The 129992-nt window shown below is 40.2% G+C and overlaps 4 protein-coding genes and 1 pseudogene across 19 annotated transcripts in view; 3 read left to right on the top strand and 2 right to left on the bottom strand.

Annotated features, from left to right (window-relative positions):
- The window catches only part of POU6F1 (POU class 6 homeobox 1), a 25839-nt gene extending 17301 nt beyond the window's left edge, over positions 1-8538 (top strand). For both annotated transcript variants that reach the window (XM_063075854.1, XM_063075855.1), the window contains exons 6-11: positions 254-507; positions 1150-1278; positions 1910-2113; positions 4568-4709; positions 5277-5445; positions 6494-8538. In XM_063075854.1, the coding sequence (XP_062931924.1) occupies positions 254-507; positions 1150-1278; positions 1910-2113; positions 4568-4709; positions 5277-5445; positions 6494-6839 (1244 nt within the window). In that variant the 3' untranslated portion in view covers positions 6840-8538. The remainder of the gene's footprint in view (positions 1-253; positions 508-1149; positions 1279-1909; positions 2114-4567; positions 4710-5276; positions 5446-6493) is intronic.
- Positions 8539-13970: 5432 nt separating this feature from the next.
- On the bottom strand, positions 13971-14785 carry LOC134391711 (small ribosomal subunit protein uS5-like; annotated as a pseudogene).
- Positions 14786-18522: 3737 nt separating this feature from the next.
- Positions 18523-81924, top strand: TFCP2 (transcription factor CP2). Of its 9 annotated transcripts, none has more exons than XM_063075577.1 (16): positions 18523-18983; positions 19177-19328; positions 58782-58933; positions 59987-60063; positions 60987-61092; positions 66595-66701; positions 67840-67992; positions 68850-68960; positions 69200-69288; positions 72264-72312; positions 72709-72802; positions 73636-73726; positions 76756-76883; positions 77321-77463; positions 79526-79577; positions 79978-81924. In XM_063075577.1, exons 2-16 carry the CDS (start codon positions 19207-19209, stop codon positions 80013-80015), a joined length of 1512 nt encoding a protein of 503 aa, XP_062931647.1. In that variant the 5' UTR covers positions 18523-18983; positions 19177-19206; the 3' UTR covers positions 80016-81924. The 9 variants fall into 9 exon arrangements, with proteins under 9 accessions (XP_062931647.1, XP_062931648.1, XP_062931649.1 ...); XM_063075578.1 differs by having other exon boundaries at positions 18523-18933; XM_063075579.1 differs by having other exon boundaries at positions 18523-18834.
- Positions 81925-86174: 4250 nt separating this feature from the next.
- On the top strand, positions 86175-101681 carry CSRNP2 (cysteine and serine rich nuclear protein 2). 2 transcript variants are annotated; one of them, XM_063075364.1, is made up of 6 exons: positions 86175-86429; positions 87035-87208; positions 91665-91901; positions 92879-93138; positions 96414-96710; positions 98344-101681. In XM_063075364.1, exons 3-6 carry the CDS (start codon positions 91751-91753, stop codon positions 99265-99267), a joined length of 1632 nt encoding a protein of 543 aa, XP_062931434.1. In that variant the 5' UTR covers positions 86175-86429; positions 87035-87208; positions 91665-91750; the 3' UTR covers positions 99268-101681. The 2 variants fall into 2 exon arrangements, with proteins under 2 accessions (XP_062931434.1, XP_062931435.1); XM_063075365.1 differs by lacking the exon at positions 87035-87208.
- Positions 98417-110624, bottom strand: LETMD1 (LETM1 domain containing 1). 6 transcript variants are annotated; one of them, XM_063075370.1, is made up of 10 exons: positions 110494-110624; positions 109802-109953; positions 108069-108184; positions 107371-107453; positions 105817-106003; positions 105592-105693; positions 104909-105061; positions 104251-104347; positions 100491-100595; positions 98417-98466 (listed from the first exon to the last, which is right to left on the bottom strand). In XM_063075370.1, exons 1-9 carry the CDS (start codon positions 110613-110615, stop codon positions 100531-100533), a joined length of 1077 nt encoding a protein of 358 aa, XP_062931440.1. In that variant the 5' UTR covers positions 110616-110624; the 3' UTR covers positions 98417-98466; positions 100491-100530. The 6 variants fall into 6 exon arrangements, with proteins under 6 accessions (XP_062931440.1, XP_062931437.1, XP_062931436.1 ...); XM_063075367.1 differs by lacking the exons at positions 98417-98466; positions 100491-100595 and adding an exon at positions 102247-103299 and having other exon boundaries at positions 105592-105687; XM_063075366.1 differs by lacking the exons at positions 98417-98466; positions 100491-100595 and adding an exon at positions 102247-103299.
- Positions 110625-129992: the final 19368 nt, after the last annotated feature.

Genomic DNA, 129992 nt, shown 5'->3' on the forward strand with positions numbered 1-129992 from the left:
TGACCAGCCTCCTGAGGACTGCAAGAAGATTCAGCATCTGGCACTTGAACCTACACATCTCCTGGCCCAAGGGAGGGGGGATGAGAGATGTTGGCACGTGCCAGCCCTTCAAGGATCGAGGGAATCACGGCTGTCTGCCCCCATGCCCACTGCCCCAACCCCTTCTCATTCTTGTGCCAGAACCCATGGGATTGGAGCCGCTGCGGGCTGTGGCTAGGCACTTGAGCCCCTCTGTCTCTGCCTTGCTCCATAGCAGCTGCTGTGCTGAATACTGCTCTCCCGGCATCTGTACAAGCTGCCCCACCAGTACAGGCCTTCTCGCCTGCCCAGCCCCGGCCACCAGCCCAGCCCCAGACGCTGTTCCAGACCCAGCCACTGCTACAGACCACGCCTGCCATCCTACCGCAGCCCACTGCTGCCACCGCTGCTGCCCCCACCCCCAAGCCGGTGGACACCCCCCCACAGATCACCGTCCAGACTGCAGGCTTCGCATTTAGCCCAGGAATCGTAAGCTGCTGCCCTCACCCAGGGCTGACCAGGGATGGACTGAATATTGAGCCAAGGGTGAAACAGCCTTCCCACAAGGGAGGACCAGCCCCCTGAGCCCTTTTCCAACACATCAGCAGAGATGGGCTCCCTCCGAGGCCTTCTCCTTGCAGCTGCCAGCCCATCCATCCCAGAAAAAAGTAGACAACCTCTGCCAAGGGGGCTGGGCAAATTCTCCAGAACCTGAACCACTGGACCAGCCTTGGAGGGTGGGATGATGCCTGGGGGTTGCAAACTTGTACGCTGTCACTAAGGTGCAGCTAGAGGCTTACAGCTCTGTGTGGGTGTCCGTCCAGTGTAGCTCCTAGCTTGGCAGTGGGAGCTGTTAGATGTGACCAGGATCACATCAGCCTCTCCAGTCTGTTACTACTACCTCCCAGGCCTGGCCTGAAAGATTAACCAGAGTTACTGTTCCATGACTGTGGCCCCACCCTTCTCTGCTGCCCCCCTGCATCCCCTAGCCCTGGAAACTATTCAGCTGGTGGACATGGGCTTGCAGCCCACATTCACATCTGCCCACCCCAATGCCCTCAGCCCTCTTCCCTCTGCCTGGGGCTCTTCTCGCCACTTGGCCTCTGAGCAAGGCTCTTCCTCCACCCACAGATCAGTGCTGCTTCCCTCGGGGGACAGACCCAGATCCTGGGCTCCCTCACTACAACTCCAGTCATTACCAACGCCATTCCCAGCATGCAGGGGATCAGCAGTCAGATCCTCACCAATGCTCAGGGACAGGCAAGTGGTCAACCCCAGGGCTGAGGGGTGGGGGCTATGGAAAAGCTGGCCAGGAGGGGACCAGGACTTGGGCTGGGAGTCACAGAAAGCTAGAACAGGGTGTCAGGCTGCTGTTAGCATTTCCAGTGTGGCAGCTCTGTTGATTCTGAGGCTGGGCAGGAGCATAGCCACCACCCTGTCCTACAGGCGCTCCCCTTAGTTGGGGGATTTCATTTATGGAGCACCCGCTTTATGGCCAGGCTTTGTGCTAGATGCTTTCTCATACATTATCTCACTTCGTTTTGAGCATGGATCTATTAGATGGAGATATTTATTCCCGTTTTACAGAAGGGAAGGCTAAGGTTCAGAAAAATTAAGCCACACAGCTAAAATGTGGCAGAACAGGGATTTACATCTGGGTTTCTCTGATTCACATCCAGACTGGCCCTGCTCCACCACAGCCCCAGGAGTAGAATAAAGGAAGCAGCCCTTGGAGTGTGAATGCCTCATTTTATTGATTAGGAAGCTGAGGCCAGAGGGGTTAAGTGATTTGTTCAACATAGTTTCTTTCCCTGCTAGTGTGGGGATTGGGGGTGGGGGTGGAGCTGGACATTGCCCTCACACCTGGGGTCCCTGGCTTATTTCCTCCCAGGTTATTGGAACACTTCCATGGGTAGTGAACTCAGCTAGTGTGGCGGCCCCAGCACCAGCCCAAAGCCTGCAGGTCCAGGCCGTGACCCCCCAACTGTTGTTGAATGCCCAGGGCCAGGTGATTGCAACCCTGGCCAGCAGCCCCCTGCCTCCGCCCGTGGCTGTCCGGAAGCCAAGCACGCCTGAGTCCCCTGCTAAGAGTGAGGTACCAGGGCTGGGGGTGGGACTGGGAGTGGGGGTGGGAGGTCAGGCAATGCTGTCTGTCCCGGGTGGCTTCCCTCCAGACTGCCAGGCAGGATAAAATATTCTGGAACTCCTGGCAGAGCAGGGCACCTCCCCAAAGGGAGGGGAGGTCCCGGAGTACAGGGCCCACTTGAGTCCACACATGTGCTGCCCAGGGAATAGCACTCCCGGCCCCTTACCTGCACATGCCAGAAACAGCTGTATGTGTCCTCAGAGGCCAGTGCCATTCTAAGAAGGTCAGGGAGGTGGTGGCCAAAGTAGACTGGGCTTGGGTCAGCTCAAGAGTGAACAAACTTCTGGAAAAGCCCTGGGTGTTTAATTCTGCACCCCTCCCACTTCACCCCTCCACCCCTCCACCCTGCACTGTGGCTTTCATTATTCATTTATTTGTTCATTCGAGGAGTATTTTTTGAGTGCCTACTATAGTCTGACTGCTGAAGACACAAAGATGAATAAGGTGTCCTTCTAGCCTTAGGTAGCTCAGTATTAGAGACAATTACGAGTCAGTGTGATGGTAAAACTATGATAGGAGCAGAAATAAGGTGCTTTGGGAGCTCTCTACAGACATGGGGCATAGGCAGGGCTTCGTAGAGAAGGGACAGCGAACTAATCTAAAGGGATAAGTTGGAAGTGAGAGTGTTCCACCTTTAGGGGACTGCAACAAGAGTTGTGTGATAGAGCAGTAGTTCTCAAACTGGTGCATCAGAATTGCCTAGAGGCTTGGTGGACAGAATATTCTGGGCCCCACCTCAGAGTTTCTTATTCGGTAGGTCTGGAGTGAGGCCCAAGAATTTACATTTCTAAGTTCCCAGATGATATTGAGGCCAGTGGTTCTCAAATGTTCTCTGCTTCCAAGCTTTGTAAATAGCCTCTTAGCCCTATCTGTAAAATAAGGACTATAAGAGAACCAACTTCAGAGGCTTATGACTGCTAAAAGATGTATTACACCTGGGCAATTAACACTGTGATACACAGAAAGCACTTGAAAAACAGTAGTTATCGTTACTATTGTTATTAGGTAGTGGGGAACTGTTGAAGGGTTTTAGCAAGAAAATGGCTGATCAGTTGTGCATTAAAAATCCCTCAGTTATCCAGGTGGAACCAAGAACCGGGCTGTGGTGAGACTTGAATCTTGTCACCAGTTAGGAGGCAGTTTAAACAACTCTAGCAAGAGATAAGGGGCTCAGAATTAAGGCAAAGTTCCTTGGGATAAAAAAGGAATAGACTTGAGAGCTACCAGGATGTAGAATCCAAAGATCAGGACCATCCTGGAGAAACCTCCATTTCCTAGAAAGCGTTTTTAAAAAAATCATACTAAAAAATACTAATTTCATATATTTATAGTTTCTCCTGATTACAAATATGATATAAGATTTTTATAAAAATTCCAACAGGCTGGCCAGTTAGCTCAGTTGGTTAGAGCATAGTGTTATAACAGCAAGTTCAAGGGTTTGGATTTTTTTGTTTATTTTTAAATTTTTATTTATTTTATTTCTTTTTGGTGGCTGGCCAGTACAGGGATCCATATCTGAACCCTTGACGTTGGTGTTATAACACCGTGCTCTAACCATTTGAGCTAACCAGCCAGCTCCCAAGGTGACTTCTTTTTTTTTTTTTTTTTTTTGTCGTTTTCGTGACCGGCACTCAGCCAGTGAGTGCACCGGTCAGTCCTATATAGGATCCGAACCCGCGGCGGGAGCGTCACCGCGCTCCCAGCGCAGCACCCTACCAAGTGCGCCACGGGCTCGGCCCCCAAGGTGACTTCTGTTGACAATTTGCTTTATGTACTTAAAGATTTTTTCCCTAGAAATTCATATTTATTTTTTAATGGCATTATTCGATAAAAACTGTTTTTCACCTAACTTTTTTCACTTAGTGCTATGACTCAGAGCTCAGAGTAGTTAAGAGATACACCTTATTATTATTTTCTTATCTTTTCTTTTTTAACCTTTTTACCTTATTATTTTGAATGGCTGCACAGGATTTCATCGTAGGGAGGCTCGAGAGTCATCTACCAGTTTCCTATTCACGGACATTTGGGGAGGCTCTAGAATCAGGTTTAGGTTTCTCCTTTGAGGGCAGAGTTTTAAGAGCAGTTATCCCAAGGCTAGGCACTTGTTGGGGTTTTGACTAAGTGTACTGAACCGTTCTGAGCCTCTCACATGCCGTTATCACAGGTGGCTGTGAAGCTCCAGCTTGGTGGGGCTTGTTGCTATGTTTATTTAAGGAGGTCATTATGGTTGGGTGGGTGTTAAGTAGCTTTCATTCTAGTCTTGGCTTTTGATAGGGCACAGTGGGAAGTGTCCTGGGTGAGTAAGGATTCATGCCCATTTTTGCCCTGCCTCTGGTCCACCCAGGGATTCCAACTCCCTGAGCCAGGCAGGGGCAGCAGAGTCTGTTATCTCTTTTCTCACAGGTGCAGCCCATCCAGCCCACACCAGCTGTGCCCCAGCCTGCTGTGGTCATCGCCAGCCCAGCTCCAGTGGCCAAGCCATCTGCCTCTGCTCCCATCCCAATTACCTGCTCAGAGACCCCTACTGTCAGCCAGTTGGTGTCCAGTAAGTGGCTCCTGGAGGAGAAGTGCAGAGAAGGGAAGGAGGCATGTATTTGGGCACCCCAACATTTTCAGATGCTGCTTTCCTTAATAAACTTCCTGGAGTCCAAAGGGGAAGGGCAGAGGCCCAATGCGAGGGGATGGCTTTCTTATTCCCACTCCTGTTGAGCTGGATTCTGGGCATGATGATAGTGGAGGCTGCTTAGCCGGCTGTTCTCTGAGAGCACAAGCCATTGGCCATCTCTGCTGTGGTCCCTAGCCCAGTATTTAAGGAATGTGGATGGCCAACAGATGTACTTGGGGCCAGGAGTAGGGAGAATGGGGAAGGGTCAGCAGTTAGAGCTGGAAGAACTTGAAAATAGACCCTTAACCTCAGATAGATTGATCCAGGCCCTCTTCCCCCAAGTCTTGCTTGTCTTGGGGGCAGGAGTGATGAGGGTCTTAAAGGTACAAGAGCTTTTTGCTAGATGTGCTCATCCCTCACTTCTGTGCCAGTCCAGACCAGTGGGCCAGATAAGCAGTGATGATTCTCATCTTACACCCTCATCCCTGCTCTCTCCCTCTGGCCCAGAGCCGCATACTCCAAGTCTGGATGAGGATGGGATCAACTTAGAAGAGATCCGGGAGTTTGCCAAGAACTTTAAGATTCGGCGGCTCTCACTAGGCCTCACACAGACCCAGGTGGGTCAGGCTCTGACTGCTACGGAAGGTCCAGCCTACAGCCAGTCAGCCATTTGCCGGTGAGTAAGGCTGCACTGGACAAAATTAGAACCTTCTTGGGTGCATGGTGACACTGGGCATTTGTGGGAACCCGGACATCCAGCCCCTTTCCAAGTTCTCCCTTACTCCTGCCTTCTTCCAGATAGGGAAGATTGTCCTAAGGGTAGACATGAAAACCTGGAATAACCAAAGACTGACCCAGTCAGTCCTTCTGGGGCCTCTGAAGTTTATCTTCTAATCCTGAACATTTACATAGTCTTCTTTGGGGAACCTAAGACCCCAATCCATTCAGGAATACTAGCAGGACAGGAATAAGCCCTGTAACTTAGTCACTAAAGTGGGAACTTCATTTCTGTCTTGGCCCAACTATAACCCACCATACCCCATCCTGCTCCCATCTCCCCCTCTTGTAATACATGACTGTAAAGTGATATAGCTGACTTTTCTTTGTGCAGCTTACAAACTGGTTTTGGTGCCAGTACTAAAGGAGGGGTAGCAGAGGGTTTCAAACAAGAAGTGCATAGCTCAGCAGTGGCTGAAAGCTTTCACCTGCCTGCAAGCTCCATAGGTTAGACTAATGTGACTGTTAGAGTGCGGGCAATGCCAGGTTGGGAATTCTGTTGTCACATGCAGCCTTGGCCAGGTAGAGTAGCCTGGCTCATTAGTGATGCTGTCAGTTATGAGAGCGCAACTGGAGGAGGGTGGCACTCATGAACCATGGTATCTGGAGGCCTCTCAAGAAGACTCCTCAAAGGACTTCACTCATTTCGGTAACATTTCTTGAAAGGTTGCTCACAGAGCAGTTGCACTGCTCTCATCACACTACTGTCTGAGCTGAAGCCATGGGAATGGTCCCCTTTAGGAGCTGGGGTACTGGAGAATCTGAGGAGCCTGGATTTGCCTGAGCTAGTGGGGTCTTGGAGGAGGCGGAGAGGGGAACACTGGGTACAATCTCAGGAGCCCTGAGAGTGGCAGCCCCTTGAGGATGGTGCTTATATCCAGGTGTGGGGGGTGCTGGAGAGACTGAGTCACTCTCACTGTCCCTTCCTGGATATGGATTGCCTGCAGGTTTGAGAAGCTGGACATCACACCCAAGAGTGCCCAGAAGCTGAAACCAGTGCTGGAGAAGTGGCTGAATGAGGCTGAACTCCGGAACCAGGAAGGCCAACAGAACCTGATGGAGTTTGTGGGAGGTGAGCCCTCCAAGAAACGCAAACGCCGCACCTCCTTCACCCCCCAGGCCATAGAGGCTCTCAACGCCTACTTTGAGAAGAACCCGCTGCCCACAGGCCAGGAGATCACCGAGATTGCTAAGGAGCTCAACTATGATCGTGAGGTCGTGCGGGTCTGGTTCTGCAATCGGCGCCAGACGCTCAAGAACACCAGCAAGCTGAACGTCTTTCAGATCCCTTAAGACTCGGCCCCCAGCCGTGTGTTCCAGCACTTTGTACTTTTCTCTGGGTGCCCAGTTGCAGCCACTGCCGTGACAGCACCTCCTGTCATTTGGCCACATGTAGCTGTGCTTGCCCTTGGTCATGAGACTCCACTGTGTGCATGTGCGTCAATGCCTCCCTCCTCTCCCCCACGTATCTCACACCACGTGGAGCCCGAGGTGCCATGTGAGAGTGTCAGGCTCCGGGCTGGTCATGCCAAAGGAGGAGATTTGTGGTGTCACTTAGAGAAGCACTTTGCTAACATGGTTTCTGAAGGGTGAATTCTAGCTGGGAACCAGAAACTCCCCGTCTTTGGGGCAGCTCCTAAGGCCCATTGGCCCTTAGCTCTTGTTTTCTATGGCGTTCTCTTTCCCTTCTCTCTTCTCCTTTCCTCCTTTGTGTTAGTGTGGCAAGTAGGACAACTCATCCAGTGGAACCACAGCTTCACACTGCCTCCACCCCCCCCACACACACTTTGCCTGCAGGCACATTGTCCCTCTGAAAGGACCCAGGAGATAAAGTTCAGAAAAGCATGATGTGCTGCTCAGAAGGTCACACTCTATGTCTGCTCTGATCTCAAGATCAGAAGGTTCCCATAGGCCTGGGGCGAGCACATGTGATCTCCTCTCCCATCTCTCCCTGGCTCCTTTGGGGGAAAAATTGCACTAAAGCAGAACCTTTTCTTTTGCAATTCATGTTGGAAGGAAGAAACAGTGAACTCTCCCTGTCCTGAAGTTGTGCTGGGTCTGCAGCAGGCCGGGAATTTAGTAAATAAGGCCATCCTCCCAGATTTTAATCTAATCTCTGTCTATGGCAATGTCCCCAACAAAAAGTATTGATTGAGAGAATTTGCAGCCTGGAAAATCCCACTGCCCAAGCAAGCAGGCAACTCTGGAGAAAAATGAGGAGGAAAGGAATGCTGTTTTTCTTTCTCGTCTGCCCCTTACTCCAGTACTGAGGCCTTCTTAAAAGAAGCAAATTAAACAGTAAACCAGATAGCAAGATCCTGGGGGAAAGGACAACATCCCAAAAGAGTTCATGGCAGCCAAGGAAAGTCTCTTGTGGAAGTTAACTATAATTTTCTTTGTAACTTGAATACTAGAGGATAAATCTCATTTTTTCCAGAGTCTTAGACCATGTATGTGTGTAATCAATACCACCCACCCCTAACCACCACCAGTGCTCATCTGAGTCAAGAATACCCCCAGATCAGGATGGGTTTTGCCTCTAGAGGGGTTTGGCATCTCATCCAAGCTGCTAAGTGAGTCTCCAGCCTCACTGTGGCTGGACAGCCCCTGCAGTTCAGTATATGGCTCTAGGAGGTCATGAGAGAATGAATAGTTTTGCTTAGATGAGCCCAGACTAGCTGTGAAGACTGTCCCTAATGGGCCATAAGTCACAGGGGCCAACCACCCCTTCTCTTCACTACTTTTATCCATACAGAGCCTGGTCTCACAGCTGCCCTCCACTGCCCCTCACGTGATCCATGCTGAGGGAGTGACTGCCAGGCAAGGGCACATCACCATCTGTATTAATCCGTCTCTATTGCTGAGACAAAATACCTGGAACTGGGTACTTTGTAAAGAAACAATATTTATTGCTTACAGTTTCAGAGGCTGGGAAGTCCAAGGAACACATCTGGGGAGGGCTTTGTTCTTGGTGGTGCCTCTATTCAGCGACTCGGTGTCACATGGCAGATGGGGGAGCACGAGAGAGAGACTCTCTCTCTCTCGTGCTCTCCTTTTAAAGCCAACAGAGGGCTGGCCCGTGGCTCACTCAGGAGAGTGTGGTGCTGATAACACCAAGGCTGCAGGTTCGGATCCCATATAGGGATGGCTGGTTGGCTCACTGGGTGAGTGTGGTGCTGACAACACCAAGTTAAGGGCTAAGATCCCCCTACCGGTCATCTTTAAAAAAAAAAAAAAAAGCCAACAGAATCATGCCCATGACCACCATTAAACAATGAATGGATTAATCCACTTACCAGGACACAGTCCTCACCGTCTAATCACTTCTTCAAGGCCCCACCTTTCAATTACTGTTAAAGGATTTCTCACCCTAAACAGTTAACAGTGCAGATTAAATCTTGGGAGGACATTCAATCCACAGCACCATCTCTGTCGGACACTGGTACAAAGCCACCTCCTAGCCTAGCTGCCTCTGGTGTGCTGTGTTTCCTTTTCTGCCTAGCGCATGCGCGCGCACGCACGCACGCGCGCGCACACACACACACACACACACACACACACACACACCCTCTCTCTGCTGCATTTGGACCCACCAAGTCACACACACACACACACACACACACACACACACACACACACCCCAACACCAACCAAATCACACACACACACACCAACACCAACCAAATCACACACACACACACACACACACCCTCTCTGCTGCATTTGGACCAACCAAATCACACACACACACACACACACACACACACACCCTCTCTGCTGCATTTGGACCAACCAAACCTGTCAGAGTGAGGCGGGGGTGGCGAAGCAGGTGGGCAGCTTGCCTGACCCAGCCTCCTAGGAGAGAATATGCCTTCAGGGGGATGCTCCACTCTACAGAGTTATCAACCTGCTTCAATGAGATGACAAACTCACTTGGGAAGGGTGTTGTGTTGTAAACAGGTTTTCATTAAGAATAGTTAAAGTACTGGAGTTTGTAAAGGATTCAGTGACTTACACTTAAATAAATAAGAGACATGCAGGTTTTCATGCTCAAACATTTGCATTCAGGTATGCTTTCTTTTTTGGTAGGGACAAGAGAATCACAGCTGGTGCCGTGGGAGTAGCATATAATCCAGGGTGTGTCCATGGTGGGATATGCAAGAGGACACTGTCCTGTGTCATGGCAGGAAAAAAGTTAAGAACCACTGGTCTAAATTAGACCTGGCCATGCTTTTCAGCCCCTCCCTCATCTAAATCTGTGTTACCAAGACTGGGCTAGAAGTAAACCATTTTCTCCTCTGCTGGAAGGGTGGGTTAGTCTTTCAGAGGAACAATGACAGAGGCAAAATGTTTGCAGGCTGAATTGCTCAGGCAGGGGTGTATCCCTGAAGCATACCCAGAGCAGAGTTTGCTGGCCTATGACTTCTTCCCTTGCTCCCCCACCATAGGACCCTCAGGAAGCAGCTGGGGCCTGGGCTACTCACCTGTGAGGTGGATTGTTTTTGGTTTCTGTTTTTCAGTAGCATCATGCTCTGAAGGAGGTTGATATAAATTTTGTTTTGAAAGCATCTTTCTGGACTTAAGCCAGAGCTCATTGTCTCCTTTGCCATGGAAAGACAGGAGAATGGGCAGAAATGGCTTAACTGTGTATGATTTTGTTTGTATTATTTTAAATGAAAGAAAGACCAAAACTTTCTCTGGCCTGGTGAATGGGCTAGGGCCTTTGATCCTGCACTAACCATGGCATTTTATCCAGGTGGAGTCCAGGGAAACAATTTGGCCAGATGGACTGAGGAACACACCTGAATTTGGAATGCAAGACCCTGATGTTTTTGTGTTCTTGGAAATCCAGTCACCTTCCTAAGCCCAGATCTCCTTCCTGCCTCATAAGCCAGGCGCTGACACTGAGATTCTAACTGTCCCCCAGTTAGAACACGGAACAAGACTTACTGAGGGCTAGAAGGAGGGGCGGGGAAGGGAAAGGAGAATGGGGGAGAAGCACTTGATTTAGTTGTGTGGAATAAACAGTATTTTTTCTTTTGTATTGGTCTGCTTGTTTCTGGTTCACCTCTCAGGGTGAAGCTCTAAGGGAATCAGGTCAGTGGCCAGGGAAGTAGCCATACCTTTGCTGTCAGCTTGCAGCCTGGAGAATCCCATTGAAGAGGGAAAGGGTCAGGACCCTGGATTCCCACCTCGAAAGGCCTGGCTTGGGCCCTTCAGCCATAACCCTCTCTATAGGGCCCAGGACCTGCAGGGCCAAGGGGATGTGCCCCTTCTCCTTCTACAACAGCCTCCTGGTACCTAGGACCCCAGAATTCTCTGCCAAGCCCACTTCCCAGACCCCTCTTCTCTGGGTCCCAAGGACAGACTATGCTGTTGGTGTGCACACTTGTGGGTCCAAGAGGTGGCTGCCTTAGTCTGCTCTGGCTGCTTTAACAAAATACCTTAGACTGGGTGGCTTATAAACAACAGAAATTTATTTCTTACAGTTGTGGAGATTGGGAAGTCCAAGATCAAGGCACTGGCAGATTTCATGTCTGGTGATGGCCCTCTCCCTTGAAGACAGATGTCTTTTCACTGTAACCTCACATGGTAGAAGGGCAAACAAACTCTTTTAAGCCTCTTTTATTAGGGTACTAATCCCGTTCAACTTAATCACCTCCCAGAAGCCCCACCTCTTAATACTATCACATTGGGTATTAAGTTTCAACATGAATTTTGGGGGACACAAACCTTCAGACCAGCAGTGGCCAAGGGGCAACTGTTTGTCAGGGAGTTGGGTGACAGAGTTTGGATATGCAGGCTGGAGTGTCTACACATGTACACGGGGCCCTCTGCATTATGAGACGGTGAGAGAGAAGAGAAGGCAGTCTATAGGCTGGGAGCCAGGACAGGGGCACATTGTAACATGGAACTTCAAGGAGTCCTAAAGGTCTAAATTCAGACCTGGTTTTCCAGGTCATTATAAAGGTATACTTACCAGGATAGGAGGCTAGAACTTTAAGAGTTAGCTTGATTTATAATACCTTATAAAAATGTGGCTATATGGTAAACAGGTCTTCATTTGTATTCATCCCAAGTTCTGCAAATGTTACGGGCAGACCTGCCACCTAAGCATAGAGCTGCGAGCAGAGGTGTCAAGAGGGTCTCTCTCTTGACTTGTCTACCTCCTAGGAGCAGGGTTCATGCCATCTCCCTTGCAGGCCTGCTCCCCAACACCTACCTGTTAGTGATGAGGTCTGACCTACCTAATCTAAACTTATAAGAGCAAGGCATCACCTGTGATTCCACCCAACCAGCATTCCAGAACCAGGCACTATACTGGGTTCTGGACCATGCTCCACCACCCCACCTCCACCCAGGGAGATAATGGATGTCTAAGACTTCGATGCAAAGCTTAAGGATCAAAGGAGCTTTACAGTATTCTGAAATAAAAAAGCAAAAAATCAAACAGAAGCCGGCACTCACCCCTACCCATATCCACACTGGGCTAACTTCTCAGTACAAAGGCCAGCGACACACGATAGGTGCTTGTTAAATGTCAGATGGATGACTGAATGCATTTTCTACTCTCTCCTTCAAGGAAATGACAACTGAGTCCCTGATTTCAGGCTACTGTGAGAAAGCAGAGACAGGGGATTCTGCTTAGCAACGTATGGTCTGGTCTGTGAAAGGTGGGAGTGAATGGAATCTGGCAGCAACTGGCCCTGATCAGAGAGACAGCTCCCAACAGCTCCCATCAGGAGTCAGTGGGAGCTGATCTCTCTGGCTCAGACAAGTTGAGAGTGGTTCCTGGCAGTTGGCCCAGGAAGGTTTTAGAGGAAGAGGGCTGGGTTCATGGAGGGACTATAGTTTTTATTCCCAGGCCTGGGAAGTCCACTGCGCTGCGGACGGCTGTGAGGGAGGAACTGTCCTAACTATAATAATAATAGCTAACCTTTACTGATCACTAGTAAGATTGCTAGGCACTCTTCTAAGCACTTAACATGCATTAACTGTTAATCTTTTTTTCTTCTTTTTTTTCGGTGGCTGGCTGGTTGGGCATCCGAACCCATGACCTTGGTGTTACAAAGCTGTGCTCTAACCAACCGAACCAACCAGCCAGCCCAATTTCTTTTGTGTGTGTGTGTGTGTGTGTGTGTGTGTGTGGTTGGCCAATACAGGGATCCAAACCCTTGACCCTGGTGTTATCAGCACTGTGCTATAACTGAGTGAGCTAACCAGCCAGCTCCAGAGTAAGAATTATTATTATATCCATTTTACAAATAGGGAATTGAGGTGCAGGGAAGATGAAGAATCTACTCAGAGTTGCTTTGGTTGTGAGCTGCAGAACCAGGACTTGAACCCAGGTGGGCTGTCTCATCTTTCGTGTTTAACCCTACCCCATATAGGCTCTGAGAGGTCCCACCTGGGGGCTGCTATCTGTCCTGATCTTTTCAGTAGGGTTTCCACGTTTCTACCTACCAGGGTGGGCCCTGTTATGTCCCATCTAAACAGTGTCCAGTTTCAGGACAAAATCTAGGGAAATGAACACTTTACAATGAGACTTAACTCATCCAATAGTCCAGAATACTGAATTTGGAGCTCTGTGACACAGATGCTCTGGTTAGTTTTATTTATTATGTCTAATATGACCCATGATTTTTATTATGGGATGAATTTACAGGTATGAAAATTTGGTATATTGATAGATGTTGCTGGATTTCTAGGGGAACACCCGGTGGTCTTTTCTGGGTGGGAGGCAAGCCCTCAGGGCTGCCCCTGTGATCCCTGTTTCCAATCCTGGCACTCTCAGTTACACTGAGGAGGGGAGAAAAATGGAAAAGTCCACTCCCCCAGTCACAGAATTCCAGGGGTAAACAGTCTGTAAAGTCTTTTTACTTGAGGGGGAATTGGGCTCAGGGGCATAAATCCTGAGGCTGACCTGAATTCCAGTTGGGAGGGGCCAAGGTTTAGGAGTCGCCTCTCATTTCACCTCAGTTTATTTTAGAATTAATAAATGGGGGCCGAGCCCGTGGCTCACTCGGGAGAGTGCGGCGCTGGGAGTGCCAAGGCCGCGGGTTCGGATCCCATATAGGGATGGCCGGTTTGCTCACTGGGTGAGTGTGGTGCTGACAACACCAAGTCAAGGGTTAAGATCCCCTTACCGGTCATCTTTTTAAAAAAAAAAAAAAAAAAAAAGAATTAATAAATGGTAAGAGGGACTTTGTGAAATCTTTATTTTGGGTCAGAATCTAAACTTACATTCAAACATTTCCAAGAAGTACATGTCTATCTTTTTCTAAATATTTTCCAGAGGTCAGGGCTCCATATTCCTGGATATGGCACATTTATCTCTTCCAAACATTTGATATGACTACTCTTGTTTTTCATTTTTTATTTTTTTCAGGTTTAATTATTTTTATTTTTCCTTGTATAAAAACCCTATGTCGTAGCCATAGCCAGAGCCTGGGTCCTCTGCATAGACTCCGGTGTGGGTTTTTACAAAATAGTCAGTGAATTCCTGATAGGGAGACTTGGTGAATGCAGTCTCCTTCCAGAAGTCAAGGGTCAGATAACTGTAGGCCCTAGAGATGGCTTTGAAGGTTGCCTTGGCGAAGTTGCTCAGTAGGGGGGTTGGGGGGTGCAGCCCTTGGCTGAGGTGCAGCAGTTGTCAGTACCAGTCACCAGCAGCAGTTACTTGGGCACAGGGGCTGAGACGATGCCAGTGCCTCTGGGGGCAGGGATGAGACCACCAGCACAGAGCCACATCAGTCTGTCACCTTGCAAGGGACAGTGTGAGGCTTGCCAGTCTTGTCCCCCCCCGTAGCCTCTCTGTATGGGGACAATGGAGAGCTTGGCCAGGATGATGGCCCCTTGGATGGTGGTGGTTACCTCTTTGGAGTACTTAACAACCAGATCCATGTGGCCACTGCATCTGTCCATTTGTCCATTTGTCCCCAATGGCGACAAATGCCTTGAACCTGGTCCGCTGGCCAGCACAGGTCTGCTTTTGCACTGGCATAAACCTCATCCTTGAGGGATGCCCCCAGTAAAAACTCAATGATCTCAGATTCCTTGATGGGCAGGGAGAACAGATAGCTCTCCAGGGACTTGATCTTCATGTCCTTGGCCAAGTGGCCCAGCTTGGTAAAAGGGACCCACTCTTTGTCCTTGGCCTTGTGTCCACGAGCTCCATGCCCTGGCCTGGACCCAATTCTGCTGCTGAAGCCTTTGCAGAAGCCACTGTGGCCTCCCATTCCAGGACCTCTGGGCCCTCCCGCTGCACTGCATCATCCCACCATTTGATGTTCTCTCGGAGAAGAAACACACTCCATTTAAAAATTCATTCCCTTTGAGTTATTCTTCTGATGAGAAAACATAGTTCATCCAATACTCCTTTACGGGCACAATTTTCTAAAAATTCAATATTCTCATCTCCACATGTTCCTAAACACAATTCTGAAAGGAAGAATAGGTAAGCGGATCCCCTTTAGGTTATAATCATCCAGAGACGGAGTATCATGATGGTTACATGCCCACACTGCAGGGTCGATCAGACTCCACCACTCTCAAGCTGGGTGACCCTGGATAAGCCATTTAGCTTTTCTGTGGACTGGTCAGTTAGCTCAGTTGGTTTAGAGTACAGCCTTGTAACACTAAGGTCAAGGATTTGGGTCCCCTTACTGGCCAGCTGCCAAAAATAATAACTTCTCTATGCTTTTGTTTCTTTATCTGTAATGAATCTAAGAGTGATACCTTCCTTACAGGGGTGAGTGAAGATAAAATGAGATAACATACCTAAAGCTCCTAGTCGGGACCTGACACTTAGGAAGGGCTCAGTAAATATGAGCCTATCATTATTATTAGTCATTATTTGCTCTGTATGTGTACAGTTTCTAGAACTGTACCACAAGCAGGGAGGCATCACTATAGGCAAATCCCAGCCAAGAGAATCAAGCACCTGGACTCTATTTCCTGGTTTAGTGAGTAATTTATGTAATATTTGTTACATATTCAAGAATACAATATTTTTTGTGAGTCATGAAGCATAACGATGAAGTAAACACACATGGGCCTACTACTCAACTTAAGTAAACTATTACAACTGTTGAAGCTACTTTTGAATTCCTCTCCTAGCCCACCCCCTGCCTTTCCTTAGAAGTAACCACCACCTAAAATTGTGTTTATTTCACTCCTTTTTAAAGGAACCTATGTATATTTCCCTAAGTAATATATTGCTTAATTTTGCTGATTTTTTAAGCTTTATAAAGTGATATCATACAATGAGGACTTCTGCCTTTCCCCCCTCAATTCTAAGATTGATTTATTCATGTGGTTGAATGTAGCTTTATTCATTTTCTTTTTTTTTTAATTTTTATTTTTTGTGACGGGTACTCAGACAGTGAGTGCACCAGCCAGTCCTATATAGGATCCGAACCCGCGGCGGGAGCGTCGCCGCGCTCCCAGCGCCGCACTCTCCCGAGTGCGCCATGGGCTCGGCCCTAGCTTTATTCATTTTCATTGCTGTATAGTATCTATCCCACACCAGTTAATCCATTCTCTTGCTGGTGGACATTTGTTCTGTTTTGCTACTATAAACAGTGCTGCCATGAACATTCTCATACGAACCTCCTGGTATGTATGTGCAGGAGTTTTTCTAGGGTTTATATGTAGAGCGGAGTTGCTGACTCACAGAAAAACTTTCAGGATAATTTCTAAAGAGGTTGTAGTCTACTTGATCTTGACCACCGTGTTTTCTTTGAGTCTCAGTTTCCACATATTGAAAAACAAAACAAAAATTTCTAATAAGATTATGTGGGACAATGTAAATTAAAGTGCTACTAAAACCATAACATATCATACAATGTAAGTTAATGTTATTAAAACAGGATCTTAACAAAGAAGCAAAAGTGGGCAAGTGGGAGACTGGAGCTAACATGTATTGAATGCTTACTATTTTTGTGGCATTTTGAAACCCCACTTAATCCTCACAACAATTTCAGGAGGCGGTATTATTTTCACTAATTTATGGATTTAAATACTGAGGCTCAGAGATGTAAAGTTACTTGCCCAAGATTATGCAGCTAGTGGTGGAGCTGTAGTTCAAACAAGGCATGGTTCTATCTAATAGGGGTTTAAAAATACTCTGGTTTACAAAAGATTTTGAGCCTCAGATCACCATGTGACATCTCCGTTTTGGACTCTGTAGTGGATTGAATTATGTCCCCCAAAACTCACTGAAGCTTGAATCGTGCCCCTGAAGTTTTATGTATTAGAAACTTGGCCCCCACTGTGACTGTTAGGAAGGTAGGAAATCCTATTACGGTAACTGAAAGGTGGAGCCTTGAAGAGGTGATTAGATTCAGGCTGTAGTGAATGGATTAAAAATGGTGGTCAGGGCCATGGTTCTGAGGGCTTTAAGAGAGAGTCTGTCTCTGTCTCTCTGCTTCTACCATCTTGCAATGTGAGACCCCTGGGTCACTGTCACCACCACAAGATGGACTTTGGACTTCCTAGCCTCAGAAACTGTAAGCAATAAATTTCACTTTCTTATAAATTACCCTGTTCCATGTATTTTCTTATAAACAACAAAACCAGACTAATACAGCCTCTGAGCCCAGGACTCATTCCTCTACCCAGAGACACATATTTTGAGATAGAACTGTCTCGAAGGAAGAAAACATGTCTAAAGAGACATTGAATGTCCCAGGAATAAGCCAAGACTTGGATCCTGGGGTTTACTAAGGTAAGAAGATAAGTTTAAGAGTAAAGCCCCCAGAGAGAAGCATTTGGCTGAAACTGGGTCATGTTGTCAACTTTATGTCAACTTCTTTCTCTTTCCTTATTTTTTTATTCCTCTTTCTCTCACCCCCGTTACCGCCTCCCCCTCCCCCACTTTTTTTTGAATAGTCCTACTAAATGCAGGTAGTGTAGTAGGAGATATTTACAACAGAAGCCTGAAAAAGACCTATTCCTTATTCTTTTGGACATCACAGTCTAGTGAGAGGTAGATATATGCAAAAGTATAATTCAAAATAGATTATAAAAAATTCAGTAATGGAATGCAACAATGAACCAATATTTCACATATAGGCAGTGTCTTGTAGTGAAAAGTGCCATGCTTTGGAATCAGTTCTGAAGTCAGCTCTGAAGCTAGCATGCCAATTTAGCTTGGGCCAATTTAAGCCCTAGCCTTGTCTCTTTACTGGTAAAATGAGGGTCATTACACTTAACTCTAATTATAAGATTCTCTTGAAGACTACTGATAATGTAGTAAAAGTTCCTAACATTGTTGCTGCTTAATAAACAATGGCCACTATTATTTAATCCTCAAGGAGGAAGGTGGAGCAGGTATGTTATCCCCATTTACAAACAAGATAGCTAAATCTCAATGAGATTAAGCGATTATTCTGAAGTCACCAAACCATTAAATAAATGCAGAAGCCAGTTCAAACTCTGATATCTTTTAAATTCAATCCTCCCCGCACCCCCATTTAAAAAACCACAACACTTTTACCTATCCCATGTTTTCCTGTTCAAATGCATTAGGAGGAAGGCAGAAAGTAAGTTAGTTATCGAGGGAAGTGGGATTTAAGCAGGGTCTTGACCTCCGGAGAGGTGAGTTTAAGCAGATAGGAGGATGAGCAGGAGCAAACGCGCACATGTAGAGAGTGTTCGGGAAACCGTCAAGAGTCCGCCAAGGATGGGAACGGGTTCGGTAAGGCTTCTTGAAGTAGCGTGCCGACTTGGTACGTAAAAGATGCCAGAACTCAGGTAGCCACACTGACAGAGGTTTCAATAGGGACCCTGGACGCCACGAGGGGTCCTCCGCGAGATCGCCCAGCCCACCTCCGGGGACGGGGAACGGTGGCGTAGCTAACCTATTGTCGCTGCCGAGGCCAACCAAGTCTCTTTTTCATTGGCGAGCGACTCGGTGACGTCATGCTCGCCGGGCTGGCGGAGGAAGAAAGCGCCATGATTGGTTGGCGCTGGGGCAGCGGGCGGTGGAGGGGCTTGGCGAGTGTGGGTTGCAAGCCTGTGCTGGACTTTCTCCTTCCATGTTTCCAGGCCGTGGGAGGCTGCAGAGGGCGTGGAGTCGGCTCAGCGGGGACCTGGATTTGGTTCTAGGAGCTGTGGGGTTCACAAGGGGTGACCGGAAGTGATCTGGGGACTGACCGGAAGCGAGGCCTGGAGGGGCAAGAGAGAACAGGTCCCGGGAGGGAGGGGGTTTCCCGCACAAGGGGGCGGAGGGAAAGGTGCAAGAGCGGCGTGGGATCGCCTGGCTGGCCGCTGGTTGCTGCTGCTGGTCTGTCTGGAAAGCAGCGAGCGACCACCACGAGCTCAAGGGAATAGCCCGAGGAGCGGGAGTGCGGGAGTCCTGGGTGCCTCTGGGAAGTCTGGAATAGTTGAGCGAAGGGGGCATCGCGTTCTTGAGAGCTGGGCAGGAGGGATTTTGTAAGCCAGGGTAGTCAAGAGCAAGGGGCCAAGGGTAGGGGAGATTAGTGGTGCGGGCGGTGTCGGTCGGGCTTTTGGGTGTCTGGTGGGCACTGCGTGGGAGATCTTGGTTTGGAGTTTTCTACTATTGTGCCCCTGTTGGGTAGAATCACGCTCCGCGCCTTTATACAAGAAACGGTGTCTCCTGGGGCAGGGAATCTCCTGGGGCAAGGAAGGAGGCAGGATGGCCTGGGCTCTGAAGCTGCCTCTGACCGATGAAGTGATTGAATCTGGGCTGGTGCAGGACTTTGATGCTAGCCTGTCCGGAATCGGCCAGGAACTAGGTGCTGGTGCCTATAGCATGAGGTGAGTGAGATTTTCACAGACCTTTCACCTTCTGAATAACAAAAGCAGGATAGAGAATGAGAAAGAGAGAAAAAGGAGGTGTATAGAGTTTAAAACGCTGTCTGCGGTTGGGGAAAAGGGACTTGTTCTTTTTTGGCTTTGAGTAGTGAGTGGTTGTGGAAGAAATGGAAAAAGAAATTGTAGGCAGTGTGAAGTATTTTCAGGGTCAGTGGAAGAAGGAAGAATGGCCCTTGATTAGCAACCAGATGAATGTTGAGAGGCTCTTGTGCCAATGTGGGAGACTTGGAGACTGATAGTGTGTGTGCAAATCTTTAGGTAAATCTGGATTTATGTGAGGAAAGAGTTACCGTGAACATGTAAGAGATGTCTAGGGAGTTGGGGAGTTGGCAGCTGTGGCTTAATGATAAATATTGGTTGAATACTTGTTGGAAAGAAATGGAAGACCTTGGTGAAGTCCACACAACTGTATCTCATCACTGGCCTGCTTTAAGTCTTTACTTAATTCTGGGGTTTCTGACTTTTGAAACAGGCTGTGAAATGAAAAAGTGGCGAAGAGAACTTTTAGATGCTTCTAGACTTTAAAATATGAAGCCAATTGTTGATAATAGATTAAAAATCTCCTTTGAAAGCAGCATTACTTCCTGTACAACTAATTTGCATGCATTGACTACTTCATTCTCCCAATATAGTTTGTTTCATTTATAGATGTCCAAGAATCATGTGTGGAAATGTTGAAACATTTGTACCTTATGGTTAGGGTTTCCTAATACAAATAAGTCTTAATGTAAATAAGCGAGTCAGGAGACTTTAGAACTTAACACTTTCATTGTTTATGAGTTTATAAGAGCAAGATGCTTTTTATGGGAAAGTGGACAAGGTTTTTATTCTGACAGTGAGATCTTTTGAGAGTTATGTAATGTAAAGTTCTTTTCTTTATCCCTAATTCAAAGTGAACTTTCCTCACTGAAGTAAAATTACGAGCTAGAACTTAATACTTCAGCATTTTCAGGAGTCTTTGCTAACAGAATAATAAAAGCTATCCTTGTATAAATATTTTAGTGATTTTCAGGGAAATTTGAGTTGTATCATGCAATGCTCTTAGTCTCGAGAAATTTAACTTTATTTTTGCCTGTCTTTGTTTACATAAGTCTGAACATAAAAGTAGAGATTAATTAGGTCTGAAGGTAAATGCATCAACCCTGAGCTTGCACATCAGTATCAGACGTGTTTGACAATTTATGCTGCTGTTCATGTACAGATTGCCCCACAAAAAGTTTGATTTTGTTTAGGTTACCAGAGTTTAGGATGGAAATAATTGAATATAACTGTACTTGTTATAAGAATAGTTAACATCATCAACAAGCATTTATTCGTCTACTGTGTACATTACTACATGCTCTCAATTTCATGCCATCTTACATTTAAGATTGCTTTCCAAATCATAACCTGTGTGATCTTCACAGATATAGAATGGCTTGCATATTTACACGTTTAGAATATTTTTCTAACGTGAAGTCCGCAACAGTTTTCAAACATCACTTTTTGTTTTCTCGAGAGCATGATGTGCCCAAATTTTAAGTACTTTTTTCACGTTCCTTTTTTTCATTTATTATTTGTTACTGTTCTCTTGACTCTTACACACATTTAATCTTTGGCATTAATTTGTGTTAGTTAGATATTGTTTCTCAAACTTTACTAATCATAAGAGTCATGTAGTGCTTCTTAAAAATACAGTTTACAGGGTCCCATCTCCGGTGGATTGTCTGGGGCAGACTAGAAACTTGACTTTTAAAACAATTTTCCTACACGATTTTGAGGCAGGTAGTCCAGGGACCACATTTTGAGGAACACTGCTTAGAGGTGTTTTTATACACAAAGTCAACGATTCTTTGCTTTTCCTGTTTTTCCTTTTAATAAGAACCTTTGATCTTTACTTCACCATTAATCTATGCCATCCGGTTCTAAGAGTTGATTGGTCTCTCTTTTTATACCTTTACTAAGGAAAATCTTCTTTTTGACAAGCAATTTGTTTTGTAAATTATTTTCCCTAAAGTATTTGTTTTACTAGCTTACTTATTTTCTGTCCTTATAATGCTTTCATCTTTAAATCTATTGATTTATATTGTATAAAGATTTATCTTAATTGGATTTCTGTTTTTGATTCTGCCATTGTATTCAGTAATATTCTTTCCATAAGTGGTCCTTTAATATTCTTATTTTTTTCTTACATTTTTGTGCATGGCATGAACTTTACAGTAAAAGTAAAGGAGATTCCTTGAGAACATTATACTGAGTGAAAGAAGCCAGTCACAAAAGACCACAGAACATGTCATAGAAATGGAATCATATGTTTAGAATAGGCAAACCTATAGAGTAAGAAAGTAGATTAGTGGTTGACTAGAGCTGTGGAGGAGAAGGGGATCAGGAGTGACTGCTAATGGATATGGGGTTTCTTTTGGGGGTGATAAAAGTGTTCTAAAACTGTAGTGATGTGCACAACTCTGACTATACTAAAGACAGTTGACATGTACATTATAAACGGGTGAATTGTATCTCAATAGATCTGTTGTAAGAAAAAGAGTAAAAAATTAAATTTTGTGTTTGAAAATTTTTTTCCCTTTCACTTATTCAATTTTTTAAAAATTGAGGTGGAATTCACGTAACAGAAAATTAACTATTTTAAAGTGAATAATTCAGTGGCATTTAGTACGGTGCCACTATTGTGTAACCACCACCTCTATCACGTTCTAAAATATTTTCATCACCCTAAAAGAAAACCCTATACCCATTAAACAATTGCTTCCCCCCACCCCCACCCCCCACCCCCCGCTTTCCCCTGGTAACCACTAATCTTCCTTCTGTCTCTGTGTATTCACCTATTCTGGATATTTTATGTACATGGAATCATATAGTATGTGACCTTTTGTGTCAGGCTTCTTTCGCTTAGCATACTATTTTCAGGGTTTACCCCTGCTGAAGGATGTATCACTACTTTAGTACAGTTGTCCCTCGGTATCTGTGGAGGATTGATTCCAGGACCCCTGTGGATACCAAAACCTGAGGATGCTCAAATCACTTATATAAAATGGTGTAGTATTTGCATATAACCTAAGCACATTCTCCCCTATGTTTTAAATCTTTTCCAGATTAGTTATAATACTTAATACAATGTAAATGCTATGTAAATAGTTGTTATACTGTATTTTAAATTTTTGTATGTTCATTGTTTGTCGTTATTTATTTATTTATTTTTAATATTTTTGATCCTTGGTTGGTTGAATCCATGGGTGCAGAAACTGTCATTAGGGAGGGGTGACTATTTCATTCTTTTTCATGGCTGAATAATATAACGTTGTATATATATATACCACAATTTGTTTATCCATTCATCTGTTGATGAACATTTGGGTTGTTTCCACTTTTTGCTATTATGAATAATGCTGACATAGCATTATGTTTATGAAGGAAATGACCATGAATATTTGTAAACATTCATGTGCAAGTTTCTGTGTAGACATATTTTTATTTCTCTCGGCTGTATACCTAGGATAGGAATTGCTGGATCATATGGTAATTCTTTGTTTAACTTTTTTTTTTTGGTGGCTGGCCTATTAAGAATCTGAACTTGGTGTTATCAGCACCATGCTCCAACTGAGGGAGCTAACTGACCAGCCCCTCTATGTTTAACTTTTTGAAGACCACCAAACTGTTTTACACACAGCTGAACCATTTTACATTCCCCCCCACATTGTACTAAGATTCTTATTTCTCCATATCCTCACCAACACTTGTTATTTTCCATTTACTTTATTTTATTTTTTTGTTTGCCAGTTAGTTAGAGCTGGTTCTGATAACACCGGGGTCCAGCCACCCCCCAATTTTTTTTATTAAAGCCATTTTAGTGAATGTGAAGTAGTATCTCATTGTGGTTTTGGTTTGCATTTCATCAATGACCAATGATATTGAACACCTTTTCATTTGGCCATTTGTATATACTCTTTGGAGAAGTGTCTTCAAGTCCTTTGCCCCATTTTTAATTAGGTTGTTGTCTTTTTGCTGTTGAGTTGTAGGAGTTCATTATATATTCTGGATACTAGACCCTTATCAGATACATAGTTTGCAGATATTTTCTCCCTTTCCGTAGGTTGCCTTTTTATGTACTTGATAATGTCCTTTGATGCGCAAACGTGTTTAATTTTGATGAAATCCACTTGGTCCATTTTTTTCTATTGTTGCTTATGCTTTTGGAGTCAACTCTAAGAATCTATTGCCAAATCGGAGGTCATGAAGATTTACCCTTAAGGTATCTAATTCTAAGAGTTTTATAGATTTAGCTATTATATTATCTTTTATTAATTTATTATTATTATTATATTTTGGTGGCTAGCCAGTACAGAGATCGAACCCTGGACGTTGGTGTTATCAGCACCACACTCTAACCAACTGAACTAACTGACCAACCTGGTTTACTTATTTATTTTTTTCAGTATTGTTTTGGCTGTTCAGGGCCCCTTGTAGTTCCATATGAATTTGAGGACTGGCTTTTCTATTTCTGTAGAAAAGGCCATTCGAACCTTAATGGAGATTGTGTTGAATCTGTAAATGTTTGTGGAGATTGCTGTTTTTTTAAAAAGTATTGTGATCTTTAATTTTTTAAATTAATTTTTTGTTGGAACATAGTTGAGATTGCTTTCTTAACAGCATTGCTTATCAATCCATGAACATGGGATGTCTTTGCATTTCCTTAGGTCATCTCTATTTTATATTTTATTTATTTATTTTTATTTTTATTTTTTCTTAATTGACCCATGATAATTGTATGTATTTATGGAGTACAATATGATATTTGGGTACATTTATATAGTGTGCAGTGATCATATCAGGGTACTTAGTATGTCCATCACCTCAAACGTTTGTCACCTCTTTGTGTTGGGAACATTCATTTTGACTTGTTGATTTCTTTTCCTTTGGATATATACCCAGTAGTGGGATTGCTGGATCATATGGTAGTTCTATTTGTAGTTTTTTTGGAAATCTCCACACTGTTTTCCATAATGGCTGTACTAATTTACATTCCCACTAACAATGTACTCGAGTTTCCCTTTCTCTGCATCCTCATAAGCATTGTTATTTTCTGTCTTTTTGATGATAGCCATTCTAATGGGTGAGGTGGTATCTTATTGTGGTTTTGATTTGCATTTCTCTGATGATTAGTAATGTTGAACATTTTCATTTTCATATATCTGTTGGCCATTTGTATGTCTTCTTTGAGAAATGTCTGTTCAGCTCATTTGCCCATTATTTAATCAGTTTATTTGTTTTTGTTTTACTTTGAGTTATTTGTGTATTCTGGATATGAATCCTTCATTGGATGCATAGTTTGTAAATATTTTCTCCCATTCTGCAGTTTTTCTTTTCACTCTAGTTGATTGTTTCCTTTTCTGTGCAGAAGCTTTTTCGTTTGACATGATTCCATTTGTTTATGTTTGCTTTTGTTGCCTGTGCTTTGAAAGTCTTATTCATAAAATCTTTGCCCAGTCCTATGTCCTGAAGTGTTTCCCTTCTGTTTTCTTCTAGAAGTTTTATAGTTTCAGGTCTTATATTTAAGTCTTTAATCCATTTTGAGTTGATTTTGGTATATGGTGAGAGATAGGGGTCTGGTTTCATTCTTCTGAATGTGGATCTCCAATTTTCCCAGTACCATTTATTTATTTTATTTTACCCTTCTCTATTTTTTTAAATTTTATTTATTTATTTATTTATTTATTTATTTTTTTTCTTAATTTTATTTTGTCGATATACAATGTGGTTGATTATTGTTGCCCATTACCGAAACCTCCCTCCCTCCTCACTCTCCCCCCTCCCACCCAGCAATGTCCTTTCTGTTTGCTTGTCGTACCAACTTCAAGGAATTGTAGTTGTTATGTTTCCTTCCCCCCCCCCCGGTTTTTTTTTCGTGTGTGTGTGTGTGTGTGTGTGTGTGAATTTATTTATTTATTTTTAGCTCCCACCAATAAGTGAGAACATGTGGTATTTCTCTTTCTGCCAGCACCATTTATTGAAGAGACTGTCCTTTCCCCAGTGTATGTTCTTAGCTCCTTTGTTGAAAATCAGGTGACTGTAGGTATGTGGATTTATTTCTGTATTCTCTGTTCTGTTCTAGTGGTCTATGTGTCTGTTTTTGTGCCAGTAACATGCTGTTTTGATTATTATAGCTTTGTAGTATATTTTGAAGTCAAGGAGTGTGATGTTCCCCTGCTTTGTTCTTTTTGTTCAGGATTGCTTTGGCTACTTGGGGTCTTATGTTTTTCCATATAAATTTTTAAATTGTTTTTTCTGTTTCTGTGAAGTATGTTATTGGTAGTTTGATGGGGAGTGCATTGAATTTGTAGGTCACTTTGAGTAGTAGGGTCATTTTGACAATGTTGATTCTTCCAATCCATGAGCGTGGGATGTCTTTCCGTTTTTTTGTGTATTCTTTAATTTCTTTAATCAGTGTTTTATAGTTTTCATTGTACAGATCTTTCACCTTGGTTAATTTTATTCCTAGGTTTTTGTTTTTGGCTATTGTAAATGTAAGTTTGTTGTTGGTGTATGGAAATGCTACTGATTTTTGTATGTTGATTCGTGTCCTGCAACGTTACTGAATTTGTTTATCAGGTCTAGGAGTTTTTGAGTAGAGTCTTTAGATCTCTGCCTGTATAAAATCATGTCATTTATAAACAGGGACAAATTGACTTCTCCTTTCCAATTTGGATGCCCTTTATTTCTTTTTCTCACCTAATTGCTCTAGCTAGTACTTTTGGTACAATGTTGAATAAAAATGGTGAGAGTGAGCATATATGTCATGTTCCAGCTGAAAGCCTTTCCCCATTCAGTATGATGTTGGCTGTGGGTTCATCACATATAGCCTTTATTATATTAAGATACTTTCCTTCTATATCTAATTTGTTAAGAGTTTTTATCGTGAAGGGATGTTGAGTTTTATCAGGTGCTTTTTTGTGTCTGGCAAGATGATTGTATGGTTTTTTTCTTTCATACTGTTGATGTGATGTATTATGTTTATTGATTTGCATATGTTGAACCATCCTTGCATCCCTGGGATAAATCCAACTTGATTTTGGTGTATAATCTTTTTGATGTGCTGTTGAACTCCATTTGCTAGTATTTTATTGAGGAGTTTTGCGTCTGTGTTCATCAGGGATATTGACCTGTAGTTTTCTTTTCTTGCCGTGTTCTTGCTTGGTTTTAGTATCAGGGTAATGCTGGCTTTGTTAGTATGAGTTTGAAAGAATAACATCCACTTCAATTTTTTGAAATAGTTTAGGAAGTTTGGTATTACTTATTGGTATTACTTATTTAAATGTTTGGTAGAATTCAGCTGTAAAGCCATATGGTCTTGGACTTTTCTTTCTTGGGAAACTTTTTATTACTGATTCAATCTCATTACTTGTTATTGGTCTATACAGGTTCCCCTTGTTACTGATTTCTAGTTTTATTCCATTACGGTCAGAAAAATACTTGATATGATTTTGATTTTTTTGAATTGTTGAGACTAGTTTTGTGGCCTAGCATATGGTCAGTCCTGGAGAATGTTTCATGTGTTGATGAAAAGAATATGTACTGTGTAGCTGTTGGATGCAATGTTCTGTGAGTGTCTGTGAGGTCCACCTGATCCATGGAGCTGTTGAAATCCAATATTTCTTTGTTGATTTTCTTTCTCAGTGATCTGTCCAATGCTGACAGTGGGGTGTTAAACTCCCTAGCTGTTATTGTGTTGACATCTCTTTCTCTCTATAAATCTGATATTTGCTCAATCATCTTAAGTTTTTCAGTAATATTTTGTAGTTTTCAATGTACAAGTCTTTTACACCCTTGGTTAAGTTTATTCCCATGTATTTTAATTCTTTTGGGTGCTAAGTGGAACTTTTTTCTTAATTTCCTTTTTGGATTGTTTATTGCTGGTGTATAGAAACACAACTAATTTTTGTGTGTTGATCTCATACCCTGCAACTTTGCTGAATTTATTTATTAGCTCTGGTAGTTGTGTGTGTGTAGGTGTGTGGATACTTTGGGATTTTCTATATGTTGAATCATGTCATCTGCAAATAGAGGTACTTTTGCTTCTTTCCAATTTGTATGGCTTTTATTTCTTTTTCTTGCATAATTGTTTTGGCTAGGACTTCTAGTACAGTGTTGAATAGCAGTGGTGAAAGTGGGCATCCTTGTCTTGTTCATGATTTTAGGGGAAAAGCTTTCAGTCTTTCACCATTGAACATTTTATAAATGCTCTTTTAATGTTAGGGAAGTTTTCTTCTATTCCTAGTTTGGTGAATGAGGGTGTGTGTGTGTGTGTGTGTGGGTGTGTGTGTGTGTGTGTGTGTGTGTGTGTGTGTGTGTGTGTGTGTGTGTGTGTGTGTGTGTGTGTGTGTGGTGGTAAAATATACATAAGAATTTACCATTTTAACAGTTTTTAGTGTGCAGTTCAGTGGCATTAAGTACATTCACAGTGTTGTGCAACTGTCACCATGATCTATCTCCAGAACTTTGTCATTATCCCAAACTGAAATGCTGTACTCATTAAACACAAACTTCTCATATCTACTCCCTCTAGCCCCTGGCAACCCCCAATCTACTTTTTGTCTTTATGAATTTGACCTCTTTAGGAGCCTCATATAAGTGGAATTGTATGATATTTGTCCTTTTGTGACTGGCTTATTCACTGATCATAATGTCTTCAAGGTTTTGCTGGGCATTTTTATCATGAAAGGATATTGAATTTTGTCAAATATCTTTTTTGTGTCTATTGAGATGATCATGTGATGTTTACGTCCATTTCTGTTGCTTATAATGGAATATCTGAAACTGGGTAATTTAATTAAAGAATATTTATTATTTACAGTTTTGGAGGCTGGGAGGTCCAAAGTCCAGGATGCGTATCTGGTGAGGACCTTGTTCTTGGTGGAAACTCCACAGAGAATGGAGCAGAGTCTAAGGGATTTGTGGGGCACCATCAAGTGGGCTAACATATACATTGTGGAAGTCCCAAGAAAAGAGAAAAAGAAATTGTTAAAATATTTAAAGATATAATGGCCAAAAATTTCCCAAATTTGATGAAAGACATGAATATAAACATCCAGGAAGCTCAGTGAACTCTAAGGAGGGTGAACTCAAAGAGATCCACACCAAGACACATTATAATCAAGCTTTCTAAAGACAAAGACAGAATTTTGAAAGCAGCAAGGGAGAGATGGCTCATCACATTTAAGGGATCCTCAGTAAGATTTCAGCAGATTTCTTAATCAGAAGCTTTGGAGGCTAGAAGGCAGTGGGCTGATATATTCAAAGTGCTAGAAGAAAAGAAACATCAACCAAGAATCCTGCATCTGGCAAAAGTGTCATTCAGAAGTAAGGGAGAAGGGCTGCCCTGTCACTCACTTGGGAGAGTGTGGTGCTGATAACACCAAGGCCATGGGTTTGGATCCCTATATAGGGTTGGTTGGTTAGCTCACTTGGGAGAGCGTGGTGCTGACAACACCAAATCAAGGGTTAAGATCCCCTTACAAGTCATCTTTAAAAAAAAATTAAAAAGTAAGGGGGAAATAAAGACATTCCTAAATAAACTGTATTAGTCCATTTCTATTGCTTATAAGATAGTACCTGAAACTGAATAATGTATAATAAAGCAATGAATTTATTTCTTACATTCTGACCCTGGGAAGCCCAAAGTCCAGGGATATATCTGGTGAAGAGGGCCTTTTTCTTGGTGGTGGCTCTACATTGATACAGAGTATCACATGTCAAAATGGCTGAGCAAGGGAGAGAGGGGAGGTGCCAGGCTCCTTTTTAAGCACCAGCTCTCATGGGAACTAATAGAGCAAGAACTACTCACTCATTCTCCCCACCCCCCAGGGATGTCATTGATCTATTTATGAGGGATCCACCCCCATGACCTAAACACCTCCCAACACTGCCACATTTGGGTTCAGATTTCAAAATATGCTTTGGGGAGTGGGGGACAAACATATTCAAACTTTATTATAAACAAAAGCTGAAGGAGTGTTACCACTAGAACTGTCCTGCAAGAAATGCTAAAGAAATGCTAAAGAGAGTCTTGCAGGTTGAAATAAAAGTATACCAGACAGTAACTCAAAGCTGTATGAAGAAATAAAGATCTCAATAAAGGCAACTGCATGGGTAATTATAAAAGCTAGTATTATTGTAGTGCTGGTGCTTCTACATGACTTCAGACTAATATATTTAAATAAAAGAAATTATTAGTCTGTAAAACTAGTATGATTGTAACTTTGGTTTGTGATTCCATTCTTTGTTTTCTACATTATTTAAGAGACTGAGGCATTAAAAATTATTAGTTTATGTTTCTGGGCACACAGTATATAGAGAAGTTATTTTTCTGACATCAACAACCGAAAGGGGTGGGGATGGAGCTGTTAAAGGAGCAGAGTTTCTATATGTTATTGAAGTTAAACTGATATAAATTCAAATTAGTGTTATAAATGTAGGATGTTAATTGTAATCCTCATAATAATGACAAAGAAGATAGCTTAAAATATACACAAAAGGAAATATGACAAGAATTTAAAAGTTTCACTACAAAATCAATGAAACAAAAGACAGTAGTGTAGAAAATGAAGGACAAAAAGTTACAAGGCATATAGAAAACAAATAGCAAAATGACCGAAGTCCCTCTTTATTAGTAATTACATTAAATGAAAATGGATTAAACTCTCCAATAAAAAGATATTGACAGAATGGACTTTTTAAAATGTCCAACTTAATGCTGTGATTAAGAGATTCACTTTAGATTCAAAGACACAAATAGGTTGAAAGTGAAAGGATGGAAAAGGATATTCCACGTAAATAATAACCAAAAGAAATCAGGGGTGGCTATGCTAATATGAGACGAAATGGACTTTAAATCAAAACAGATTACAAAAAATTGGTTAGAGCACGATATTATAACACCAAGGTAAAGGGTTTGGATCCCCATACCAGCTAGCCATCCCATAAAAAAAGATACAGGAAACAAAGAGGGACATTATAAGCAAAAGGTTTAATACAGCAAGGGGATATATCAATTGTAAACATTTGTACACCTAATAATAGACTGTCAAAATATATGAAGCAAAGTTGACGGAACTGAAGGAAGAAATAGTTCTACAATGACAGTTGGAGACTTTAGTATCCCATTCTCAATAATGAATTGAGACAAAAGATAATAAGAAAAGATAACTAAGGAAATGGATGACTTGAACAAAGCAAAAAAGCAACTAACAGATATACAGAACACTCTACCCAACTACAATAGAATACACATTTTTTTTCAGGTTCACATGGGACATTTTCTAGGGTAGACCATATGTTAGTTTACAAATTAAGTCTCAATAGATTTTAAAAGATAGATGTCATGCAAAGTATATTCTCTGACCACAAAGGGATAAAGTTAGAAATTAATAACAAAAGGAAAACTGGAAAATTCACAAATTTGTGGAAATAACACACTCTTAAACAACCAGTGTATCAAAGAGGAAATTATAAGGGAAATTGGAAAATACTTAGAAACAAATGAAAACAAAACAAAACATATCAAAACTTATGGGACACAGAGAAAGCAAAACACAAAGGAAAATTTATGGTTATAAATGCTGACATTAAAATACAAGAAAAATCTCAAATCAACAATCTAACTTTACAACTTAAGGAACTAGGAAAAGAAGTACAACTAAACCCAAAGCCATGAGAAGGAAGGATAAAATAAAGGTTAGAGTAGAGAGCTGGCTAGTTGTCTCAGTTGGTAGAGTGTGGTGCTGGCAACATCAAGGTCAACGGTTTGGATCCCTGTTCTGGCCAGCCACCCCCCCCCCCAAAAAAAGAGAGTAGAGATAAGAGGAATAGAGAATAAAAAAAAATATATGAAATCAAAAATTGGTTCTTTGAAAAGATCAACAAAATTAACAAATTTTTAGCTAGATAAACTAAGAAAAAAAGAGAAGACTCAGATTATTCAGATTACTAAAACACTGAGGTAGAAATGAAAGTGGGGACATTATTATTGATTCTACAGAAATAAAAAGGATTGCAATAGAGTACATAGAGGAATACAAGCAATTGTATGCCAACAAATCAGGTTGCCTAGAAACACAAAACCTACCAAGTCTAAACTGTTAAGAAAGAGAAAATCTAAATATGCTCATTAAGTAGTAAGGAGATTGCATCAATAATCAAAAATTTCCCAACAAGGAAATCCCTGGATCTGATGGCTTCACTGATAAATACCAACATTTAAGGAAGGATAATAACAATCCTTCTCAAACTTTTTAAAAAAATTGAAGAGGAGGGAACACTTCCTAACTCATTCTGTGAGGTCAGCATTACCCTGATACCAAAGCCTTACGAGATACAAGAAGCCTACAGACTAATGTCCTTTATAAACATTGATGCAAAAATCCTCAACACAATACTAGCATACCAAATTTAGCAGCATATTAAAAGGATGATACACCATGACCAGGTGGGGTTTATCCCTGGATTGCAAGGATGGTTCAACATGTGAAAATTGATCAATGAAATATACCATATTAACAAAATGAAGGAAAGAAACTACATGATCATCACAAAGTGTTTGACAAAATTCAGTACCCTTTCATGATTTAAAAAAAGCAAAAAACAAAAACCACTCAACAAATCAGGAATAGAAGGAAACTGTCTCAACATAATAAAAACCATATATGAAAACCCTACAGCAAACATAATACTCAATGGTGAAAGAATGAAAGCTTTTACTCTAAGATAGAAATAAGATAAGAATGACCACTTTTGCCACGTCTAATCAACATAATACAGGAAGCCCTAGCCAGAGCAACTAGGCAAGAAAAAATAAAAAAAGGCATTCCAATTGGAAAGGAAGAAGTAAAATCCCTGTTTGCAGATCAGATGATCTTATATGTAGAAAACCCCACCAAAAAACTAGAATTAATATATGACCCAGTAAAGTAGCAGGATAAAAATACAACACACAAAATCAGTTGCATTTATATACACTAACTATGAATAATCTGAAAAGGAAATCAAGAAAACAAGTTTATTTACAGTAGCATCAAAATGAATAAAATACTTAAGAATTAACCAAGAGGGTAAAAGACTTGGTAAATGAATACTACAAAACATATCTGAAAGAAATTTGAGAAGACCTAAGTAAATGGAAAGACATCCTGTGTTCATGGGATGGAAGATATAATATTGTTATGGTGTCAGTACTACCCAAAGTGATTTACTGATTGAATGCAATCACTATAAAAATCCCAATGATATTTTTTGCGAAAATAGAAAAACCCATTTAAAAATGTATATGGAATCTCAAGGGACCCTGAATAGCGAAGACAATTCTTAAAGAGAAGTACAAAGGACTCATACTTCCTTATTTCAAAACTTACTACAGTGCTACAGTAATCGAAACTGTGTGGTACTGGCATAAAGACAGACATATAGACCAATGGAATAGAATAGAGAGCCCAGAAATAAACCCTACAATATATGGTGAAATGATTTTTGACAAGTGTGCAGGACCATGCTGTGGGGGAAAAGATAGTCTTTTCAACAAATGGTGCCAGGAGAACTTGATATCCACATGCGAAAGAATGAAGTTGGGTAACTAGAACATTATAATAACTGAGATGTTGGATTATTATTTAGTAACAGATTGTTTTCCTGCCCTGTTAAGCTTATAAATAATTTGTGTTTCTTTTGTTCTTCAAGTCACTTAATCACAAGTATAAATATTTTCCCTTCAATGTAGAAAAGGCGAGTCATTATAGGAGATACTGGTCTCGATCTCATTCCAGCAGTACTTTTCGTACAGGTCTGGGATATGACAAGTTAGAAATCTCTGAGACTTACCCTAGCTTTTCCTGCTGCAGTGAGGTAACATGACCATCTGATGAAGGAGGTATCAAACATTGACCACCTACAAAGAAAATTAATTTATTTTTAAATGTGTCACCCAAGTGCCTTTAACAGGTTCTTCACCTTTGCACAAACATTTAGCTTGGGTGTGTTTGGAAATTTTGAACTAAGTTTAGAAAGTGAATGGTCCTTTTTAAAAAATTACTAATTTGCATTTTTGCATGTTATTTTTTTGCCATCTTCACTATTGTCACTGCATTTAGATCTGTAATGACAAAAAAGTCTTGGGATTTGCTGTGTGAGTGTATTTCATGGGAATTATAGGTGATGGATACACTTAGTCATAATAAAAACTTGAGTTCTGAAGGAAAAAAAAAAAAAAAAGAATGAAGGTGGACCCTTATCTAACACCATATACAAAAACTAGCTACAAAAGGATCCATGTGAATGTAAGATCTAAAACTATAAAACTCTTGGAAAGAAATGTAAGGAAAAAAGCTTCATGACATTGGATTTGGTATTGATTTCCTGGATATGACACTAAAGGCACAGACAACAACAACAAAAATAGACTAATTGGACTTCATGAAAATTTAAAAAATATTGTGCATCAAAAGACACTATCAGCAGGAGAAGGCAACCCACAGAATGGGGGGAATATATTTGCAAATCATATATCTAATAAAGGATTAATATCCCGGATATATAGAAAACTCCTAAAATTCAGCAAAAAAACCTGATTCAAAAATGGGCAAATGACTTGAATAGACATTTTCCCAAAGAAGATATTCAGATAGCCAATGAATAAATGAAAAGATGCTCAACACCACTAGTTATTAGGGAAATGCAAATCAAAATCACAATGACATACTACCTTACACCCTTAGGATGGCTAATTTGAAGAATAGTCAGAGGGCTGGCCAGTAAGTTCAGTTGGTTGGAGTGTGGTGCTGACAACACCAAGGTCCAGGGTTCAATCCCTGTACTGGCCATCTGTGAAAAAAAACCCCAGCAGAAAATAACAAGTATTGGTGAGGATGTGAATAAATCGATACCCTTGTACACTGCTGGTAGGAATGTAAAGTGGAAAACAGTGGCAGTTCCTCAAAAAATTAAAAATAAAATTACCATTTGTACTAGAGTTCTCCAGAGAGACACACCAGTAGGAGATAGACAGATAGGTAGATGAGAGGGGATTTATTAGGGGAATTGGCTCATGTGATTATGGAGGCTTAGAAGTCTCACAATAGGCCTTTTGCAAGCTAGAGAGAGACCCAGGGATGCTAGTAGCATGGCTCAGATCAAGTATGAAAGCCTCAGAACCAAGGAAGCCAATGGTGTAGTTCTCAGTCTAAAGGCCTGAGAACCTGGTCGCGGGGAGGGGATGCTAGTGCAAGTCACAGAGTACAAAGGCTGGAGAACCTGCAGTTCTGATGTCCAAGGGCAGGAGAAGAAGGGTATCCCAGCTCCTGAAGAGAGCTAATTTGTCATTCCTCTGCCTTTTTGTTCTGTCTGGGTCCCCAGTCAATTGGATGGTGCCCACCCATATTGATGGCAAATCTTCCCCACTTGGTCTATTGACTCAGATGCCGATCCGATCTCCAGAGAGACCCTCACAGACATACCTAGAAATAATACTTTACTGGCTTTCTAGATATCCCTTAATCCAGTTAAGTTGATACCTAAAATTAACCATCACGTCATATGATTCAGCAATTTCACTCTGGGTATATACACAAAAGAATTGAAAGTAGGGTCTCAAGGAGGTATTTGTACACCTAATGTTCATAGCATTATTCACAATAGCCAAAATGTAGATGTATGTCATGAAGGGATGAATGGAAGAGCAAAATATGGTGTATATATATATATACACACAATGAAATTTTTTTTTACAATGGGATATTCAGCTTTAAAAAGGAGAGAAATTCTGATGTGCTACACCATGGATGAATCTTGAGGACATTATGCTACTGAGATAAGGCAGACACAAAAGGACAAATATTGTATTAGTCAGTTTTTGTCACTTATGACAAAATACGTGGAACTGATTAATTTATAAAGAAAATGAACTTATCGCTTACAGTTTCTGAGGCTGGGAAGTCCAGAGTCTATCTGGTGGTGGTGACAGTGACTCAGGGGTCTCACATTGCAAGATGGTGGAAGCAGAGAGAGCAAAAGAGAGACAGACTCTCCTCTTCTTTTAAAGCCCTTAGAACCATGCCCATGACCACCATTTATAATCCATTCACTAGTGCACGATCGTACAATCCAATCACCTCTTCAAGGCTCTACCTTTCAGTTTCTGTAATAGGATCTCCCATCCTCTTAACAGTCACAGTGGGGGCCAAGTTTCTAATACATAAAACGTGGGGGATACAATTCAAGCTTCAATGAGTTTTGAGGTGACGTAATTCAATTCACTACAAATATTGTATGATTCCACTTACATGAGATACCTAGAGTATTCAGATTCATAGAGACAAAAAGTAGAATAGTGGTTACCAGGGTCTGGGGTTCAGGAGAATGGGGAGTTATTGTTTAATGGGTAAAAATTTTAGATTGGGGATGAAAAAGTTCTGGACATGGACAGTGACCATGGTTATACAACGTGAATGTACTTAATACCACTGAACTGTACACTTAAATATAGTTAAAATGGTAACATTTGTTTTATATATATTTTATTACAAATTTTACAAAAGAAAAAAAAAATGCAAATAGTTCCTCTTTGCCCTAGTCTTAATCCCTCCACTAGCTGCCAAAGTATCATAACTAATAATGGTTGCCAGGGACTAGTTATTGTTTGATAGGTGTGAGAGTTCCAGTTTCGCAAGATGAGAAGAGTTCTGGAGGTGGATGGTGGTGATGGTTACACAGCAGTATGAATGTGCTCAATACCACTGAACGCACACTTAAAAATGGTCAAGACAGTACATTTTATATCAGATGTATATTACTATAATAAAAGGAAATTGGAAAAAAATAATTTCAGGCTTGCAGAGGATTGGCGTGAATACTACAAAGAGTTTGTGAAGACCATTGACCCAGATTCCCCAAAGGTTAACATTCTACTATACTTGCTTTATACTTTTCCCTCTCTTCTTTCCCAGAATTTCTCACATGCCCAGAATTATTTTTTTCTGAACTATTAAGTTTTAAGGGTAAGTTGCAGATGTGATGCCACAAATGCCTAAATACTTCGTGTATTTTTTAAAAACAAGGAATTTTTTTACATAACCATAATACAATGATCAGAACCAGGAACTTGGGGCTAGCCAGTTAGCTCAGTTAATTAGAGTGCAGCCTTATAACACCAAGGTCATGGGATTGGATTTAAAAAAAAAAAACCAAACGAATGAAATACTGCCATTTGCAACAACACGGATGGACCTTGAGAGAATTATATTAAGTGAAACAAGTCAGGCACAGAAAGAGAAATACCACATGTTCTCACTTATTGGTGGGAGCTAAAAATTAATAAATAAATTCACACACACACACACACACACACACACACAAACACACACAAAACCGGGGGGGGGGGGGAGAAGATATAACAACCACAATTACTTGAAGTTGATACGACAAGCAAACAGAAAGGACATTGTTGGGGGGGGGGAGAAGGGAGGGAGGTTTTGGTGATGGGGAGCAATAATCAGCCACAATGTATATCGACAAAATAAAATTTAAAAAAAAAAAATAATAATAAATAAATAAATAAATAAAACCACAAAGGAACAAGCAAAAAACCAGGAATCTAATGCTGACATAATACTATTATCTAACCTATGGACCTTATTCAGATTTTGCCAATTGTCATGATAATACCCTTTAGAGCAAAAGAGTATCAAATATCAATTGTTGATTCAATGGTTTTGTCTCTTTTGTCTCCTTTAATGTGGAACAGTTCCTGAGTCTTTTTTTTGTATTTTTATGATATTGACAACTTGATAAATATAGGCCAGTTGTTTTGTAGAATATCCCGCAGTTTGTGTTCATCTGTTGTTTCCTTACAATAGGTTATGCACATTGGACAGTCACACTAAGAAGTGATGCTGACTCTTCTGTGTATTGTATTAAGATGCACATCCTATTGATTGGTCCTATTACTGGCAACGTTAACCATTTAGTTAAGGTGGTGGGGGCCAGTTTTTCTACTGTAAACTTATTATTTTGCCTTTTGTAATTAATAAGTATCTTATGGCGAGTTATATATTTGAGACTATGTAAACATCCTACTGCTCCTCAAACTTTCACCTGCCAATTTTAGCATTTATTGATGATTCTTGCTCTAATCAATTATCTTTACAGTGGTTGCCAAATGATGATTTTCTGTTTCTCTCCTTCTCTTCTACATTTATTAACTGGCTTTCTACTGTAAGAAAGAGCTTTCTGTTCTTATTTATTTATTTATATCAGTATAGACTCATAGATGTGTACTTTCTTCAGTTCGTTATAATATTATGCTGTCGCTATGTATTTTGATCAATTATTCCAGGTTTGGCCAGGAGGAACCCCTTCAAGATGGCTCCCACACAGAATGCTTTTAAAATTAAGGTCTTGTTGCCTGTTGTCCTGAAATAACTATTAATAGCATCCATCCCTATTTGAATGATAAATTATATGATCACCTTCTTTAAAATGTAGATCAGATTGTGTTACTTTTCTTCTGAAAATTCTCCAATGGTTTCACATCTCACTTGAATAAAAGCCACAGATCTGGCAAGTATCCACATGGCGTACCCCTGCAACCATCTCGTTTGTATCTCCTCTTCCTCTCTGCCCCGGCCACACCCGGACTTCTTACAGTTTCCGCTCCCACCTCAGAAGTCTTTACATTTGCTGTTACTCTTCCTGAAACCTTCTCCTATGTTCTTCATTTCCTCTAGGTTTCTGCTTAGTTGTCACTTTATCAGAGAGGCCTTCTCTAACCACCTTCACATAAAATAGCAAGCAGTGCCTTCCCCTCACTAGCACGCCCTGCCTTCTCTATTCTACTTTCTTTTTCCCCAGCATCTGATGTGTTATTTGTTGGCCTCTCCCCAACTAGAATAAATGCTCCATGAAGGCAGCGACTTTTGTTCTCTGCTGTGCCTAATAAGTAGTCTGTGCTGGTTTGTCGAATGAACTCAACTCACTCCATTTTGTTTAAAAGGCAAGTAGCATAGCAGTTCCTGAGGCAACTCTTCTCTCTTCATTGACGCATCAGTCTCTTCATTGAGACTGCTTTTTGCTCTTCTTAGTTGTTTGATTTTTTGCTGTGCTTCTTTTTCAGTAGTTTTCTCCTTCATTTTTTTTTGGTGGCTGGCCAGTATGGGACCCAAATCCTTGACCTTGGCGTTACAAGGCTGCACTATAAGCAACTGAGCTAATGGGTGAGCCCTCCTTCACTTTTTTCCCCTTCAATGATCACCTATCCGTCTTCCAAATCTTCCTCTCTTTGTCTCAGAGTTGGCCAGTTGTTACTGACTGTTCCTTTTTACTTTTCCTTTCATTCTGAGACTCTTATGATGGACAGTGTATTTAGAACAGGTTCCTCCCTTAGCCACAGAGGTTTTTCACTACTTTTTAAAAGATATTACTGCTGTAAAAACATAAAGAAATGCCTAAGAATGATGATGGAGTTTGGATGTGTCGTCCCCTCCAAAACTCATGTGGAAATTTGATCTCCAATGTGTCAGTGTTGGGCACTGATTGAGTCATGGGGGCAGATCCTTCATGAATGGATTAATGCTCTCCCTGGGGGAGGGAGAGTAATGAGTGAGTTCTCACTCGTTTAGTTCCTGCGAGAGCTCGTTGCTTTAAAAGACCCTGGCACCTTCTCTCTCTCTCTTGCTTCCTCTCGCCATGTGATCTGTTTGTACCCACCAGCTGCCTGCCATTTTCCACCATGAGTAGAAGCAGTCTGAGGCCCGTGCCAGATGCAGCTGTTCCAGAATCGTAAGCCAAATAAACCTCTTTTCCTTATAAATTACCCAGTCTCAGGTATTTCTGTTATAGAAACACAAAACGGACTAAAACAAATGATTAAGTCCAAATTCAAGATACTGTTGCCTTTGGGAGTTGGAGGGTTGTATAATGGAGGAAAGATAGAGAGGGCTTCAACTGTTAGTGCTCTATTTGTTAAGCTGGGTGGAGTGTATGCAAGTATTTCTTGTACTATCTTACCTTCTTTATTGCCTAAAATAGTGCATGTTACATTTAAGGAAAAAAGTATCTACCACATATCTATTTCTGTCTAGCTTTCTTCATCTTTTTAAGTTGTCTTTTTTCATTGTCTTTATAGATTTTTCTTTGCTTTCTTACCTTTTTCTTCCCTTCTACTCTTACAGAAGATGACCTATGAGCCAACAGTGTTGCCATTCCTTCCTTCTTCTTTGTTACCTTCTCTTTCTTTTTTTCTACCTCCTCCTATCCTGTCCTAGTTCTTTATCTGCTTTATTTATAGTAGTTTCCGTTTATAGCTGATCGTTGACTCTCACTATGTCTCAAGGTGGAAACTGAAAGAAGGATAAATTTGGGACTTTGGATACACAAATTGGTACTCTGATTTTCCTTTCACTGCTAGTTCGTGTTTAATATGCACAGCAAATTCTGGTTGATTCACTCAGTCATTAAGCAGATTTTTATTCATTCATTCAACAAATATTTGAGTACCTACTGTGTGCTAGGTTTTATACAGCTTGATTCTTTAGCTTTGAGTTTTCATCATATGCTCCCATGTGCAGGTGCTGTATGTAGACAAATCAAACAGGTTCCTTTTCTTCAATTACTTACAATTTGGTAGAGAACATAAGAAATGTATGTAAATATGTGTGATACAGGCTAGAAAAAGATATGCCAAAAACACTTACAGAAAAAGTGCTATAGGAGTTCAAAACATAGAAATACTACTTCTACCTCCTAAGGTGGTATCTGAAAGAAGGGTAGGATTTGGGCATCAAAGATAGAGAAAAAATATTCTAGGCAGAAGGACTGTAGGAACAATGGAATTTCTGGCTTATGGGTTGGTGCATCTTCCTACAAGATAATGCTTAATTGTTTACCAGGTATACTTGGAGTTTAAGTGTTTTGGTTCTGTATGTTAGCCAATACTTTATCGGGTCAGTGTTTTAATTTTTGTCAGTCTAGTGGGTGTGGAATGATATTTTATTGTGGTTTTAATTTGCATTTTCCCAGTTTCTTATGAGTCTGAACACCTTTTCCCGTGTTTACTAGCCATTCATGTTTTCTTCTGAGAAGTAAGTATTCAAGTGTTTTATGTTGTTGTTGTTGTTGGGGGGAGGGGTTTGGTCTTTTTCATATTAATTTATAGGAATTTAAAATATGTTTTGGATACTCATCATTTGTCAGTTATGTATGTAGATGGTATCTTCCCCCAGTTTGTGACTTGTCATTTCACTCTATGTGTCTGTGGTTCCAAAATTCTTAATTTAGTATATTATAATTTATCAATCTGTTCCTTTATGGTGTATGACTTTTATATATTGTCTAAGAAATTCTTGCTTACTCTGAGGCTATAAAGATATTCTCCTACACACACACACAAACCGGGGGGGGGGGGGGGGCGGGGAAGAAGACATAACAACAACAATTCCTTGAAGTTGATACGACAAGCAAACAGAAAGGACATTGTTGGGAGGGAGGGGGGAGAGGGAGGAGGGAGGTAGGTTTCGGTAATGAGCCCCAATAATCAACCACATTGTATATCGACAAAATAAAATTAAGAAAAATAAATAAATAAATAAATAAATAAAATAAGTTTTAAAAAAAGATATTCTCCTATATTGTCCTCTAAAAGTTTTATATTTTTGCTTTTTCACACTTAAGTCTTTAATTCACTTAGAATTGATTTTTGTTTTAAGAATTTTTTTTTAAATTGGGTGTTGGTAAGGATCCAATTCAATTTTTTTCTGTTAAAATCCAAGTTTTTCCAGCATGATTTATTGAAAAGTTTATCTTTCTTCACCAATCAACTATATCAGCTTCATAAGTCAAATTTCTATACATGTGGGGCTCAGTAATATCTTCTATAGGTTAATTTGTCTAGCTGTCAATATCATGCTGTCTTAATTATTAATGCTTTTAAATAATTATTGATATTTAGCCGGGCATGTCCCTCATCTTGTTCTTCTTCAGGAGTATCTTTGCTGTTCTTGGCTTTGCTCACTGATAGAAATTTTCGAATCAACTTGTCAAGTTGAACCTATTGGGATATTGATTGGAATTGAATCTGTAGATCAATTTGGGAAAAATTGACATCTTTATAATATTCAGCCTTTCAATTCATCAACATGGTTTAGCTCTCTATGTAGGGTTTACCTGAATACTTCTTGAGTTTTTCTCCCTTCTACCTGTACTTTCATTTCTGGTTCAAATTCTCATTATTTCTTTTCTTTTGGGGGGTGGCTGGCTGGTAAGGGGATCCAAACCCTTGACCTTGGTGTTATAACACCATGCTCTAACCAACTGAACCACCTGGCTGGCCAAATTCTCATTATTTCTTACCTGGACCATTGCATTAGCTTCCAGCTGATCTCCCTATCTTTTGTCTATTTTTTCCAAGAGACAGCCTAGCATAGTGACATCTGGAACCAGACTTAGGGGTTTGAATTCTGGTTTCTTCAGGATTGGGCAAGTTATTGAACCTCTCTGTGCTTTTCTTTTAAATGGAGGTAATAATAATAGTACCTACCTCATGAGGTTGTTGCGAAAATTAAATAAATTAATATATATAAAGTATATTATTATGACAGTATCAGACAAACAGTAAATGCTCAATAAATGCTAGCAACTATTACTATGATTTAAATTCTAGTAGTCTAACTCCAGGGACTGCCCTCTTAATTTCTATCCTCTACTGAAGGGAAGATGAACTCAAGATATATTTTTATAGATAAAAATTCATAGGACTTGCTAATGGACAAGAGGGTGAAGGAAAAGTATTAATCTATGATGTCTCCAAAAGTTCTAGTTTGAACATTTTGATGGGTGGTGTTGCAATTTACTGAGAAGGAGGATAGGCTGGGCATGTTTGGTGGAAGATTAAGAGTTCTGTATTCGTCCTGGTCCATTAGATATCCCTGAGAGATATCAAAGACACAATGTTAGCTAGGTAGTTAAGTATGCAAATCTGGAGTTCGATATAGAAGTCTGAACTTAGTAGACACATTTGGGAGTCATCAGAATAAAGTGGTACTTAAATGTATGGGAATTAATGAGAGCATCTGGGAGTGCAGAAAGAGAAGAGCTAAAGTACAGTAGAGGAGGAGGGTTTTGTAGAGGAGGAGGATTTGCCACAGGGGAGTTGAAAAGATGCTGCCAGTGAGATAGGAAGAAAATTAGGAAAGATTATTCAGAAGACCAGAGATTATTCAGAGAGGAGAGTGGTGAATTTAGGAGTAATAGCTGTGCTGAATGCTCCTGAGAGTAGAAGTAAGATGAGCCCTACGAAGTGACCATTGTTTGGCAACGTGGGCGTTATTTGTGACCATGACACGCACTTTCTGTGGTGTGGTGCAGTTAAAGCCTAACTGTCATGGTTTGAGGAGCCAATGAGAGGTGAGAAAGTGGAGACTCTGTGTATAGATAAAGACTTTTATTTACGAAAGTGAGGTAGAAATATAGCCATACATGAAGGGGGAATTTTTTTTTTTTTAAAGATGGGAAGTACTCAAACATGATGGTATGCTAATGAAATGATCCAGTAGAGGAAGATTGATGGTACATGTGTTCAGACAATTAAGGTTCTTGAGAATTAAGAAGGGATGGGATCCAAGTCTGTGGATAAGGATCAGCCTTTCCTAGGAAGAGGAACTTTGCCCTCATTGCATCAGGAGCAAAAGAGAGGATGGTTTCAAGAGTAGGTAGGTTTGTAGGACTGGTAGTGGAAGATGCTTAAAAAATGTATGAGGGCCGAGCCGGTGGCGCACTTGGTAGAGTGCTGCGCTGGGAGCGCGGTGACGCTCCCGCCGCGGGTTCGGATCCTATATAAGACTGACCAGTGCACTCACTGGCTGAGTGCCGGTCACGCAAAAAAAAAATAAATAAATAAAAATAAAACGGCAGTAGTAATATTTAAAAAAAAAAAAAATGTATGAGATTTAATTAATTAAATTATATGTGTAGAGGTAATTGCAAGTAACGAGGAAATAATAGGGAGCTCTTCACATGGGTTGTAGACAGCTAAATCACTCAGTACAGATTTGATAATTAATGATAGCATTTTCTTGACTATTCATCCACAAATGTAACCCAAACATGTTTGCTGTGTAGCCTAATTATAAAGACCCAGATTTTCTAAGAGGTGTATTATTATTATTATTATTATAGTCATTTTAAAACAGTGTTTATCAAGTACTACTGTGGCCAAGCTTTGTTGATACTAGGGTGACAAGTAAAATAAGATACTTGCAAGGATGGAGCTTGCGTTCTTATGAAGAGAGTAGAAAGAAGAGACTATAAACAGATAAGGAAATTTCAGATGGAAATGCCATAATGAAATATATGGGTCTACTTTAGGGAGAGTGACCAGTGACACTTGAGCACAGACCTAAATGATGAAAAAGAACCACATGGAAATCTCAAAATTTAGCCTTCTGAGTAGACTGCTCAGTCATTGCAAAAGCTTTTAGTTCTTTTCAAATTCTTTTAGTGAAATCAGTTAATTGATAGTTAATTGATACTATCATTCCATTAGTATGAATTGCACAAATAGCCATGCATAACTTTAGAAATATCTTTGGAGCATTGAATGGGAGCTCTTGATTATATTTTTTTCCCTGAGGAATGTTTCGAACAGGTTCTGCTTTATGCCAGGCACTGCGTGATGATCAAGAAGGATAAAACTTGGGTAAAATTTGTTTGTTTACTGTTTCCCTACTGCCTAAAACAGTGCCAAGCACATAAGGACTCACAAAGTATTTATTGAATGAGTGGATAAATAAACTTGCATTTGTAAATCTGCTGTTTACTAGCTGTATAATCTCGGACAAATTATGTAGCATTTCAAATTACTTGCGCCTCAGTTTCCCCAATTGGAAAATAAGGAGGGGGAGACAATTTCTCCTACCCCACAGCATTATTGTATGGACTAAATACAAATTTATGTGTAAAAATGAGTGATTAACAGTTGATGAGGGTGGAAGAGAGCAGCTGGACCCAAAGTGTAGGGACAAGGGAAAGGAACTGTAGTTTGTCAGCTGGAACTTTAAAAAAGGCAAAAGAAAAGAAAATAAAAAGGGAAAAGAAAGATGGGAAGTATAATGAAAGACTGAAAAGGTAAGCTGGGACCAATTTTGAAGGGCCTTGGGGAGCTCTGTTAAGAAGCTAGCGCTTTATCGTGATTGCATTTGGAAGCATTATAAACAGAGAAATGACATGTGTAGATTTACGTTTTAAAAAGATTACTCTGGATGCAGATTGGAGGATAATGTTAAAAAGGTAGTTATCATGCCTGAGAAGGGTTGAAGCTTAGTGAACTGGGTATCTTCTGCCCTGCATATCCTTAGAAATGCAAATTCACTATCTATTTATCCATCTATCTATAAAAGTCAGTCAAATAATAATTCTGCTTTGATTACACCATCAGGTCTAATTGGGAATATCTCTAGGGAATGTGCTGGCCATTTTAGAAAAAAGAGCCTTCATCAAAGATGTGGTCTGAAGGAGGAGAAATTTTCATAAGCCACTGTGAGCATAAAAGGTGAAGGGCATGGTTAAAGCCTACTTACCATTTTGTAGGACTAATATTCTGCTACTTTTGGTATTTTCCCCAAAGTCATCAGCAGTTAAAGCCTTAAACAAAGAAGTGTCTGCCTGTACTTGTCTTTCAGTACCTGTACTTGTCTTCCTGTACTCCTCCTCTTTGCTGGGAGGAATGGGGGGACTAGAGAGAGAGAGTCCTGCTTTGAAGCCGGGTTTGGCAGGAGGGATGGGATGAGCAAGACAGAAGAACACCAAAGGGTAGAGAGGTGATGAGTGATGCTTGCCAGGGAAGAGAGAAACTTAATTGCGAGGGGGTGGGAGGTTGGGGGTGGGGAGAAGGGCATGAACTGGTAGAAAGTTTAGACCTGAAAAGAAGCTTTGAGGCTTAGCACTGTAAAGGGCTAGGTGTAGTTTCCCTTAGTCATAGGAAAACAAAAAAAACCTCTTTGGTATTTTCCCAGCTATGTCATACTATGATGGTAGATATCAGATCTTTGAATACTGCAGTGGGAGTTCTACTTTCTATATCAAAATTGTCAGATTCCCTGGAAATATATAACCCATGAATATTGTTGCAAGTTGCCATTTTTTGCCTAAATGGGAAAAGTCAGTTGTTTCAGAAATTTAATAAAAGAACCCAATACTAATGATGGCACAGGTGATGCTTTCAATTAGCAGTGTTTTAATGAGATTTGTAGGCTGGTAAGAGCTAATCCTGTAATGTATGGAAAAAAACTGAGAGAACAGGCCTATATCTGGCAGATCTCCTGAGGTAGGGCTTTGCCGATTCAGATTTCTTTGGTTAAACTTTTAATATCTTACAAGCTCTCTGGAAGTAAATTTGTATCTGACAAATTTCAGATACTTTCAAAATAAGTAAGGCTAGCAGATAGATTTGAAATTAGAAGTTATTAGTGACTTCCTAAGCTAAAGGAAAACAAAAGCACATTGTTTATAGAAGTAAGTGGTCATACCCCATAAGTATGTACAATTACAATGTGTAAGATAAAAATTTTTTTAAAAAAGTAAGTGGTAATTGGCAAATAATTCAGCAGAATAGAAATGCAGGAGACTCAAAGGCTTGGGGAAAAAAAAGATAAACCGGGCTGGCCAGTTAGCTCAGTTGGTTAGAGTGTGGCCTTATAGCCCCAAGGTCATAGCTTCAGGTCCCCATAAAGAAAGATCAACTTCATATTTTTATAAGCTTTGAGGGGTACATAATGAATGTACATCTGATATCACATAACTGATCTAAACTTGTAACTACTGAAAAAACAGAATGATTTATACTTCAGAAGCATTTCTTAAAGCATTTAAAGAACATTAAGACTAGGTTTGAGATCTGAAAACAGTTCCGGAAACAATATTCCCAAGGAAAGACTGTCAGATGGCCAGTATTTATCAGGGGGCAGCATGAAATTCAGATATGATGTAGTTTTATCTACCGCTCTCTTGAGTTTTGGCATCACACTCAGCAGTACATATTCCAGGTTTGAAGTTGGAGGGGAGTAGAGTTAAGCCACTCAGAGCGGAGTTGTATAAAACACCTACTGGAAATATACTAGGTCCTTTTGAGTTACATCATTTTTACTGTTTTTTTTTTTTTTTTAACGTGACCGGTAAGGGGATCGGAACCCTTGGCTTGGTGTTGTCCTCACCGCGCTCAGCCAGTGAGCACACCGGCCATCCCCAGATAGGATCCGAACCGTAGGGGAAGTGCCGCTGCACTCCCAGCGCTGCACTCTTCCGCGTGAGCCACTGGGTCGGCCCTTTACTGTATATTTTTAAATCAGTTATGATTCTTTGATTATTAGTAATAGTGTAAAGACAATGAGCTGGAGATGAACGAGCTGGAGATGAAAACAATAGGTGTTTGCAGAATAATTTAGTATGATTCATGGCTGTGCAGAGATCAAAATTTAGATTACAATAATGCTAGGCTCTGTGGGGGGACCTTTTCTTTAACTTGTTTATTGAAATATCCATGCCACCTAAAATAGGGCCCAGAACATAGTAGGTACTCAAAGACTATTTTCTGACTATAAGTATGTACACACACACACACACACACACACACACACACACACACACACACACACACACACACACACACACACACACACACACACAAGTTTTGAAGAGATTCACTGATCCAGTGTCAAACTGAGTGTTTTCACCCCAGTAGTGGTAATGGATATGCATAGACCTGAACAAACTCACTCACCCTGTGTACATAGTAGGTACTCAAAGACTATTTTCTGACTATAAGTATGTACACACACACACACACACACACACACACACACACACACACACACACACACACACACACACACACACACACACACACACACACACACACAAGTTTTGAAGAGATTCACTGATCCAGTGTCAAACTGAGTGTTTTCACCCCAGTAGTGGTAATGGATATGCATAGACCTGAACAAACTCACTCACCCTGTGTGGTAATGTTTCAAGATAGCTCTCTGAAGACCTCTGTAAAACCAGGTCTTGGTGTAGAAAGGTGGTCATACTAGATGACATAGAGATCAAACCCATTCCCTTGGTTATTAAGGCGCAGCACTAAGTAATTAAGCTAACCAACCCTCTCCCCCCAATTCTGATTTAATTGACATGGGATATGGTCTGGAAGAGATTTTTTTTTTTTTTTTTTTGTCTTTTTTGTGACCGGCACTCAGCCAGTGAGTGCACCGGCCATTCCCATATAGGATCCGAACCCGCGGCGGGAGCGTCGCTGCACTCCCAGTGCGGCACTCTCCCGAGTGCGCCACGGGCTCGGCCCTGGAAGAGATTTTTATAAGCTCCCTAGGTGATTCTAAAGTACAGTCAAGATTGAGAGCCGCTGGTATTTATATGCCTTCCATACAGATCTGACTTTGAAGTTAGTAATGCAATATGCAAGTAGAGCAGATGACTTGAAATAAGGCTGTGCTGTAACCCACTGAGCTAACTGGCCAGCCTTTCCAAATGTTTTCTCACTTAAAAAATCAAGGTCTGGATTGCAGTTTTTTAGACAACATCCATCAGTATGTTGGATGATAGATTTAGCAGCTTTCTTTCTTGCTTTGCAATGGAGAGTTATGTTTATCTGAGCTTAAAAATAAGAGGGCCAAAAGGGACCCAATAAGTCTGTGTTGGAGGAAGAGAGTCATTTTTCTATTGAGTACTTTCTGTGAACACTATCTGTGGGAGTCTGTGTGAGTCTCTGTATTTGTTTAGTTATCTATTTAAGTAGATAAAATCCCTGTTCTTAAGTAGCTGAATTACAGTATGATCTGGAAGACATGTCTTTTGTTATGTTAGTTTTTAAAATACTATTAAAGGGACTATAAATAAACTTAACTTAGTACGAGGTTCTAAGGGACATGAAAGGCTAGAGCAGTGTTTTTCAGACTACAGGTTGTGGTCAACATTTAAATAAATGAAGTCAAAACTTGTTTTAGTTCTGTAGACACACAAACATATATGTGTGTACTAGGTCTTAATGTAAAACGGCTTACTTAGTGTGAATGGTACTCAGAAAGATTTGAAAGTCATAAGAATAGAGCATGTAAGAAGATGGAAGAAAAAAGGTGGTTGTCCTGTCATGCCCTTAATGCGGTCAGACTGGTTATTACACACATCTGTTTTCTCTGTCTCTCATATATTTTGATTGGTAGTTTTTATCCAGTTGCTTATTTTTTTGGATCTGGCCATATTGTTCAAATTCTTCAAAATTCTTTTTACCTAACGAGTGAAAATAAGTATATTTTATTGGCAGTGTAGTTCAAAGTTTGATAAAAGGTAATATAGGTAAAGCTGAATTGTCATTGTATTCTGAGATGGTTATGTGTTTTGTTGTTTATTTTTCCTTAAATGTCATGTAGTGGCTTTTGGAATATAATCTTTTTTTTTTAGTAGAGTTATTCTAAGTAAGATTGACTTAATATCTTCCTTTGCATATTCACCACTACTACTAAGTTTTGTTGTAGAGCATAGAATTCTATATTATTTTTTAAAAGTTTATTTATTTATTAATAGTATTTTTTTACATCCTATGATGTTGCAGAGCGGTTGAGGGGGAGGGGGAGAGAAGAAGGGGGAAGGAAATAGGGTGGGAGAAGGAGGAAGGAAGAGGGGCAGGGTTGAGGCCATTGGCACCCCCCCTCATTCTTGCAGGGGGGACTGGGGGCTTCCAGCAGTGTCTTGGTCATTTCTGGGCTGGGTGCAGATGTCAGGGGGGTGTGGTTGAAGCCGTTGAAGCCCTCGCCCCCAACTGCCCCAGCTCGGGAGCCCAGAGTGCTTCTTGCAGCAGCTCGGTGGTCATCTCTGGGCTGGTTGCACATGTTGGGGGGCATGGCTGAGGCCCTTGGCCCCCCACTGCCCTGGCTCAGGAGAGCCTGGGTGCTTCCTGTGGCAGCTCAGTGGTCATCGCTGGACTGGTTGTGGGGGTTGGGGGGCATTGCTGAGGTCCCCGGCCCTCCCCACTCCCTGGCTTGGTAGCCCAGGGGATTTCTGCTTCTTCTAGGTTTTATAGGTGTTTTTTTGGTGATGTGAGACCTTTACTAGTTAATATCAAACTTTGTCTCTGGTCTGTGGGTATTTTGTTTTTTCTTCCAGTTCTGTGTTGAATTATTTGCTTTTCCTACCACTTAAACTCTGCACTGGAACTAATTTGCTGTCCTTTGCTTACTTCTAAAATGGGGGAACTTTCTGTGGGACCAGCACTTGAGCTCTGTGGTTGAGCTAAATTGTTGCTTTGCTGCTGATTCCCTAGGGAAAGCTTTTTGTGCAGCTCAGGTTTTAATAGTTGACCTTATAGGTACTTCCAGATCTCGTGAGATCCGGTACATCTGGATTATGTAGAAACTCTGGTCTGGGCCTGAGTCTTTTCAGCAAACTGCACCCTGTGCAGTTCTGTATTCCAGACCAGTCTCCACTGAGTGGTCCTGTGTGGATTGGAGGGCAGATCAGCTGTCCTTGCTGTGCCCTTTTTTTCAGTTGTTGTGGCTCCTCACTCCTATTTAGGTCCATGGGAACCCTATTAGTGGTCTTGCTGGCCTGGGGTCCACCAAGGCCCTCTTCTCCCCTGCCGCCTCCATGAAATTTCATCTTAAGGGCACAGCTGTGGCTTTTGCCAGCTCCTGCTCAGTGTGCTCAGCAGCTGCAGCCTGGAAATAGTTGGGGCTCAAAACAGTTGGATTGATTCTTTCTTTCTCTCATTGTGGCTTCTCCCACCTTCATGCATTCTGTAGGTCTCTCCTCCTCTTCCCCTGATCTCTAGCAGCCCCTGCTTGGCTGCTGTTGCTTTTTGATAGTTGTAAATTGGTTGATTTGTGGGAGAGAGTGATGCTGGTGACCGACTATTCCTCCATCTTGACCAGAAGCCTGCAAAGTATTCTTTAGAAGCTTTGGAGTTGGAGACTGTTCCAGCATCTTACTGTGTAACAAACCACCCCCAAAATTTAGTGACTTAAAACAACAATTTGTAGGTTGACAGTGCAGTTCTGCTTCATGTGGTATCAACTGAGGCTGCAGTCATCAGGGGGCTAGGCCGCAACATCTCAGATGACTCACTGACCTGTCTAATGCAGGGACACTGTTGGCTGGACCTCTCTCTCTTTCCATGTAGCCTCAGGGTCTCTCCCTCTCAACTTAGCCACTTCATGTGGTGGTTCCAACAGAGTTCTTAACCTGGCAGTTCAGGCTTCCCAAAGGTGCAAAGGTGAAAGTTAACAATCCCTCTTAAAGATTAGTCCCTAGGCCAGAAATAGCACATTGCCACTTCTTCCAAATTCTCTTTCTTATTTGGCAGCTGGCCGGTATGGGGATCCAAACCTTTGACCTTGGTGTTACAAGGCTGTGCACTAACCAACTGAGGAAACCCTCCAGCCCCACATTCTCTTTATTAAAGCAGATCACCATCCCAGATTCAATGTGGAAGGAGGGCAGTGAAAGGATTATAATACGAGCAGATGTGAGTCATTGGAGTCCATCTTTGGAGATTAGCTACCACAGCGACATTTAGCAGCCTACATCTCATGCAGTTTTTATGGTATATAAAGCTTAAGGTTACATTTGGATTATCTAGATTTTATTTATTTTCATTTTTCCCCCCAAACCTTTAGTATTTGTTCTGTTTACAGTTAGATAGGAACTGTCTAGCAACTAGTAAACACCTGTAAGTTAGGCTTAAGTGAAAAAGAACTTAGTAAATTGTAAATTAGGGAGAAGTGAGTACAGAACAGAGAATAGATGATGTCATAAATTTTGTGTTTTAAAAAATTAGTAAGAATTAAAAAGACGTACTTTGTATTGACTATTGCTTGAACATGAAGACCAAAAGAATGAAAAAAGAGGAAGAAGGAAAATAAAATAATTTATTTTTAAAAATTGATATGTGATTTTTAGTACTTAGAATAGTGCCTTAGTAGGTACTTAGTAGGTACTCAGTAAATATTTGAATGAATGACGTTTTCTTTTCAAAATGGGAGTTATCAGTATTTCAAAAATTTGGTATTCCACTTAGCTAGTTCATAGAAAATTTAAAAGAGTGTATTCTGAGAACCTTATTCATTATTCTGAGAGCATGGTTTTTTATGAGCCAAGTGGTGGCTCATAAGATGTAGACTTTCTCTAAGAAATGGAAACCTTTTTATGTATTGATTTAACCAGGAATACCCTTTCTAGGAATTGTTTGTGTTAGAAAAAACTACAGTGATAGGTCTTTTGTATTTGGTATACAGAGGTTTAGTATGCCTAGCTGTTATCTATGCCTTTATTATAATTTGTCTAATTCTTGTTTTGTCATGGCAAATACACAAATGTAGAAATGAAAATTTTAAAAAAGTGTAGACAGGTTTATAAGCCAGTTGATCTAGCCAATATACAGGCTCCTATAGTTAATCATTTGGCTGCTGCCTTCTACAGCAGATGGTGAATGTGCTTTGGACTATAATAATAGCAGTGAACTAGCAATATTTCCTATCTATGAGAGGGTACCATATGCCAATTAATATTTTCTAATAATAAATGGGATCTCTAGACCCCTCCCAATGCAGCTTCTAAAACCTGAACAGGCTCAAAACATTTAGTCCTTTTAGAATAATAAAATCATAGAACTTATTTAGAGGGCATTTTAAAGAGGTCATTTCATCTAACCCTGAGCTGATAAGTGAATATCTTTATAGAGTACATCTAACGAGATTTCTTTGCTTTGAACAGACATCCTCTTTCCCTTCAGTTACTCTTCATGTAACATGACTTTAGGTCCCCTCACTAACTTTTATCTCTCTAGATTTTTAAACTCTTCTCAAAGTTCTACATTCAGAAATAAGTACAGTATTCAAGTGTAGTTTGATTTGCATAGAGAAGAATGTCATTTCCCTAATTCAGGTTTTGTTTTTAATGAGACCTGATATCAGCGGTTTTGACAGCCATATCACACTGTTTGTGTCATTGAAATCAAATTTTTTAAGAGCCCTAGTCATTTCCCGCTGTACTGGGCAATTTTTTTTTTTTGTTATTGTTGATTTTTAGTTCTGAGCATATAATTTTATATTTATCCTTATTAAATCTTATCCCTTTACATTTAGCCTCCTGTTCCAGCCAACCAGAATTACTTAAAAAGTTGATTCTATTATACGGAGTATCGGAGTATTTGCTTTGCCATCCCAGACTCCTGTCATTTGCAAATTTGATCATCCTTCTTTTCCATGTCCTCATCCAAGTCATTTATAAAAAGTGTTGCAGAAGACAGGTTGCTCTGGGTCCCTGTGGCATACTTCTAGACCTTCTTCCAGATTTATCTGCACTCTTTAGGTATAGTTGTATAGTTATCTAAGAAGCCACTTAACTGTTACAAAAGTCATATTTTTCCACCTTGAACAAGGATATATATCAAGAGAGACTTTATGCGTTGCTGAAATCCAGATGTATTTATTCCTATAGCATTCCCTGGTCAAACCATATAAAAAAAAGAAATCGGTGTTAGTTTGGTTATGACTGTTAGTGATCCCTGATGTTAGTTTATATTCATAAACTATTTTAATAACCTATTCTACAGCCTTGCTTGGACTTCATGTCAGATCACTTTGGTGTAAGGTATGGAAAATATACTCTTCCCTCCTTTGAAAATTGCTACTACAGACATAAAAAGTTAATTCAATATTTGGCATTATTAGAATCATGAGGTTTGTTTGAATTTACAAAGTGTCACTCGTGGATCTCATCTGCAGGTTTTTTAATTCTCCTGGTATATAATTAATCCAGGAGATTTTCATTCGTTTAGACATATAGGCACTTTTGATAATCTTATTTATCTTGATCGTTAACCTACTTTTCCTAATATTTTTGTTATCTCTACTAGCAAGATGGTTTTTCTTGACAGAAAAAGAGAGAAGAAAAATAGGAAATGAAATGTTCTTCTCTCTCTGCCTTATATTAATTAGTAATATGCCATTTACATCAAAGAGTGGGCCTGTGCCTTCCTTACCTTTTTTGCAAGTCTCAGCACATTCTGGGCTTCAGCTCAAGCTTTTGTCTTCATTGGTGCTGTTTTTAAAAATAGTTGTCTTCTTTTTATATGTATATATATATATATTGTGCATGTCCAATTCTAAGTTGATTGGTGAGCTTTCTATCTAGTCTCTTCAGATACCTCCCCTCTTTTTTCCCTCTGTCTCAGATAATGTGAGATTGCCAGAATTTCATTTCTGAGATCCTTAGTCCTATTGTCTTCCCTTTTAGCAGCTCAGACCATGGGCCTGGGTCCTGTCTTTCTTCACTGTTTGAAGCTTGTTCTCTAGGAGTCTCAGGGTCACATCTAGCTGTGCTCTATGCTCTTCTTCCTGCTCTCTGGCTTGGTTGCTTTCATTTGACAAGGCTCCCTTCTTTTCTGATCAGTTTTCTCTTATTCAAATTAGGTTCAGAATTATAATTCTACTGATTTCTTCTACTTTTGGGTGATAGAATAATTAACAAGGCAAATTTTTAAAATAGATGCAGTATGCTGCTTTTTAATTGAATGAGGTTTTTCAGTAGCAGAAATTTTTTTATCACTATTTGCAGACAGAGGGCTCCTATCGAGAAGGTAAGCCAATTTTCATTTTACTTGGTAGTCAGGACATTTTCCTGGCTTCATGTTAAAACTTGCAGGGCCATCTATCTGTCCTTGCCAGGTTTCCTCCCAGGTCTAACCTTACATCTTTCCTACAGATCCCAGGAAATCAGTCTACTTTCTTCTCATCTTTAAAGTTGTTACCACCAATTATTTACTGAATGTTTTTTCTTTTGAAGCTGATCTCACAATAGGGTGTAGTCTCTTTAGTTCTTGCCTTTTCATGCTGTAGCTAACATAGGGATATTAGCATGCTTTGTTTCAGATACCTTTTTTTTTTTTTATCATTTAGTGGAGTCTAAATGAGGGTTACAAATAGGGAAATTGAAGTTCATGACATCTTATTGTCCCAAGTTAATAAGATTCTAACTTCCTTAGATACTATCTACTGCTTGTCTTAGTCCTGGTAGAGCTCATCAAAATTCTCCCTCTTCTGTGCTCTTTCTATTCGTAGACCTGAAGGGAGAAGGTTAAACTATAGAAATGAGTTAGTAGAGACCAGTCAGAGGCTGTGTTATTACAAAAGGGTAATTTATACCTCAGGGAACCATGAAGCAGCTCTTCATGGAATCTCATTTACATACAGGAAAGTTCACTCCTGATACTGCTTCTGATCCTTTCTTACTTCCACTCAAATGCTTTCCCTCTGCCTCCACTCACAAGTGTGGATTTCCATTTAGGGGTGCACATTTTTAACATATACTCAACATATCCTTCTTACAGGTAAGATTTTTATACCTTTGCATTTGATTAAAGATATGTTAAGATGTTAAGAATTACAAAATGATCACAATGAATATTCTGAATATTCTGGAGAATGCTGACAAGCAAAAGTATAAATTTTATCAATGAATATTTACTAAACACATGAAAGAGAAGTCTTCCCTTCAAACTGCTTATGTTTCATTGAAGCAATTGGAGAATATAATAAAATGCTAAATTATACATTGGCAGAAACTACTTGGAATCTACCAGAGGAGGGTTTCCTAAGCTATTATTCAGTTTACCTCTGAAAAAAGAGCAGATTTTTATATTTCCAAAATTCCTTATTGACGAATGTGTTTTCATTTGGATATAGGCAGAGGCCTAGAACTATTTACCAGTGATCTCTAGCTTCCATCTCTAGGACAGCAGAGTAAAAGAAATGCAGTGTATCAAGAACATGGATAATTCAAATATATTTGGGACATCTATATCTTAAAATCTCTGACGAGAAAATATAGTCTTGTGTATTTGGTTTAGCAGTACTGTTCTGAGTTAATTTTAGGGGTAACTTTTATAATCAGTTTTTGCTTTCTTTTTTTTTCTTTTGGCCGGCTGGCTGGTACAGGGATCTGAACCCTTGATTTCGGTGTTATAAGGCCATGCTCTAACCAACTGAGCTTACCTGCCAGCCCTACAATCATTTTTGAATTCCAGCCCCAAATGATAGTCCTTTGCTTAGTCCTGGGGGGTTTAGTATAGTGCTACATGATGCTGAGAAGAATAGGAATTGTGCTATATATTAACCTTTCTAGGCAGTGACATTTGAGAAGGAAAAAAACCCACCTATCTTCATAAAGGTTGAGCTGTTGCTGTGTTCCAAAATCCTATTTGCTTTGATTCCTGGGAATCTTCACGAATCTTTCAAGGAATCATCAGAGATGATGTATTTGAGAATGATATGACAATAAAATCTCCCAAAGATTAAAGCTATGTTTTGTAAGTTTTGTGGTGTTTTGATTTATTTATATACTGTTTGTTGTGGGAGCTCCCTGACTGTAAGAAGTGGAAGAACTGGGACAGTTTTCTACTTTTCTAGAAAACTCCTTGCTTCTGTAATTTTAAATAGTCTTAATGGAACAATAGTACTTTTCTAACCTTGTGCTTTTACAGTTTTAAATATTCTCAAGGGAACAATGGTATGTTTCACCTAACAAATTAATGCGGACAGCAAGAAGGATTCTTTACCATCTCCATTTTTTTTTTTTTTTTTTTTTAAAAGATGACCGGTAAGGGGATCTCAACCCTTGGCTTGGTGTTGTCAGCACCACGCTCAGCCAGTGAGCAAACCGGCCATCCCTATATAGGATCCGAACCCGTGGCCTTGGTGTTATCAGCACCGCACTCTACCGAGTGAGCCACGGGCCGGCCCTACCATCTCCATTTTTAATGCCACCCACAAAGTACACATATCTCCAGATCTAAGGAAGAGGAAAACACCCTTTGTGTTTCTGTCCTTTGAAATATTTTTTTTTAGCAACTGGTAACCCATTTCATAAAAACTCATTTGCATCTAGGACTGGATTCAACTAATAATATATATCCTTGCTTTTTAGATATCAGCAGAAAGAAAAAATTTTCTCCTTCCTCCCCCCCTTGTTAGTGTTCATGTCATTAAATTTGTATTACACCCATGTGCATTAGGTTGATAATCAGAACATTTGCTGCTTGTTTTGTTTCAATAAGAATTTATAATATTGTCTGTAACTTTCACACGATTGTAATAAACTTTCTATCAATAGCATTTTTGCCTGAATGTAATGACCCTATAGGAAACATCTTTCTTTCTTTTTTTTTTTTGGCAGCTGACTGGTAAGGTTAATGACCCTATGTTCTAATGTAGGTAGGGCAAATGTGTGTATACTAGGAAGGGAAATAGGTACATATAAGAATTTGCTTTTTCACTGGTGGGTTGTAAAAAATTGATTTTGGTCTCTTTATATTATAAGCGTAATATTTAAACTATAGGTAAAGGTTTGAGTGTATTCCATTTTGAATGTAGACTGTTCCCTTTCTTTTGTACCTGGAAGTACTCTGTGGTCTATACATATTTTGTCCCTTTTAAAAAAATTTTTGTTTATTTATTTTTTTGGCAGCTGTCTGTTCCAGGGATCTGAACCCTTGACCTTGGTGTTACAAGGTGGCTAAAAAATCCTTTTTATTATAGAAAAATTTAAACATGTACAAAGTAAACAGAATAATGTGATAAATCCCCTTGTACCCATCATCTTGCTTTAAAAATCACTGACATGCTACTACTCTTTTATCATTATACCACCACCCATTCCCCATCCTCCACTCAATAATTTTTTTTAGGTAAAATTCATATATGTTGAAATGCACAAATTTAAGCTGTACAGTTACAACCATGTAACGTACAACATTTTTATCTCCCCAGACAGTTGCTTTGTATACTTTCCAAGTCAGACCCTGTCCAGCCAGGAAACCACAGTTCTCTTTAGTTTTGCCGGTTTTAAAATGTCATATAAATGGACTCATACATTATGCATTCTTTGTGTCTAGTTTTTCTTGCTCAGCATTATATCGGTGAGATTCATCGATGTTGTTGCATTCCTTTGTTTTGCTGAGTAGTAGTCCATTGTATGAATGTACCACAGTTGGTGCATCTGTTCTCTTAATCATGAACACTTGGTTCTTTCCAGTTTTTGTTTTTATGCTAAGAACATTTATACACAAGTCTTTGGATAGACTTATATTTTCATTTCTCTTAGATAAATACCATGAGTGGGATTGCTGGGTCAAAGGACAGATGCACGTTTAATTTGTAAGAAACTGCCAAACTTTTTTTCTAAAGTGGTTGTATCATTTTACATTGCCACTGGCAAAGTCTTGTTGCTCCATGTTCTTGGCAACATTTAAATTGTCAGTCTTTTTAATTTTAGCTGTTCTGGCAAGTACATGTACATATTCTTTAAAGGAAATTAAAATAAATTTTATTTTGAGAATTTTCTGGCTTGTTGTGAGATAATCAGAAATACCCTGTACTTTGATGTATGTCTTAAGATCCTTTTAAAATTTGAACTGGAGTGAATGCTGATCAGGATAGTATCTCTAAAGCTCAGGATATCCTCACCCACTAATTGATGGCTAGAGTTTGTGAGGGAAAATTATCATTAATCCTTTACATCCATTTTAGCACCTACAGTTTCCAAAATATTTTTTCATGTATTTGTTGACAACAAATGTGGTTCTTATTTTATAAATGAAGGAATGAATACTCAAGGGAGCTTGCCTAAGATTTGCCTAAGGTTTCAGGGACTGAAACTTAGAACTTCTGACTAGTCTAGTACTCTTCCACTAGCACCTCAGAATGAGTAACATACTAGAATTCATTAGATGAGTGTCTTAGGTTTGCAAGTTTAGATAAACCGATGGATATAAGAAGCTGTTTCTTGGAGGAGGTAGCTGGTAGGGACATCTCAATATTAGTTGTATTCCACAGAATGTAAGATGACCTTGAATATATACTGGTCATTGATTTGTTCTTTTTATGTGGTTTCTAAGGAATTCTAGAAATTGATTTAGTCCTTATAGCAGATCAGCTGATATGGTTGTAAAGATACTGTAGTTGGTGCCTTTCTGAGAACAAACACATTACTGAGCATCCTAGATTTACATTTTGGAACTCTGCATATAATTTTCAGAACCCTTTTTGGGAACCCCTGTCTATGATTTCTAGAAACACCTCTTTGGACATTTAGGTGGTTTTAATAGTGAATATCTGTCATCACCCACATTGTTGTTGTCAGGGGGGATACCATAGCAGGTAACCTGAACTGCATGGTTGGGATAAAATTCCACCAAAGTGAGTAATGTTTATGGCTTTCCAAAACAAACTGCAGTTAAATTTTTTCAGCAATAAATCTGCTTTTGCACCATTGTCAGATATTAATGTAAGTCATGTGTTTGCTTTATTTTAGTGATGTCCTTGCATTGCCCATTTTTAAGCAAGAAGAGTCAAGTTTGCCTCCTGATAATGAGAATAAAATCCTGCCTTTTCAATATGTGCTATGTGCTGCCACCTCTCCAGCAGTTAAACTCCACGATGAAACGCTGACATATCTAAATCAAGGTTAGAGGCTTCTTCCTTTATTAGTATTATTGCAAACCTGCTGGATTCATGATATTTCATTAGATACAATTATATGTAAAAAGTTAGATCTTTCTAGTGTGATCTGTCAAATTAGAAGCCTTACTTCAGCACCATGCTCTACCCAGCTGAGCTAACCGGCCAACCCCAGAAGCCTTACTTCAGAGATTTGAGTTTTAATATCATATTGGATATATATCACTGGCTTCTTTTGTCTACCTGCCCATTTTCAGTTCCCAGCCCTCTTTCTTTTTTTTAAAATTTAATTTTATTATTTTTTTTACATTCTAGGATGTTGTTGTGGAGCAGTTGGGAGGGAGGGGGAGAGGGGAAAGGGGAAGCAAATGAGATGGAAGAAGGAGGAAGGAGGAGGGGCGGGGTTGAGGTCTGTGACACCCCCACATTCCCACAGGGGAGACCAGGGGGCTTCCAGCAGTTGCTTGGTCATTGCTGGGCTGGGTGCAGATGTCAGGGTGGTGTGGCAGAAGACCTCGCTTCCCACCACCCCAGCTCTGGAACTTAGGGCCCTTCTTAGGGCTTGGTGGTCGTTGCTGAGCTTGTTGCACATGTCAGGGGAACGTGGCTGAGGCCCTCAACCCCACACCACTCTGGCTGGGGAGAGCCCGGGACACTTCCTGCAGTTGCTTGCTGGTCGTTGTTGCCCAGACCTCTCTTTCTAATCTAAGTTCCCTGGACATCCCCATTGATTACTGTCTGTGAAGTATTACCCTACCTAGCTCAATTATTTACCAGTCGTGTAGCCTTGGACAAGTTGCTTAAACTCTTTGAGTTTCAATTTCCTTATCTTTAAAATAGGATTAATAATACTTTAGAGAGCTGTATTATATTAATTAAATGAGATAATGTATGGAAATACTTAGCACAGGGCCTGTCATCTAGTAAAGGCTTATAGTTGTTCTTACTAATACTAATATTATTATACTCTTGTGTATTCAAACAACTAAATTTTATTTTTTCTGAATCTAGCAAAGTTAATTTGTGATGAATATAATACATAACTACTTTTTATCCTAGGACAGTCTTATGAAATTCGAATGCTAGACAACAGGAAACTTGGAGAGCTACCAGAAATTAATGGCAAATTAGTAAAGGTAAAAGAAAATGAATAAATCATTCTTCTGCACAATATCCTTTTACTGATCCTTTTTTGATTTTTTTCCCCTAATATATTTTTGCTTCCGTAAAGGGCTTGATGGTATCTCTCACCTGCCACAGTTTGCTGGCAGATTGGTAAACTGATGTGTTATTCTTTTGGGGTCAGAGCAAGCCCTGGTATTCAGGTGGATTTTTCAGAGCTGCATAAACAGGCAGGGTAGTCCCCTGGCTCAGTGAAGTTCTTTTGGGTAGAGTAAAGTAATCTTGAGATCTTTAGAGAGGTTTCAGTATCTCTTTGGACACTTGATATTGTAGCAAGGAAAACAGAAGCTGCTTTCTATGAGTAGCAGTTCTCTTTAGTCTATACTGACAGTAAGGATTTTGAGAATTCACAGCACAATCAGGACAGAGGAGTTTGTCAGCAGCTGTAAACATGGTGGGAAGGATTAACAGGTACCACTTGCAAAAAGTAAGAGTAACAAAAGGAAAGTTGATGGAAATGGGCCTTTCTTACCCTCAGTGTTCACAGGTGTATGGTGGGTTAGCAAGCAGAGGACTAGATGAGTTTTTCATATAAATCTGAAGAGCTGAGCTGGATATTACATGGTATGGCAGGAGAGGCATGTAGAAATGCTCCAGATAGGATATCTTTATGACTCATTACAATTAGGACTGATGTTTAGGCCAGATTTTAAAGATAGTACCGGTTAATTATAAAGATTATAACTGAGAAATTGTAAAATTTATTCTGAAATAGAGCTAGGTGTACAGTGTGGGTTTTAGAGTGAAACTGGTCTTAAGAAAAATAATTTTAGATTGTGTCTAGAAACAAACTGGTGGTGATTCCTGCTAGTTTTCCCTTGTCAGCACTGATTTTCAGGAGGCCCTGTTATCATGTGATTTTCTTATTTCCTTTTAGAGTATATTCCGTGTAGTGTTCCATGATAGAAGGCTACAGTACACTGAACATCAGCAGCTGGAGGGCTGGAGGTGGAACCGACCTGGAGATAGAATTCTTGACATAGGTAAGTCAAGAGAATCTTTTGCCCAGGAAATGCCTTGAATTATGGACTGAGAGTTGGTCTTTTTTTTACTTATTATTTACCTTGATTTAAATGCTTCAGAGGCTCAATTAGCATGAACCTTGAAGTGCTTATTTACTAAGCATAAAAAATTACTTGTGTGATGATATTAAAATTGGAGTTGGAGGGCCGAGCCCGTGGCGCACTCGGTAGAGTGCTGGGCTGGGAGCGCGGCGACGCTCCCGCTGCGGGTTCGGATCCTATATGGGAATGACCGGTGCACTCACTGGCTGAGTGCCGGTCACGAAAAAAAATAACGACAAAAAAAAAAAAAAAAAAAAAGAAGAAGTGACAAATGTTTGAGGTGATGAATATGCTAAATACACTGCCATGATTATTGCATACTGTGTAAATGTACCCAAATATCACATTGTACTGCTTATATATAGACAATTATCATGGGTCAGTTAAGAAAAAATAAATTAAAAAAAATTAAAAAAAAAAAAAAAAATTGGAGTTGGAAATATAAACATTTCAGTTCCATAGCAGTTATATCCATTACCTGATTTTGTTTTTGTTTGTTAGTTTGTTTGTTTTAAAAGACGATCAGTAAGGGGATCTTAACCCTTGACTTGGTGTTGTCAGCACCACGCTCTCCCAAGTGAGCCAACCGGCCATCCCTATATAGGGATGTGAACCTGTGGCCTTGGTGTTATCAGCACCACACTCTCCCAAGTGAGCCACAGGCCGGCCCTTGTTTTGTTTTTTAAGTGTGGTAAAATACACGTAATATAAAATTTACCATTTTAATCATTTTTGAGTACACAGTTCAGGAGCATTTAGTACATGCACATTGTTGTGCAACCGTCAGCCCCATCTATCTCCAGAACTTTTTTCATCTTTCAAAACTGAAACTATGTACCCTTTAAACAATAACTCCCATATCCCCAGCCCCTGGTGTAAGCACTGTTCTACGTTCTGTCTCTATGAATTGGACTACTCTAGGTACCTCAGATAAATGAATTCATACAGTGTTTGTCCTTTTGTAACTGGCTTCTGTGACTTAGCATAATATTTTCAAGCTTCATCCATGTTGTAGTATATATCAGAATTTCCTTCCTATTTGAGGCTGAATAATATTACATTTATATTTATACCACATTTTGTTTATCCATTCATCCCTTGATAGACACTTGGGTTGATTCCATCTTTGGCTATTGTGAATAATGCTGCTGTGAACATGGGTACACAAATATGTTTGAGTCTTTCCTCTCAATTCCTTTGGATATATACCCAGAAGTAGAATTGTTCAATCATATGGTAATTCTATTTTTAATTTTTTTGAGGAACCACTATATTGTTTTCCACAGTGGCTTTACATTTTACATTCCCATCAGCAGTGCTCAAAGATTCCAATTTCACCACCTCCTTGACAACACTTGTTATTTATTTATTTATTTTTGATAATAGTTATCCTGATGGGTGTGAAGTAGTATCTCATTGTGGTTTTGATTTGCATTTCCCTGATGATTAGTCACATTGAGCATCTTTTCATGTGCTTATTGACCATTTGTATATCTTCTTTGGAGAAATATCTACTCAAGTCTTTTGCACAGGTTGTTTGGCTTTTTGTTGTTAAGTTGTAGGAATTCTTTATATTGTGAATATTAACCCCATATCAGATATATCATATGCAGATCTTTTCTCCCGTTCTGTGGGTTGCTTTTCACTATATTGATAATGTCCTTGGCACAAAAATTTTAAATTTTGAGGTAGTCCAATTTACCTACTTTTTAAAATGGCCTGTGCTTTTGATGTCATATCCAGGAAATCACTGCCAAATCCAATATCAGGAAACTTTCCCCCTATGTTTTCTTCTGAGAGTTTTATAGTTTTAGGTCTTACATTCAGGTCATGGATCCATTTTGTGTTAATTTTTATATATGGTGCAAGGCAAAAGGTCCAACTTCATTCTTTTGCATGTGGACATACAGTTTTCTCAGCACCATTTGTGGAAAGGATTGTTTTTTCCCCTATTAAATGGTCTTGCTACCCTTGTCTAAATTCATTTGACCATATATTTGTTTTTTTATTTTTTATTTTTTTAAATTTTAATTAATTTTTTTATTGAATCAAAATTGATTATACATATTTTGGGGGGTCAACATTGAGATATGTTGACCAAATCAATATTACTAGCATATATTTTTTTACAAATAGGAATTATTCTTTACACGCCTTGTCCAATCTCTTCCCATCCCCCCTTCCCCCCTCCCCCCTCTAATTACCCTAGATTTCTTCTCTCCTGAAAGAATCATGGTTATTCTGTGGATTTGTTGCCTAGATGATCTGTACAATATGCAGAGAGGTGTGATCAGATCCCCCAATATTATCATAAAGCAGATGCTGCTTCTGTCACTCTGAAATGGGGTTTTTGGAGAGAAACATCTTGTTCTTTTCTTAATCTCTGCTGGTGACTCTCCTTGTGTCAGTGCACTCCAGTGGTTGGTGAACCATCTGCATGGTGGTTGTGGCATCTAGCTGCTTTCGCAGCAGCCAGGGTTATGGCGGTGGCTGTGGTGGGCCACCCACATGGAGGTGATGTTTTTGGCATGCTCCTTGGTGCTGGCGGTGTGCCTGTTTGTGGGGTGTGTCTGGTCCCCTGGTTGTGGGAGGGGGGGGTCCAGTCCCTTTCTCCATGCCTTGGATCTCTGGGCAGGCCTTGAGGCTCTGGTGTGGTGTGCCTGGTTGTGGGAGGGGGGTCTGGTCCCCGGATCCATGCCCTGGGTCCCTGGGCAGGGCCCCGAGGCACTGGTAGTGTGCCTGGATGTGGAGTGGGGTCCGGTCACCTTCTCAATGCCTCAGGTCTCTGGGCAGTGCCCCAAGGTGCTGGCACTGTGTACCTGGTTGTGGGAGGGGGGTCCAGTCCCCAGCTCCAGACCCCGGGCCCCCAGGTGGGGCCACGAGGTACTGGCAGTGTGCCTGGTTGTGGGAGGTTGTTCTGGTCCCCTTCTCCATGCCTCGGGTCCCTGGGCAGGCCCCGAGGTGCTGGCACAGTGTGCCTGGTTATGGGAGGGGTGTCCAGACCCCTTCTCCATGTCTTGGGTCCCTGGGTGGGCCCCGAGGCGCTGGTGTGGTGTGCCTGGTTGTGGGAGGGGGGGTCTGGTCCCCTTTTCCATGTCTCCGGTCCCTGGGTGGGCCCTGAGGTGCTGGCACAGTGTGCCTGGACTGGGAGTGGGGTCTGGTCCCTGACTCCAAGTCTCTGGTTCCCAGGCAGGCCCCAAGGTTCTGGTGGTATGCCTGGACTGAAACTAATTTGTTGTCCTGTGCTTACTTCTAAACTTGGGGAACTTCTGGTGGGAACCAGTACTTGAGCTGTGTAGTTGAGCTAAATTGCTGCTTTGCTGCTATTTCCTAGGGAAGGCTTTTTGTGCAGCTCAGGGTTTAATGGTTGACCTTATAGGTACTTCTGGCTCTCCAGAGACCCAGTGGATCTGGGTTGTGTAGAAACTCTGATCTGGGCCTGAGTTTTTTTAATCAAACTGCACCCCATGCAATTCTGCATTCCCAACCAGTCTCCTCTGAGTGGTCCTGTGCTGATTGGGGGGCAGATCAGCTGTCCTTGCTGTGTCCCAGTGTTCTCCCGGTAGGCCTATCTCCCCCACCACCTGTGCTCCAAACACTTCCCATGGGACGGACCCTGTGCCGGTCCCTTGTGATGACTCACTGGCCTCTGAATGGCTCCCTTTTTTCAGTTGTTCTGGCTCCTCGCTCCTGGGTGGGTCCAAGGGAACCCTATTAGTGGTCTTGCTGTCCTGTGGGCCGCCAAGGTCCTCTTCTCCCCTGCCGCCTCCAAGTAACTCCATCTGAAGGGCACAGCTGCAGCTTCTGCAGGCTCCTGCTCCATGCGCTCAGCAGTTCCAGCATTAAAGCAGCCATGGCCCAAAATGCTCCAAAGAGTTTTTTCTTTCTCTTATCATGGTTTCTCCTGCCTTCATGAACTCCATAGGTCTCTCCTCCTCTTCCCTTGAGCTCTAGTGGCCCAGTTTGGCTGATGTTACATTTTTATAGTTGTAAATTGGTTGATTTGTGGGAAAGAGTGACTCTGGGAACCTTCTATTCTGCCATCTTGACCAGAACCTTGACCATATATTTGAAAACTTACTTCTGAGCTCTCTATTCTTTTCCATTTGCCTATTATGTCTGTCTTTATGCCTGTACCACACTGTTTTGATAAGTGTAGCTTTGTAGTAAGTTTTGATTTAGGAAGCATGAGGCCTCCAACTTTGCTTGTTTTCAAGATTGTTTTGGCTATTCAGGATCTGATACTTTGTTTTGAGTAATATGTAAAGGAGGCCAGGTTTTTCCCCCATCGTGTTGAAAGTTCCTTTATTTTACTAATGCCTGAGGACCAGATTAGTGGTATGTTTTATCTAAAGTGAAGTTCTGGGATTAGAATCTATGTCTTGGTTTGCAGTTTAGGTTTTTTTCTACTACTGTGCTACACAGGGTAGAATTTGTTTTTCCTAAGTCATATGGTATAAAGGAAGGATCTTCATAAATACACCTGTAGTCTCATTTCCTGAGCATACTTTTAATCCCCAAATTTGTATCTTTGATCTCACTTTGGTTAATATCTTCTATCGGTAAATAGCCGTTGTTAAACAAATTTAAGTACCACTAATTTCACCTGAGAAAACACTTTTTCTCCCACAGATGTCTTGATATCCATATGATAAATTGACCTTAGAATAAATCCAACACAAGTAATACTGCAAAGTGGACCCACTTAATGCTTTCTTGTTGGAATCATTGATACCAAAACAATAGTATAGTTACTGCACAGTTGTAACAATAAATAACATCACCTGGGCTTATATCCCCAGTTTGAATATTAATAGGAGAAGTTAAAGAATGATATTTGAGTATCTGCCATGTGGAATTTAAAGCAAAATTCTACTAAAACCTATTAATTTTTGCTTTTCTCTTGAGTATAAGATTTGTTACTGTGTTATAGGATTGTTTGATGACTTGGTAAGTCAGCATCAACCTTCAGGCTAAATTTTTCCTAATTTTATTTGTGATGTAATGTTTTTTGCTTTATATAGACACTCTGCTTCACCCTTCTACACCAATCTTCTTAATGTGCTTCTAACAGTAACACTAATCTTAAGATTATAGGTGAAAGAGAATATAAATTACAATTTTCATGATAGTAGAGCTAGTGTGTAGACGTAATCCATATTTAAGTAGAATTTTGGCAGATTAAAAGGAAATTGCCTTTAAATTGCCTTATTTTTAAAACTTCTTGAAGTGGAAAAAGGTACTTCTTTAAGTCAATTTTAACTCTAATCAAAACTTTTTTATTGGTAACAAAGAAGTTTAGGGTGTGATACACAAAAAAATCTTAGTAACTTAGGCATGAATAATATAAGAATCAGTGCTTTCTTATTTAAAACAAAGTAGCCCTCAGAATTGTTCAGTCTTTACTGTTTTGTTTCTCAGATATCCCAATGTCTGTGGGTATAATCGATCCTAGAGCTAATCCAACCCAGCTAAATACAGTGGAGTTCCTGTGGGACCCTGCAAAGAGGACATCTGTGTTTATTCAGGTAAAGCATTATAGATGGGGTTCTAGTTATGAAGACCATCCTTTCCTACCAGTTCGTTTCTTAAAGAATAAAGCATGTTAAATTTGAAATCTTTATAGGATTCTAGCCTGACTTTGAAGTCCCGTCTCCTCAACATGTGCCTGAGAGCATTAATGAGTTTGTGAATTGCTCTTCTAATTACCCTAATTTATTTATTTTTATCTCCCCAAAATGCTTGCTAATGGCTGCAAATATATCATTCTTTGGTTATACCATAACTTGCCTAACAATTATTTAGAATTTAGATTGACCTAATCTTTTACTGTTACCTTCAAAGTTATTTTGAACATCTTTATATTTATAATTTGATTTGCATATCTGATTATATCCTTTCGGTAGATTCTTTGAAAATGCTTATTTATAGTAAGGATAGCTAATAGTTTATTGAGTACTTAATGTGAGATAGTCACTGTGTTAAGTAAACATTCTGTATACATGATTTTAATACTTTCAACAATAATCCTGTGGCATAGGAATAGTTTTTGAGGCTTAGAGAGGCTAAATAACTTAACCAAGCTAGTAAGTAGTCAATCAGACAGGGTTTCGCTATTAAGATTTACCAGTCTTAGACTGTATGCGGTAGCCAAGCAAATCTTTTTCCCCCTTATTGCTCTGAGCTTTCATACTTACTGTTTTCCCAGCATGGATGGTGCCTCCTCTTTCTAAAATCTACCTTCAAGTCAAGGAAACTTTCACTAACAGAAATAATTTCTCTTTTGTTAACTCTACTCGGGTATTCTCTGAAGCAGATAATAAATTTAGTTCCTCATAGTAACTTCTGTTAGCATTAGATCTGTACATTTATTCTGTTTGCATTTGTAAATCATTTAAGTTTTTCTCATTTTCTACATTACACTGTAAGTTCTTTAAGATTAAAAAAAATAAAGAGAGGAAAAGTTTTTTGTAGTTGTTCATAATGCCTATAAAGGTTTTACTATTAGTAGTTGTTCAAAAAATATGAGGGTCCTGCAAAAAGTTCAAGGAAAAATAGAATTGAAAAATGATATAAATCTTTCTATAAACTTTTTGAAGTACCTTTGTATTGCCAACTGGTTGGCTAGCTAGTAGCACTGAAACCTTGATGTTGTATTCTTTTCAGGTGCACTGTATTAGCACGGAGTTCACTATGAGGAAACATGGTGGAGAAAAGGGGGTGCCATTCCGAGTACAAATCGATACCTTCAAGGAGAATGAGAATGGGGAATATACTGAGCACTTACACTCAGCCAGCTGCCAGATCAAAGTTTTCAAGGTATTCCTGGGCAATGTGCTGGCCCTTGGATTCTTTTTCTGTATCTTTTTATTTTAACATTAGTTACCAAGTCCCAAAGTCAACTTTTCCGTTTTTTAAAACTGTGAAAACTCACTCTAAACTAGAGTCATTGAAATAATTACTGAGATGCCTGGTAAAGAAATTTATGCAGGGACGGACATGGGATAATGGGAACTTGGAAAGGGGGCGAGAGGCAAAAATGTGCTTATTGAAAGCTCTTAAAGCCTGTTGAAGTTACAAGCTCTTGTAAAGCCTACAAAAATTATGGAAGTTGATTGATTTGGTTACATTTGTACTTGATCTTCTTTCCTTATTTTGGTCTTTATTTTTATCACGTGGATAAATATGTTCTCACTGCAAGAGATTTAATAATACAGAAGTATTCAGAGCACAACACTGAAATACCCCTTTAACACTCTTACCCTGACTCTCCAATCTCTCCCCAGAAGTAACCACTGTCATAATTTTGTATGTATCCTTCTAGTTACCTTCTATGCTTTTATACACATGTGTAAATAGGTATACACATATTTTCTTTTCTGTGAAACATAAATGAGATTATACTGTATGAATTGTTTGAGACTTGATTTTTTTCAGTTAACTATGTGCTTTAGAGATCTTTCAAAGTCAGTAGCTGTAGATCTGTCTTATTCTTTTTTAACTCCATGAAACATTTAAATTTCCTATTTTCAAACTTAGATGGGGTGATGAATCTTGTCTTTACATCAGTCTACATACATCTTTGTTTCATATGTGAATATTTTAGTTTTTAGAAGTAATATTGTTAGGCCAAAAGGTGAGTACTTGAGTTTAAAACAAAATATTTCTCATTTTAGCCTAAAGGTGCAGACAGAAAGCAAAAAACAGACAGGGAAAAAATGGAGAAACGAACACCTCATGAAAAGGAGAAATACCAACCTTCTTATGAGACAACTATACTCACAGAGGTGAAAGGATTTCTTCTGGTGACAATTTTAGTCCATTATTTTTACTGTTAAAAAGAAAAACCTGTCACTTCTAGCCTGGTCAAAATTTACTTCTCTTGAGCACATTCTGTCTTATTTATGGGGACCTCTTGAGGAATTAAGATTTATTAATCAAGCTGTGCTATGCAAGTAGCAATGTTTTAGTGGAACACTAGGGTCAAATATGCTTTTTCATTATCTAAGTTATTCTTTGTTTTTAGTGTTCTCCATGGCCTGAGATCACATACGTCAATAATTCCCCATCACCTGGCTTCAACAGTTCCCACAGCAGTTTTTCTCTTGGGGAAGGGTAAGTCTGAGAAATGAAATTGGCTTGTGTTTGTCCTAGATATGTATTCTTTCATTACCTTTCCATAAGCAAGATCTTTCTAAATCAGTAAGTACTTCTATTTGACCAGTCTTTGATAGCTTTATATATTAACAGAGGTCTGGATTATTTTCGAAAGAGACTGAGAGAGTTTTATGTAACCCTTTCTCTTCCTCCTCCTCCTCCTTTTCCTCCTCTTCATCTTCATCTACTTCTTTTTCCCCCATTAGAAAATACTATTTATTTTAATTTTTAGTGATTTTTTTTTTGCTTTTTGCTTCTCCCAATTACTGCCCATCTTGTGGTTTTTTCACTTCCTGATTATACTTGTACCAGAGAGTGGTCATTGGGAATTGGAAACATAGTTGTACAAACAATAAAATCTATTTTGTTACCTGTTAAGGATGCTCCTAACACCTAATTATTATGAATCTTTGACAATTGTGGAAAGAAGGTTGAAGATGATGGTTAAAATGAAGTTTTGGAATTATCTATGGGATTCATTTAATCTTGCCTTATTGTCTTTTACAATCAGAGCTCATTGAAAGGTGTTTCACATGCCTACTCTAGTTAAAAAAAAGTAGCTGTCTTATAGTCCTAGCATTTAACATGAATTCCACATAGCCATGTTGAAACTTGAAATAGGCTACCAAATGTGTGAGCATATTATTTAGTTGGAATATTTGTTTTTGGGTTTTTTAGGCTCTGTGTTCGACCTACTTCTTAAAGGGTTTAATTAAAGTAACTTAAATATTCAAAACATAACAATTAAGAATAAAAATAGGTATTAGTTACAGAAGGAATACATATAAATAGGGCCCTGAGATAAGTTAATTACTGAGTTTGAATACCAAATTTGAATTTTGCAGCTAAGGCTGAAAAAAGAAAAAATCCTTTTTGTAAGAAAACAATCTCTTACTATTCACATGGATGATGCAGTCTATTTATAGGTAATTTTAAATATTATATAGGGCTTAAGGGTTGTGTTTTTAAGTTTTTATCTTCTCTTTTTAAAATTTTTTTATTTATTTTAATTTTTTTATTTTTTAAATAATTTTATTTTGTTGATATACAATGTGGTTGATTATTGTGGCCCATTACCAAAACCTCCCTCCCTTCTCCCTCTCCTCCCTCCCGCCCAACAATGTCCTTTCTGTTTGCTTGTCGTATCAACTTCAAGGAACTGTAGTTGTTATGTCTTCTCCCCCTCCCGTTTTTTTTTTTGTGTGTGTGTGTGTGTGTGTGTGTGTGTGTGTGTGTGTGTGTGTGTGTGTGTATTTATTTATTTATTTTTAGCTCCCACCAATAAGTGAGAACATGTGGTATTTCTCTTTCTGTGCCTGACTTGTTTCACTTAATATAATTCTCTCAAGGTCCATCCATGTTGCAAATGGCAGTATTTCATTCGTTTTTATAGCTGGGTAGTATTCCATAGTGTAGATATACCACATTTTCCGTATCCACTCATCCGATGATGGACATTTGGGCTGGTTCCAGCTCTTGGCTATTGTAAAGAGTGCTGCGATGAACATTGGGGAACAGGTATACCTTTGACTTGATGATTTCCGTTCCTCTGGGTATATTCCCAGCAGTGGGATAGCTGGGTCATATGGTAGGTCTATCTGCAATTGTTTGAGGAACCTCCATACCATTTTCCATAGAGGCTGCACCATTTTGCAGTCCCACCAACAATGTATGAGAGTTCCTTTTTCTCCACAACCTTGCCAGCATTTATCGTTCAGAGTCTTTTGGATTTTAGCCATCCTAACTGGGTTTAGATGGTATCTCAATGTAGTTTTGATTTGCATTTCCCGGATGCTGAGTGATGTTGAGCATTTTTTCATATGTCTGTTGGCCATTTGTATATCTTCCTTAGAGAAATGCCTATTTAGCTCTTTTGCCCATTTTTTAATTGGGTTGCTTGTTTTTTTTCTTGTAAAGTTGTTTGAGTTCCTTGTATATTCTGGATATTAATCCTTTGTCAGATGTATATTTTGCAAATATTTTCTCCCACTCTGTTGGTTGTCTTTTAACTCTGTTAATTGTTTCTTTTGCTGTGCAGAAGCTCTTTAGTTTGATATAATCCCATTTGTTTATTTTTCCTTTGGTTGCCCGTGCTTTTGCGGTCGTATTCATGAAGTCTGTGTCCAGTCCTATTTCCTGAAGTGTCTCTCCTACGTTTTCTTTAAGAAGTTTTTATCTTCTCTTTATCATATACATCATTTATATTAGGCTCAACTTTTTTTCCCGTAAAAGAAGTAAGCATTAGGGAAGAGGGACAATCGGTAGACAAAGTACAAAGAAAAACAAAGGGTGTGGAGATAGCCCTTGGATCACAAATTAGACAGCACTAATTTTTGAAGCTACTTTAAAAGTAATTGTCTTTCATTTTATTTATTTAATTAGTTAGTTAGTTTTTGACAGCTGGCTGATAAGGGGAACCAAAATCTTGACCTTGGTGTTACAAGGCCATGCTCTAACCAACTGAGCTGACTAGCCAGCCCTGTTTTTCATTATAAAGGTGTGTGATTATTGCATTGCATAAGTTTTCTTTCAATATTTTTTCCTGTGTATGTATATGTGCATATTTATATATTTAGTAATGCATTGATAGTCTTTTATATGCTAATATTTTTCATTCAAGTACATTTCTTGTTAAATATTCTTTATACCATAATTTATCTCATCAGTCCCAACTTGTTGAACATTTGATATTTTTTTGTTTCGTCAATAAGAAAAAATGTTGCAAATGACGTAGTTTCACCCCATCCTCCATAAAGTCTCTAGGTTAAATTAGCAGATAATTGAAGCGTTGGGCCAAAGAATAAGAATGTTTTATGAGAGAGCACAGATTCTTTTAATGCTCTAGCTTAAGACTTATTGTGAAGATGAAGAATGAGATAATGAACCCTAGTACATGTCATGGACTCATTCTTTCATTTTAAATGTTTCTTTAGAAATGGTTCACCAAACCACCAGCCAGAGCCTCCCCCTCCAGTCACAGATGTAAGTTGAAAGTTGAATGTCAGTTATTTGCAATGTCTAAGAATATTTTGATGACCATACCATTCAGTAGAAATGCCCAACTTTGAGGGAGTATTATTTATTCATTCATTAAAAAAACATTTATTGAATTTTGACTGTGAACCAGATATTGCCCTAGGGACTGGAGATATGAAACAAGTAATGCAGGACCCTTGCATTTGAGGAGCTTACAGTGGGGAAGATAAGGGTGGAACTCCATGGGCATCTTGAGTGGTTAGAGAAAGAGTGTAAACAACTTCCAAACAAATGAAGCATGTTTGTGTGTGGGTGTGTGTGGCTGTCTTTGGTTATGTGTTACCCAATGAGGTAACAGATCAATCTATTTAGTTACTAAAAAAAATGCTTTCTCTCTTTCAGAACCTTTTGCCAACAACCACACCTCCGGAAGCTCAACAGTGGTTGCATCGAAACCGCTTTTCTACTTTCACAAGGCTTTTCACAAACTTCTCAGGTTAAATTTGTTTTTCCTTTTGCTTTTCCCAGCAGGGGCCATTCCTTTCCATTCTGGAGCCTCCTGGTATCCATGTGAGATTTGTATGTGTCTGTGTGATCTTAGTACATTTTTCTAGATTTTATAGAACTCTTCAGAGTTTTTCACCAGCTGCAACTATGCTGTGAAGTACTTATTCCATACAACACTTCTAAAAATGTACATATATTCCCTATAATATTTTATCAAGAGGCATTTGCAGGTAGTCTGAAATGTCTCCCTTGATATCATATATTGTATTTTACTTACATATCTACTTTTATTTAGCACCTTCTGTGTACCAGGTGTGGTAGGAATACACAAATGGATAAGGCATACTTCCTAATCAAAGAGCTCATTCATCATCTAGAATAAAAAAAAAATCAAATCAAAATAAACCCCCCCAAATAGGTAAACAAATAGTTGTGATGCAGTAGATAAGTGTTCCACAGAGGAGACATTCAGGGGAGGGTCTGGTGTTAGGGAACATGTGTGACGCAGAGGTGAATCTTAAGGGATGAGGAGGAATCTGTTGGTCAGATAGTGGAAAGATATTTCAGGCAGGAGGAACAACTTGCTCATTAGGCATCAGCAAAATGATGAACGCATAAGGTTAAGTGGAGAAGTTAATTGGGAGGGAGTTGAGACAGGAAAGGAGGCAGAGGCCAGGTCATGAAGGGCCTAATAGGTCATGCAAAAGATTATAGATTGTAACATACTGGTAATGAGGTATCCTCGTAATAGAGCCCATTTTAATAGTCTTTAACAAGGAGAAGCTTTGTCTTTATCACCCATTTTTTAAATATTTATTCCAGGAGCAGATTTATTGAAACTAACTAGAGATGATGTGATCCAAATCTGTGGCCCCGCAGATGGAATCAGACTTTTTAATGCATTAAAAGGCCGGTATGTAATTAGTTTTAAAATATCAATGAGGTTTGATTTCAGATGGATTTGGAATCAGGGATTCTTCACAATATTCCGCACAGCTAAATACGTCTTGTCCAAAAAAATTTTTTTATTGTCATTTTCATTGTGACTATTTCAGGAAACTTTTTTTTTTTTTTTTTTTTTTTAAATACAGTACCCTCTCCTGTCCTCATCTTTGGTTTGTGTTCTTTGATAGCTTTATTGTGTCTTTACTTTTCAAGAAGTAAAATTTTCCGAAGAGCTACAGGCTTCTCCATTCCCAGCTTCTCATGTTTGGTAGCATCTCCTGAAGCCATAAGTGCTTAGAGACTGAGGACTGAAGGGTTTTAACTGTTATATTTCTGGAAATAATATGAGAAGGATGACACTTAACTCTAGTACTTTAAGCCTTATGGCACAGTTGACTCCTGCTGATCTTCTTTACTTGGTTTTTGTTATTTTGGGTTAGCTGATTAACCTGTTCAGAACATCTGCTCTAATCCTCAAAATGAAAAATATGAAAATTCATTCATTCAACTTTTTATTGTGTGTTTTGTGCAATTTTGAATGCTCTTATACAAAGTAAATGGCATAATTTATCACTGTCCCATCTCTGCTAGCAAATAATGCTATGCAGAAGCCTTCCTATGGTACCCTTGATAAATATTTCTAATAAAAAATGCACACTGGCAGTGAGATAGTGAAGAGTAAAGGACAGTAATTACCTGTAGGACCAATTCCCAGCAAAGGCCTTAAATTGTATTCACATAAGCAGGTTCTGTAGTGACTTCTGTGGCTGTTACAGCTGGTGAGCACTCTGATCATACATCACAAAACTTTTACACTTGAAATCAAAGCACATTTCTTTTAGTTCTGTTATTTAGAATTCCTACCTTATTTTTCCATGGGACAAAATTAGTCTGCATGTCATAGTGCACTTAAAGTTCAATATTACCTGTGAATTAAGATAAATATTATACCTGTGCCTAACTAACTTCTACAGGTAACACTGTTTCTGTCAGAAAACACTTTCCCAGTTCCCCTGCAGGATGCCAGGAATGCGCATCACCCCAGAGATCTCTGTGTCCATGGGCAGCACCTCCAGAGGGGAGAAGAGCCTTTGTCAGGGAGGGCAGCAGAGAAGGAAGCTGAGGCTTGCAGCTGAAGCTGGTATTCCAAGAGCAGCCGTGATTCATGTGTGGAGAATGGACTTTTCATTCCCTCTCATTTTATCTGCTCTTAATATGCATATAATGAGCTTCTGTGATTGTGGTGAGGGAGGCATGGGGGTGGTCCTGGACATAGATGCCTATCTGTCTGGAATCTGCTTCTTTATTAGTTTGGTATGACTCTGCTTATCCTCTAGGATAGGCCCCTATCCTTCCTTCATTGCCAGAAACAGGCAGTGATGTGTGGTGACAGCAGTTTATCCCCATGACTTTCCTTTACTCCTCATGCTGTCAGTTGGACCCAGTGGAGGGGAGAGTTTTGTGGCCTTTATGCTGCTGTTTTGAAACCTGGTGGAAGGGAAGGTGCGATGGCCTGTCACCTGCTTCATTGGGGTTTAGTTCTCAAAACTTTTTTTTTTAATGCCAAAAATGTACCGAATAAACAAAGATGAAAGATATCCTTTCTTCTGGTTAATCCAAGGAATTCTCCATGATATCCTTTTTTCATTTCCAGGTAGTCTTCTCATTCACTAAATATTCTTTGTCCTTATCATGAGCCAGGTACTGTTGTAGGCTCTGGGGATATATTAGTGAGCAAAATAGACAAGGTACCCATTGTTATGGAGTTTACTTCCTAATGAAGAGAGAAGTAAAGATCTAAATATTAAGTATTTTGGATAGTGATAAGTGCTTTGAAGGAAAACAAATGAACAAGCAAAAACAAGGTTGTAGGCTATTGAGTGCCCAGAATGTGGTCAGGAAAGAGTGCTCTGAGGAGGGGCTATCTAAGCAGAGTTATGAGAAGGATGAGGCTACAGAGTCATATGAGGGAAGAGCATGCTAGGCAGAAGGAACAACAGATGCAAAGGCCTTGAGTCAATTTTAACTGGAGAAAAGGTCCTTCTTAAGTTTGGATAGGAATTACTTAAGTGTCTGCTTGCAAATGGTACTTGTAATATAGAGCACTTTGTAGTCCATTTTTTGGGACTTAGAATTTTAAATAGGTAGTAGTAATATTGATGGAACAAATGCACAGGTTAATGGCAACAGAACCAAATCAGTGACTAAATAATATAACAGGTTGTGAAGTATTTGTGTTTGGGATTCAGTATCACAAGGGATGTTGAACCAGTTGTCTGTAATCTTGGAAAATTTTAAAGAAAGGTGAAATTCAGGCACTGGTGACTTGGGAAAAAAGAATGGATTTTCCATTTTTAAGTGTATTCTCTAAAGAGTGTTTAGAAATAGGAAGGAATAAGATGGTCAGATCAAGAGGTAATTGTAGCTTTGTCTAAGAAGTAAGAAGAACAGAAAGAGGGCTTAGGCTACTTAGGAGAAGGTAACGAGGGAAGTAAGGTTATTCAGCTTACTATGTTGACATTTTTAAGTAAAAGGTATGTCTTGAACCTGACCTGTAAAACGGTGGCTCATATATTTTGAATATTTCTAAACTTTGCACCAAACATGACCGACTTGGATGACTACAGAAGCCTCATAGGTAATATAAATGAGTGACAGTCAAGTCTGGGGTGTAGTGAAGAACGTGTGCCCCATGTAAGCAGAACAACTGATTGTTTTCATGTGAGAATGAGGGCCTCAGATTGCTAGATCTAAGTTTTTAAGAAAAACCAAAAGATCAGAGGTTTATACGAAGCTTCCTATTGGAACTAATTCAGCTTGAGAGAAAACAAAACCACCCCTGGGGTGCAAATAAAACAGCAAATGAATTGCATTTGGCCCATGACCTGCCAGTTTTCAGCCCCTGCTCTACACTATTAATGCAGAAACATAAGTTCTCCCTTAAATTGTGCTTACCATAAAAAATGTGAGACTGACAGCCCTTTCCCCCCACTTTAGGATGGTGCGTCCAAGGCTGACAATTTATGTTTGTCAGGAATCCTTGCAGTTGAGGGAGCAGCAGCAGCAGCAGCAGCAGCAGCAGGAACTGAAGCATGAGGACGGAGACTCAAATGGTACTTTCTTCGGTAGGTTGTTCTGGATAGACTAGGACAGATAGATATGAAAAAAGGTGAAGGGATGAGTTATGGGCATGTGTGATGGGAATTTATCAAATAGAGGGTCAGCATTTGCTAGAAATAATGGTAATTGCTAACATTTATTGAGCTCCTAATACGTTCCAGGTGCTATTCTCAACAGTTTTTACATACTTTAGTTTTTACAATTAATATCTCTTCTTTGCAGTAGATTTTGTTATCTCCAACATTTAGATGAGGAAAATAAGGCCTAGGGATGTCAAATAACTTGCCCTAGGTCACACAGCTAGTAAGTGACTGAGCCAGGATTTGAACTCAGGCATTTTGATTTCTGAGTCTTTCAGAAATCTGGGCATTCCCAGTGATTAGGTTATGTACAAAAGCAGATAAACTTTGTACTGACTGCCATTGATCTCTCCCTTTTGCAGTGTACCATGCCATCTATCTAGAAGAACTGACAGCTGTCGAATTGACAGAAAAAATTGCTCAGCTTTTCAGCATTTCCCCTCACCAGATCAGCCAGATTTACAAGCAGGGGCCAACAGGAATCCATGTACTCATCAGTGATGAGGTAGATTTTTCAGTACAGTTAAATTACCAGATGACAACTAATTTGTCAGAGCATGTAGCAGGAGCAAGAGCAGTTCTTCTGGGATAGAGGGCTCTTTTTGCTAGACCAGAGGTTTTCTAACTTGTTTGCTAGCTTATCTCCTAAAATAATTTTTAAAAACCACATATCCTCTTGCACATTTTTAGATTGACTTAAAATTTTTTGTTAGAAGTATAAATAATTGTAAAAGATGTCATTTCTGGGCATATAACAGGGTACTTCAAAAAGTTCACAGATAGATTTGTATTATCTTTAATTCTATTTTTCCACAAAGTTTTTGAAGTACACTCCTATATGACATTTAAAAATGAAATGGTTACATCACTATTTTAATTGCATTCCATGTAACCTAAATACGAGAGTGTTTTAATACCACCATCATCCATTTAAAATATATATATATAACTATGCTTTTTTAAGTTAGTATTTTTATATCATACTTCAGTTTCCTTGAACTCATATTTTCATTCACTTCTCCTATAGAATTTTATCTTATCGTAACATATTTTTACACTTGAACATCCTTTATTGATTATCCTATTATATTTACTTGAAACAAAAATGTGTTTCAACCAAAAAATTTATTTCAATAAAAATTAAAAAACTATCTGAATAGAATTATCATCATAAGTACATAATTGATTAAAATAACATAAATGTTTATATGTTTAAATAAGTAATTGTTAAACATTAAGAAAAAAATTTATTAGAAGTGCATTTATTAATGAGGTGGATGGAGTTGTTCTGTTCCCTACCCCCACTGTTGCATACAATTAATTGATCTATAAATGAATACTGTTTATTGACTCCTAGAATGACATAGGGTTCAACATCAATTTCATTCTATTTTTTCCCCTAAATATGTGTTGTGAAACTTGATTCACATAAGTTAAAAGATAGGAATGGATGGAGTTTGGTTATAGCAACATCACTGGATTTTTTTGAACTTCTGAGTTATATATCAAAAATTGCATAGTAATGCTATCAAAAATTATTTTAAGGGCTAGCCAGTTAGCTTGGTTAGAGAGTGGTACTGATAACACCAAGGTCCAGGGTTCAATTCCTGTACTGGCAAACCATCAGAAAAAAATTTTTTTAATAAATAAATAAATATTTTGAACCATCTGTCATTTGACAATTTGTATTTAGGTTATTCTTCAATTCTGGTGAAAGGTAAAAATTAGAAACCATACAGGATTTTTCACCTAGTCATTAGAGTTCACCTTTGCAGTTCCACTTTGGCACTCCTAGGCTTTTTCTTTCTTTCTTTTTTCTTTTTTTAAAGTTGATTGGTAAGGGGATCTTAACCCTTACTTGGTGTTGTCAGGACCACGCTCTCCCAAGTGAGCTAACCGGACTTCCCTATATAGGTATCTGAACCCATGGCCTTGGTGCCATCAGCACCACACTCTCCCAAGTGATCCATAGGCTGGCCCCTACACTCCTAAGCTTTTATTCCCCAGTGCAGGGCACCTTGGTAGGATTCGGGGAGAGTGAAACTCAACGCCTTTATTTTATAAAATGGGAAAAGGGGGTTTGAGAAGGGAAAGTAGGGAAGAAAACTAAAGAAGTTTTAGGAAGAAATACATATGGAAATTAAAGATCTAGAACTCACTTCTCCCATATGGGCTTATCAGCATCTGTATACCCCTTAGGAAGCCTCAGGGTTAACCCAGGGAATTGTATATTCCACTTTTAAGACTGCTGTCCTAGACTGCTCAGTTTTGAAAATTTAAAAACCAGAGGAGAAAAATTTTAAAAATACAGGCTTGTGAAGCAGGCTTTTGAAAGTTGGGAGGAAAAAATTCATATGATTCTATAGATATTCATGAAATACTCTGTTTGGAATTGTTAAGCTCCCATCTAAACCCCTTTGGACATTGGGTGGTCCTTAGGAACACAGAAATAGAGAGGGATTATTTATCATTTAAATCTAATGTAATAAAAAGCCACATTGTCAAAATAAATGCAACAAACCAAAATTTTTAATAATCAGCGAGTTTTCTTGTTTTTTTTTTTTTAGATGATACAGAACTTTCAGGAAGAAGCATGTTTTATTCTGGACACAATGAAAGGTAATAAAATAGTAGAAAAATACCTTTCTCTAAGGAATTTAACAGCTTTTTTCATACTTCTTTGAGGAGAGATAGGAAAAGTATCAGCCACCATATTTGAGGTATAGATAGTGACATTATTAGAGATTATTCGTTTGAGTGAGTTGGCTTCTTGCCATTATCAGAGTGCTCAAAGTGTACTGATGACTCTAATATTCTCTTTTATCTTCCACTGACAAATGAGGAAATCGAGGCATGTTGTATTTATAATGCATATATATCATATAAGTATTCTGTCCTGCTCTGGTTTTTTTTCCTTCTCACAAGAACCTCAGCATATTTTTTTTCTTCTGCTGTGTTTTAGAGGTAACTAACAATTATTCTTTCTTTCTCTCTCTCTCTCTCTTTTTTTTTTTAACAGCAGAAACCAGTGATAGCTATCATATCATACTGAAGTAGGAGTGGGGCATTCCATGCCCAGTGGCTGCTACTTTCTTCACTTTTTGAAAACTTCCCTCTTGAAGGGGGACATGAATGGAGATTTGAAGGTCTGCAGGACCCTGACCCATCTGACTGTGTCGGGGGGAGTTCAGGCCATGGAAGCAGAATCCCAGCCCTCTGTGTTGGCCCAAACTCTTGCGGCACACATGGCTTACTGCCTAACATGCAGTTCTGCAGCTATTTCTTGGTTTAAATTTCTGGACCCTGTTGTTGTTGAGTGTCAATAGAAACTCCACATTATTTAGGGTGTATGTAAGGCATAATGATGATGGGAACTGTGTGATATTTAATGGGAAGATGTTAAATTTTGTGATATGGAGCCATGTAATTTTTTTCTAATATAAAAATGAACATCTATATTCATAAGACTAGGTCCTCAATCTCTTTTGTTTCAAACATACTAGCATTTCTGCTTTTTGCCTCAATTGGTCCCTGAAAACTTCATCAATGAGGAGAAATAGAATTTTTCTTTTGGTTACCCTGTAATACTATAACTAATAGTAATTTTAGCTCAATGTTTATTGAGCCAGGTAGTGTGGTAAATTCTTTAAATAGATTATCTTCTTTAATTCTCTTAATAACCGATATGAAGTAGGTCCTATAGTGATCCCTAACGGAAGATGAGGAAATGGAGACACATTGTGGCTAAATAATTTGCTACCTAACAGGCAACTAGCAGGTAGAGATGCTGAAATCCAAACCCAGGTCATCTGGCTCTTATTATTCACCATCCAGTACACCAGTGCAACTATTTATAACTTATACTCACCATTGTTTCTTACTGTGGCTTTTCTGGTGAATAGAACATAGCACTGTGTGTGAACTGAGGAATTAATCACTGAAAGAGACAAACTACACCTAAATAATGATGAACAAATCAAGACCTACACAAAATGAAAACATAATGAAACAAAATGAAACAGCTTTTTAAGTGTCATCAGTTATCGGAATCACAGAATTTGAGATGGTGAAAACTTAAGATTATCTATAACCCCCAAAATTCCCTGTTCTTGAATGACATTCCCAAACTATTTATTAATGAGTTAGGCCAGTCCCCACTTGCTGTTTCCCCTTCTCTTCATCTTCTCTTGGTATAGGAACTTCTTTTACTCATGTAATGCTCTTTTATATAAGCTTTATAGGAAATTTATTCTTGTCCCATTCACACTCATTTTTTTGTTCTTCCTTAAGAATGATCGTGTGCGTGTGTGTAAGTGTGTAGCATCATGGGTCTTTTTCTCATATGAAAAGTTTTATCCAAAAATCCCTTTACAGGTTATGTTGAGGTGAACAAAGATAATGTTCCAAGATTCTGTATTGGATTTGGATTTGGATGTGTGTGTGTGTGTGTGTGTGTGTGTGTGTGTGTTTACAGCATTTGATAAAGTTTAAAAGTTTTTTATACAGAGATTTTTGTTCATTAAAATTAACGTGCAACATGTTCTAATTTCTCTTGGTTTGAAACAAGTTGAAATCCTTGAAACTGGAAAATTAAGTCAATGACTTGTTTAAAACTGACCTGGGCAACTTGACATATTAGGCCAAAATGCTTTTTTTGGAAATGATTACCAGATGTCCTCATTTGAGGAGACATTTCTAATTGTATTATTTTCCTAGAACTGGTTCTCAACTTCAGTGAAGTCAGTTCTCTCCTCAGCAGACTGATTTTGGTTTTGATTTTTTTTTTCCCCTGTTCTGTCTGGATGTTAGGGCAGGAGGGCTAGACTAGGTGACTTTTAAGGTCCCTTCCAAATCTGTGAGTGTGTGACTCTTGCTTACTGCAAATGATGCATAAATTCTATTAATACATACATTGACTATAAATTATACTTACTAAATTTTACTTGCAGTCAGGGTTTTTATTTAGAGTAGTTTTGAAATTTATGGAAGTGAATTTATACAACTTTGTAATTATATATTTTTAAATTTACCAGAAAATGTCTTAGGCTTTCTTTAGCTTTGAAAACAATTTATTGTGTCAGTGCTATATAATTGGTAAGAATTGGTATGGTGTATTTGTTCAATTGCTTTTAAAAATTGCATATGTTCACTATTGCATATGTTCACCTTTCAATTAAATGAAAATTTTAAACCAGCTTTTTCATTATGAAAGTAATACAAAAAATGATAAATTCAAACAATAAAGAAGGGTATAACTTTTTCTTCTTACCTCTTAGTCCCATTCTAGAGAGATAATCATTGCAAAAAATTCTCCCCCCATCACATACATACCCCTATGTACCAAAACTCAGATAGTCTCATGTTATACATACTAATGATATGCAATTTGATTTTTGTATTTAACATATCTTAAACATCTTTCTATATTAGAATTTATAGTTTTACATAATTCTTCTTAAAAAATGGCTATTCCCTGTGGATGCTCTTTAGGTTAAATACATTTGAACATGCGTCTTCATGAGTTTTTTGTAAATATCTCTAAGATATATTCCTAGAAGTAGAATTTGCTGGATTTTATTTTTTTAATAATGACAGTTGATATTTAAATTAGATGGTTTAATATTTCCATTAGGGTGAGGGTATATGAGAAGCAGAATGTTTAGGTTTTAGGCCATTCTGAGAAGTGGACTAGCATCCTATTTGACTTAACCATTGTACTATTCCCTTGAAGTATATAATAGGTTCCAGATTTCCTTTGCATTGTTCCTTATGAATATAGATAGGCCTAAGCTAAAATCTATAATGTTACCTTGGAAATTGCAAGTAAGTCTGGCATTTGCATTCTCAAATTCAGAAATTGAAAAGTTGTATATGATTTAAAATTTTCAATTGGATTAATACCAATTATAAGAGAACTTGCTATTTAAAGTAATACTATCATATTATTTATTGTGTTATAGTACTATTTTGCACTATATGTAATCTTTTGGGATATGAGTTATATAACTGGTTTATCTATTATGTGAATCTATGTTTTCATCATTAGATTTGCTTAAAATGAGGTACACATTCCTCATTTTAATCACTGCAGATTACTGTTTTCTTCCTGAGTTCTAATGTCTGATCTTTCATTTAAGGATTTGTTAATATCTTTCCCTAGACAGCTTTATAACCTTGCTTCAGACTTTCATTCACCTCCTTAAGCATAGTAAGCTTGCCCTCTCCAAATTCACCCCTGTGCTCTACCCCTCAAACCTTGGTATTTTGCTTTTGAAATAGGATGTCTATGAATTATGCACATATGTAACTTTGTGTATGTTCTTTTAGAAACCTGCTTTGATGTCATTCGTACAACTTTTTTTGCTGTTGGTGCTTTCAAACTGCTACGGAACTTTTTCCCAGATTTGCAGATACTGATCTCTTTCTGTTAGTGAGGAATTAGTCATGAAGAGGTACCCGTTTCTCTAGATCTGGAATACAATTAAATGTAAATTAGTGAAGTAACATATAACTTCAGGGTTAAATCTAAAGATTCCTTTTCAGAAAAACCAATACAGTACTTCAGATTTTTATCTTAACTCTTTTTCTGTAAGAAGTTCAGCACATAATATCCTCTGTCCTATTTATTTATTTATTTTTAACCTCCGGAGAGTGTATTCTTGTTTATCTCTTGGTGGTAAAGGGTAGTTGATACAGTATTTTGTGCTTCCTGGATGTGACTGTGGACAATATAATTTCTCAAGCCTCAACTTTATCATCTTAAAAAGGATATAAGGCTGGCTGTTTAGCTCGTTTGGTTCGAGCACATTGTTATAACACCAATGTCAAGGGTTTGGATCCCCGTACTGGCCAAACCAAAAAAATAAATAAATAATGAGATAATACTTAATTCATAGGGTTGTTGGAGAGATTAAAAGGGGTAATGTGTATAAAACAGTTTTATTTTGTACTGAATACACTTATTCAGTTGCTCAATCAACTAAGGATACTACTGACTATAAGATCACCTCCACATGCAGACTTAACTGCAAGACTGATGTGTAAACACTGCCCAGGACATGAAATCGGATCTTTGATTTTCATCTGTGGCTGCTATTTGCAATGCCTGTTTTTGGTCTTATGTCTTTTCTTCTTATTCTTTGCATTCCAAGCTGGTTCATACATATGTTGCAGCATGGTCTGGAACAAAGCAGTAATATTTGGAATTGGACATCCAATGTTATTATTAACATTAATTAGCATTAGTTAGCATTAGCATATTAGTATTTCTCTCACTTTTTTTTTTTTAGAACACAGTTTATTTTTTTATACATATTTATGGGTACTGAGTTGACTATCAGTATTTGTGAACAGTATGTGATGATCAAGTCAATATTATCAGCATGTTCATCATTACAAATCATTAATTACTCTTTATGTCTCTTGCCCAATTACTCCTGCTGTCTTCTCAAAGGATGTGCTAACCTTGGTTTGGCTATCTTCTAGGTTGGTGGCATTAAGCAACAAAGCTTGGAAATTGGGGTTTATGGTACTCTGACTTATTTCCATGACTGCTGGAACTCTGGATCTGTAGGCATGTGAGACACGTTTTTTAGCCTGACCAACATGACCTTTAGGCTGGTTTTTTATTACTCAACGCACTGATTCTACAGAATGGCCCGAAGCCTTCTCTTCCTTTTTATCTACTGTATGTCCACGAAGAAAAGAATCATGACCAGAAGCTTCTAAACAACTGAATAGTAAACTTCTGACTAAAAATTGGTAACTGAGTTGGTTGGTTAGCTCAGCTGGTTAGTAGAGCATGGTGCTGACAACACCAAGTCAAGGGTTAAGATCCTCTTACCGGTCATCTTTACAAAAAAAAAAAAAAAAAAAGCCAGTAGATCTGGCCTCAGTTTCTTGGTTGCGGTGAAAAATGCACTAGGATTTGGAACCAGCCTAACCTGAATTTAAATCTTGCCATCCATCCACCCATCCAAAAATATCTACTGTGCTCCTTTGTACTGGGTGCTAAGGATACAGTAAACAAAACAATTCCTTGCTCTTATGGAATTTAGTCAAGTGAGAAAAGACAATAAATATGTCAGATGGTGATGCTAAGAAGAAATGTAAGACAAAGGGATCTATCTACTTCAGAAATACAGTAGGGAAGCTCTCTGATATGGGGACGCCCGAGCAGGTTTTGAGTGAAGAAGTAAGTATGTGGCTAACTGGTGGAAGAGTTTTCCAGGCAAAAGGCCCTGAGGTAAGAGCATGATTGTGGGGTTTTTTTGGTGGCTAGCCAGTTTCAGGATCCAAACCCATGACCTTAGTGTTAGAAGGCTGTGTTTTAACCGGCTGAGCTAACCGGCCAGCCCCTCATGATTGTTCTTTTGAAGGAACTGCAAGGAGGCTAGTGGGCTACTCTATTGAAGCACAGTATGAGAAGAAGAAAGTACAAGGAAACGAGATGACAGAATGGGGGTAAGGTGGGTGGGACGAGAGAATGCACCTAGATCCTGTAGAGCCTTATAGGCTAAGGGAGAGGAAAGATAAACCAAGCAAGTGTGTCCTTGGCAAATCACATATAACTTTTGACTTCTTAGTCTTCGTTTTCCCCATCTTAAAAACGGGTTGCAAAGTGATGAAAATTAAAGATCATGGTAGGCTGGCCGGTTCTCGGTTAGAGCGTGGTGTTCTAACACCAATGTGAAGGGTTCGGATCCCTGTACCAGCCCGCCGCCATTTTTGTTTTTGTTTTTTGGTAAGAAAACAACCACATCAGTCCTCATATAAATAGATAGCTCAAAATATTGCCTGTATTTTCTTCTTTATAACTTGGGCAGACTGCAGCAAGTCATCGCTGAAGACTAAGACCCCATTAGCAAGAAGGGGGATTATATTCTGTAGGCATGGGAGTGTGGTCCTGGCAAAAGGAAAAAGGATGCTTTAAAGGAAAATTCATTTAGTCATTGAAGATCTGTCGCTGAGGGTTTCCTCTTCAAAAGGCTGCAGCGGTATCAAATTCGCTTTCCCAGGGTCCGCCGCAGCAGAGACAGTCTCCAGAGCCTGTTTGCTGGCCGGCTTCGGTTTTGCGGTAGTCACCGCCTCCAACTCCCGGCATGCCGCTGGGCGTGGAGCGGCACGTAGACTCCATTTCCCAGCCTGCCCTGGGGTCGGTCAGAACGTGCAGGCGCCTATAAGAGCCGGAGCGCAGCGGCCGGAGCCTATTGTTAGCCGGAGCCGGGGCGGTTCTGGGTGTCTGCTGCCTGGGGTGCCCGAGTTGCCGGAGCTGCCTGCCCCCCGCCGCCTGCCGGCCGGTCTGCTCACCCACCCTCCTTCCCCGCCCTGCCGCCCTGGGAGCTCCCCGACTGTCGCCGCGGGGCCCAGGATTCGCTCGCTCCTCCCTTCTTCCCACCCGGGCTAGGGCGGCGGCGGCGGCAGCGGGGGCGGCAGAGACCATCACGGGAGGAGGCAGCTGCGGCGGGGCCGGTAATGGGCCTGGGGGTGCGGGGCGGAGGGTGTCGCCTCGTCCTTTTTCGGGATCGGCCCTCAGGCGGCTATGAAGGAGTGGTCAAGCCCAGAGCAGTGCGGATGGAGGGGTCAGATATGAGGGAGGCTCGCACGGCAGCGGTCGGGGGGTGGGGAGCTAGGGCGCCGCTGGAAAGGAACCGAGTCTGGAAGAGGCGTGGGAGCGAGGGACACCGAGGACGCGGGCCCGGACTGCGGGGGCAGCTTGAGGGAGACCGATGGACGGCTGGGAAGCCGGCAGGATTGCGGATGAGGGTTGAGTTTGGAATGGAGTGGAGAATGCTGTGGGACGGAGGGAAGTGAAGGAAGGGGAGGGAGAATAGAGGAAAATGTGGGAGGAGTGTTTGGGAATTTGTGAGTAGCAGGCAGGAAAGGATGAGGAAGGCTGGGTAGGGGCTGCAGACGACTGGAATGAACGGGAAAGGTCAGCAAGGTTCATTAAAGGGAATACAGTGACTTGACATGTCCCTTCAGCTCCCGTTCCTGATGTCTCCCATTTTTCTGGCGTTGTGTGGGAAAATAAAAGCATCACTTGCCCTGGTTGCTAGCTTGGTCTTTTTTCACAGGCCCAAACACGCAGCCGACTGCCATCCATCCCGTTTAGTGCTATGATCTTGAATCATCCTTTTAAAGGGGTTTAGAGTAGCCGTGTGACACACAAACTGTTCTTCAACATGAAATGTTAAGAAGTTATCCCCAAGAGACAACACTGTCCCTTGTCCTGCAGTTTTCAGTTAAAGGTAAATCCATACTTGATTCAGATTTTCCTTTTCTTTACTGGCTTTCCATCTTGCAAATCTCCAAAGCCAGGATGTTGGTGTGTGCGTTATAAATGACTTGATATCCTTGAGAGTTAATGCAGCATCATGTTCTAATTCTCCCACAAAGATCTTGTGTCCTCCATACGACTATAGTTTAGACATGGAAAGCCACATTCTAACCTTGTGTTAGTGAATGGGTAAAAACTGGGGAGCAGGGATAGGAGAGGGGGTTTCTTTAAGTAGCTTAAACAGGTTTTCATTTGAGTGCTTTATAAATTCATGATCCTGATGATCACAAGGATGTAGGAATCCATGAAATTCATAGTCAACCACAGTCTTTTGTAAAAGGAGAAATAGGGCAGGTCATCGTATTCAGGTTTATCATAACACTTAGCAGCAAGGCTTCCTCTAACCCAGCTACAGATGGTAGCCCTGACAATTTTACTATAGATTTTGGTCCTTTGACCTTCAGCAGAAGGCTAGGTTCCAATTGAGTGGAGAGGCTTTCTCCTGTGAGATGTACTTTGTCTTATTATTTTGGACTCATTTAAGAAAGGGCCTTACGTTACCTAAACTTTGCAAATACATTCTGTTTCCACAGAATTTTTCCTGGCCAGTGCCACTTGCTAATCTTACCAACACTGGGTTTTTTTTTACTTGTTTTGGTGGTTACAGGGATCCTTATAGGCCTGAAAAAACTTAGATCTAGTACTAAAATACACATATGCTGGTAGATCTATTTTATTTGGTTCTAGCCTAATGTCTTCTATATACTGTGGATCTGAACTATTTCATATACCTTTGGGAAGTGTTCAGCTAGAAACACTTGAGAAAAGAACATAAGGCATGTTGCCAAAAAGTGTCAGCTGACCTTTAATTTCACTGGCATTTAAAAGCTTTTATAGAAGGTTGCATTATTTTCTCCAAAAGCATTTTTGTTTGAGTTGGTCATTTTGACAGTTAACTGTCAGTTATGACCTGCATTTCCAGTCTCACCTTGATTATTTCTGTATGGATTTAAGTGCTTGGGGTATAACTTACAAGTATCTCTTGAACACAGGCATTGCTCCTCTACCAGTGGATAGTTGAGGGAGATGAGAATGACAGATTTCTAATTGTGGTTTGAAAGGTGATTAATTTGATGAATTGGAAAGTATGGAAACTATTCTAGTTGTCACTATTTATAAAGAAAGATTTCTTCAGGGTACTATGGAAGTGGATGGGAGTTACTGGTGCCCAGTGAACATCTTTATTTAAGATGAACATTTTGTGTGTCAAGTTAACACCAGAGAGGACAGGGAGAGCTGGGTTGAAATTTAAACTTATATTGGTTGTCAGGACATAATACAGTTTGAGTATCCCTTATCTGAACTGCTTGAGACCCAAAGTGTTTCGGATTTTTTGGGGTTTTGGCATATTTGCACAGTATTTATTGGTTCAGCATCTCTAATCCGAAAATCCAAAATCTGAAATACTCTGATGAACATTTCCTTTGAGCTTCACGTTGGTACTTAAAAGTTTTGGTTTGGAGCATTTCAGATTTTCGGATTAGCGATATTCAACCTGTAGATAGAATTTTTTTTTTTTTTTTTTTTAAATAATGGAGTTAATGTCAGAGAGAGTGATACTAACAGATACTGGGAATGGCGAAGAGAGCAAGAGCAGCGGATTCTCTTTGAGGATTTTCCTGAGTGCCATCCAAGATCTGGAATAGTTAGATCATAGGTCAGTATGCCCATTATTTACACATATAGCCATAGATTCCATAGACAGCTTAAGGAAACTGTTTTTCTCCTAAGTTTCACATCTTTTTCCTTTTTTTCTTCTTCCCTATCTACCTCTTATCATTGCCCAGAAGCCACTATTCCAGAAGTAGAAGTGGGGAAGACATAGAAAAAAAAAGGAGGAGAGTGGAGTAAGCAGCCAGCAATCCTTGCTGCACCTGAGTGCACAAAAAGTAACCTAAAGAGAAATGATACTTCTGAGGGCAACTGGGTTAAGATAATGAAGAATTTTAGTAATAAAGATGATTTTGGACCAGACCCAAGCTCATGTGGGGCTTAATAAGAAATATTCAAAGGAAACCCACACTACTGAGAGTAAGGGACACCTGAGGAAGGAACACGGGTGTACATTTGCTTCCAATCATGTATCTTTTTTTTTTTTTCTTTTTTGTTTGATTTTATTTGCTTCCAATCATAAATCCCTGAGTGCTTCCAGGCCGAGGAAAAAGCCACTTTTCTAGTAGCAGCACTAACTGGAGCTCAGTTAAAACTGAATCGGGGTTTGGCTGGTTAGCTCAGTTGGTTAGAGCACAGCCTTATAACACCAAGGTCAGATCTCTGTACCCGCCAGCTGCCAAAAAACCCCCCAAAAAACAACTTGGGATTTAAGCCCTTTCTGAGAAAGCAGATTTTCAGCTCAGCCTTCTTTCTCATGTGGTTGATAAGGTATTTATTAAGTGGGGAGGAAAAATTAAATTCAGTGGTCAACATTATTTTTTTTTAATCCCACCCACATAAAGTTCTCAGTTACAAGTGTTCCTCCCCCATCTCTCATAACAGAAAAGAATGAGAAATTTGTTGGTTGATAGGTATCTTTAAACCCAGCTAATCTTGACCCATTAAAAAGTCCTTGGTTCTCTCCGTTCTTACCATGTCCTAAGAATATGACCTCTGATGGTAAGATCAGTAACCTGAAGAACAGAACTGATACTCTGGCTCATTTTTAAATTTAATTACAATTTTATCAAGTACTTTATTTTTTTCCTCCCTGGCCAAATTTATTTCAGGAATGTGCTTGTCTGAGACCTATGATGGCTGAGGTTTCTTAGGTATGTCGTGTGACCTGAATGCAGAATTTTGATGAGATCTAGATAGACAGATTAGGAAATATCTTTTCTAAAAAAACTTATTAGGTCTGGTTGACTTTGTAGAGCTGATCTGAGAGCAGGCAGATTGCTTCCAAGAGACACAGTCTAGAAAAACAGCTCTTTAGCAGGCATCTCTTGACACCACGTATATTCTGGGTAGCTGCTCTGCAGTAATGGAGCCCTGTCATTCTGGGCAGTATTATTATTCCTGCTGCATAATTAGCAACTAGTGAGATCATAGTCTGGGGAGATTCTGGCATTACCAAGGCAAAGCAAGGGAGGCTTCGTCACGTGTGGCTCCAGTTCTGACAGCATTTCTCTGAGCAGATTCATGAACTTAAGTCCAAAGACAGAGAAGGAGAAAGATTTGTACCTGAGAAATGGACTATCAGATTCCTTGGTTGTGTGACAGCATGTTGAAAATACTGCCTGCTATATTGATGTAACCAGAGTAAATTGTCACTTCTTTTACTATTTGTTTTCCCCTTGCTGGTTTCTTTACAGAGGGTAGACCAGATGAGCCCTGTTTTATGGAACAGAATGAGATTAGGAAAGATTCTGGGTTGTTTTTTTTTTTTTTTTTTTTTTAAAAGATGACCGGTAAGGGGATCTTAACCCTTGACTTGGTGTTGTCAGCACCACGCTCAGCCAGTGAGCAAACCGGCCATCCGTATATGGGATCCGAACCCAGGGCCTTGGCGCTATCAGCACCGCACTCTACCGAGTGAGCCACGGGCCGGCCCAGATTCTGGGTTTTGAAGCCAATGCAGATTCTAATATTGGGCCATTTTTTTAGTACTAAATTTGACCTTTTTAGGAGCCTGATGGGACACTTTAACACTTGTGAAGATCTGGGTAAAGGGTTTTCCTGACTGCTGATGTCCTTCAAAATTGACAGCCTGGAGCAGTATTTTCCAAAGTGTGTTCCAAGGAGTATTTGCCCCATAAGATACAAACAGTGGGTTCCATAATCGGGTTTCTAAAACACTGCATTCTGTTTTCTCCCAGCCTTCACCATGCTCATCAGTCTAGTAAAAGCTTCTAACAGGTTCTGATGTAAACAGTTTTCTGAATTATTCTGACATAGTCCTATTTTTGTGTAAAAGTATTAATACCCATGGAATGCCAGGCTATATTATCACTAGGAAAAATAATTGGGTCTAGTCTCAGTTTAAGCAAAGCTTAGTTCTGCCTTTGATCCCCAGTCCCTCCCACTGGTCCCTTGGAGAGCTATTCTGTGTGATCAGAAGAGCAGCTAGTCTTATCCCTGGGCTAATGAAGCCTAGAGCCTAGCTGGATTGGAACCAAAGGCCTTCCCTCCACTGGGAAAGGTGCTGCTGCTACTCATCTGATTATTCTAAGAGTGACTGAGACTGGATGGGCTGAAGGGAAACAAAAGTAGGAGAATGTTGGCTGAAATCACTAGAGGAATGACCTAATCTTGAGAAACCAGACATCATTGCTAGGTTAGGTGCTTGCTTTCTTCAACTAGAGAGCTATGTGTAGACTTGGGAGGGGTCTGTCTTAGGACAGGAATGCTGATTCCTCTTTTCCCCTGGGCAGAATCCTAATGCACCTAGCTAGCTGGTGGTGAGCAGGGGCTTTGGGGCCAACGTGGTGGGCTCCCCAAGGAAACCCCTTTGAAACCAATGGATGCATTCACGGGCTCCGGTCTCAAGAGGAAGTTTGATGATGTGGATGTGGGCTCATCAGTTTCCAACTCAGATGATGAGATCTCCAGCAGTGACAGTGCTGACAGCTGTGACAGCCTCAATCCTCCTACAACTGCCAGCTTCACACGTGAGTGAGCTGCTCTCTCCCTGTCTACACCCACATTCCCCAAGCATCAGAGCCCATTTAGATAGAAGCTCTAGAGACAGCTTCTATCCAGCTTAGGGATTTGCCCTCAATCATAATCTTTCCTTGCTCTTTGGAGGGCCTCATTGCAAGTTTATAATATTATAAACTGAAGTCTGATTTATTCTAGCTGATTTTGCTTGTGTGTTGTGGTTTGTAGGTCCCCAGTATGGGCTGAATTAGATTGAAGAAGGAGGAGTCTAGGACTCTTCCCTTCCCCCACCAAAGTCCCATAGTGTTCCAGGAAGCTGTAACTGTAGCAGGACATAAATGCTTACTTCCTGGACAACTGGGACAACTCCAGACTTCTTAATTCTTATGGCTCAATTACTTCTTGGAAAGAACATCTTATACTATAGATCAGGTGTTGTCCATGGGCCAAATCTGGTCTACTGCCTGTTTTTGTAAATAAAGTTTTATTGGAACACGGTCACACCCATTGTCTATGATTGTTTTCATGGCACAGTGGCAGAGTTGAGTAGTTACAACAGAGACCTCATGGCCTGTAGAGCCTAAAATATTTACTGTCTGGCCCTTTACAGAAAAAGTTTGCCATCCCCTGCTATAGGTCAAGGCTATCCAATAGAATTTTCTCTTATGATAGAAATGTTCTATATTTGCATTGTCCAATGGTAGTTATTAGCCATATGTGGCTTTTAAACACTTGAAATATAGCTAGTTTAACTGAAGAGCTGAATTTTTAATTTATTTATAATTAACTTTAAATTGCCATGCATGGCTAATAGATGCTGCATTAGACCATGAAGCTATAGATTGTTATATCCTGAAAAAATAGAAAGTTCTTTAGGTACTGGGAGCACATTTGGAGAAGAGTTGAAAGCCTAGATAGATGGAAAGAGTGAGGTTCCCAAAACAGACCATCTCTGGGTTAATAACATCTGTCTGTGCTCCCTTCCCAGCCACATCCATCCTGAAGCGGCAGAAGCAGCTGCGGAGGAAGAATGTACGTTTTGACCAGGTGACTGTATACTACTTTGCCCGGCGCCAGGGTTTCACGAGTGTGCCCAGCCAAGGTGGTAGCTCTCTGGGCATGGCCCAGCGCCATAACTCTGTACGCAGCTACACACTCTGTGAGTTTGCTCAAGAGCAGGAGGTGAACCATCGAGAGATTCTTCGTGAGCACCTGAAGGAGGAGAAACTCCATGCCAAGAAAATGAAGGTGCCCAAGGGGTGTGGGGTCTGGTACTTCCCATATGCTAAGATAAAGTGGGAAACCATCTAGGTCCATTTTTTTTTTTTTTTTTTTTTTGGCTGGCTTGCCAGTACGGGGATCTGAACCCTTGACCTTGGTGTTGCAACACTGAGCTCTGAGTGAGCTAACTGGCCAGCAAGGTCCATTGATTTTTTATTTAACTGTTGTCCTTGGCATGTAGAGATTCTAAATCTTTCTAATGAGAAGTCTCAGATTTGGAATCAAATATCAGTGTGAGACTCTTTTCTTTTCCTTTCTGGCAGGGGAGTCTACCAGAGATAGCAAAATGGCTTCCCTAGAATTCCCCTCATCACTCCCTACAACCCACCCTCACCCCAAAAAAATTTTTAAGTTTTTCTTTCCACTAACTTAAAAAATTTTTTTTATGTTTAAAATGTGAATACCTGAAGGTATTAGGTCTGACACCTCTGGAAACCCAAGGAAGCACAATTTTCAGTTTCTTGTCAAATGATTGTCCCTTGCCCTGATAGAACAGGTTTTGGATCTTTCACATTCTCTGAAAGGATCTTGCTGTTTCTACAACTCCTATCACTCCTAGGTGATAGTCTTCTGGGTGCAAACAACAGCATTATCAAATAGTTATTTATACTTGTATAATACTGTGCCTACCGTCTGATCTAGCACCAGCTCTTCAAGTTTAGGAGGAGGGAGGGACTGGAGGAAGACCTGTCTCAGATGTCTCTTTTTAGCTTTCGATATGCTAAATGAGCACCATTTGGCACTCCACAGTTTCCACCAGTCCTCAAAATTTACCCCAGAGTTCCTGGTTCCAAATTTGAAGAACACTGCTTTAAGCCTGGCCAGCTTTCTTTTGAGCCCAAAGCATGCTGACCCATATTAAAACAGGTGGCTGCATCATTTCCAAGGTTGTGGAAGACATGCCAGAATGTGGTAGGGTTGGAGAACTGGTGGCAGATGTAGGCAGACCAGATTTCATTCCTTTCTCTCTTTAAGAGCTCTATGTCTACTTCCCTCAGCCTACTTCAAAGGCCTTACACCTGCTTTTCCAACCAGAATGACATTTAGGCTTCCCTTTCTTCTGAGGAATTCCATCACTGACCCTATCACCTTCCTGCTGCCATAGCAACAGTTGGGCAAATAAACACTGTTTTCATCAATTGCAATGAAGGCGTTCTTCCTGTTCTCCAGAAGAAAAGTCCTCTCCTAAATCTGGTAGAGGAATGAACTGTCAAGACAGGATATCATTCTCTTCGTGTCTGCCCCCCTTGTAGGACTTCTAGGGACAAAGCCAGGTAAACCCAACACTTATTAGCAGGATATTTAGTGAGCACTAGCAGTGGTGGCATGTAACACATCTTTACATGTCAAGAGAAAGCCCTTGCTTTTTCTTCCCCAGGTCCAGTTTCCTCCTTACAAATTTTTCCTATTGTTAGCACTCTGTAAGAGAGGCAGTTGGTCTCAAAAAAATATATTGTCTGCATCTTTCATAAACAGTCTAATGTTTGTTTTCCTTTTGGGCTGTTGTTCTAATAACTGTTTGGTGCTCTGCGGCTTTAGTTGCCTATAATCTTTCTAATACTTTTATTATTTTATTTTTAGTATTTTGGACTTTATCCGTATGGAATTCATTATAATGAATGGTATGAATTGGGAATCTAACTTTTCCCCGCAAAGAATATCCAGTTGTCCCAATACCAATGAAAGACTCTTTCCTCACTGATTTGAAATGCCACTTTTATCATGATATATTAAATTTCATATCTACATCACTTTCTTTCTATTGCATTTCTAATCTCTTTGCTTTGAGAGACTAGCAGGAGGGAGAGTGCTTAGGAGGATGCCAACCCTGGTGATATAGACAGGAGCAATTTTGAGGTCTATAGAAAGGCCCCTTGTAGCTGGCCTGCCTGGTACAGAAATAGACTGAAAACCCCCAGAAGCCCCACTTCTCTCATTTCTCTACCACCCCCCATCCCAAACAAACAAACAAAAAAGCCCGGTATATAGCTTATTAGCCAGGTCTGTTGCATCACATCTCTCCCAGGAGTTGTTCCTTTACCAGCACTACACTGTGGTTGTCTGATGAAATAAACCAAAGGCTTCAGTCATGTGGCTTTCAAGCTGCTAGCAGCTTCCATAGCCCCAAGGATTATGAGGCCTCATTTTCTTTACTTGAATTCTCTAGCAAGATTTTTTTTTTTGTTGTTTGTTTTTTTGTCTTTTTCGTGACCGGCACTCAGCCAGTGAGTGCACCGGCCATTCCTAAATAGGATCCCAACCCGCGGCGGGAGCGTCGCCGCGCTCCCAGCGCCGCACTCTCCCGAGTGCGCCACGGGCTCGGCCCCTCTAGCAAGTTTTGAGAACTCATTCAGCCACAGATTGTCTTCAATCTGTCCTTCCACTAGAAAACCCAGATTTCTGTACACTCAGTATTATTTATACCACCTTACCTTACACATAGCAATTCTTTGAAGTCAAATTTAAAAAAAAAAAGATTAGAAAGGAGAAAACACATTTCTTCTAGGCCCTGGGCTAAAGGGCTTTCTTTTTTTCTTTTTTATGAGGGTTTTCCTTTATAGCTGTTAATGTTCATTTTTTTTCTCCTTCCTATAAAATGAAGCTCTTCTGTGCATGCACAGATAATTGTTCACACTGTGGGGTTCACATTCATTGACAAAGACCTGGTAGCCATGTACTACACTTTAATGTACTCTTTCCCAGAAGGTAGTTGGTAGTTTTGGATTCTACGGGGTAAAAGTTGAAGGATGTTATACAAGGTTACCTATGTATCCAAGGAACATCCAACCATTGATATACTTTCTCCTTCTGGTGTTAGAAGGCTGGTGAACCTAAGTAAAGGCACACATGTCTGGGAATGGAGGGTATATTCGTGGGAATAGATTATCTTCTAGGAGGGAAGATGAGACCGGGATTTTTTAGCAACCTGGACCCAGAAAGGTGATGTCTCCTGTGTTGAAAGTGTGATGTTAGAGCTGCATAAGATTTCCTGCTCTGGATTTATTCTCCCAGTGTGCACCATCCAATATGGTAGCCACTAGTCACATGTGGCTATTTAAATTTAATTAAAATTATAAATTCGGTTTCTCAGTAGCCACACGCACTAGTGGCTGCTGTGTTGGACAGCACAGATATTCCCATCATTGCAGAAAGTGCAACAGACAGTGCTGCTATAGATGACCACTGTGAGGAAGCTTGTGTTGCTAATGCTTGAGAGGCTGACCTTTCCTGTCTCTTGGCAGCTGACCAAGAATGGGACAGTGGAGTCAGTGGAGGCTGATGGACTGACACTGGATGACGTTTCAGATGAAGATATTGATGTGGAAAATGTGGAGGTGGATGATTACTTCTTCCTGCAGCCTCTGCCCACTAAACGGCGACGGGCCCTACTGAGGGCTTCTGGGGTCCACCGCATTGATGCTGAAGAGAAGCAAGAACTTCGAGCCATCCGCCTCTCACGGGAAGAGTGTGGTTGTGACTGTCGACTGTATTGTGACCCAGAAGCATGTGCCTGTAGCCAGGCTGGGATTAAATGCCAGGTCAGTTCAAGTTGGCCTGAGATGGTGTATCTGCACCAGGGTCAGCGGGGTGTGGAGTAGGTGTCAATGAACATAGGAGGCTACCCATGTGGGGGTGGATTCTCCATGTCTGTGAACACTCCCTAGTTCCACAACCCTCCTCCACCAATAAAGAAAACAAGCATGACAGGATTTAAGATGTGGAGATACCTATTATCTTTTCTGAGTTTCACACCTCAGAGATGATAAGCAGCAGCTGTTAGCAAAGGGAAGAACAGTGGTTAGTATGTTTTAACATTTAGTAACTGTTCCTTAAATACTGACTCCTTGAGATGAAAGGAAGCAGAGAAATGAGGTGGGCCTATACGTAGATTCTATCTGCGAACACTTATTCACAGTACCTCCACTCCAATTTTGTTAAAATCAAAGTAGTTTTCAGATCCTGTAATTCATGACAGACCTGGCCTGGAAGAGTGTAAATCCAGTTTCCAGAAAGACAGAAGGTATCATCCCTTTGTTGGTTTTCTGACAAGGGACATTTTAGGAAATATATATCAATTGAAAACAGCAGTACCATGCCAAAGAATGAAATTTATCTGGAGCTTGTATGCTAAGGATATGGATGCTGAGTCCTTGTGGTTGAATTTTTCCTAACCAACCTTTTCTTTCTTATTTTTAGCTAGGTAACAAGTAGCTGTAGCAGATCTGGCCAGATGTTACTTTTTAGAAAATATTGCTTTTCAGACTTAAGTCCCATAATGAATAAATCTGATATACACTGACCTGAGAACAGTCCTAAGAACTGGTGGAACTAGAGTAGAGATTTGTATAAGTTGATATCATAGGAAGATATTGTGTATTTGTATATGCTTATTTGCCTACTCACATTTTTAATTTTTAATTTTAATTTTGGTACATGTGGATTTTTTTTTTTTCCTTTTTGGAATACGAAACGTAGATAAAGAAATAGAAAGCATCTCCTTTCCTGACATCCTTGGTTTGTAGTAAATTATCTTAACTGCTTCAGAACTAAACCGGTCAACACTCAGGGAAAAATGAAGCAGGTAGTGCAAATCTGCCATTATTTGTTTGAATCTTCATTCTAGTACCTTAGCAAACTGAGGTACCTTTGCTTAGTTTCCCCAGAATGTATTGCTTTGAACTAGCAAGATCCTCCATTCACTTTCCTATGCCTGTCATTGCAGAAGGCGTAGGCTTTGGCTCCAGCCTTTTGTTGTCTCAGTGAACCAGGTAAGTTCTGGAAAAGTCTGAGGCACATAAATTTCTTCATCAGAACTGTTAGCATTCAGAGAGGTATCTCTGGACTTTTTTTTTTTTTTTTTAACTGGAAGGACCCTTTGATGTGATTTTTGTCTACATTCTATTTAGAAGAGGAAACAAAACTCTAGAGAGAAATGACTTTCTTGAGGCCACACCATTAATGAATGGCTGAGCTCGGACTGAAATGCAAGTGGTCTGATACCTACCACCAAGTGCTCTGTTAGCTCACGCTGCTATGTTTTGAATTGGTTGCTTCTCTTTAAGACCTTAAATCCCAACTGCTTGTGTTTGCCAGCTAATGTCTACTCTCTGTATTGTTAGATCTGTTGGTCTCATCTTGCCTCAACCTTGTTGTCCCCCCGCCTCCCCTCAGGTGGATCGCATGTCCTTTCCGTGTGGCTGCTCCCGTGATGGCTGTGGGAACATGGCTGGGCGCATTGAATTTAATCCAATCCGGGTCCGGACTCATTACCTCCACACCATCATGAAGCTGGAGCTGGAGAGCAAGCGACAGGTGAGCCGCCCAGCAGCCCCAGACGAGGAGCCCTCATCTACTGGCAGTTGCAACCTGACAGGGGCACAGGGCTCTGAGACGCAGGACTTCCAGGAGTTCATTGCTGAGAATGAGACGGCAGTGATGCACCTGCAGAGTGCAGAGGAACTGGAGCGGCTCAAGGCGGAGGAAGACTCCAGCGGCTCTAGTGCCAGCCTGGACTCGAGCATCGAGAGCCTGGGCGTGTGCATCCTGGAAGAGCCCCTGGCTGTTCCTGAAGATCTGTGCCCAGGCCTTACAGCCCCCATTCTCATCCAGGCTCAGCTGCCCCCAGGCTCCTCTGTCCTGTGTTTTGCTGAGAACTCAGACCACCCAACTGCCTCAACGGTGAACAACCCATCCTACTTGAACAGTGGGCCCCTGGTCTATTATCAGGTGGAGCAGAGGCCAGTCTTGGGAGTGAAAGGAGAGCCTGGTACAGAAGAAGGCCCAGCCTCTTTCTCTAAGGAGAAGGATCTGAGTGTCTTCTCTCTCCCTGTTACCTCACTGGTGGCTTGTAGTTCCACAGACCCAGCTGCCCTCTGTAAATCAGAGGTGGGGAAAACATCCACTCTAGAAGCGCTATTGCCTGAAGATTGTAACCCTGAGGAGCCTGAGAATGAAGACTTCCGCCCTTCTTGGTCCCCCTCAAACCTTCCCTTCCGCTCGGACAATGAAGATGGCTGTGGGGTGGAGACAACCTCACAGCACAGTGAGGACCAGCCTTCGGAAGATTCTTCCCTAGAACTCCCTCTGGCAGTGTAGCATGGGGATGGAGATTCTGCCTCTTACCCATTCTCTATTTATTCCCTTATTTTATCTAATGCCATTTCAAAACAAAACTATAGAAGCAGCTGCTGCTCCCATGTTATTTTATTGGGGTCTTTGGGGAATGGGTGGGAAAGGATTGTTTGTATTTTTTAAAAGGGAAACAGTACCAAGGAGACCTGCCCCAGCTTGATCTGGGAATAGAGTCTTGGGGCAGAGGAGGCTGCATAGTGCTGAATACTGAGCTTACTGGGCCATTAGAACAAAGAACTAGGATCTCACAGGAGAAGCTGGGGAATTCAAGCAGCTATTCTTTATGTAGGGACCAGAACACAAGAATTTGAATAGTATGGCAAAGCCCCTTCTCTTCTGAGCTCCAGGCAGGGTACACGTTAATTTTTCTCAGTGGTTATTCTGGTATCTCCTTTTGGTGTATCTCAAAATACGATTGGAAATGTCACCCGGTTGAATTGAGAGAGAGGGTGGAAGGGTTTCTGCTTCTGTACAAAACCTCCAGGATTTATAAAAATTTAACCTGCCTTCCCCTGACCCCCTATTTGGAAAATAAGTTAATATTTGACATGTTTGGTGTTCTCTGACCTGTTCCCCACACTGGGGATTCCTGGTCTGTAACTTGAATTGTTTCTTTGACATTTTCTTAGGTACTAGAGTTAAACTTGTCTATTTGTCTTTTTTTCCTCCATCCTTTTTCCTTTGAACAAAAAGAGCTAAATTGGCTAGATGTGTGGTATAAAGAGCCTGAATCTTCATATGTGTCTAATGCTAGCTCTGTCAGGCAGCTCTAGGTTGGGGCTCACACATCCCACGAGAGGCCTATATGGAACATTAACTATGTCTGAAAGATGACTTTGTGTCATGCTTTTTCATCCAGATTTTTTTGCCTCTTTGGGAGATTTGAGCTTTAATGGAATACAGGATGTGGCAATCTAAGGTCACCAACTACTGGGGTTTTTTGTTTTGTTTTTTCCTGTATCTACCCTCTTGGTCCTTGGATATACAGGGTTAGACAGTTCTTACACTATTCCAGTTCAACCCAAAGAATTGCAAATGTTTATTGGAGCACCTCATCTTGATGGTATATAAAAATTCGAAGCCAAACTAATTCTTAAATGCCACATACAACTCCCAGGTTCCAAAGGATTCAAGTTCTGATAATAACCTTTTAAGTCTACAGAATGGGACTCAAATTCAGTTCTTACCTGTCAGGGGGATATAGTTCCTGTTCCTCTTATGTCCAACTTATGTTCCAAGATCTGCTCCACTGGACACCACTGATCTCTTTTTATTAGCAAAGTTATCCTTGCCTGTTTTGAAATGGAGGCAGTAAAGAGCAAAACACTATTCTTCTCTAGCATCCTTGACACCATGCTTCACTTCTGGTATGGTTTATTAACCAGGAAAGAAAAAAGTGAAAAACTGTTTTTTGTTTATTTCTTTTGGTGGGGGAAGATAACTATTCCTACTTATGTCACTCATAAAGTCTTTTCCTGGTGTCTTAAAGCAACCATCATCTATGTCATAGCAGCATTTCACCTATAAAATCTCTGAACCCTGAGCCTGAAAAGCATTGTACTTAATACAGATAAATTCTTAAACCCACTCTGCCTTTCTTGTTCATTCCTGTTTTGGCTTGGTTTTATGTTTGGAGGGGAGTTCTTAATCAAGTACCCAAGCTCTTATCTCTCCCCATTGCCTGGCCTCACAAGAGAGTTGAGAGTCCTAAGTACCTGAGATCTAGATGCTAGATCTAACCCGAACTGAGCTATACTCCCCCACCTTAGACTGGTAACTTCAAATACAAAGTTGAAGCTTAACTGGAAATCTGGCTTTCTAGAGAAATGGATCTTTTTGAAAGTTTGTGTTGGAAGGAGGGGAGGGTGAGCTCTACACATTCCCTCTTCATGAAGGCTCCAGCTTAATCTAGAAAGTGGATTCCAGCTGCTCAATAAGAGACACATTAGCTTTTGGAATCAAACCAGGAATTCAAATCTGTAATTAATAAACACATTGCCAACCCACAAGATATTTGATATTTCCGAAAAACTGTAGTTTCTTAATCTAAGTCCATCTCTTCATTAACTACAATTCTGACTCACGCTGTTCCCAATCTTTTGAATGCTAAATATTAACATTTAGCATTAACTGTCTTGTCAAGCAAAGGATCTTTTCTACAACCTAGTCTATCTCATTTCTGGTGCTACCTGAGTTGGACAGAATTATAGCTCATGGTTGCTAAGAAAGCCAGGCCTCTGATCATAGAAGCAGATAGCTTCAGTCCCCTTCAGTCTAGGCCTAGATAAAAGAAATGACTCATTACTACAACTCTTATTTTCCAATTTCCTTTTCACATACTCTATACAGGTAGTATTTTCAATGTGAATCCAAAGCTTGTCTGGTTTTTTTTTTTTTTTTTGCTCTTTAGGTTCTTTACATTGTGATAATGCTGTATTTAAAGAGAATATTTAAATGTAATATTAAAGGAATATTAAAAAAAAAATCGTGCGTTATTCCTTTTCTTGGTAGATCAAAATTCAGTACAGAAAGGATGTTTCTATAAAACTAATTAGGTCAGTTAGGAATTAATATTGACAATAAAAACATCTTGTGATGGAAAAATAGAATATTCTCTTCAGAGCACCATGAGTTTGATTTGCTTCATATGCCCTTATATGCCTTTTTGGCTGAAGCAGGGCTTGCTCCTGCCCTACTGAAACTCTGCCTTGTCTGTAGTCCCTATTCTTTGGTCCCATTTTCTCATTCCATTAACTTCATATATATGAAACTCTCTCTTCCTAGTTACCACTTAAAATGTCCAGCAAGAAGATCAACTTCAAATGAGTTCCTTCAGAACTTCTATCCCATCAGAAGGTTCTACTCCAACCAATTAAATCCCCTTTAGTTAGGTTATGTTAGTCTTTTAAAAGGAGCCTTAACAAAATGATTAGAGTATGCATAAGTAATTTCCATCAACTGGTTTCAGGCAGTCTTTACTTGGGTTTAAAAACAGTGCTTCATGCATTTACAATAAGTTATTACAGAAGAACAGGTCACTGATGTACACATACAAAAGCTAAACCCAACTTACTATCTGGATACAGACCTCTCCTGGTCTCCCTGGGCTGGGCAATAATTAAGGATTTGATCCACGGCCCAGAGAAGGCAGCCATTGTCAGTTACAGTGGGATCACTGCAACCCAGTGGAGGTAGCAAAGAGTAGAAGACCCACAGGGGCTATACTACAGCCCAGAAATTAAGACCATGGGGGCTGAAGGCTATAAATACTGGGGAAGGGGTCAAGAAGCACTTGTACTTCCTTTTGTCTTAGAATGTTTCCATAATTTATTCATTAAAAAAAAAAAAAGGTGTTTAAAGGATTTGAAAAGGAAAGGGAATGGTTAGCCCATGCCAGTAAGGAGAACTAAAGAATCCCTATTTTTGGTCATATTGGAAAGGACTGAGGGGAGCACTGAAGTGCATGCATGGGTGTAAGTGCTCCAGTTTAAGTACTGTTCTCATTGCCAGCCAGAAATTTACAAAAAACAAAAAATAAACAAAAACCCTGCTATAAAGAATATAGCAGTGGATGAGTCCTAGACCAAATGAGGATTCCCACCTGGGGCAAAAACTGACTTCCCAGGATCTGAACTTAACACATCATAGTAAAAGCCCAGTACAGAGGCTCCTGCCAGCTAATTACAAGGGAGATGGGATGAGACTTCACATGGGCCACTCCTGGAAAGGGGGCTTGTTTTACTTCTAGCTGTGAGGGGAATGTCTGTAGTTCCCACATGGGCACCACACTGTGAAGCCCATGGCACCTGCTCCTCTGCCACCCACACACCTAACAGTGCACAAAGACTCTGCTGACAAGTACTGTTTGGTCCCACATTGCTATACTATGCGACCGCAGGACAACACCATCCATTCCATGGGTCACTCAGCGCCTTGTCCCAAGATAGTTGGTGGAAAGCAGGACCACGTTGTGCAGCAAGAGGGATAGCTCAGCTTCTGAAAACACCATCAATGTTAGTGGTTTGGCTAGGGAAAAATTTGCCTTCTAATCTCCTTAGTGTATAGGGCTTGAAACTGGAGGCACGAAGCCAAGCGCAGGGAGGTGTGGCATTAAGAGGCTATCATTTTCAAAGTTCCCCTGCTTCCTTCCAGCCCCTGCATGCATGCTTTCCTTTCCTTCCACTATATATTCGTATCAATTCATCTTCTATTTCTTGATTCTAATGTGATGGCAGTAGAAAATTCAGAGACAATGGTAATGGCACCATTGTCACCTTGGGATTCTTCTGGTAGAAACTGGTGCTCCAGGGACATTTCTCAGCTTCAAGATTAGTAGGCTTACCCTGATATATAAAAGCCGAGAAAATATCAAGACCTAGCCAAAGGTTCCAAACAGGAAATTGACAGGCCTAATACCCACCCTCAGATACATTTGTTTAGCTAGTACAGTGTTTTTGTCTTGAATCTGAATGCCTTTAGACCAGTGAATCTCAACTGGGACAGTTCTGCCTCTTTCCCCCTACCTCTCCTCTAATCCCAGGACATTTGGCAATGTCTGGAGATATTTTTGTTGTCACAACTAGGGACAAAGGGGTGCTATGGGCAGCAGCCAAAGATATTAACATACTATAATGCACAGGAAAGCTCCTCACACACACACAAAACGTCAATAATGCCAAGGTTGAGAAACTCTGCTTCAGACTAGCATGCACTCACTCTTGTGTTCCCACAATCCCCACTATTCCCTCTTATCTTACACAGTTTACTTCATTACCTGCCTAAACTTGAGGTAGGCATGTGAGTAGGAATGTGTTTGTGCCCTTTTAATTAGACATATATGTTAGATGAGGGTCTCATAGTACCCAACAGTCAATTTCCAAATAATCTCAGAATAAAATACAAAAGTAACTTGAATTTTAGTGGCATAACCATAGAAATTTGTCTTACCTTTCAGGCTGCAGGAAATCTGCAGCCATTCTCCCAGCCATGTTCGGCACCTGTCTTCAGCAATACCGGTAGAATTCAGGCCACGAAGATAACAAGCCTATATCACTCAGAACAGAAATAGTTCTTAATAATCATAAAGTGAGTATGCCAAGTAGAATCCACAAATAATCTTAAATCTCCTTTTTTAAAAAAAATTTTAAAGTTTTTTTGGTGGCTGGCTGGTATAGAGATTGAACCCTGGACCTTGGTGTTATCAGCCCTAGCTCTAACCAACTGATCTAACTGGCCAGCCCCTAAATCTCCTTTAAATAAGTTACAACCTTATCCTGGCAAGAAACCTTTCACCATGGCAATCTAAACTAGTGATGGGCAAGATAAAAACAGGCCTATATAATCTAAAACAGTAGGTCTAAAGTGTAGTGTCCTTGGTTATTGAATTACCAGAAGAAAAAACATATAAACCAAAATTACTGTGGGCAATTCCCTCCCACTAGTTACGTAGCAAAAAAAAAAAAAGACATAGAAATGAGGTGACAAAATAGAGAACTTCAGTTTTAATGTAACAAGCAAGAAAAGGAGACCCTGGTAAGCTTCCACCCTGCTGTGAGCTCAAAAGCCCACCAAGGGTTGAGGGTGGATGATGCAATCAAGCCCTTACCGATTTCACTTCCTGAGCAGTCAGTTGGACAATCCCCAGCTTTGCCAAAGCCCTGTCCAGCTGGTGAATCACAGTGGTATGAGTCTTCAAACGATGTCTCAGCAAGGGAGGAGGCAGATAAGGTGTGAGAAGCATGGCCTGGCTCAAGGCTTTCTGTGATACAACAATATAGGAGGAGAAAGTCAAATAATATTATCTCAAGCAAAGACCTGGAGCTAAGTGTGGCTGTAGAAAAGAGAAGGCCTCCTTTGCAGGAAGCACTCCAGGCTCTCCTGAGCAGGGGTGGTGGGGGCCAAGGGCCTTGGCCACGGCCCCCCAACATGAACAACCAGCCCAGCCACGACCACCAAGCCGCAGCAAGAAGGTTCCCTCAGGTTCCCGAGCTGGGATGGTTGGGGGTGAGGGCTTTTACCACACCCCCTTGACATCTGCACCCAACCCGGCAATGACAAAGCCACCCTGGAAGCCTCCCAGTATCCCCTGTGGGAATGGGGGTGGGGGTACAGGCCTTAATCCTGCCCCACCTCTTTCCTTCTTCTTCCATCCCACTTCCTTCCCTTTTCCCCTCTCCCCCTCCATCCCACCTGCTCTGCAACAACACTACCCTAGAATATAAAAAATAATATTAATAAAATTACATTTTCTTTAAGAAAAAAAAAGAGAGAAGGTCTCAAAATGCTCACCACTTGCAAAGCCTGGAGTTGGTTCATGCTCAGAGGATGGTTAGAGAAACACTCTCTCAGAGCCAGGATATCATGTATTGCTGGATGGGTACCATGCTGTATCTTGGGAGAAGTAAGAGATTGGCAGATGTCAGGAAGGTCCTGACCAGCCCTCCTACCGAGTTTTAGTGCACACTGCATCTAATAAGATTCCTAGTTTGTAGGAAGGGTGAACTGAAGGAATACCTTAGTGCACAGCTCTGTCAGATGCCACTGGAGTCTTGCATCAGAAATGAGAGGGATGGACTTTTCTAAATAACTAATGATTTCTGGGTGGGACTGCTTCCGGAGAGCATGATAGATATTTAAGAAATCAATTTGTTGTTTTGGGGTCCAGAAGTGTTGGACCAGTAGTTGCCTGGGAAACAGGTACCTGAAAGGAAAAAGAATCACAATGTCACTTGCTAAAACTAGCATCTTTCAAAGTGAGCTAAGAAAGCATTTGGCAGAAATGAATAGAATACTAGGAGGAAGAGATGGAGACGCTATTTCCCTACCTCAATGTTCTTTTTCTTAAACAAGTCTCAGACCAAGCTTTACATGTACACTGAAGCACAATTTCAAGCAACATTACTAAAATGTGATATGAAAGGGAAGAGTAGTAGAATAGTGTGGCATGCAGCAATCAGATAAAATGACTCCTTTGAACTAAAACTTGTGAAGAACATGCTTTAGACAGACTTGCAGACAGAGCTAGACACTATATATGATGTCAACAACCTAACTGTAGCACAGTCCTTATGTATACATATAGTATGGAAAAGGTAATAGATTTGTTTTTTAATTCATTTATCCACATGTGTGGTGACATGGCTGCAAATTCTCTGGCACTCCTCTTATGGAGAGGTGAGGTCTATGTCCCTGCTTTTTTCCCAATCTGGGTGATTGATTCAATCAATAGAATAGAGCAGAAATAAGTCTATGTGACCTCTAAGACAAAGGCATAAAAGGTCATGTAGATTCTCATCCACTGGAACACTCACTCTTGGAGGCCTGGGCTGCCATGTAAGAAGTCCCACTACACTGAGGCCACCATACTAAAAAGGCCACCTGTAGGCACTCTGGTTGACAGTTCTAGTATTTCAATCACCCCTGACAATGCACCAGACATAAGACTGGCCTTGTGCCCTCCAGACTAGTCCATTCAGCAGCTAAATATCACTGAGGGACCTCTGTCAATACCTCATGGAGGAGAAAAATCAGTCACCCACCTGAGCTCTGCTCAAATTCATGACCCATAAAATCATGAAAATGGTGGTTGTTTAAGGCTATTAACCTTCTAGGTTGTTTGTTACACAGCAACAGATAACTGGAACAACATGCAAGGTCACAGTTTAGAATGTCATCTTTGGATACAAAATAATAAAGATATGTTATCAGAATATGAAATGCACTTTTTCACAAAGAAAAAAAATTGCCCCAAGTTGCTATGCTTCTCAGGGAGTGGGTTGCTGCCTCTAGGGACAATGGAGAAAGTCATTATCTATTTCACATCACACAGGGCAGCTAAGAGATAGGGAGAGTCTAGGCCACCTATACCTATAGCTGTGATGTGGCTTGGTAACCAAGGTGTTACTAAGTGGTTATTATGAACCTTGGAATAATGAGAACACTGGAGCAGAAAGTTTGATAACCTCTGTCTAGTTTCTGGAATAAAAAGTTCTTCTTAGAATAATTTTTAATAAAAAAAAAAAATCTATATATCTTCAAGATACTGGGGAGATGGAAGGCTATACTCACATTAGCAAGAAGACCAGGTAGTTGGCAAAGGGTGGAATGGAAATGATACCTAGGAAAAGACACTTGGTGACATCTCGGCGGAACTAAGCAGAAATAAACACAGATGCAGTTTTAACCCAAGTAAGTTCTTAATACAATAAACAATCCCTCCAACCCATTGTGCAGTAAACATCAACAATAGCACAGAAAAAGGACCAAGTTTATTTCTATCTCCTTCTAGATGGTAACTTCCTTGAGGACAGAATCTCAGATTTGTTCACTTTTGTATCCCAAATAATATCTAGTACAGGACCTGACATTGTATCAAATCTCTCAGCGAATTCTTCCTGATCTGCAGAATGAGGCCCAGACTTTCATTCTCACCTTCATAACTACCCGTCAAGTCATCATCATTCTACTTTCCTGCTGCACTTTTCATCCGTGTAGATTTCTATATGTTCAGAAACTAACTGGATTTTAGTGTTTACAACTTTATTCAGAAAACGTGCCAGAAACTCTATGGAGCTCTGCTATGGAGGGCTATAACTCTAATGATCCCAGTGACAAATAATCTAATGCCTTCATTCAGTTCAATACTTTGATCTCGTGGCAAAGGGCAAAAGTTTGATCAACGGTGAACAAGAAAGAAAAGACTTGAGATCTTGGTAAACTGTAAATACCTCACCATGAACTTCTGGATATCTGCCTCCAGCCCATACCTGTCTCAAATGCTCCATCTCCCGGTATGAAAGTTGATGAAACTTTATATTGTGCTTCCACATATTTGCCTTTATTCTTCTAGCCTTTTTGGCATCAGCCCATAACATCTGCAATCCTGCCTCATTAAAGTAGAGGACAGAGTGTGGTGTTATTCCAATTTGAATTTGTCCATAACTTCTTACTCCATGTTTACTCACATGCACACGCACTCATCCCTCCCAAACACTACTCCATATAAAAGCTTTAAACTAGGTAACTTCAAACTCTCATGAGGCCAACCCATATCTCTTTTCTCATCCTTTTTTCTCTCTGCACATCACCTCTCTTCAAGCTAAGTTGGGCTTCTGTGATCTGTATGGAATGGTCTAGCTCTTCTGATTCATTACTTACTCCTTTTTAAAAACAAGCTCCCTAACCTCAGGAAGTTTTGCTTAATTAACCCTATATATTCCCTAGCCAGATATTAACTTATCTCCTTTCTGTAACACTTTTATAAGTAGTATAATTCAACATGTTTCCATGATCACATACTTAATCTTCATTCTCTGACAATTCTTACATTTATCTAGGACTTTAATTTTAAAACATGCTTTTACACTTATGAATGAAATGATATGATATCAAGATGGCTTCAAAATAATACAGGAGAAAGCAAGCATATAAATGACATAAGATTGGCAGCCATGAATTGATCACTGTGAAGTGAGGTTGAGTACATGGGTTGGTTCATTATACTATTCTCTCTACTTTTGTGTATGTTTAAAATTTTCCATAATAAAAGGTTTAAAAACAAACAAACCAAAATGTTTTCAGACTCTTTTTTCATTTCATCATAGTTACAAACCTAGGGGCAGAGAAAGCAGCCATTCTTATCTCCACTTTACAGATGAGGAAAAGTTATTTTTCAAGTCCATGAAGCTAAAAATAATTATGGTAATATTAAGAGTTGACAATGTAGCAGTTTATGTAATTGGTATTATGATAAAAGTACAGAGCATAATAATATTAATACCTAACCCTTATTGGGCACTTGCTATGGATCAAGCCCAGTTCTAAGTACTTTACATGTACCGATTTATTTAATCTTCACAACCATATGGTCAATCCGTAGGTTCTATTATTCACATTTTACAGATGAGAAAACCATGAGACAGAGAAGTTATGTAACTTGTTCAATCACACAGCCAGTGAGTGACAAACTGGGATTTGAATCAAGCAATCTGGCTCCAGAGTGAACACCTGACACTATACATATCATCTCCTAGTAACTAGCAGATGAACCAAAAGATTCAGAAACCAAGTATACGTAGTGCTATTTAGACTACAATATGCTACCTAAGATAGATTTGTGACAAGCATTATACCACATTTTCTTATGGGCCAAGTTAACTGATAAAACACAGGGCAAGTCTCTATAACCATAGATCCCCGTCCTTGTACAGGACTAAGAATTTCTACTACAGCTAGGTGTATGGTTAAGAAAAGTGTAAGAATATACCTCTATTCTCCTCTCTCCAGGGTTGTCAGAAGTTATTTCTCATAACATCTTTCTAGAAATATCCTCAAGAAGTGCTAATTTATAAAAATTAGTTTAATGTTTAAGCACTTACAAATCAGAAAACATCCTAGTTCACATGCTCATAGCAGAACCTGCAAATGATCTTACTTATTCTAACTCTCTGACATCGACAAAGAGCTGATTCAGGGATTTCTATTTTATTTTTATTTTTACCTTTCATGAAGATTGTATACAGGATATAGAAGCGGGGGAAATGACGACCCAAGAAACGATGGTATTTCCCATTAATCACTTTTGTCTTGGTCACCACATAAGAGATCAAGCTCTTCACATCTGCCTTTGGAGAAAGGTGAATCTCTGAAGACCTACAAGGAAAATCAAAGAGACTATCTGGGAACCAGTCCTAGAAGACCCCTCACAACTGGAGTCTCTAATATAAAATACAAGCCTCAGAGAATGTATGCCAAGACTTGAAACTTCTGAAATCCAAGGAAGATCTTGGGGTCAAGATCTGAGAAAGATAGGGCAGAGGCCAGGCAAGTAGGGAAGTCAGGGTATGAGTCTGGAGACAGCACAAGGTTTGTGAGACAATCTGAACTACAGGCTAAGGCCAGAGACAGGTGGGATCGAGATAGCGACGGTAAGTAAATCCTGAGCTGAAAAAGGGAGGTTGAAATATGAGCTCAGGACAGACTGGGAAATCAGACAATATGGGCCATTGAGAGTCGAGAAGATCAGGGAGCCAAGTCACTAGCGGGGATCGGAGTGCGAATCCAGAGCAGAAGAATTAAAAGCCGGGGGCCAAGGCGTGGAACCCCGAGAATTAAGAAACTGCATGCAAGCAAGGTTGAGCCACTGGAAGAGCCTGGACGTCAAAAATGCTTTTCTATCTTCAGGTCCCTCACCGAGGGGCCCCCCAAGCCATGCCAAAGCGACCAAGCTGCAGCTTCCGGGTGACAAAGAATCCAGGGGTGACCGCCGAACCCCACAGAGCAGGACGAGCCCAGCACACCCTAGAGAGCGCCATCTTCACAGCTTGAGGGTGTGGGGGGGGGTTGGGGAAGGAAGAGGTCGTTTTCAGGTCAAAGTTCACCACACGTCGCGTTCGCTTAACAACGCATGCGCCTTCCCTGACCGCTGATTGGTAGCCATAGTCCACATAGCTCTCCCACAAGCGTGGCGAGGGATGGATTCAAAGACTAAGTGCGGAAGAAGGACCAGGATTGGACACAGCAGTACTTCCTGGTTTAGGCGCCGGAACCGGTCTATCCCCGAGGGAACGAAGGCTTATGGCAATGATGGGGTTTGTGATTCCTAGGACGCCCTCTCTCTGAGGGTACTGCTGACCCTCCGCAATCCCCTAGGGCCTTAGGGTTTCCCAGTGCTGCCCTTGCACTCCACCTGTACCTGGGACGTCGGGGCTTAGACCGTTAGATATCAGATGTCAACTTGGCAGCGCGTGGGGCCATGGCGCCTCCTGGCGACTCGGAGCACCCACAGCGCCTTGTAGTGGTGGCGGCTTGAATAGGCCGGGAACTGTCCATTTTCCAGTCAGTCTGGCGGCGAAATTTTGGAGCTTTGGGAGCGGCCTCTGTGCGGACTACGTACGCTTTTTCCGTTTGTTCTTGTTGTTGTTGTTCTGTTTTGGGTTTTTTTTTTTTTTTTTTTGGAGTTTCCTGAAGTAGGTTTGTGGGAAAATGTCTTTCGTTAGGACAAAAACTCGGTCTTGACTTAAATGTAACTTTTCTGAGAGGCTTTCTCTGACCACCGTATCTGAAGTAGTGCCCACAAAATGGACACACACTTTTTCTCTATCACTCATATTTCTTTATAGCACTTATGACTGTATCACTGTTGTTTATACATTTGTTTCCTTGTTCGGTCGGCTCCCTGACCTAGACCGAAGGCATGCACCTTCTCTGCTTTGTTCACTGCTGTTCCCCCAACACGAGTGCCATACCTGGCACGTAGTAGGTGCTCGATAAGCATTTGTGTATAAATTAATTAATACTTGAAACTGGAAAGGATCCCCAGAAGTGGCAGTTAGCTACCTTCAATAGTTAATAGTCGTACATATCAATATTTAACCTCCACGTAGGGTGGTAGAAAGAGCATCCCATTTGGAACCACGGTATCTAGGTTCAAATCTTAGCACTGCGAATTCCTTTAGTGTGTGTGACCTTGGACATGTCACCTTAGCTCTGAGTTTATTTCCTCTATGATAATACCTACCTTACAAGAGTTCTCTGAGGATCCAAGGAGAAAATGGTTGTGAAAGCTCCCACATCTGTATATAGCTTTATGGGTCACAGAGCTTTATATTACTACACTCTGTTTATGATTGTATCACTCCTGTAGTCAGAGGAAAAATTCTAAAAGTATGGTCCTGGAGTGGGTTGGATCTCTACAAGTGAGGTGGGCAAGATAGAAAGTTGACTAAAACAAGACGTGGTCTCTGTGTTCAGGCAGTTTCTAAGTCTGTTTCTCAAGAATGTTCAGCTCTAAAATTCTTTCTAGAAAGAAGGTGATAAAACCATCCCTATATAGGGATGGCTGGTTAGAAAGAAAGTGATAAAACCATCCCTATATAGGGATGGCTGGTAAGCTCACTTGGCAGTTTTATGGAGGAAATGGGAAGGAAGTGTGCCTGGAAGAATGGAGTAAAGGGAAAGCATTTTGTGCAGTAAAAGAATATGGCAGGAACACAGGAATTGATTTATCCACAAATATTTGTTTAGTGTTTAATGCCTCTTCCTCCATGCCCCCACACCCTAACACATACACACTAAGTGTATGAGCCAGCTTCCCTTTATCTTCTCTGCCATTACCCTAGTCTAAGCTACAAGCCTCTGGTGTAGGCTACTGCAGTAGCCTCCTTACTGGTTTCCCTGCCATCTGTTTTGTCCTCCCTCCAATCAGTTCTCCGTGCTGTATGAAGCCAGAGAGAATTTTTTAAGTTGCAAAACTAAGCTTGTCACCTCCCTTTATAAAACCTTTGAGGTTTCCTCTGACTCCTAGGATAAAGTTGTCTCCTTAACCTGGCCTACAAGGCCTTGCATCATTGACCTCAACCTACCTTCCCAACCTCATCTCACGGTATGTCTTTCCCCTTAGTTTTCTGTGCAGAGAAACATGGGCCTTAGTTTTCTATGCTGAGAAACAATGGCCTTTTCTACGCTGAGAAACAGAAAGTAGGCCAAGCAACTTTCTGCTTGTGGGCTTTTGCACATGTTCCCTGCTTGGAGTTTCTTCCATCCTTCTTCCCTTCCTCCTAGCTTACTTCTACTTGTTTTTCAGGTTCCAGCTGAAATGATTATATCATTTATTGAACAGGTACTATGTGCCGTCATTGTTCTTAGTGCTTTATGTGTATTAACTCATTTACTCCTCACTATAACTTCTTAAGGTAGATATTATTGTTATCTCTACTTTATAAATGAGGAAATTGAGGTTAAATAACCTGCCCAGGATTTGAGTTAGATTTCAATCCAGGAAGGCTGGGCATGTGAATTAACTGCTGCACTGTATATAAATAGTACTGTTACAGGAAACTCTTTCTTAATGCCGCAGACTTAGGTTCCCTTGTTACTCATCTTGTCACTAGTTACACTCATTCTTCAGAGTTCTTAACACGACCATAATTAATTAGCTGTGTCATTATACATTTCATGGCAGTCTTGCCCCCAGGATTCCAAACTCACTGTATTTCCAATCCCAGGTAGAGTGCCTGGCACAGAAGAGGGATTCATTAAATATTTATTAAATGAATACCTTATATACCTGAATATAAGGTAGTATTTTCCTCTCAGAATAATCTTTCAGAAATGAAGTTGATTTATATTTTACGTTCTTACAAAGTTTCCTGTTATAGTCCATGATACCTGATTTTTAAAAATACAATATTTTTTGGGCCGGCCTGTGGCTCACTCGGGAGAGTGCGGTGCTGATAACACCAGGGCCACGGGTTCGGATCCTATATAGGGATGGCCGGTTGGCTCACTGGCTGAGCGCGGTGCTGACAACACCAAGTCAAGGGTTAAGATCCCCTTACTGGTCATCTTTTTAAAGAAAAAAAAAATGATAATAAAAAATAAAAATAAAAATACAATATTTTGTTTTGAATCAAAGTATTGTTTGGGAAGACGCAGCCTAAAATAACCTCAACTGGGGCTGAGCCCGTGGCGCACTCGTAGCGTGCCGCGGGTTCAGATCCTATATAAGGATGACCGGTGCACTCCCTGGCTGAGCGCCGGTCACGGAAAAAAAAAAAAAAAAAACCTCAACTGATACTAGTTTTGCAAAATTATAGAGGTCATGGATGGACTCACTTAAAAACACATAAAGGCAAAAAGAAAAAACAAACACAGACTTAGTGAATTATTCTGGGGTAAACCGCTCACAATTTCAAGTATTAGATGTTATTGCTAATAATCCTTTTGAAAAGCAACAGGAGGGCTGGCCAGTTAGCTCACTTGGTTAGAACACGGTGCTGATAACACCAAGGTCCAGGGTTCAGATCCCCTTACCAGCCAGCTGCAAAGAAGAAAGAATATCAACAAGGAAGAAGTTATATCGTGAAGAGCAAGAATATACAAGCATAGTATGAATTTAAAGGGGGAAAAAATTGACCAGCTTAAAAGGGGGGATGGGGAAAGAAAAGATAAAAACAGTTGTCTTCCAGTAACTTAGATATTGTGAGGATGACATGATCTGCAAATTGGGCTAGGTGACAATAGAGGTCGCTGAATGATGCTGAAGACACTGATAATTTGAATAAAAGTGTGTTATAAAATTGGAACGAAAATGCATTATCTCTAGGGACTGCCCGTGGCTCACTTGGGAGAGTGTGGTGCCGATAACACCAAGGCCATGGGTTTGGATCCCTATATAGGGATGGCTGGTTAGCTCACTTGGCAGAGTGTGGTGCTGACAACACCAAGTCAAGGGTTAAGATCCCCTTACCAGTCATCTTAAAAAAAAAAAAAAAAGCATTATCTCTAAATAAATATTTTATATGTGATTTAAAGTATGTGTTGCTAAATAATATTAGACTTAAATTTTCACTAAATTAGTAACTATTTAAAGCAGACATTTGTATCCTCATACCAGCCAGCTGCAAACAAATAAATAAAGTAAACATTTGACTATTTCATTTATATCACGTTGACCAAAACCTGTCATTTTGTTCTTCTCCTTGGGATCACAAGGCATTGACTTATATTTGGGCATATATCGGGGTCTTCAAAAGTTCATGGAAAGATTCGTATTATCTTTTCAGACCTTTTTTTTTTTTGGCAGCTGGCCAGTAAGGGGATCCAAACCCTTGACTTTCATGTTATAACACCATGCTCTAACCAACTGAGCTAACCACCCAACCCTGTATTAGCTTTTAATTCCATTTTTCAACTTTTTGAAGTGCCCTTATATATTAAAATTTGCAATACATTTTATTAGGTATTAGGGGACATTAAGATCGGCTGATATAAGCTTGGTGCATACAGAAAACAAGAAGAAAACTTAGCTCAAATAAATGGTTACATATTAGGAATAGTTCATTTACTCGTTAATGCCACAATTGTTGAGCATCTACCCCAGGCCAGCCGTTGTTCTTGTTGTTTGGGATAAACCAGAGATCAGACAGATTCCAGCCCTAGTTTACATTATAAAATGATTGAGAGATACATTTGGAATAATGAAGTGAGGCAGGATGCTTGGAAGCCTCATGTATGAAGATTAGGGATTTGGGGGTCAGACTGCTGCATGGGGTGGGGGCAGGAATACTACTCAAGCCATAAAAAGAATGAAATTCTGCCATTTGGAGAAACATGGATGAGACTGGAGAAAATTATGTTAAGTGAGATAAGCCAGGCACAGAAAGGGGAATACTGCATGTCTTTACTCGTAAGTGAGAGCTAAGAAACAAAGAAGGAAAGACCATAATAAAATTCTGAATTTTCAGAAGGAGAGAACAGACCTGTAGTTACTAGAGGTGAGAAAGGGGGATTGGGAGTGGAGATGGGGAGTAATTGAGTAAGGGACACAAAAAGTAATTATGATTTGTAATTATGAGCATGTAATAATATTGATTTGATCATCATATACTGTACACAAATACTGATAGTCAACTCTGTGTCCCATAAATATGTATTTTAAAAAAAAGTTGAGGGATTTGGAATTTGATTTGAAAGGTATTAGGGAATTGTAATGCATTTTGCCCAAAGTAATGACAAGACAAAAATGGTGTTTTGTAAAAATTAGTCTGGAGTGATGTCGAGGATGGATTAGAGTGGAAAGAGGGTGGAGATTAAGGGTCCAATTTTAAGGATCTGAACAAAAAATCATGAGAAGCCCCAAAATGATGAGCATCTTTAAGTAGTCCCAGATTTGTGGTGCAATAAGTGGGGACTAAATTGGAGCCACCCAAAAACATGTCATTCAGCCAGTCATCTATGGCTTGTCATCAGTATTTGCTGTTCATTCTGCAAACATTTGAGGGCCTGCTCTGCAGTCACTCTGCTAGGTTTCAAGAAAATAAAGGTAAATAAGAGGCAGGCCTTTCCCTAAAAAAGGTCAAAAGCTTAGCAGAGGAGATTGACATTTAAGAATAATTGTGCTATAATGTGATAAGTATAGTAACAGAGAAATGTCCAAGGTCCAGTGAAAATCAAAGGAAGGAGTAGGAGATCGATAAATTCTGATGGTGGTGGGTGGTGCTTCCAGGTGAAGAGACGTCAGGTTTGAACGAGTTGTGGAAGATAAATTGGAGATTCCTTAGCAGACAAGTACGGGGAGGAAGGGCTTTTTAGGAAGAAGGAACAACATGTGCAAAAATATAGAAGAATGAAACTTTGGTGAAAAGTAAGTCTCTTTTTTTAGCAAAGATAATAACTATAGTGATTTGCCACATTTAGATACTAATTAATTGAGTTTGACAGACTGGTTTGGGACAGATTATTCTTTCCAAGGCACTGGGGAAAAAATATCCGAGGATGAAAGAGTTTTAATTGAGTTAATATGGTTTTCTGATACTCTTTCAGACCTTTGAGCAAGATTAAAGTTTAATTCCATTTCTTTTTTCTTGTGTGTTAAAATATTATAAAAGGAAAAGAACAAAGAATACTATAACATTCATCTGCGTATCTATCACCCAAAATGAATAAATACTGCCATAACTATTTTTCCTTCCTAAGTCTCATTCTCCTTCCTTTAGGCATCCTTTTTATGTCAATTCACTTTAATACTTTCAATATATATATATATTACACACAAATACATATACGCACACAAATAGTATATGGTATTTTTAAGTGTTTTAAAAATTCATGTAATTGGCTTCATGTGGCACTTATTTTTCTGCATTTTGTTTTGTTTCCTCAGCTTTGTTTTCAATATTTATCCATGTAGGTTAAGTTCATTAATTTTAGGTGCTGTGTGGTATTCCATCACATGAATGCACTCCAATTTGTTTATCCATTTGCTACTGATAGACATTTATGTGGTTTTGTCTTTCATTATTACAAGCCCTACATTGCGGGGAACATCCTCAAACATGCCTCCTTGTGCTAATGTATGAGAATTTCTCTTAAGCAGTGTTTTTAGAGTTTTTTTTAAAACCACAGCTCATAGTAAGAAACACATTTTATATCAAGACCCAGCCCATACATGAAACAAAAGTTTAACAAAATAACACCTACCCTTGCTATATGTACTCCATTTCCTACTCTATTGCATTGTATTCTACTTCTTTTTTGTGGAATGCTGGACATGACCCTCTGAATTGGTTTCATGACCCACTAACGGATTGAAAAACAATGCTCTAAGGCATATATCTGGAAGTACTTTTTGGATCAAAGGATAAGTGCTTTTTCAACTTGAGCAGATATTGTCAAGTTGCTCTCCGGTGTGATTGTGGCATTCCCACAGGGTATCAGAGTCTTACTTTCTCCAAAACCTCACCAACATTTAAAATGATCAGACTTTTAGGGCTAGCCGGTTAGCTTAAGTTTGTTAGAGTGCAGTATTGATAACACCAAGGTGGAGGGTTTGGATCCCTGTAGTGGCCAACCCCCAACCCCCCAAAAGGCCAGACTTTTAGATTATTGATAATCCAATAGATGTGAAGTTAATCTCCTTGTCAGTTTAATTTTCATTTTCCTGATTACTAGAAAGATGGAGCAGATTTTTATATATATTATTGGTTTGGATTTTTCTCTGGGAATTGTCTATTCATACCTTTTGTCTATTTTCCTGCTGGGTTGTTTATCTTCTTTATTATTATGATTTACATAATAATAAGACAGATACTAGATACCAATCTTTTTCAGATATCATGTTGCAGATATCTTCTTTCTATTACCCTGTCACTTATATTTTAACATTGTTTAAAAGATGTCTTTTAGATAGGAGTTTTTAATACTTATTATATAGTCAATTTTACTAAAATTGTCCATTATGACTTCTGCTTTTTCATAATTTGATTTTTAAAATTCTATCTTAAGATCTTAAAGATTCTGCATATATTTTCAGATAATTTTGAAGGTGATTGTTTTTGTTTTGTTTTGTTTCGACAACTTTAGGTCTTTAATTCACCTGGGGTTTATTTTTGCCCATTTCTTTTCTGTCTTCTGAAACTTCTGGGGCTCACAATATGATTCTTCGCCATCTTTGGCACTCTAGGCATTTTACCTCCTCCTTCAGAGTCTTTCTCCAGAAAAGAAGAGAACAGGAATATAAATGAGGCCCTAGGCTTAGAAGAGCATCTCTTTGAAGGCCTGTAAAAAAGAAGCAAGTAGCAAAGATGAGGTAAAGGGAGTCAGTCATCAGGAGAAATCTGTGCAAAAGGTGATACCCAAGGATGGTTCTTTGTCCTTCACACCAGGGATGTAGGATCCTGAAAGAAGAGTTATGTTTGTGGGGAGAAAAAAAGTCTCAGAAGGCTGGTCCTGAAAGGAAGAAGGTAAAGACTTCTGTTTGGACCCTTATGTCCTACTTTAAAGCCCTTTCTTATCTACTTTCTCATTTTACCTCTCTTCCCTACGTGCAAACCATGTGTGCTTTTTCTGTCTTACACTAGAAGAATGTGAAATTGAAGCATAGGGTTACACAGAAGTTGTTGGTGAGGGTTTGGATCCCCATACCAGCCAGCTACCAAAAAAAAAAAGTTGTTAGTGAATTTAAGATTAGGACCCAGGTCTCCTGACTATCAAACTGAAAGGTTTCAGGAGAGTTTGCCTGGAACCAATTTGTGAGATAAGACTTATAAGAGAGGAGGTTAGCGTCTCCAGAGGAGCAGTATTCCAAAATTGCAAGAAGTAGCCTTTGATTTCAGTAATTGCAGTCATAATCATTATCGAAAAGTCTTTATCAGTGCCTGCTTGTGGTGGGTAATTAAGGTAGACACTGAACTAAATTTAGAATGTATTTAGACCACAAACATGTTCTAAGAAGTTAGTTATACTCTGTTAGGGGCTGGCTGGTTAGCTCAGTTAGTTAGAGTATGGTGCCGATAACACCAAGGTCCAGGGTTCGATCCCTGTATCAGCCAGCTGCCAAAAAAAAGTTACACTCTATGAAAATTAAAAAAACAGATAAGCAAAGGCATATCATATGACAATAAAAAGTGTAGACCAATCTAGAACTACTGTAGACAGATAAGAATTAGCATCAAATATGTTATAAGTCAGTGCAATTCAAGGATAAGGGCATCACTGATTGAAGAGCAGTGCCTAGTAGGGATTGGTTATAGGGGTTCCAAGTTCAGAGAAATTGTCACTGATCAATTAGCAGGGCAGGTCCCTTGCCTTCTGATTTCTCCCACCCCCTTCCACATGCCCTACCCCAAGCTTTTCCTCTTCCAGGCAATATAACCCTTGCTAAGGCTTTAGATTAGAGGAATTTTTACTTTGTGTTAGTCCGTGGCTGTGAATAGGGGACCTTTACCCAGCCAGCATCAGCAGGAACCACCCTTAGGAGCCACTTTGTGCTGCCTGGCACGTCCACAGCAATTAGAGCAAAAGGACAGTGTTAAGAAAACTCTTTGAGGAAAGTTCTCCCCACCCAGCTTTGGCAGGGTCACCTGGGAGGGCTACCATCAGTACTGATATTCACAATGGTGCTTGGCATTCCATCTGCACCATTTATTGAGCCTCCCTGGGGTTCAGTTCCTGTTGTAGGAAGAAAGCCCGTTCTTCCAAGTATTCTCACTTTAGGTACATCTGCACATTCAGAAAGACTCATAAGTGTCTTATCTGGCTGAATCAACATTAGAAAGACTTCAGGATTTTTTTTTTTTTTTTTTAAAGATGACCGGTAAGGGGATCTTAACCCTTGACTTGGTGTTGTCAGCACTACGCTCTCCCAAGTGAGCCATGGGCCGGGCCGGCCCAAGACTTCAAGGATTTTGCAGTTTGATATCACTGTCAGAAAAATTGTTGTTTTAGGGGCTAGCCAGTTAGCTGAGTTGGTTAGGATACAGCCTTGTAACATCAAGGTCAAGGGTTTGGTTCCCCATTCTGGCCAGCCACCAAAAAAAGAAAAATTGTTGTTTTAATGTAGGAAAAAACTGTTAACATGTTCACATACAAATGCAAATATATATGTTAGTGAATGAATATGTACTGCTTCAGGGGGGAGTTACTGACCCTGTCTCAGAGTCTTTGCACTTGCTATTCCCTCTGCCTGGAATTTCTTCCCCAGGTAGACATTCATATAACTTGCTCTCATACTTTGATCAGATTTACGCTTCATAGTCACCAAGTGAGATCTCCCCTAACCATCCCTTCTGAAATAGTCCTTATTTTCTACCTCTGCTCTTGCTCCTCCATTTCCTGCTTTCTAAAAAACGTGTGTTTGTAGGTTCTTACTCTAGTGGTATATGGTGATATTAAACAGAAGAGACTAACGGCAGGATGAATAGTGTTCTAGACTCCAGGAATTCTTTCCAAACTATTCCAATTCAGCATTAGAAACATAAGTCATTCTGAATCTCTGACCCTACCCCTTGAGAAGTCTCCCTCCACCAACCTCTTTTTTAGCTGAGATGACTCAGGTAAGACTGACCTTAACCCCTACCTCCAAGGGTCAGCTTGGAGTTTCCCAAGCACCCCTGGCCACTGTTTTCTGTTTGAGACTTGGCTCATGACTCAAGCTAGGTAGCAGGCAAAGCCCTCCCTGGACTTTTTTTTTTTTTAAGGCAAGTCAAGTGAAGCAGTGGGCGTAGAGAAAGAACAAAGAAGTTTGTAAAAGGTTATGATCAATTAGTTGTAAACACCACTGCACTTAGACCCACCTGCAGTGGATTGAATGGTCCCCAAAGTCATTAAAGCTTGATCCCCATGTAACTGTTGAGGGTGGGAAATCCTATTATGATAATTGAAAGATGGGGCCTCAAAGAAGTGATTAGATTCTGAGGACTATACGCTAATGAATGGATTAATAATGGTGGTCATAGGCATGGTTCTGAGGGCTTTAAAAGGAGAGCACATGCAAGTCTCGTTCTCTGCTCTCCCGTTTTCTGCCATGTGAGACCCCTGCATTGCTGTAAAGCCACCACCAAAGAAGACCCACCCCAGATTTGTTCCCTGGACTTTGGACTTCCCAGCCTCCCAAACTGTAAGCAATAAATATTGTTTTCTTTTTTTCTTTTTTTTTTTTTTTTTGTCTTTTTCGTGACCGGCACTCAGCCAGTGAGTGTACCAGCCATTCCTATATAGGATCCGAACCCGCGGTGGGAGCGATGCCGCGCTCCCAGCGCCACACTCTCCCAAGTGCGCCATGGGCCCGGCCCAAATATTGTTTTCTTATAAAGTCCCCAGTTCCAGGTATTTTGTTATAAGCAACAGAAACAGACTAATACGGCAAATTGGTACCAGAGAAGTGGGGTGTTTCTTATAACAGATACTTGAAATATGGAAGTGGCTTTGGAACTGGGCATTGAGGAGAGCTGGAAGATTTGGAAGAGCAGGCTAGAAAAAGCCTAGATGCTGGTAGGAGTTTAGAAGACAAGAAAACCAGGGAAGGTTTGGAACTTCTTAGAGACTGGTTAAATTGTGGTGACAAGAATGCTTTTAGAAATATGGACTGTAAAGACAAGTCTCAGATAGAAATAAGGAGTTTTGAAACTGGGGCAAAGATCATCCTTGCTATGAACTTGCAAGGAACTTGGCTGCATTCTGTTTAGGCCCAAAAGTTTTATGGAATGTGGAACTTCAATGCATTGACCCAAGGTATTTGGTGGAAGAACTTTCTAAGCAGCAAAACATTCAGGAAGCTGCATGGCTACTTGTAACAGTCTATATTGAGTTATGGCAGCAAAGGAATGATCTAAAGCTAGAATTTAAAAGGGAAGCAGAGCAAAAAGATTTAGAAAATTCGCAGCCTGGCCATGTGGTAGAGAAGCAGAGAACATGCAGTGGTGCAGCCTGGTGACCGTTTGATGAGGAGATTAGTACAATAGAAAGGGATTATCAAGAGAAGAGAAAAAAGACCTTGAAGGCATTTCAGAAATCTTGGAGGCTGCATCTTCTATTACAGGCCCAAAGGTCTAGGGAAACAGAATGGTCTTGGGGAACAGGCCCGAGGCAACTTCCACAGGTTCACTGCCCAGGGCCACCTTGGGATGCTGCTCTCTACACCAGCACCCCAGCTGCTTTGGCTGCTCCAGCCATAGCTGAATTGGCCCCAGGTGTGGCTGGACCTATAGCTTTGGAAGATACTAGCTGGAAGCCTTGGCATTATCCACATGGTGTTAAGTCTGCAGGCTCAGAGAATGCCAGAGCTGTGGAGGCTTAGGACCCTCCACCCTGATTTCAAAGGGTGTGTAGAAAAGCCTGGGGACCCAGGAAGAGATCTGTTGCAGGGGCAGAGTCACCACATAGAGTCTTTGCTAGAGCAATGCTGAACAGAAATGTGGGGTCAGAGTTGCAGCCCATCACCCTCAAGCCTGGTAAAGCCATGAGAGCAGGACCACCATGGAGATCCCAGAACTGTAGAGCTACCAGTGTGCAACTCCAGCCTAAATGAGCTAAAGCATTGCCAGAGACCAGGAAAGCCATAAGAGCAGATCTTCCAGAGCACTTGGGAACCCAACCCCCATACCAACGTGCGGAAGACCTCGAACATGGAGTCAAGGTCCATGACTCACCAGCTTTGAGATTTAATGCCTACTCTGCTGGTTTTTGGACTTGCTTAAGACTTGTTACCTCTTTCTTTTGGCCTATTTCTTCCATTTTGAACGGGAATATTTACCCTATGTTTGTCCCACCATTGTACCTTGGAAGTAGATAACTTGTTTTGATTTCACAGATGGGACTTTGGACTTTGGACCTTTGGGTTGACACAAGTTAAGACTTTGGGGATGGAATGAATGTATTTGTGAGAAAGTCATAAACTTTGGGGGAACTGGGGTGGAATGCCATGGATTGAATGGCCCTCCAAAGTCATTAAAGCTTGATCCCCATAGTAACTGTTGAGGGTGGGAAATCTTATTATGGTAATTGAAAGGTGGGGCCTTGAAGAGGTGATTAGATTTTGAGGACCATACCCTAATGAAGGGATTAATAATGGTGGTTGTGGGCATGGTTCTGAGGGCTTTAAAAGGAGAACATTTATAAGTCTCTCTCTCTCTGCTCCTCCATTTTCTGGCATGTGAAACACCTGCATTGCTGTAAAGCCACCACCAAAGAAGACTCACCAGATGTGTTCCCTGGACTTTGGACTTCCCAGCCTCCGAAATTGTAAGAAATAAATTTTATTTTCTTACATATTACCTAGTTACAGATATTTTGTTATAAGCAACAGAAAAGGACTAATACACCACCTCTCCCTGGGACTTTTGCTGGAATGGTAGGAAAAGAGATACTCTTCACCTGCTATCTGTGAGGATCAAGTCAGCCTAGAGCAGATGGTGGCCATTGTTCCATTGTGCGGGGAGACATCCCTAAGAATAAAATCATGCTAGTTCTAAACTGGAGACAAAAGTCTGAGTGACACAGTTGGACAGTGGCTTGGTGATATTATCTGGGTCCCCAGATTCAGCCTTGCCCAATGCTAGCTGTATTGTTGGGTTTCCCATTTATGTGAGTGATTCAACTCCATTTGAGCACAACCAATTTGAATTGGGTTTCTATCACTGACAATCATAAAAGCAAAACAAAGCAGAAATCATGCCTAGGGCACATTTAGCTGTATAATTTGTACTATGTAAATTTTCACTTATTAATAACCCATGCAGGTTTTTACCTAAAATGTATAACATTTTTGTAGTTTACAAAATAATCTTGTATATGCATATCACTTAATTTTAACACAATTATGTGAGGTAGGTATATGTTATTTCTTTAGTTTGTTAAACTGAAGCTCAGAAAAATCAAGCAATTTATCCAACATCACACAGCTAATAAAAGCAAGACTTCTAATGTAGGTCTTTTAATTCCAAATCTAAGGCGTATCCTACAGCTCCACAGCTGATTTCTTAAGTATTTGTATAGTTTCTTCATTAACTTTTCTTGTACCTCTTAATAGAAGAGAAGCTCACTTAAAGACAGGGCCTTGCTGTTTGCCTTGAGTCTCTTTTAGTTCCTAGGGCAGCTTCCTGGAATGAGTGGGGCTCAAAGTAGGAGACTGGCTTTCACTGATAAGGTTAGAGAGTTTGCCAGATCTGCTTTCTCTCATCAAGGAACTTGTAATCTGCTGACTGAAATAATGCTTGTGTATTACAGTGGTGTTTTTCCCGCCTTTTTTGTCTGTGTCTCACAATAAGAAATATATTTTATGTCAACTCAGTATACATACACACACACATTATTAAAATAAAGTTTCGCAAAATAATATCTACCTTAGTATTTGTGACATTCTCTGATATTTTCTATTCTATTCTAATTTTTAAAATTCTGATTGTGACTCACACAGTTTATTTCATAATCCAATAATGGGTTGAGACTCAGTTTGAAAAGCACTATTATAGGTCACATATATGTAAAGTCAAATCCAAGCTAAAGTTTAAATGCTTATTGAGTGCTAATGATGTGCTAAGAGGGATGGCCAGTGCACTCACTGTGGTGCAGACAACATGGTACCAAGGGTTGTGATCCCCTTACCGGTCAGAAAAAAAAAAAAAAAAAGGCTAATGATGTGCTAAGTATATTGCTGGGTGCAGTAAATAATATAAAAATAATGTAGAAGTATCTTCATAAAACTTACAATCAAGTAGCAGCAATTAGAGAATATTCGGATCCCCCATACCAGCCAGCTGCCAAAAAATATGTATATATGGAGAGAATAAGCTCAAATAATAAAAGGAAAAATAAGATACAAAAAATACAAAGATACAAGAGGAGAAGAGGTTACATCTTGTGAAAATGAGGAAAGCGTTTAAGAAGCAGATGACATTTGAGTTAAGTCTTGAGAAGTGGCCAGGATTTCATACCAGCAGTGTGGATGGTGTTACTGGATTTCATACTAGTAACAGCTGGAGCCAAGGTACAGGATCAGGAAAGCCTAGAATGTGTTCAGGGAACAGGGAATATGAAATCCAACTGGTTTACTTGGTGGAGAGGTGGGAGATGAAGTGTGAAGAAGGCTGGAACCATTATGTGGGGAACCTTGAATGTCAGATGAAAATTCTATTCTGAATTTAAATGTGATGATGTGTGTAAAACACCCTCTGCATTGGCATGAAGTAGGCACTCAATTAACATGAGTTTACCCTTCTCCCCCCGCTTCTTTCTCCTTTACTCTGTAGGCAATAGGGAGCCATTGAAAGTTTCTAAGTGGGGAAGAAATCAGATTGATCACAGGGGATGTTGCAGTAGTTAAGGTAATTAGAGGTCTAAGCAGGAAGATGGCAGTAGAAATAGAAGAAGGGGAACAACTGGCATTTTTTGATGCCAGGGAGGGTGGGAAGTCCATGGTGATTTATAGGTTTGAAGTCCCAGAGTCTGGAAACATAGGAAAATTATAAGAACATGCTGGTTTGGGTAGAGAGAAAGATAATCTGAGATACTCCAGTTTTGACTTTCCAGCTGGTCATCCAAGGAGAAAGTCCAAAAAACAGAGTTGTAGCTCAGGGAGAAAGGCTACAGAGTGTGACATTTAGGAGTCACTGTCAAGGGGAAACAGTGCCACGACTGTGCAGGGAGGCTGCCAGCTTTGGAGTCCTTCCTAAGGATACAACTGTGAACAGGACAAGGTCCTGGCCCTCAAGGAAGGCTACAAATAACCAGTGAAAGCAATTCAGTGGGAAAGTGCTATGACAAAGGAAAGAGTACAGTACAGTATGTTATAGGACTACATTGAAGACATACCTCATCCAGACACTGGGGTGACAGAAGGCTTTTTGGAGGAAGAAACATCTAAAGTGAGACGACAGTGGTGAATAGGAGTTAGCCAGGCAAAGGATGGGAAGAGCAAGAATGTTCCAGCATAGGCACACCATATAAAAAGACAGGGAGGCAAGAGAGAACATTGGTGCATTTGGGGAACTAAAAACATGTCCGTATGAGGCTGGTATCATATTCATTTCAGATGAATAAATGAACCTCAGAGATTTAGTAATTGCCCAAAGGGCTAGACCTGCGATTCAGGTCTATTTTACCCTTACGAGGTTGTTTTTTCCAGGGCCAGCCCGTGGCTCACTTGGGAGAGTGTGGTGCTGATAACACCAAGGCCAAGGGTTCGGATCCCTATGTAGGGATGGCCGGTTAGCTCACTGGCTGAGCGTGGTGCTGACAACACTAAGTCAAGGGTTAAGATCCCCTTACCGGTCATCTTTAAAAAAAAAAAAAAAGTTGTTCTTATCATTATCGCATCCTGTCCCATGAATGTCTCTAGCGCTAGGTGGGTCCCCAGTAATATCATATTGAAAATGCAGAGAGATTGTGTAAAATTATAAGATAACTAAGGATTAAACCTAAGGAATGCCTACAATTAAGGAGTAGGAAGAAGAAAAGCAGCAAATGAAGAAAGGAGAAAGAACAGTTCATAGAGGTAATATCATATTGAAAATGCAGAGAGATTGTGTAAAATTATAAGATAACTAAGGATTAAACCTAAGGAATGCCTACAATTAAGGAGTAGGAAGAAGAAAAGCAGCAAATGAAGAAAGGAGAAAGAACAGTTCATAGAGGAGAACTATCCAGAGAGCACAGTATGATGGAAGCCAAAGAGACAGTTATAAGTTCAAATATGGAGAAAGTGGAAGACTTGGCTTTGACTGTAGATGGCCAGCAATGATCTCATTTAGCCAATGAGAAGGTAATCTCCAGAGTAAATCACAAAGGGGAGAGAAATAAGTAAATGGTAGGAGGTAGGGTGAGTGCAGATCACTTTCAGAAACTTTGATTTCAATTTACCAGAAATAGGAAGGAAAGGCAACTCTGAGATAGGAACAGGAAGTTTATTAGGAAGTGATCTTGGGATCAACAATGAAGGAAGGGAGAGAAGCAAGACTGGGCAGGAGGAGAAGGTAAGCTATGATGCAAAACAAAGGCTCACCCATCTTTCAAAGATGTCCCCAGTTGGGGTGAGAAGGATCTCTCTCTTTTTTTTTTTTTTTTGGTGTGTGGCAGGCTAGTAAGTAAGGGGATCTGAACCCCTGACTTTGTTGTTATAACATCATGCTGAGGGATGAGTCTTTATACACCCATTTAGATTAATCAATGGATGTGGGCTGCCTGGGAGGAAGGCATGACCAGATGGTTGAAGGCCGACTGTCAGCAGCACTCCTACTCCAAACAACTGGGTAAAAAGTCCTTCATTCTCAAAGAAGATTCTGGGCCATGCATTCCAGCGATTATCACAGGAATGGTTTACAAGGCCCGCAGAATCAAGGGAGGAATATTTTTAGGATAGATAAGAGTCTACTTTGGAATAGGTACATACATAAATATAAACAAATATCCTAATTATTATTCTTTATGGCCTGACAGCCGTAACTATCAAAAAATGGGATAATACATTTATAGGACACCTCCTCCATACCTGGCCTTTTCTAGCAGCAGGTGTACAGATAAGATAATCTCCTTTATTGACAAGCTCACAATTTAGTGGGAGAAGAAAGCACCAAAACAATAATCACTGTAAGGGTCTGTGCTTATCTTGTTTGTGTTTATATCTGCATCACCCACCCTGTGCTTGGTACATACTAGGTTCTAAGTAAACTTATACAGAATAAGTTAATGTGCTAGTAGAGTAACAAGTGCTTGGAAAGCAGACAGAACATAGAACTAATTATTGCTGCCTGGAGGAGTTAGGAAATTAATGCATCACAGAGGTGGGTATTTTAAGAGAACCTTAAGGATTAAGTTGGAATTTTCCAGGTAAAGAAGGGGAAGGGCTGGAGGAGTTAATTTCAGGCAGTTGTTTTAGAGAAAACAAGGCATGTGTTAAATAAAAATTATAGGATGGCATTGTTCTGGACTAAGTTTCTGTACTAGGCCCCAACAGACCAGACTAAAAATCAAAATGGTGTCACCCATGCTAGAAGTTCTATGTCACTAAACTAAATTGTGGTCTGACCTTCTGAGAAATCAGGAGAGAGAGACTCTAACAACCAATTTCCCAAACAGGCCAGTTTAAATCTTCAGTAGGCATAATGAAGTTCCCTATGCTTTATAACACCACGCTCTCACCAGCTGAGCTAATCGGCCAGCCCTCCCTCTGCTTTAATCCTTACACAGAAAGGATAGTCTGAGGTAACCTGATGTTAAATCATCAGTTATGTTTCTATTTGTCTCTCTGTCCCACTTTACAAGGAAAGTAACTTTGAAACGACCAATCTGCTTTTTGTTCTTTGGTTCTGCTTTCTTCAGCACATTTTCTGTCTATAAAGCCAACCTCTTTTGCTCAGCTCATTGGAAAACTTTTTCTATTTTATGGAATGATGTGTTGCCCCATTCTAGAATTGAAATAAAGCCAATTGAGATATTAACTAAATTTGTTGTAATTTTGTCCTTTGACACATGAGAACGACTAGTTGGAGAGTGGGTAGAAGGTAAGAATGGAAGGAAAGGCCTCCTATTTAAATAAAAGGCACACGACACAGATATATATTAACACATGATACAGGTACATATTAACATCTATACAGAAATGAGTTGGCTGTTGCAGTAATGTGGAACATTTAGTGAATTTACATTAATAGGATTTTATGAAAGAGATAGTCTTTGAGCTAGGTTTATTTATTTATTTATTTTAAAAAAGATGACCGGTAAGGGGATCTTAACCCTTGGCTTGGTGGTGTTAGCACCACGTTCTCCCAAGTGAGCTAATCAGCCATCCCTATATAGAGATCTGAACCTGTGACCTTGGTGTTATCAGCACCGGACTCTCCCAAGTGAGCCACGGGCTGGCCCAAATAAACATCACAGTCTTTTTTTTTGGTGACTGGCTGGTACAGGGATCAAACCCTGGACCTTGGTGTTATCAGTATCAGCACCGCACTCTAACCAACTGAGCTAACTGGCCAGCCCCCCCTGAGCTAAGCTTAAATGAAAGGGAATTTAATTTAAAGGGAATTGTTTTAGGTGTACAAGATGGAAGCAATATGGTGTGGTAGTTGAGTGCTGGCTCCTGGGTCTAATAGATTTGTGTTCACCTGTCTTTGCCACTAACTAGCTATGTGTCCTTAAATTACTTAACCCCTATAAGCCTCAGATTTCTAATTTGCAAAATGAAGATGATAATAGTTCCTGCCTCATGATTTTATTGTGAGAATTAATGCATGTTTGTGAGGTGTTAAATACAGTGGTACATAATAAGAATTCAATTAATGTTGTCAGTTACTGTAGGTGAGAACTGGGGACCAGGAAGGCAAGAGGAGTGTGTGTGTTGGGAGAAACAGCTGATTAAAGGAAACAGTGGGGCTGTGGTAGAGTCTCACTGTAAAATCCATTCCCGTTTTTAGAATTTCTTAAACTCAAATACTCCTTTTTCCTCCAAGACCTTAGTTCTTGGATGATTTTATGGGTACTTCTATTTTTCTCTGAAGGAGGACAAACTGGTGCCTGGCCTAATCTAAAGAGGCAGGTTTGCCTTAGGGAAATTGTCTGATGTCAAATAAGGGCAAGAAACAGATCAAGTTGCAATGATATGACTTTTAATGCTTGAGAGAGCCCAGAAGCAAAGAGACCTTCATCTGGGGTTCTGGGTAGAAGATCCGTAGTTCCTTCTTCTGACTCAATGGTTGTTCTATGTAGGAACCAGCACCACTTGCTGGAAGCCCACCTTGACTAATTTGAATTGATTACTGCTTTTCTTTTCCATTCTATTTTTATGTTTTTATAGTACTAAGCAGGTTTTCTTTGTAAATACCAGACACCTGCCTGCTACCTGAAAGCAGCAACTGTTCTTCCCTCCAGTATCCCACTCCACTCCAATGCCTCTCCTTTTGTCTTCTAAGTTATTTCCC

The sequence above is a fragment of the Cynocephalus volans genome, chromosome 12 (assembly GCF_027409185.1).
Source record: "Cynocephalus volans isolate mCynVol1 chromosome 12, mCynVol1.pri, whole genome shotgun sequence".
NCBI lineage: Eukaryota > Metazoa > Chordata > Mammalia > Dermoptera > Cynocephalidae > Cynocephalus > Cynocephalus volans.

Excerpts from the sequence above, each read along its gene's own strand:
- CSRNP2 (XM_063075364.1), top strand. The coding sequence starts at position 91,751 with ATGGATGCATTCACGGGCTCCGGTCTCAAGAGGAAGTTTGATGATGTG. Across the intron at positions 91,902-92,878 it reads TACAACTGCCAGCTTCACAC|CCACATCCATCCTGAAGCGG; the intron begins GTGAGTGAGCTG and ends CTCCCTTCCCAG. Across the intron at positions 96,711-98,343 it reads AGGCTGGGATTAAATGCCAG|GTGGATCGCATGTCCTTTCC; the intron begins GTCAGTTCAAGT and ends GCCTCCCCTCAG.
- LETMD1 (XM_063075366.1), bottom strand. The coding sequence starts at position 110,615 with ATGGCGCTCTCTAGGGTGTGCTGGGCTCGTCCTGCTCTGTGGGGTTCG. Across the intron at positions 108,185-109,801 it reads GTATACAATCTTCATGAAAG|GATTGCAGATGTTATGGGCT; the intron begins GTAAAAATAAAA and ends TTAATGAGGCAG. Across the intron at positions 103,300-104,250 it reads GATTTCCTGCAGCCTGAAAG|AAGCTGAGCTATCCCTCTTG; the intron begins GTAAGACAAATT and ends TGGTGTTTTCAG.
- TFCP2 (XM_063075577.1), top strand. The coding sequence starts at position 19,207 with ATGGCCTGGGCTCTGAAGCTGCCTCTGACCGATGAAGTGATTGAATCT. Across the intron at positions 61,093-66,594 it reads AGATAGAATTCTTGACATAG|ATATCCCAATGTCTGTGGGT; the intron begins GTAAGTCAAGAG and ends TTTGTTTCTCAG. Across the intron at positions 73,727-76,755 it reads TTTAATGCATTAAAAGGCCG|GATGGTGCGTCCAAGGCTGA; the intron begins GTATGTAATTAG and ends CCCCCACTTTAG.